Source organism: Oenanthe melanoleuca, chromosome 7, assembly GCF_029582105.1.
Source record: "Oenanthe melanoleuca isolate GR-GAL-2019-014 chromosome 7, OMel1.0, whole genome shotgun sequence".
NCBI lineage: Eukaryota > Metazoa > Chordata > Aves > Passeriformes > Muscicapidae > Oenanthe > Oenanthe melanoleuca.
This window is the reverse complement of record NC_079341.1, coordinates 135,313-277,513: the sequence shown is the minus strand read 5'-3', so window position 1 is coordinate 277,513 and position 142,201 is coordinate 135,313. Positions and strand designations below refer to the sequence as shown.

Below are 142,201 nucleotides of genomic sequence, written 5' to 3'. Positions count from 1 at the left end.
ACCAGGCACGATCCACTCAGGGGCATTTCCAGCTCAGCTTTTGGGTCCTGCAAGATCCAAACATCCCCTGCCCTGGAAAAAGCCGTCCCGTAGAGTCCCCCGATGGATTTGTGGCCAGCGCCCCCTCTCCACTAACCACCTCTTACAGGGAGCGCCGATGCTGCCGTATCCGGCTGATCTGCCTCCTGAGAGGGCGGCCGGGCTAAGCGCGACGTTCTGCGGTTCCTCCTTTTCCCCCCTATTCCCCCTCTTTCCGTTCCTGCTCCTCCTCTTGCTTCTCCTGTGTCCCTGCTTTTCCTCCCGCTCCCCCTCCGCTCCCCGCTCGGCCCAGGCAGGTGTCGACACCCAAAAGCAGCCGCGCTCTGCTCTGGGAGGTTCCAAAGCGGCCCCGCCCCGCGCGGCAATCGGAATGCTACTGGGAGCATTGGGAACGGTACTGGGAGCGCCGCAAGCGATCCTGAGAGCCCTGGGAAGGAATTGGGAATGCTTTCCCTCCCAGTACCGCTCTTACTGGGAGCACTGGGAGGAAAGAGCGCCGGGATGCGGCTACAGCCGGCGGTGGGCGGGGCCAAGCACAAGGGCGTGGTTATGCAAATCTAGGAGCGATCGCGCGCTGTGATTGGTGGGCGCGAGCAGCGCGCGGTTTTCTCGGTCATGTGAGAGCCGAGGGAAGCCGGAGCGATGGCGGCGGCGTCTGGTAGCGGAGGGGACAGAGACCGGGAGTAGGGACAGGGGCCGAGAATACGGCAGAGGTACCGGGAACGGGACCTGGAATGCGAGCTGGGATGGGAATGGGAGCTGGGATGGGAATATGGGAACAGGACAGGTGCAACCAGCAAGCGGAGAGAGAATATGGAATGGGGATCAGTGTTCAGAAGCATTCTAGTAAAACACATCGGGCTGGGAGCTCTGCAGCTGGGCCTCCTCTGGGCTGCTGCGGCCCAGGGCCCAAAGGCTGGAGCTGCAGCCTTACTGCTGGGGCAAGAACAGGAGCCTGGTGCAGGCCCATGGCCCCTGCACGGCCCCAGCGTGAGGGAGGGCTCTGAGGCACAGGGCTGCTGGCAGGATGGGCTGCTGTGGCCAGCTGGGGGCCTGTGAGCAGTGCCCAAAGCCTTGTGCTCTCTGCAGCTGGCCAAGGGCAGCAGCAGGGCTGGAGGGTTCGTGTGGCACAGGCAGCCCGGGCTGTGGAGCCCTCAGGGCCCCGGGGCAGAGGAACGGCACCGGGAATGGAGACGGGAACTGGGAATGTGGGCAGGGACAGGGATAGGGAATGGGGACAGGGATCGGAACTGGGACCGGGAATGGGGATGGGGATTTGGAATGGGACTGGAAATACGGGACAGGGACTGGAAATACTGGATAGGGACCAGGCATACAGGAATGGGACCAGGACTGGCAACAGGGACCAGCAATGAGGACAGGAACAGGGAATAGGGGACTGGGAATGAGACTGGGGATGGGACTGGGAATATGAGACAGAACTGGGAATGGTGACAGGAACTGGGAATAGGGGACAGGGGCAGGGAAAGAGGATGGGGACAGGGACCAGGAATGGGGACGGCGATTTGGAATGAGACTGGAAATATGGGACAGGGACTGGAAATACTGGATAGGGACCAGGAATACAGGAGTGGGACTGGGACTGGGGACAGTGACTGGGAGTGGGACCCAGAATATAGAACACTAACAGGGAATGAGACCAGGGATGGGAACAGGACAGTGAATGTGAAAACAGCAACCAGAGAGAGAATATGGGATGAGGATTAGTAAAATGGGACCAGGATTGGAAATGGGAATATGGGAGCAGAACTGGGAGTGGGAACTAAGAAATGGGACAGGGATTATAGAAATGGAAGTATGGGAATGAGAGCAGGAATATGAGAATAGGAACAGGAAAATAGGAAATATGAGAAAGGCAACCAAACAGAATATGGGACAGGGACAGGGAATGAAAGCGGGAATGGGATCCAGACTGGGAGGGGAGCAGGACAGGACTGGGAGTGGGGTGACATGGAAATGGGCAGGGGGACATGGGGACAGTTCCAGGGCAGGGGGTCCTTGATCAACTGTCACAGAACCTCCACCAGGGTCTCCCAGTGCAGCTGGTGCTGCTTGGACTGGGGAGCCCAATGCCCTGTGCAACCCCCCAGTCCTTCCCAGGAACCCTCAACTCCCTCGAACTCAGCATCCCTCTTATCCCCGGGAAGATCCCCCCCATGTCCCCTTCCACATCTTAGTTCAACTTATTTATTTTTACCCCAGTTTTGTGTGTTTGGGAAGGACGAAGAGAAATGCAAAGAAAATCCAGGCCACGGGGAGCCAGGAGGATGTGGAGCCCCCAGCCAGGTGTCTTCCCAACATGGATCACCTGGGATAACTGGGGCTCTGCCCACTGGGGATCACTGGGGATCATTCAGCACGGATCCAGCCATGGGGGATAGAGATGGAGCAGTGCACTGTCTTGGTTTGAAGGACAGGTGTCTGCTAAGGAGGGCGGGAGCCTCTCTTGAAACAGAAAATGTAAACTCCCTCCCTCTAAATTAATATAACTTTGAAATTAAGGAGCTCTTAGGCAAAGATAGGAATTGGAATAACAGTTCTTTATTGGGAAAATTAAAATAAAAATATAGTAATATAAGAAGCAAAACACTGACAGAGTCGTAATACAACCTGACGCCTTGTTGGTTAGGCTGTTGCTAGCAGTGTGATTAAATGCTGACTACAGTTTTCTTGGAGTGACAGATGTGGTTTTGTTGAAACAATGATTTTGGAGAAGGGCGTAGTTTCTTTTTTAAGGTCTAGTGGTGATGAACATGGGCCTGGTCTTCCACTGGGAATTTAGTGGGAAAAGGTTGCTCTGATGTTTCAAATTTCGGATTTTTTTTAGGTAGGATATGCTTGATTCTTCCCCGTGGGAAGAATTACATCATCTCACAATGGGATCATGTAATTTGATCAGTCCTGCAGTGAGACTTAGTGGCTTATTAAAAGAAGATACCTTCCTGGACCTAGGGTGGGTCCTGTAAGAGATAAAGAAAACTGCTCCACCTGGCTTTAACAGCTGGCCTATTAACAGAGGATATCCATCCCCCCTCCCCACCCCCATCCCCCTCCCGCAGTTATGAGGGATGAGTCATGGAAGAGATAAGGAACACTGCTCTAACTGGTTTTAATAGATGGTGATAGAATATATACTTCTGGTTATGTCTTGCATTGCAACCTAAGACATTATATACTCCTTATTCTATTACCATCTGCATCATACCTAAATTAATACCTTCTTTAAACTGTACTCTATATATACATACATACATATATATATATATATATATATACACACAATGAGACTTCACACACAGTTCTTGCTTAAGATTAGGTTTTTCTGTTGTACTCAACAGGTTTCTTTATCTTTCTGCATTACCTACCAAGTGTAACCAGGTTCTTGAGCAAAAACAATTTTACAGATGGGTTTGCCTATGCTTGAGGTGGAACTAATCTAAACAGTCTTAAAATACCTTTTTTGTGTGCTACAGAGACTTTATCCCCTTCCACTGTGTGCAAGGGTTCAGACTGGGCAAGACTCACTTGATTGATGGACTTAGGTGTTAACTATTGAGGTTGCTTTTGTTAAGTTCATTTCTTAATTTTTCAATTTTTGAAGGTCTCCCTGCCAAGTGCCTTTGCGTAATTTTACGTAGTCTGTTGTACTATTCAACTTTCCTGGCAGCTGATTTATGAAAAGGGATATTATATATTTATTCAATATCATGGTTTTTGGCTCAGGGGTTTATAAGGCTGTTGTTGAAATGGGTCCTGTTGTCTGACTCGATTCTCTCAGGGGTGCTATGTCTTTATAGGACTTCCTTTTTTAGGCTTAAGATGGTGTTTTGAGTAGTAGTGTGATGTACAGGGTAGGTTTCTAACTATCTAGTGGTGGCTTCTACAATTGTGAGCACATAACACTTGCCTTGGGGGGTTTGAGGCAGTGTATGTAGTTAATTTGCTAGCCTTCTTTATACTTATATTTGGACTACTGCCCCCTATATTATAGAGGCTTTATCAGCTTGGCCTGCTTGATTTTAGCATATGTCTTACAGTTACGGATAGCTTGAGAAATACTATTTATGGTTAAATCTACTTTTCTGTTTTGTGCCTACTTATAGGTGGCATTTTTGCCTTGATGGTTTGAGGCATTATGGGCCTATTGAGTTAGGAACAACTCTCCCTTATGTTTGTAATTTAAATTTATTTGTGACATCTCTATTTTTGCAGCTTGATCTACTTGCTCATTCTTTTGGTGTTCTTTATTACCTGACTTTTGGGGACATGGCTATCTACATAATGGACTTTTACAGATAGTTCCTCTGAGTGGCAATGTTTTTCCACTCATCAGCAGCCTCAATTGGTTTTCCTTTAAGCTGCTAGCTGGCCTTTTTTTAACTTTCTAGCTAACTCCACAGAGTTGGTTACTATTTATGATTCGGTATAAAGGTAGAGCTTTGGCCACTTCTCTCTTTCAGTAACGTCCAGGGCCAGCTGAACAGCTTTGAGTTCAGCAAGTTGACTTGATCCACCTTCTCCTTCGGGAGCTTGTGCGAGTCGTTGTGTGGAGCTCCATGCGGCCGCTTTTCACTTCTGGTTCATCTTAACAATGCGGCAGAAACTGTCAGTGAAAAGACCGTAGCGTGTTTCTTGTGCTGGTAGTTGGTTATATGGTGGAGCTTTTTTAGTCTGGGTTACTTGTTTCTGCTCCTTTTTGTTAGTGAGACTAAAGTTTTTATCTTGTGGCTAGTTTGGAATTATTTTTAAAATTTCAGGGCAATTCAGGTTTCTAATACAGGCTTACTGTGTGATGAAGGCAATCCATTTGTTCTATGTAGTGTTGGTGGTGTGGGGGGTAGAGGGATCCTTTTCCTTAAACATCCACTCCAGAACCGGGGTAGTTGGGGTGCCAAGAGGAGTTGTGCTTTTGTGCTAATTACTTTTGAGGTGGCTTGAACTTTCTTTTAGGCAACTAAGATTTTTGTGGAAGTGGAGTTGGCTTCGGTCTTTCTGTGACTTTGACTCTAGAATTTTAGTTCTCGGCCTTGAGTCTCCCTAGGCACCTTCTTCTAAAGGCTCCAGGACAAGCCATTGTTCCTGGCTGCAGTGTAAAGCACATTCCTCACCTTTGGTCCTGTCCTGACTGGGCTAAGGGCTACTGTATGAGCAATTTTTTGCTTGATGTGGGCAAAGACTTGTTGCTGTTCAGGGTTGGAGTTGGAATCGTTCTTCTTGAAGGTAACCAGGTAGAGAGGGCTCACAGTCTGGCTGTACTCAGCAATGTGCATTCTCTAAAAACCTATAGCACCTAGGAAGGCTTGTGTTTCCTTCTTGCTGGTTGGTGGAGACATTGCAGTGATCTTATTGATAACTTCAGAGGGAATCTGACGCCGTCCATCTTGCCACTTCACTCCCAGGAACTGGATCTCTCGGGCTTGGTCCCTTGGCTTTGCTCTTCTTCATGGTGAAGCTGGCTTCCTGCAGAATCTGGATGATCCTCTCTCCTTTCTCAAATACTTTTATTGCTGTGTTCCTCCACACAATGATGTTACTGGTATACTGTAGATGTTTTCAATTATGTTATTGGTATACTGTAGATGTTTTGGAGCTTTTCCCCTTTCTAGTGCAGTTTGGATCAGTTTATGGCAGATGGTGGGGGTGTGTTTCCAGCCCTGGAGCAGTGGGTTCAAGGTGTGCTGGACACCCCTCCAGGTGAAAGCAAACTGAGGCCTGCATTCTGCTACCAGAGGAATGGAGAAAAATGCATTGGCAATGTCAGTGGTACCACTTTGCTGCCTTGGACTCCAGCTTGTACTGGAGTTCCAGCATGTCTGGCACAGCAGCACTCAGCAACTATTGAGAGAGAGACAGGAACTACTGACTGGTGATCAGAATACAAATTTACTGTGAGCTACATATGCTTATATACTATTTTTAGGAAGGCTAATATTTTTTTAGTGCATTGATTGGGTTAAACATCACACAGACAAACTTATACATTTTGCAACTTTTCTACTTGATTCAGTCTTCTTTCCTGTCACCAGTTTTGATCCAATCTTCATGCAATCTTCAAAGCTCTCACTGTTCTTGCCAAGGCATCTTGGTTATCAAACTGCTTATGCTAATTAAATCCATGGTATTCTCTGTCTTAGCTCCCACAGTGGAGTCACTTCATTCAAGGCACAATAGTCTACAGTCAATTTCTGTTTTCTGTCAGACTTGCCCACAGGCTAATTGCAGCTATTGAAGGATGAGTGGGTTTTACTGACCACCCTTTGGGTTTCTAGCCAAAATTTTATGGATGGAGATCATGGCATCTTGATTCATCTGATACTGCTGGCAGTGCACCATCGAGATGGCAATTGGCACTTATTGCTCTCCTACCTTCAAGAGTCCTACTGCAGATGGGTTTTCTGATCATCCAGGCAAGGTGTTCAATTGCTTAATGCCCTCTGCCTCTACAGCAGCTATTCCAAAAGCCCACCTGAGTCCCTTTGGGTCTTTGTAATAGCTGTTCCTGAAGAAGTCTATGCCTAGAATACACGGAGCCTCTGGGCTGTGGAGACCAAAGGCATTCCCAATTAGGGAAAGCAACTCCTGTTTTATTCCCTGGGTCAACCCTATGCCCCTCTCCCTGTCCGTCAGCCTTTCGGTCGCTCCCGCTCTGTTCCCCTGTTGGCCTTTTTGCCCTAACCCCACCCTTGGACACCCCCTGTTGCCTGGTAATTGGCCCCTGAAGTTTTCCCCGCCTGCTGATCCCATGTACTAAACCTGAACCCCCTCCACAAGCTCCATTGCCTTTGTTCCCTGAACTCTGGATGATGCAGATCTGTGGCTGAAATAAACATCTCTATAAAACCCTTGCAAAGGCCTTTCCTGCTCCTTTAATTGCTACCACCCTAAGTAACAACCAGATGCAACACTGGGCCAGTCACAATTGGATGTTTCTGCCACTCCTTCCCAGTCAGGCTCACCTCAGCCTCCAGCAAAGTCAATTCCTGTGATCCTCTTGTTACTCCAACAATGGAAACAGGTTCTTCCCCCACGTCCTGATGACATTAGGGTACACTGTGAACCAGTATCAACTAATGCCTCATGTTTCTGTGGCTCTGATGTGCCAGGCCATTGGGTCTACTCCATCCAAAAGACCTGGCTTTCCCGTGCCTCTCCCTGGCTCGAGGCAGAGCCCCTCTCACCCTGGTTATTATTTCTTTTTTGGGCATACATACTAGAGGTTCTTTTAAGCGGATCCGACAGGTTATCCTCCTTTCTGTAATACCTAGCAGCTTGGTCATGGGAGGCTACCTTCACTTTAGTGGAGCTCCCTCTGTTAGCATTTCCCTCCCTGAATTGACACACCCGTGCTGCCAGGACAGCACATTTTCATGTTTTCCCCATGGTTGTGCAAAAAGAACCACAGGTCAGCTTGTGGGGTGTACTCTGTCTCCCTAGTTGGGGGGCATTGGCCTCTGACTTTGGGGCCTGTGACTTGTACTCATGCTGCATTGATCCTCCTCATCTCTTTCCTTATCTCCCTCATCTCTTAAACTCCTCTTTGAGTTCCTTAACCACAGCAGAGACATGAGTCTGCATCAGGCCGTTGATCATACTCTTGTAATTTCTAAGCTTGTTGGTGACAGAACCTGCTGTCTCTTTGTTGTTACCAGCATTAATCATTGCAATGAAGGTGGTATATTGAGATGGTCCTAGATTTGTGAAATTCCACAACATCTGCCCTGTGCACCTGACCTTGTCAGGGTCATTGTCATACCGTCCACCCCTCCCAAAGAGTGCCTCCAATACTGCCACTTCTCTCAGCTGCTGGATCCCTTCCTCAAGAGTTTTCCAGCACATTCTATGGTGGTCCTCCTGCATTCTCTCTGTGGACAAACCTCTCTCTTACACTCATTAAAAGCTACTCCCAGAGGGAAAGGGGGCTTGGCTCCCTTACGAATACCTGATCCACACCTCAGTCCTGGGTCAAGGATCCCAAATTCCTTCCCTCAGTTCCATCCAGTTGCACACCTGTACCGATAAGGTCCCAGACGTGGTTGTAAGGACCCTCCTTTCTTACCTTTATTAAATGGGTGCTCTCATTTCATCTTAGACTTTTTAGTTTTTACAGGGGCGACTGCTGCTTGCTGTGACTGCCCTTGTGGCTCAGCTGGAACCTGGACGGTTGTAACGTTTGTGGGTTCCACTGCTGCACCATGAGACTGTCCCTCTTTGAGGCAGGGGAGGGTTTCTCATAGCTGAGGCAGTGCTTTCCTTCAGCATATGGGAATAGGAATAACAGTGTGTTTTCTAGGAAAATTAAAATAAAAATATAGTAGTGTAAAAAACAGAACCCTGATAGAGTCAGAATACAGCCTGACACCCTGTTGGTCAGGGTGTTGTTAGCAATGCGATTAAATGCTGACTATAGTTTTCTTGGAGTGACAGATGTGGTTTTGTTGAAACAATGATTTTGGAGAAGGGCGTAGTTTCTTTTTTAGGTCTAGTGGTGATGAAGATGGACTTGGTCTTCCTCTGGGAATTTAATGGAAAAAGGTTTCTCTGATGTTTCAGATTTTCAGACTTTTTTTGGCTCTTCCTCTTGCATGAGGGTGGACATCTCAAATGGGAGGATGTAATTTGATCAGTCCTGCAGTGAGACTTAGTGGCTTATTAACAGAAGATATCTTCCTGGACAAAGGGTGGGTCCTGGAAAGAGATAAAGAAAACTGCTCCACCTGGCTTCAACAGTTGGCCTATTAACAGAGGATATCCATCCCCCCTCCCCCCTCCATCCCCCTCCTGCAGTTACGAGGGATGAGTCATGGAAGAGATAAGGAACACTGCTCTAGCTGGTTTTAACAGATGGTGATAGAATATATACTTCTTGTTACATCTTGCATTGTTAGCTAAGATGGGCACAAAGCTCTTCCCGCACTCCGGGCACTCGAAGGCCTTCCCTTTGTGGTACCTCCGTTGGTGTCTGGCCAAATGAGAGCTCTGTGAGAAGCTCTTCCCACACTTGGGACACTCATAGGGCCGGAGACATCTCAAGGAGCGGGGCTGGCTGTGATTTGTTTGGTGCCCGTGACATCCCAAGGGCAGTGGCACGTGACATCCCAAGGGCAGTGTCACAGGGGGCAGCTCTCAATGTCCCCAGCAGGTCACGCTGTCCAGTGCAGCCGTGCCAGCGGTCACTGCGCACTCGGGGCAGGCTGGGCTGGACGGGGGTCGGGGCAGAAACGCCGCCCCCAGGACTGGGGTCTCCCCCTGCCTCTGGGCCCAGCCCCTGGTGGGAGCGCCTTGGGCAGGGCACGGGGCTGCTGCTGGGCCAGGGGGACAGGCCTTGCCCCCTGCCAGCTGCCTGGGCCCTTCTCATGCCTGTTCCACATCCCTGGAGCTCCTGTCCCTGCTGCTCCCCAACACCTTCACACCCCCCCATCAAAGGCCCACTCAGCCTCTTCACTGTGACCTCTAGAAAGGATTAAAGAATGAGAGAAAGGAAGTATTGTCAGATGACCCTGGCTGGATGCCAGGCACCCACCAAAGCTGCTCTCATTCCCCTCCAGAGATGGACAGGAGCTTCATGGGTTAAGATAAGGACTGGAACAGATCACTCAGCAAATGCCATCATGGGAAAAACAGATTTGAAGTTAGAGATATTAATTGAATTTATTGCTCTCCAAATCAGAGCAGCATAGTGAGAAGTAAAATAAAGCTTTAAAAACACCTGCCCATCTCTCCCTCCTTCCCAGCTCTACCTCCTGCCCCAGTGGGTACAGGGTGAGTTCGTGACGTGTTGTTTCTTCTGCTGTTCGAGGAAGGAGTGGTTCCCCTGGTGCACCATGAGGTCCGTCCTGGAGACCCTTCTCCATGAACTTCCCTAAGGTGAGTTTATCTCATGGACAGCAGTTCTTCACTAACTGTTCCAACGTGAGCCACACTTGCATGGGCTCACAAGTCCTACCAGGACCATGCTCCAGTGTGGGCTCCTCTCTCCACGGGTTTGCAGATCCCTGCCAGGTCCCTGCTCCAGCACAGGTTTCTCATGGGGTCACAGTCTCTGCTCAGGCATCCCTCTGCTCCGGCACAGGCTCCTCCAGGCGCTGCAGGTGCATCTCTGCACTCTGTGCCCTCCATGGGCTGCAGGGGCCCATCTGCCTCACCACAGACTGCACCACAGAATGTCCGGGCAATCAGCTCCAGCCCCTGGAGCCCTTCCTCCTGCTCTGCCCTGGCTGTGTGCACAATTGTTCTTCTCACCCTGCTCTTCCCTGGCCACAGTTACAACTCCACTATAACTCAATCCTGGTGTCACCCCTTTCCCTCCCCACAGGGCTCCTGCCCCAGCTTCTGCAGCCCCTTGCAGGGAATTTGGAGAGAGGGAAGAGAGGGTGTGCAGCCCCTACCATGGGATGACCCCAGCCCAGCCCCTTTGTTCAACACCAAGCTGGGCTTGTGGCCACAGGAGGAAGAGGCTGAGGGGAGCAGATCCTGCAAGTGGGACAGTGCTTGGGCTCAGGGCAAGGTCCTGCCCTGCACGCCTGGCTTAGGTGTGACCCTGCCCCAGGAAGGGAGCAGGACATTCCCATTCCCACAGATCCTGTCCCCAAAATCCCACTCTTGGGATCCCTCACCAATCTCTGCAGTCCCTGCTTCAACATCTCCAGGTGGCTGGGATGAGTCCAAAGGGACGGAATTTCCCACCCAGGGTCCCCACCAAGCCCCAGTTTGGATCTGCTGCCCCCAGTTTTCCCAGTTTCCCTCTCCTTTTCCCTGGGCCAGGTTCCCCCTGCCCCCAGCGGGTGGGAACAGCCGAGAGCCCTGTGCTGCCCATCCCGACCGGTCCCGGCTCTATCCCCACAGGATGCGAGGGCTTTGGGAACGGGGCAGGACCAGTGGGGATGATGGAGCGGTGATGGAGAAACAGCAGGAGGGATTAAGACGAGGAGGAGGAGGAACAGGAAGAGGAGGAGGAGTGGGAGGAAGAGCTGGGATAGAGGAGGAGGAGCAGGAACTGGAAGCGGAGGGACCATGCGCTCCAGTCCTCGCTGTGTTCGCAGCCCTCCCGCCCCTGGGGCATTGTCCTCCCCACCTCGCAGGCGACCGTGGAGGGGGAGCTCGCCCAAATATCCTGGGGGCTCCATTGGAGGGGGTTTTTGACGGTGTAGGGGAAGATTTTTGGAGCTTGAAGGACTCCAAAGCTAAGCCGCAAATGCCCTTTGGGGAGAATTGGGGGGTTGTCCCAGGAGGTTGTTTATTCTGGGGGGAGGGGAAGAACACTGGGACACCGAAGTGTGCAGCCCAGAGAGAGGAGACCCCAGGATTCAGCCTGCAGATGGGAACACCCTGATGTGGGGGAACCCCTGGAGTTCCCCATGGCCTGGAGCAGAGCCAAAGGAAATGGGAGCGCTGAGACCCCAAGAGCCCCAGCATGGCTAAGAGGCAGCCCAGAGCCAGGGAACCCCCAGGGGCTGCATGGAATCCCCACGGGCTGCATGGAACCCCCAGGGGCTGCATAGAACCCCCAGGGGCTGGGTCCCCCAGCAGCACAGACAAGGGGGAGCCCTAGAAGCCCAAGGCTGGAAGAGCAGAGATGAGGAACCCTAGGGATTCTTGGGACCCCTGCCAGCCTGGAGAGGGTGGGGACCCCCCGGAAGAGAACCCTCAATACAGTCAGGACCCCCAGAAGTCCAAAGTGGAGAGACCAGAGAGGGGGATCTCCTAGGAAGCTTTTTATTGGGATAATCATGATCCATTTAGATCCATTCAAGTATTGTCGGGGGCTAAATCTTGGTATTTCTGAAGGGTTTTCCAGCTAAATCTTTGTGGTCTGGAGTAATTTTGGGTTCAATCTTGGTGGTCTGAAGATTTTTATGAAAACAAAATGTCTGGTGACTTCCAGAGATGAGCTTGGGTAGGAGGAACCCCCAACCAAACGCTCTCAGAACTTGAAATCCACAAATATGCTGGATTTCCTATTCCCAAACCTTGGCCTGATAGAGTAGGAGAAGGACGAGGAGGAGGCTATGAGGAAGAGGAAGATGGCCCGGGAGCCCCAGGCAGGTGAGGAGGAAGTCCTTGCCCCCTTCCTCCTCTCTCCTCCATCTCCCGGCCCAGCACAGCCCCCGGCTGCAGGACAACCCCGCTGTGGATGCCGTCCTGCTGGGGAAGCGCTGTGGCAAATCTCCTCCTTCCTTCTGGCACGGAGGCAAATCCCATCCTATCCTTGTCCTTCCTCCCCCAGACAACGAGCTGAGGACAAAGACCAGGGAGGACAAATCCCCGCAGCAGAACTTCATGGAAGAGGCCATTTGCAGTGGCCCCACAACGCAGGAATCCAACAGGGAGGAAATGCCCCAGAGATTCCACACAAGGAGGGGCTACAAACACAGATCTTTGGTATCTGAGGAGGAAAGACCCAGCCTTGGCCGGGAAGGTGGCCAGAGATACAGAGCTCTTATCCTGTGGTCCCTGAGCAGCTTCATGCTGGGGAGAAGCCTCACCAATGGTTGGAATGTGGGAAGAGCTTCAGCCAGAGCATCAACCTCCTCACCCATCTTCAGGTGCACACGGGGGAACGGCCTTGTAAGTGCTTGGAATGTGGAAGGAGCTTCAGTGGCAATTCCCATCTGTGCTGGCACCAGAAGATTCACAAAGGGCTCTTCAGGGATATGGTGGTGTCCACGTGGGGACAAGGGGCTGAAGGTGTCCCCTGAGCCATTGGGGACATGACAGAGGCCATATGGAGACAAAGGATTCCTTGGGGACATGGCAGAGGCCACATGGGGACAAGGAGCTTCTTAGAGACATGGCAGAGGCCACGTGGGGACAAGAGATTCCTTGGGGACATAGCAGAGGCCATGTGGGGACAAGGGGCTCCTTGGAGACATGGCAGAGGCCACATGGGGACAAGAGATTCCTTGGGGACATATCAGAGGCCACATGGGGACAAGGGGCTCCTTGGGGACATGGCAGAAGCCATTGGAAGACACGAGACTTGATGGGGACATAGAAGAGGCCTTCTGGAGATATAGGGGGTCATAATCCCTGTCTGGGAGGTGGCAACCCCTGCTTAGGGGGTGAGAACTGCTGTTGAGGGCTGACAACCCCAGTCTGGAAGGTGACAAATCCCATTTGAGGGGTCACACCCCCATTTAGGAGGTGCCACCCTGCCTGTACCCACATAGCGCTTGCTGAACTCCATGCCCAACGAGCCACGGCTGCCACCTCCTGTGTCCCCACGTCCCTCAGGACCTCTGGGCTGGGCGACAGCATCTTCAGCACCCCCAAAACCACCACAGCCTCCTTCTCCAGACATCTGCGTCCTGCCTGTTCTTCAAAATCCTGGCGCTGATAACTGCTGACCGCATCCTGCATCTGAGCCATTCCTGGTCCCAGAGTAGCTCCGAAGCAGCTCAGGTCCCCAGGCCAGCCATGCCTCCAGGACCACCCCATCCATGGCCCAGATGGCCACAGGGTCTGGGACAGGGGACTCCTCAAGGTGCAATTCTGGGGATTCTCCACGTCATCGCAACAATGGCCGCATCTCAGCGGGGTGGAGGTGTCACCCCCCCTGTGCCCGCAGGAAGGATGTCCCCAAAGGGATGGTGAAAGACAAGAGGGGGTTGGTGAGTGCGTCAAGGGCAGGGTCGCCCAAAGCCGATGGATATCAGCCCCGCCTCGATGCCGTCCAGGAGGGGACCAAGGGCCACCACGCAGCTCTCGGGGGCCAGCACTGTCCCCAGTTCCAGGGTCACCGAGTTGTGGCGGAGGAGCTCGGCCAGGAGCTGCCAGTGGTCTGCAGTGAGAGCCGGGGGGCGTTCGCCCAGCACTCCGTGGTGCTGCAGACCCCCAACCCCCTCCCCAAGCCGTGGCGGTGCTGGGGAAGTTGCCCCAGGCCGGAGTCTCAAGGTTGTCCAGGATGGTGAGCAACAAGTCCATGTGGTGCAGGGCAACAACTGGGGGGCAACCACTGGGAGGGTGAGGAGGACTAAGGGGTGGGGAGAGGACTGGAGGAGGGGGAAGGCATCCAAAAAAGTACCAGAAGCAGGAAGGTGTCTGAATATGGGGGAAAGGGTGGAAAAGGGAGGAAATTATCCAAAAAAAGAGGAAGGGAACCAAAATAAGGGGAAAGGAAACAAGATAAGTGGGAAAGACCCAAAAGAGGGGAAAGACACAAAATAGGGGAGCGAGTATCCAGAATAGGGGGAAAAGACCCAAAATCAGAGGAGAAAAGGTTTCATGGGGTGTCACAGGGTGTCATGGCATGTCCTTACCTGTGCTGGGGCGAGTGCAGACACTCAGTGCCAGAAGCAGCCACAGAAACATCCTGAGGGACATGGGGACACCCTGCAGGACACGGGCCTGGGACCTCAGGGACTTAGGCCATGCCAGGGGTGGGGGACAGGAACATAGGAAGAGAGACGGGGGCACATGGAAGGGGACTGCGACACACAAAGGGGTGACAGGGAACCACGGCGGAGGATGGGGACAGAGGGGAGGGGACACAATTCCACCAGGACACACAGCATGGGACAATGTCGCCACACCTGTGGGGACACTGCCACTAGGACACCTCTGGTGACACCCCGCGTGGCACTGATCCTTGCCCTGTCCCCCAGGGTCCCTTGAACGTGGTGGCCCTGGGACACCCTGGTGGCTGTCACTTGCTTCCACATCACTTTTCACCAGCTGAACAAGCCCTAACAACAACTTGTCAACAACCCTCCCACCCTGGTGGGTGGTGACATTCGGCTGGGATATAGCGGTAGTGACAGCGGGGTTGTGCTGCATTGGGCAACCATCTTAGCCATGGCTGAGATGAAGATTCTGGTGACTCTGTGGTGGCACAGGTCATGGCATTGATATTGTTGCAGTTCGTGTCCCCACCCATGTCCACATCCCCTTATGTCCACAGCTAGGCCTGTGTCCCCATCCATGTCTATGTCCCGATGAATGGCTGTGTCCCCTCATGTCCCCATCCATGACCTCACCTGTGTCATTGTCCACCACATCTCCCCGTCCATGCATTACTTCAACATCTTTATTTTCACTCTAATTTCAGGATTTTCAAAGGGATGAACAGAAACCTTTTCGTTTCAAGGCCAAAACAAAAAGATTTACGTGTCCCTGCTGGCAGAGCATCCACATGCTTGGCTGGGTGGGAAGAACCCTTTTTGGAGGGGTTTCCCACCCCCTGTCTCCAAAATCATGGGATTTGCCCCAATCTGTTCCCACTTGGATGTGGAACATGTGCATGGGCCAGAGAGGATTAAAACGATGGATTTTTATTGGAGAAGACCTCCAAGGCCATCCAGTGTTGCTTGACGCCACCAGAAGATGCAAAAAATGAGATTTTTCTGGGGTCAGAAGTCGACAAATATGCTCTTCACAATGGATTTGTGATGTTGGTCTGTGGATGTATCCAGGTACCCAAGGGAAGCCAGGAGAATGTGGAGCTCCCCAGCCAGGTGTCTTTCCAACACAGATCACTGGGAATCATCCAGCACGGATCCTGTCATGGAGAACAGAGCTGGAGCAGCACAGGAAGCTCTTCCCACATTCAAGGCACTCACAGGGCTTCCCTTAGTGGTACCTCCGTTGGTGCGTGGTCAAGTGTGAGCTCTGTGAGAAGCTCTTCTTACACTCAGAACACTCATAAGGCCTCTCCCTGGTGTGGATGCGCCGGTGGGTGACGAGGTTGGACTTGTACCGGAAGCCCTTTCCACATTCGGGACAGCAGAAGGGCTTCTCCTCTATGTGAATGCGCTGGTGCTGGAGGAGACTGGAGCTGGTTGGAAACCTCTTGCTGCATTTATCACACTCGTAGGGCTGTTCACCCGTGTGGCTCCTTTGGTGGACAATCAGATCAGAGCTCGTCCTGAAGCACTTCCCACACTCAGAACACTCATAGGGCCTCTCCCCAGTGTGGATACGCAGGTGGGAGACAAGGCGGCAGTTGTATTTGAAGCCCTTCCCACAGTCGGGGCAGCGGAAGGGCCTCTCCTCGGTGTGAATGCGCTGATGCCTGAGGAGATTGGAGCTGGTCTGAAACCTCATCCTGCATTTGTCACACTCGTAGGGCCTCTCCCCAGTGTGGATCATCTGGTGGCGGATCAGTTTGTATCTCGTACTGAAGCCCTTCCCACACGTTCCACACTCGTAGGGCCGTTCCCCCACATGGACTCTCCAGTGGCAGATCAGGGAGGATCTCTTGCTGAAGCTCTTCCCACAATTTGAACACTTGTGGGGTTTCTCCCCATCATGATGCTGCTCATGGACCCCAAACTCTGAGCTCTGGCTGCAGCTCTGTGCACTTCTCTGGCCCAGACTGGATCTTTCCTCCTCAGATACCCAAGGTGTGTGTTTGCAGTCCATTCTCATGAGGGATCTCCACGGCTTTTCCTCCCCATTGGATTCCTGCACCATTGAGCCACTCCAAATGGCCTCATCCACGGGCTTCTGGCAAAGGGATTTGTCCTCCCTGATCTCTGTCCTCTGCTCGTTGTCTGGGGGAGGAAGGACAAGGAGAGGATGAGATTTGCCCCCGTGCCAGAGGGAAGGGGAAGGAGATCCCCCCAGTTTGCCCCCAGTAGGACAGCATCAGCAGTGGCGCTGTCCTGCAGCCAGGGGCCGTGCTGGGCTGGGAGATGGAGCAGGACAGAGGGGAAAAGGGGCGGTCACTTCCTCCTTACCTGCGTGAGGCTCCGGTGGCATGTTCCTCTTCCTCACGGCCTCCCCCTCCTCCATCAGGCCAATGTTTGGGAACCGGAAATCCAGTTTTGGGGGAAAACAAGGGCTGTGCGCGTTGGTTTCGATGTTCCTGCTGCCCAAGTGGAGCTGGAAAAGTCAGCGCCCCTTTCAGCTTCGGGGACCCGGAGCCCGCTCATCACCGACCTCCTCCACCCCTCCGGATGGCCAGGGGGTCCCTCGGCTCCGGGATCGCCCCTCTGCGTCTCCCTGCCCCGGGGCTCCCGCGTTCCCCCCCAGATCTCCCGTGGATCTCCAGACCCAATATCGCACCCTCCCCGCCGGTACCGGGCGATCGCAAGGCGGGAGCCGCCAAGATCCCTCCCGGGCCATTTCCGGCTCAAACATCCCCTGCCCCGCAAAAAACCCTTCCTGGAGATCCCCCCCCCCAACTGATTTGGGGCGAGCTCTCCCTGCCAGCTCACCTGCGGCTTCCGGGGGGAGGGGTGATGCCGGCGGAGCCGGGGAGCTACGACCTGAGCGGGCGGGCGGGGAGCCGCGCTTCTGCTGCTGCTCTTTCTCCCGCTCCTCCTCCGCTCCCAGCCCGGCCCGGGCAGCCGCCGACACCCAAAAGCAGCCGCGCTCTGCCCTGGGGAGGTTCCAAAGTGGCTGCGCCCCCCGCGGCGCTGGGACCGATACTGGGAGCGCTTTTCCTCCCAGCACCGCTCTTACTGGGAGCACTGGGAGGAAACAGCGCCCAGATCCGGCTACAGCCGGCGGTGGGCGGGACCAAGCTCAAGGGCGTGGTTATGCAAATCTAGGAGCGATCGCGCGCTGTGATTGGTGGGCGGCAGTAGCGCGCGGTTTCCCCGATCACGTGAGGCCCGCAGAAGGCCGGAGCGATGGCGGCGGCGTCTGGTCGCACGGGAGAGGGATGGGAGTAGGGACAGGAGCCGGGAATACGGGGCCGTGGATAGGGACAGGGACCGAGAATGGGGACGGGGACTGGGATAGGGACAGGGGAGGAGCCAAGGTCAGGGCTGTCGCACCGTGACCTTGCTGAACTAGGAGCTCGGGGAGGGGGAGGTCTTATTTTCGGTGCTCCCCGCCCCCTCCTCCTACTCCCCCCCCCCCCCCCCCTCATCCCGAGATGCCTCTCGTTCTGTTCTAGGGGGGAGCAGTCAGCACGCCCAGTACCCCTCCAATAGCTCCCAGTACCTCCAGGAACCTCAGTGCCTCCCAGTACCACCAGACCAGGCAAGGGGTTTTATCCTCATCCTGGTTTGGTGTCCAGCTCCAGTCCCAGTGCCAATGTCCACTCCCAGTGCCCAGCCCCAGTCCCAGTGTCCATTGTGCAGTCCCAATCCCCACCCGGTATCCAGCTGCTGTGCCATGATGCCAAACACTGTCCCAGGTGGCTTCCAACCCCAGTGCCAGTGTCCAGCCCCGGTTCCCAGTCCCAGTTCCTAGGGTCACGATGCCAATCTTGAGCTTGGTGTAGGGCCATGAGCATGGCTAGGGCAGGTTGTGAAGGGTTTCATGGGATATGGGGCACAGGACATGGAACAGGACACAGGAATAGGGGACACGACCTTGGAGCTTGGCACAGGGCACAGGACATGAGACGCAAGGTACCTGCCCCAGCCTGTGCCCCAAGGGTCCCTGTGCCCATACGTGCCCCACATGTCACCTGCCACCCCCCATGAGCACTGCCACATCCTCACTGGGGTCCCTTCTGCCTGCTGGGTACAGGTTGATGGCTTCAGACATGGCCCTCCTAGTGTGGGTCCTGCTCCGCTATGAGCCCTGGAGACACTGCGGGGTCAGGAGGTGCTACCCTGGCACACTGGGGGACACTCCTGATGTCCCCACTCACCTCCTTGTCCCTACCCAGTGGCACCAGGTGTCCATCCACCAGCGAGAGCTGGGATATGTCCCGTGTGGTGGCATTGGGTAGCACCAGTGCCACTGGCAGCGGGGATGTCCCCAGGGGGGTAACTGAGGGGACAGAACAGAATGTGGGTGCCCGTAGTGTCTGTGTCACCCACAGGGGGTGTGTGGCCTGGCTATGCCATCAGGGGTGCCAGGATGAGGTGGCCATGGAGGTGCCACCAGGGGTGTTGTGACACCAAGGGACACATGGCCACAGAGGTGCCACCGCAAGTGCTGGGATGCCCGTGAAGATGCCACCACAAGCATGACAGTGCCAGGGGACGGATGTCCATAGGGTGGCAATGCCGGCGGGTGTGGCAGTGTGACAGTGACAGGCCAGGACAGGGTGGTTCCATTCATGCCCCATGCGTGGCCCTGCTGATGCTGAGCCAGTTTGGTCGGTCTCTGTGCCAGTGCTGCGGGGCCTGGCCCAGTGCCACCGTCAGTGCCAGCCCTGGCACAGGGACATGCAGGGATGTGGGAGTGACAGTGAGGATCAGGCACCCCAGGGGACTGTGCCCGGCCAGCACCTCCCATCCCTGGCCTTTGTCCTCAAGAAGGTGGCATGGGGACACCAAAAGGGGTTGGAAGAGTTGGGGACACAGTGGTGGTTTGGGGACATGGAGGTCCTCAGGCTTATGGAGGTGATTTGGGACACCAGGGTTATTTGGGGATACTGAGGTGCTCCAGTGCTATCCCCAGCACTGTTTCCCTATCCCCACAGTACCTGGTTGTCCTCAACGAGACCCTGGGCCACCCCCTACACTGGCACTGGGGGTGGCACTGGGGCTGCAGCTCTGCCAGCACTTCTTCCGCTGGCGGGACATTGGCCCTGGCAGTGACACCTTTGACATTGACCCCAGTGTCCTCACTGGTGGGGACACTTGGGATTTGTGAGTTGGGGTTGGGATTTGGGATGCAAGGTTTGGGGTCTGGGATGGTCTCAGGGGATTTGGGATGGTCCCAAGAGGTTGGGGAGCTGAGTTTTGGTTTGGAGTTTGGGTTTGAGGTGCGAGGTTTGGGATGGTCCCAGAGCATTTGGGGTTGAGATTCAGGGTTTGGGATTTGGGATGGTCCTGGAGCTTTCAGAATGGTCTTGGAGCATATGAGATTCAGGATTTGGGAAGTCCCAGGGGCTTTGAGCTCTCAGCATTTCCTGACCCCAATCCAAACCCCACAGAGTGCCTGGGGGTGCACCCTGGGGACCACCAGCCACTGGCGCTGGACAGCACCAACAGCAACTTCACCCTCCATTTCCAGAGGTAAATCCCCAAAACCCCCAAAAATCCCACCCAGGGACATTTCCCATCCCTAAAATCCCAGTGTGGGATTTTGTGGTGGAATTTTCCCTTTCCTAGGATTCCCTTTACCCTTTCCCAGGATTTTTTGGGGGGATTTTGTGGCCAAGTTTTCCCTTTCCTCTTGGTTTTTTTGGGATTTTGGGGCAGTATTTTTCCTTTTCTAGGGTTTTTTGGGGGGATTTTGGGAACTCCTGGGGCTCTTTGGGATTTCAAGTGAAATTTTCCATTCCTGTTGGATTTTTTGAGATTTTGGTGTGGAAATTTTCCTTATTCTTTTTTTTTTTTTTATTTGGGGCGGAAATTTTCCTTTTCACCTTGTTTTTTTTTAGGATTTTGGGGTGGAATTCTAATTTTTGGGGGATTTTGGGGTCGGATTTTTCCTTTTCCAAGTGTTATTTTGGGACTTTGGGAACTCACGAGGTTTTTTGAGGATTTTTGGGGCAGATTTGTTCCCTTTCCTGTTGTTTTTTGGGGGATTTTTTGGGGCGGAGTTTTCCCTTTTTCATTGGTTTCTTTGGGATTTTGAGGCGGATTTTTTCCTTTTGTTTGATGATTTTGAGGCCTCTTGCGGTGTTTTTTGTCCCATCATTCTGATCAGTGTCATCGTGGAGTTCCAGCTCAAGGCCATCAACATCCAAATGCTGCTGAACCACAAAATCCCTGACTGCTTCATGTCCCTCCTGGTGACCAGTTCATGTCCCCCTTGTGTTCCTCTTGAGTATCCCTCAGTCCCTTATCTGTCCCTCTGTCCCCTGACTGTTTCCTGATACCCCTGCAGACCCCGGGGGGCAGCCAGTGAGTGCTCCGACAGTGACTGTGATGATGGCAGTGGCAGTGAAGATGGTGGCAGTGAGAGTGCTAATGACAGTGACAGTGACAATGACAGTGATGGTGGCAATGATGGTGACAGTGACATACCAATGACAGTGCCATCCAGTGTTCCCAGGTCACATTTGACAACTGCTCCCATAGCAGGCGAGTGCAGATCCACCTGGTCACCCATCTGGGTGTGCCACCACCCCTCACTGCCCAGCAGAGGAGACAGTGGGTTACGGTGGATGACCGGAGACAGGGTGAGAGGGGACAAAGTGACAGGGGAACACAGTGACAGGGTAAGAGGTGCCCTGCCACCCCCGTGTTCCAGGCACAGGCTGGACTGGAGGCATTTCTGTTGAGCCCCAACCACACTTCCCACCAAACCCACTCGCCTCTCATCTTGGGGACACCCCTGACCCCCCTCTTTGTCACCCTGGGGTGCCCCTCAGTTGGGGGGAACTTGGTGGCACCGCAGGATCCCTTCTCTGTGCAATCCCCAAGGTGGCACCTGTGCTTTTTGTCACCTCCACCTGCCAATTTGTCACCAGCTCCCTAAAGCAGGGGGTGGCCTACATCCTACAGGAGGGGGGTGGTGACAACATTTTTGGGGTCCCCTCTGGCCACTTCCCCCCCCACCAAATCCCCCTGAGGATGCTGTGCCATCACACACCCCCTGCACTGCCCTGGCCACAGCATCCCCTGAGGGGACTTTGGGGACTGTCCCTGTGTCCCCCTCCCCCTGTCCCCACAGTAGCTCCCCTGGTGTGCCCGCACTCAGCCCTGGGTTCCTGTTGCAGCTTTCCCATGTGACCAGGCAGGAGTTTCAGTCACACCCTCACCTCCTCCTCCTCATCCTCCTGCTGAGGAAGCAATGTCGCTTCTCCTGCTGGGGACGTGCTGGTGATACCGGGGACACACTGCGGGTCACTCCTCGAAGGGACTGTGGGGTTGTGGTGGCTCCTGGAGTCCCCCCAGTGTGACAGCTGGGGGGCTCAAGATGCTGCAGTGACAATTTGAGGGTGTGGATGCTCGTTTTGGTCTCCAGGATGGGTTCCGAGTCCCTCCCATCACCACAGTGTCACCCCTCCAGCTCGTGCCTCAGTTTCCCACTCACTCTGCAGGAATCACCCAGAGCTGATATTCTGGAACTGGGTTTATTTTTGGGAGTTTTGGGGTTAGGGCTACTGGGATGGGCTGGTGGGCCAGTGGGGTGGGCCAGGGTGTGTCCAGGCTGGTGGTCATCTGGGCTGGGAGCTGCCTAGGCTGGGGGGCTGCAGGGCCAAGGGCTGTCCAGACCAGTGTCCAGCTGGGATCTGTGATTCTGTTGTCTATCCAGACCCATGTCCATCCAGAGTGGGATCCCCGGCTCTGGTGTCCATCTGGACCAGTGTCCAACCTCTCCTGCCCCCATCCATCCCAGGCTCCCCAGCCAGGGCTGCTCTTCACTGCAGAGTGGACAAGACCCACAGTCAGTCCCAAGATGACCCGAAACCCCTCCCACCAACCTCACCAGGCCACCTGCCTAGAGCCCCAGGGCCACCAGTGTCCCCTGGCAGCTGGGCCAGCTCTGGATCATCTGGAAAAGGAGGTCCACAGCCCTGGGCCAGGGACTCAAGGGCATCCAGGATGCCAAGAACCGAGTCCATGTAGCATGGGAGGACAGTTGGGGACACAGCTGGGGAAACATCTGTGGGGAAGGGGGCTGGGGTGGAGGGGACCCAGGGCGGCTAAGAGGTGCAGAGGGTGTTGGAGGGGAGGGATGCACCCAAAATGTTCCGAAGTCAAGGGGAGGATGCCCATAATTGGGGGAAAGGATGGAAAGGATCCAAACAAGCACAGAAAAGGCCCAAAACGGGGCAATGAACCCAAAAGAGGGGGAAAGGACCTAAAATCAGAGGACAAAAGATATTGTTGGATGTTACAGGGTGTCACAGGGTTTCCCTACCTGTGCCATGGTGTGTCCCTGCCTGTGCCAGGGCAAGTGCAGATGGTCAGAGCCAGGAGCAGACACGAGAACAACCTGAGGGGCACCTTGAGGGACACGGAGACACTCTGCAGGACATGGGGACACTCCAGGATGACTCCCCTCGGAGAGCCCAGGACCTCAGGGACTTTGGCTGCGGGAACAAACTGGACTTCCGAACAGCAAATCAATATGATTGTGCAGAAGCCAATTTATTGTTTACAATTCACCCCAATTATACATTTCTAGAACCATCACCCACATAGGAATACACTTCAAAATTGGTAATTTTAGGATATTGATCCACCCCTTCAACCTCCCAAAAGTTTGTAATTGGTGGTCTTCAAGATCCTCACCGCCCCCTGCTATCTTGAATATTCTAATCTTGGTATTCGAAGTTTTCAACATCTTTTCTCCCGATTTAGCATAGTATATGTTCCAACGGACTTGGGGGGTTTCAAACAAGTTATCGAAAAACTCCTAAAATTTTCTCATGCTGTGCACCTGTTGTAAACATTGGTCTAAACTGAGAAATACACAAAAACAGCTAGTGTGTGAAAGAAGCATGTGAATGAACAGCAAAATATGCAGAAATAACTGAACAGCAAAACATAGCAACTAAATATAGTTTTTAGCTGGTGCACACACAAAAGGCCCAGATTTGTACGGACATATCCACTGGGGTCCAAACCCCATTCAGACTTACAACATTTGGCCTTGCTGGGGGCTAGGGACAGGGACACGGAGGGCCGGGGACACATGGAAGGGGACAGAGAGACATGGCAGGGGATGGGTACATATGGAAGGGAGGGTACACAATGTCACCAACACACACAGCAGGGGACAATGTCACCACACCTATGGGGATGCTGCCACCAGGACACATCTCCCCGTCCATGCATTACTTCATCATCTTTATTTTCACTCTAATTTCAGGATTTTCAAAGGGATGAACAGAAACCTTTTCATTTCCAGGCCAAAACAAAAAGATTTACGTGTCCCTGCTGGCAGAGCATCCACATGCTTGGCTGGGTGGGAAGAACCCTTTTTGGAGGGGTTTCCACCCCACTGTCTCCAAAATCATGGGATTTGCCCCAGTCTGTTTCCACTTGGATGTGGAACATGCGCATGGGCCAGAGAGGATTAAAACCATCGATTTTTATTGGAGAAGACCTCCAAGGCCACCCAGTGTTGCTTGATGCCACCAGAAGATGCAAAAAATGAGATTTTTCTGGGGTCAGAAGTCGACAAATATGCTCTTCACAAAGGATTTGTGATGTTGGTCTGTGCATGTATCCAGGTACCGAAGGGAAGCCAGGAGAATGTGGAGCCCCCCAGCCAGGTGTCTTCCCAACACAGATCACCGGGGCTCTGCCCACTGGGAGACACTGGGAATCATCCAGCCCGGATACTGTCATGGAGAACAAAGCTGGAGCAGCACGTGAAGCTCTTCCCACATTCAAGGCACTCTCAGGGCTTCCCTTAGTGGTACCTCCGTTGGTGCGTGGTCAAGTGTGAGCTCTGTGAGAAGCTCTTCTTACACTCAGAACACTCATAAGGCCTCTCCCTGGTGTGGATGCGCCGGTGGGTGACGAGGTTGGACTTGTACCTGAAGCCCTTTCCACATTCGGGACAGCAGAAAGGCTTCTCCTCTATGTGAATGCGCTGGTGCTGGAGGAGACTGGAGCTGGTTGGAAACCTCTTGCTGCATTTATCACACTCGTAGGGCTGTTCACCCGTGTGGCTCCTTTGGTGGACAATCAGATCAGAGCTCGTCCTGAAGCACTTCCCACACTCAGAACACTCATAGGGCCTCTCCCCAGTGTGGATACGCAGGTGGGAGACAAGGCGGCAGTTGTATTTGAAGCCCTTCCCACAGTCGGGGCAGCGGAAGGGCCTCTCCTCGGTGTGAATGCGCTGATGCCTGAGGAGATTGGAGCTGGTCTGAAACCTCATCCTGCATTTGTCACACTCGTAGGGCCTCTCCCCAGTGTGGATCATCTGGTGGCGGATCAGTTTGTATCTCGTACTGAAGCCCTTCCCACACGTTCCACACTCGTAGGGCCGTTCCCCCACATGGACTCTCCAGTGGCAGATCAGGGAGGATCTCTTGCTGAAGCTCTTCCCACAATTTGAACACTTGTGGGGCTTCTCCCCATCATGAAGCTGCTCATGGACCCCAAACTCTGAGCTCTGGCTGCAGCTCTGTGCACTTCTCTGGCCCAGACTGGATCTTTCCTCCTCAGATACTCAAGGTGTGTGTTTGCAGCCCATCCTCGTGAGGGATCTCCGGGGCTTTTCCTCCCCATTGGATTCCTGCGCCATGGAGCCACTCCAAATGGCCTCATCCACGGGCTTCTGGATGCCTTTTGGAGGGGTTTCCATCCCACTGTCTCCAAAATCATGGGATTTGCCCCAGTCTGTTCCCATTTGGTTGTGGAAGATACACATGGGCCAGAGAGTATTGAAACAATGGATTTATGTTGGAGAAGATCTCCAAGGCCAAGTGTTAATTGATGCCACCAGAAGATGCAAAAAGTGAGGTTTTTCTGGGGCCTCTTCCTAGTGTATATGTGCTGGTGGGTAATGGCGGTGGAGTTTTGGTTGAAGCCCTTATCACTGTTGGGTCAGTGGAAGTGTGGATTTTCCAGTGGCAGATCAGGAAGGATCTCTTGCTGAAGTTCTTCCCACGTTCTGAGCACTTGTGGGGCTTCTCATCATAAAGCTGCTCATGGACTCCCAGCTCTGAGCTCCAGCTGCATCCCTGGCCGCCTCCCCAGCCCAGGCTGGGTCTTTCCTGCTCAGATACCCAAGATCTGTGTTTGTAGCCCCTCCTCGTGAGGGATCTCTGGGGCTTTTCCTCTTTTGGATTCTGCGCCAAGGAGCCACCCAAATGGCCTCTTTTACAAGGTTCTGCCACAGGGATTTGTCCTCCCTGGTCTCTGTTCTCAGCTCTTTGCCTGGGGGAGGAAGGACAAGGAGAGAATGGGATTTGCCTCCATGCCAGACAGAGGGGGAAGTAGATCCCCCCAGTATGTCCCTGGCAGGACAGTGATGGCAGTGGGGTTGTCCTGCAGACAGGGGCTGTGCTGGACTGGGAGATGGAGCAGCACAGAGGAAGAAAGAGGCAGTGACTTCCTGCCCTGCCTGGGGCCCCTGGGTCATCTTCCTCTTCCTTGCAGCCTCCTCCTCCATCAGGCCAAGGTTTGGGAATGGCAAATCCTGGTTTTGGTGGAAAACAAGGGCTGAGCAAATTTGCTTTGATGTTCCTGCTGCCCAAGTGCAGCTGGAGAAGTCAGCGCCCCTTTCAGCCTTGGGAAGCCCAGAGCCCGCTCATCACCAACCTCCCGCACGCCTCCAGGCTGCGGGGGGGCCGCAGCTCTGGGATTGCCCCTCTGCGTTCTCCCTGCTCCGGGGCTCCCGCATTCCCCTATGGCTATCCCGGGGATCCCCAAACCTGATACTGCCCCTCTGCCCATCAGTACTGGGTGAGCACCATGTGGGACCCACCAAGATCCCTCCAAGGGCATTCTGGCTAGCTTTGGGGTCCTGCAGGATCAAATCATCTCCTACCCCATATAAAAAACCTTCTGGAGACGCCCCCGCTGGTTTTGGGGCGAGTTCCCCCTTCCCACTCACCTGCGGGTTCGGGGGGGGGAGCGGTGGGAGGGAGTTGGGCAGTGCTACCAGTGCCCAGGGAGCTGTGGCCTGAGCAGGCAGGTGGGGGAAACCGTGGTTCTGCTGCTGCTCTTTCTCCTGCACTTCCTCCTGTTCCTTCCTTTCCTCTTCCTGTTCCTCCTGCTCCTCTCTCCTTCCTCTTCCTCTCACTCCTTCTCTGGTCCCAGCCTGGCTCGGGCAGGTGCTGACTCCCAAAAGCAGCCGCGCACTGCCCTGGGGGGTTCCAAAGTGGCCGCGCCCTGCACAGTACTGGGACCAATACTGGGAGCACTGGAAGCGACTCTAAGAGCACTGGGAGCAATCCTGAGAGAACCTGGAAGGAATTGGGAGCTCTTTTCCTTCTAGTACCACTCTTAGTGGGAGCACTGGGAGAGAACTGGGAGGAAACAGCTCTCAGACACAGCTACAGTGGCACTGGGCAGTGCTAAAACAAAGGGCGTGGTTATGCAAATACAGGAGCGATTGCGCACTGTGATTGATGGTTGAGAGTGAAGGGTGGGGGGAAGAGCGATGGCAGCGGCATCTGGTGAGAGGGAACAGCAAGGACTGAGAATGGGGACAGGGACCAGGAGTGGGATCGGAACCAAGAACAGTACTGGGAATATAGGACTGGGACAGTGTTCTGGGTTGGTGTTATGTCTGCTCCTCTCCCGCCCCCACACCTTGCTGTCTGCATGGAGCTGCCGCCGGTGCCCTTTCTCCCCCCCCGGGGGGGTGGTGCCCTGGGGGCTGGGCTGCTGGGCTTGCCCTGCTGCCCCGGCTGCTGCTTGCTGCGTGCTTGCTGCTACCCCGGCCGCTGCTTCTGCCCCGCTGCTTTTGCCCTATTACTTCTGCCCCGCTGCTGCTGCTGCCCGGCTCTGCCCTGGCTGCTGCTGCCTTCCCCTCCCCCTTTCTCTCCTTCAGCTCCAAGATCTGTACCGGCTCCGGACGGGACCTGGACATCAGAGACTGCCTCCGGAGCCTGCCCAAGAAGCTTCTCTCCCTTCCCAGCAGCGACCGTCTCTCACTTCGGTGAAAACAGTTCTTTTGTCATCTGGGATTGTACTTTCCTGTTGCTGGGAAGTGTTTTTTCTTGTGTTTGTTAATAAACAAGTTTTTTCCACTTTTCCCCCCGAGTAAAATTCTCTCCGAGCCCAGTGGGGGGGAGGAATTGTGAGGGGGGTTTATTTTGGAGGGCTCCTTTGGAGGCTTTCCCCCAGTTTTGTCCTAAACTTGGACAAATAATTTGGTGGCTCGTACGGGAAAACGAAGAAAGTGGAAAAAACTGTGTAACTATATATATAATGCTGTTTGGAATGGATTTCAGTATGTGGTTCTGGATACTGGGGTTTTTTGAGGTCTTAATGCCTCTTTGGTCTCTGGGGTTATTTTCCTGCCCGGAAATAGCTCCAGTACTGTCCCTTATTTGTAGTTTTTATACTAGAGGGATAATGACCAAAATATTGATCAGACTGGGCTTGGTTGCAATGGCTTGTAAGAGGTTTATGAAAATGCTGGAATCGGTTCCAGGGATATCTTCTGGATCCTGGTTATGGATATGCATCCAGTTTATTAGAGGAGAAGCAGGGGAGGAGGCTTTTCAGCCTTTGCTTCCCTTTGTCTCCTCTGAATTTTTTACATCATTATTAGGATATGTGCAGTTCTCCTTTAGTATTAAAGAGATCATCTTTCTGATGTTTAATGTTGTAAGCTTCCTCTACACAGTTTACAGTTTATATAAAATCAGGGCTGAGATTTCTAGAGGTGCTGGTGCGACTCCTGATTTAGCAGCAGGACAAAGTGTGAGGAGTCCTGAGTGGTGTGGAAAATGGCAGGACCTGGGCCAGATGTTAAAGGAATTTTCTGATCCTATGGTTTGGGATTTTTCACATGAGCAAATTCAGAACCCGGCTGAGGTGGTAAAATATTTGAAAGAGAAATGCCACAATAGCTCCAGGGAAAAAAAAATTACTGCAGTGAGCTGGGCTCTGGCGTATGCTTATCGTACCCTGTTAGATAGTGGAGAACAACAAACAAAGGAAAGGAAACAGGGAGATAACATAGCTACTATGCCAGCTACTCAGGCTGTAGTTAGCACCCCAGGCTCGAGGACAGGGATGAAATTAGAAAGCAAGCTTCAACCAATGGCTGTGGCTACCAGTACAAGGAGTGGGAAGTGCACCAAGAAGACCGATCGGCCAGTGGAGGATGATGATAAGGATGCAGGAGAAGGACCTTCAACACCTCCTGATGTAAAATCAAGAGTTAAAACCACTGGTGTGAGATCAGAAACTAATAATGAGTCCCTGTCCTTAAAAGATCTTCGTGGTTTAAGAAAGGATTATACAAGACAGCCCGATGAATCCATAATTAGTTGGCTAGTTCGGCTTTGGGATGCGGCAGGCAAGGCTACCATCCTAGATGGCACTGAGGTGAGACATTTGGGATCCCTGTCTCATGATCCGGTCATCGATCAAGGTATGATGAGGGAGGCTAACCCTCAAAGCCTCTGGGCACGTGTTTTAGACAGCGTAGCACAAAGATATCTGTGTGCCGATGATCTGTATATGCAGCAGACCAAGTGGAAAACCATAGAGCAAGGGATCCAACGTCTGAGGGAGATGGCAGTGGCGGAGATTATTTTTTCAGATGATGTAACAACTAGGAACCCAGACCTGGTACCATGCACCCCTGTAATGTGGAGGAAGCTGGTGCGACTCGGGCCATCTGAATATGCGTCTGCTTTGGCCATAATGAAGCGGGAAGAGATATATGAAACGGTGCTGGACATGGCAAAGAAGCTCCGGGCATACGCGGATGCTGTGCATGGCCCAACCCATGCCAGAATCGCCGCTGTGGAAACACGCTTGCAGAACTTAGAGGACAAGATAGAGGAAAATCATAAGAGGCTCAGGGAGGAAATTAAGGAGGACCTCCTCCAAATTTCAGCTGTGCAAATTAGACGTCCTGGCAACCAATGTAGACGTTCTCCCGATGGGGAGAGGAGGTACACTCCCCGGGCCGAGCTATGGTTTTTCCTGCAGGATTCTGGAGAGAACATGAGGAGATGGGATGGAAAGCCTACGGCTGCTCTGGCACGACGGGTGAGGGATTTGAAGGAAGGCAAGATTGAAAGCGGAAGTTCCATCCGAAGGAGAGCCGCTCCTGTTGCCCGTACCCAAAGTGCCAAATATGATAGTGATAATGACATGTCTGACCCTCTTGAAGGAACTTCTAAGATGCATGCCCCAGGGAAGAAAGATAAACAGGCTTAGAGGGGCCCTGCCTCTAGCCAGGGTGAGGCGAGGGAAAATCGTGTCTTTTGGACTGTGTGGATTCGGTGGCCTGGCACATCGAAACCACAGAAGTACCGAGCTTTAGTTGACACAGGTGCCCAATGTACGATAATTCCATCAAGATATGTAGGGGAAGAATCCGTTTCCATCGCTGGTGTAACAGGTGGCTCGCAGGACTTCACCCTGGTGGAAGCTGAAGTGAGTTTAACTGGAAGGGAATGGAAGAAACATCTTGTTGTGACTGGTCCAGAGGCCCCATGCATTTTGGGCATAGATTACCTTCGGAGCGGGTATTTTAAGGATCCAAAAGGCCTTAAGTGGGCATTCGGGATAGCGCCTGTAATGGCAGAACACATCCGGCAATTGAACACCCTGCCTGGACTAGCTGAGAATCCCATTACAGTAGGACTTCTGAAAGGAGAAGAGCAACGAGTGCCAATTGCCACTTCAGTAGTACATCGCCGACAATATAGGACGACTTGAAATGCTGTGATCCCCATTCACAAGATGATCCGTGAGCTGGAGAGCCAAGGGGTGGTGAGCAAAACCCACTCACCCTTCAACAGCCCCATCTGGCCTGTGCGAAAATCTAATAGAGAATGGAGACTAACTGTGGACTATCGTGCCTTGAATGAAGTCACCCCACCGCTGAGCGCTGCCGTGCCGGACATGCTGGAGCTGCAGTACGAGCTGGAGTCCAAGGCAGCAAGGTGGTATGCCACCATTGACATCGCCAATGCGTTTTTCTCCATTCCTATGGCCGCAGAGTGCAGACCTCAGTTTGCTTTCACCTGGAGGGGCGTGCAGTACACCTGGAACCGACTGCCCCAGGGGTGGAAACACAGTCCCACCATCTGTCATGGACTGATCCAGGCTGCACTGGAAAAGGGTGAGGCTCCGGAACATCTACAATATATTGATGACATCATTGTATGGGGGAACACAGCAGCAGAAGTGTTTGAGAAAGGAGAGAAAATTATCCAAATCCTCCTGGAAGCCGGCTTCGCCATCAAGAAGAGTAAGGTTAAGGGACCTGCACGTGAGATCCAGTTCCTGGGAGTGAAGTGGCAAGATGGATGGCGTCAGATTCCTACTGATGTCATTAACAAAATTACAGCTGTGTCCCCACCTACCAACAAGAAAGAGACCCAAGCTTTCCTAGGTGCCATAGGCTTTTGGAGAATGCACATCCCTGAGTACAGCCAAATTGTAAGTCCTCTTTACCAGGTCACTCGCAAGAAGAACGATTTCCATTGGGGCCCTGAACAACAGCAAGCTTTTGCCCAGATCAAGCAGGAGATCACTCATGCAGTGGCCCTTGGCCCAGTCAGGACGGGACCAGAGGTAAAGAATGTGCTCTACTCTGCAGCTGGGAACCATGGTCTGTCCTGGAGCCTGTGGCAGAAGGTGCCTGGTGAGACCCGAGGCTGACCCCTGGGATTTTGGAGCAGAAGTTACAGAGGGTCTGAAGCCAATTACACCCCAACGGAGAAGGAAATTTTGGCCGCCTACGAGGGAGTCCAAGCCGCCTCAGAAGTCATTGGTACGGAAGCACAGCTTCTCCTGGCACCCCGACTACCGGTGCTGGGGTGGATGTTCAGCGGAAAGGTTTCCTCAACCCACCATGCCACCAGTGCCACGTGGAGCAAGTGGATAGCCCTCATCACTCAGCGTGCCAGAATCGGGAAACTAAATCGTCCTGGGATTCTGGAAATAATTACAAACTGGCCCGAAGGTGAAAGTTTTGCTGTCGCAGATGAAGAACAAGAACCAGTGACACGGGCTGAAGAAGCTCCACCATACAACGAGCTACCAGCAGAGGAAACACTTTATGCTCTATTCACTGATGGCTCCTGTCGCGTTGTGGGGATGAACCGGAGATGGAAAGCGGCTGTATGGAGCCCCACACGACGGGTTGCAGAGGCCACTGAAGGAGAGGGTGGATCCAGTCAATTCGCCGAACTCAAAGCTGTCCAACTGGCCCTTAACATCACAGAGAGAGAGAAATGGCCGAAACTCTATTTATACACCGATTCCTGGGTGGTAGCCAATGCTCTGTGGGGATGGTTGAAGAAATGGAAAGAGGCGAACTGGCAGCGCAGAGGAAAACCAATTTGGGCTGCTGAAGAGTGGAAAGACATTGCTACTCGATTAGAGAAACTACCTGTGAAAGTTCGCCATGTAGACGCCCATGTCCCCAGAAAGAGAGCCAATGAGGAGCAGCAACATAATCAGCAAGTAGATCAAGCTGCAAGGATAGGGGTGTCGAAGATAGACTTAGATTGGGAACACAAGGGAGAATTGTTCCTAGCTCGATGGGCCCATGATGCCTCAGGTCATCAGGGCAGAGATGCCACCTATAAGTGGGCACGAGACCGAGGGGTGGATCTAACCATGGACAGCATCTCTCAGGTTATCCACGTCTGTGAGACGTGCGCTGCCATCAAGCAGGCGAAGCGGGTGAAGCCCCTCTGGTATGGGGGGCGGTGGTCCAAGTATAAGTACGGAGAGGCCTGGCAGATTGACTACATCACACTGCCTCAGACCCGCCAAGGCAAGCCCTATGTCCTGACCATGGTGTAAGCCACAACTGGATGGTTAGAGACGTACCCAGTGTCTCATGCTACAGCCGGCAACACCATCCTGGGCCTGGAAAAGCAGGTCCTGTGGAGGCATGGCACCCCTGAGAGGATCGAGTCAGACAATGGGACTCATTTTAGAGAACAATCTCATTAACACCTGGGCTAGAGAACACGGTATTGAATGGGTGTACCACATCCCTTACCATGCACCAGCTGCAGGTAGAGTGGAAAGGTACAATGGATTACTGAAAACCACCTTGAAGGCATTGGGTGGGGGGTCTTTTAAGAACTGGGAACAACATCTAGCAAAGGCCACTTGGTTAGTTAACACCAGAGGTTCCATCAACCAAGCAGGTCCTGCCCAGTCTGACTCCCTTAATACAGTGGATGGAGATAAAGTCCCAGTGGCCCATGTTAGAGGTCTGTTAGGAAAGGCAGTATGGGTTAATCCTGCCTCGAGTACAGGCAAACCCATTCGTGGGATTGTCTTTGCTCAAGGACCAGGATGCACGTGGTGGATAATGCAGGAAGATGGAACAACACGGTGTGTACCACAGGGAGAACTGATTGTAGGATGACACAGAAAGACATATATAAGTGTTGAAGGTCTGAGTAAGTGAAATGAGAGGAAATGTGTAAGTGATGAAGGTTTGCGCAAGTCGGATAAAAGCTTTATGTTGTAGTGAGTGGGTGTATATCCCAATCGTGTGTAACGTTCACGATGTGGGATAAGAGGTGGAATGTTCTGGGTTGGTGTTATGTCTGCTCCTCTCCCGCCCCCACACCTTGCTGTCTGCATGGAGCTGCCGCCGGTGCCCTTTCTCCCCCCCCGGGGGGGTGGTGCCCTGGGGGCTGGGCTGCTGGGCTTGCCCTACTGCCCCGGCTGCTGCTGCTGCTTGCTGTGCGCTTGCTAGCTACCCCGGCCGCTACCCCGCTGCTTCTGCCCTACTGCTTCTGCCCCGCTGCTGCTGCCCCGGCTCTGCCCCGGCTGCTGCCTTCCCCTCCCCCTTCTCTCCTTCAGCTCCAAGATCTGTACCGGCTCCGGACGGGACCTGGACATCAGAGACTGCCTCCGGAGCCTGCCCAAGAAGCTTCTCGCCCTTCCCAGCAGCGACCATCTCTCACTTCGGTGAAAACAGTTCTTTTGTCATCTGGGATTGTACTTTCCTGTTGCTGGGAAGTGTTTTTTCTTGTGTTTGTTAATAAACAAGTTTTTTCCACTTTTCCCCCCGAGTAAAATTCCCTCCGAGCCCAGTGGGGGGGAGGAATTGTGAGGGGGGTTTATTTTGGGGAGCTCCTTTGGAGGCTTTCCCCCAGTTTTGTCCTAAACTTGGACAGACAGGGAACTGGGACCGGGGCTGAGTCTGAGATTAAGACCTCCAGTGCTCTAGGCACCAACTTCGTTGGTTTATCTTCTTAAATAAGCGAAGCATCTAATAGTTGCTAAAAGGTTATTTATTGCAGAAGCACATCAGTCTCGAAAGGCACAGTCACAGACATCAAAGTCCATGCTAAATTTTGCTATAAAGTCCCATATAGAAGCTGCTCTCAGTGGTCCCGGTGGGGCCGATGTTGCTGCAGCAGCTCCTGTCTTCTTCTCATGTGTTGAAGATGGCGGTGAGCAAAACAGAAAAGCAATGGCAGAAAGGCACGAACTCTCCCCAATACATTCTCTTATATAGGATCTTCTCAACAAGCTAAGACGCAAACTCAGGCCACCACTCTTTAACCTATAAGAATTCTAGTTTTTTGACACGTTAGGTTATGACCTAGCATACGACCTGTCTTGTTCTGTCTGAAAAAAGTAAGCAATATTCTTACTTTAGCTCTATAATGTCTAAGCACTGTCTAAAACTATGTTCTGGAAGCCTCCACTGAAAAACATTACTCTGTTTTTCAACCTTCACTAGAATTGGCGCTTCTACTTTGGTATCTAAACCTTTTACTTACTAAAAGCATTAGAGCTCATTCCAAAACTTACTTACTGACTTACTTATCCTAAAACTCAAACTTATACTAAAACTTACACTTAAACTTCTACTTTATATGTGAGTGGTTTAATATACTTCAATCCATCCAAAGGCTTTAATTCAGTCCCTGAATCCTGAATTCTCCTTGAAGAATTCAGAGAGTCCCCCAACTCATTGACTCCAACAGGAACCAAGAACAGTACTGGGAATACAGGACTAGGACAGGGAATGGAGAAAGGGGCTGTGAATGGGAGTGGCACCAGGAACAGGACTGGGAGTATTGGACTGGGATGGGGAGTGGGGAATGGGACCAGGAATACAGGATAGGAACTGGGAATTGTGGACACTGCTGAAGGCCTAGGCACATTTTAACTAGGCCTTTTTCTCAAGTTCTAAGTATTTTTCTCAGGCCATGAAACTTTCTCAGCTCCAGCCAGGATTTTTCCCAGGCTAGAGACTTTTCCTTTAATGTAAACATAAAAGAAAGAATCTGTCACATCCTGAGGTGTCTCCTTAGACCTGAGATCACCTTAGGAGGGCATGCAGGTGGTCTGGAACCCAACTCTTTCCAATGCCTGCCGATGAGAGACTGCAGGAGGCTGTTCTTAGAGGTTTTCATGGTTGTTTATTCTTCCTTATCTCAGGAATGCTTTGTCCAGCAAACAACAGTCTGCTCGCTAGATGTCCAGGGCAGAATCTGCCTGGCAGAGGCAGGATTTATCTTTTATAGTCTAAATTATGTACTAGGTATTTACAAATGACCCCCAATACAATACAGTCTTGTTACATAGTCCAGCTCTGTTCTCATCCCATCTAAAAGTGCCAGTGTGTCACCCAGCATGGATGACACGGAGAAGAAGGAGGAAGAGGTATCCACACCCCCAATTCTCCATGTTGGCCACGTGCCCCTTATCACAAACATTCTAGAAATCTGCTAATTCTACATTCTAACAGTCTAATTTACACTCTATTTATTTTTGCAGCTTGCATTTCTTCTCTCAATGTTGGTAAATTGTTCCAAGGAGCTAAATCCAGCCCCTGAGACACCTGGGTCTCATTCGAGGGTCTTTGGGGACCCCACCAGGGGGGTCTTAAACCTTCCAGGGAAGCCAGAGGAATACTCTGGACTCCCACAAGAATCATAACAGAGATAAACACCTGCAAGGTCCATGGGAGGGCCAGGGACAAGAGGTGTCTCTCTCTCTGACCAATGATCTGTCTGCATTTTGTTTTGCACGAACTGCCTTATTTAAGGCAATGGCTTCTTTTAATAAATTGCTCTTTCTTGCTTTCCTGCACCAAGCAAGAGAGTGTCTTGTTGCTGTGTTTTCTCGCCGCTCTGTAATCTTTCTCCACGGCAACAGGGAATGAAATGGAGAATGGAAATATGGGAACAGGACAGGGAATATAGAAACTGCAACTGGAGAGAGAATATGGGATAGGGGTTAGAAGATGGGACCAGCATTAGAAATGGGAATACCAGAACAAGACTGGGAATGGAAATATGGAAATGGCACAGGGAATATAGAAATGGAAATGTGGAACCAGCAGCAGAACCGGGAATGTTTGAACAGGAACAGGACAGGGAATATGGGACTGGGATTATGGGAATGGCAATCAGACAGAGAATATGGGACAGGGAATGACACTTGTCACTGTCCTAGGTTTCTCCTTAGACCCGAGATCACCTCAGGAGGACATGCAGTGATGTAAATCCTGGTTTTTCCCAAAGCTGCCGATGAGAGATTGCAGGAGACAATTTTCAAAGGCTTCAAGGATTATTTATGATTTCTTGTCTCAGGAACTCTTTGCCTGGCTAACAGCGGTCTTCCCAGCCAGACATCCAGGATGGTGTTGGGGGTTGAGTGTTTTTCTATTACTCTGTCAATTTAAAGAATTTTTCCCATTATCATGCCAATGGAGCTGGCCAAGTTACACCCAGGACCTTTTGAGGACTCTAGACAAAAGGGGTAGGTGGGATCGGCTTTGAGAGGGGCACTCGTGCTTCCGGAGGGACCAATGTTTCCAGGAGCTTGGCGAAGGATTCCCTGTCTGGAGCCACACGGCTGAATGCAGGAGAGCCAGACCCTCTGCGATCACCTGCCCTGCATCTGCCCTGTTTCCATTGTTGGGGTGACGAGGGGATCACAGGAATACACTTTGCTGGAAGCTGAGATTAGCCTGACAGGGAAGGGGTGGCAGAAACATCCTATTATAACTGGCCCAGGGGCACCGCGCATTCTAGGCATAGACTTCCTCAGGAACGGCTACTGCAAAGACCCAAAGGGGTTCAGGTGGGCTTTTGGAATAGCTGCTGTAGCAACAGAGAGCATTAAGCAGTTGAACACCTTGTCTGGACTATCAGAAAACCTGTCTGCAGTGGGACTCCTGAAAGTGACAGAGCATCAGGTACCAATTGCACCCATGACAGTGCACCACCGGCAGTACTGGACAAATTGAGATGCTGTGATCCCCATCCACAAGATGATCCGTGAGCTGGAGAGCAAAGGGGTGGTCAGCAAAACCCATTCACTCTTCAACAGTCCCATCTGGCCTGTGCGCAAATCTGATGGAGAATGGAGACTGACTGTGGACTATCGTGCCTTGAATGAAGTGACTCCACCACTGAGCGCTGCCGTGCCGGACATACTGGAACTGCAGTATGAGCTGGAGTCCAAGGCAGCAAGGTGGTATGCCACCATTGACATTGCCAGTGCGTTTTTCTCCATTCCTTTGGCAGCAGAGCGCAGGCCTCAGTTTGCTTTCACCTGGAGAGGCGTACAGTACACCTGGAACTGACTGCCCCAGGGGTGGAAGCACAGCCCCACCATCTGCCATGGGCTGATCCAGGCTGCACTGGAAAAGGGTGAGGCTCCAGAACATTTGCAGTACATCGATGACATCATTGTGTGGGGGAACACGGCAATGGAGGTATTTTTGAAGGGAGAGAAGATCATCCAGATTTTGCTGGGAGCCGGTTTTGCCATTAAAAAGAGCAAAGTCAAAGGACCTGCCTGAGAGATCCAGTTCCTGGAAGTGAAGTGGCAAGATGGACGGCACCAGGTCCCCACTGAGTCATCAATAAGATCACTGCAATATCTCCACCAACAAGCAAGAAGGAAACACAGGCTTTCCTAGGTGCCATAGGTTTTTGGAGAATGCACATCCCTGAGTACAGTCAGATTGTGGACCCTCTCTGCCGGGTCACCTGCAAGAACAATTTCCACTGGGGCCCTGAATAACAGCAAGCCTTTGCCCAGATCAAACAGGAGATTGCTCATGCAGTAGCCCTTGGCCCAGTCAGGACAGGACGAGAGGAAAAGAATGTGCTCTACTCTGCAGCCAGAAACCACGGTCTGTCCTGGAGCCTGTGGCAGAAGGTGCCTGGTGAGACCCGAGGCCGACCCCTGGGATTCTGGAGAAGAAGTTACAAAGGGTCTGAAGCCAATTACACTCCCACAGAGAAGGAAATCCTGGCTGCCTATGAAGGAGTTCAAGCTGCCTCAGAGGTGATTGGCACGGAAGCACAGCTTCTCCTGGCACCCCGACTGCCAGTGCTGGGGTGGATGTTCAAAGGAAAGGTTCCCTCTACCCACCACGCCACCGATGCCACATGGAGCAAGTGGATTGCCCTCATCACGCAGCGCTCCCATATTGGCAACCTGAATCGCCCTGGGATTTTGGAGATAATTACAAACTGGCCAGAAGGTGAAGATTTTGTTCTTGCTGATGAAGAGGAGCAGAAGCAAGTGACCAGGGCTGAAGAAACGCCACCATACAACCAACTGCCAGCAGATGAAAAATGCTACGCCCTTTTCACCGACGGTTCTTGTCGCATTGTGGGGATGAACCGGAAGTGGAAAGCAGCCGTATGGAGCCCCACACGACAGGTTGCACAAGCTACCGAAGGAGAAGATGGATCAAGTCAACTTGCTGAGCTCAAAGCTGTTCAGCTGGCCTTGGACATTGCTGAGAGAGTAAAATGGCCAAATCTCTACCTTTACACTGATTCCTGGATGGTAGCCAATGCTCTGTGGGGGTGGCTGGAGAGGTGGAAAAAGGCTGACTGGCAACGTAGAGGAAAATCAATCTGGGTTGTTATGACTGGAAAGACATTGCCAGTCAGGTAGAGAAGCTACCCGTGAAAGTCCGTCATGTGCATGCCCATGTTCCCAAGAGTCGGGCTAATGAAGAACACCGGCATAACGAGCAGGTAGATCAGGCTGCACAGATAGAGGTCTCAAAGATAGACTTATATTGGGAACACAAGGGTGAATTGTTCCTGGCTCAATGGGCCCATGATACCTCAGGTCATCAGGGCAGAGATGCCACCTACAAGTGGGCATGAGACCGAGGGGTGGATCTAACCATGGACAGCATCTCTTAGGTTATCCACGACTGTGATATGTGCGCTGCCATCAAGCAAGCCAAGCGGGTGAGGCCCCTCTGGTATGGGGGACGGTGGTCCAAGTACAAGTACAGAGAGGTCTGGCAGATTGACTACATCACACTGTCTCAGACCCACCAAGGCAAGCAATATGTACGGACCATGGTGGAAGCCACCACCGGGTGGTTGGAGACCTACTCTGTGCCCCACGCCACTGCTCTGAACACCATCCTGGGCTTGGAAAAGCAAGTCTTCTGGAGGCATGGTACCCCTGAAAGAATTGAGTCAGACAGTGGGACTCATTTCAAAAATAGCCTTATAAGCACCTGGGCTAGAGAACATGGCATTGAGTGGGTGTACCATATTCCCTACCATGCACCAGCGGCTGGGAAAGTCGAATGGTGAGATGGCCTGCTTAAAACCACATTAAAGGCACTTGGTGGGGGGACTTTCAAGAACTTTCAAGTAGGGAGATCAACCTACCAAAGGCCACGTGTTTAGTGAATACCTGAGGTTCCACTCATCGAGCAGGCCCTTCCCAATCTGAGCCCTTGGGAACACCAGATGGAGATAAGGTTCCAGTGGTACACCTGAGAGGCATGTTAGGAAAAACTGTTTGGGTGAACTCTGCCTCCAGCAAAGACAATCCTTTTTGTGGGGTGGTTTTCGCTCAAGGACCAGGTTGCACTTGGTGGGTGATGCAAAAGGATGTAGAGACCCCATGCATACCTGAAGGAGACCTTATTCTAGGGTGAACTATCTATGACACTGTGCCTGTAACTGCATGTATGTATATGATTTAGAAGTTTTAATTTGCTGTAGCATGTTGGCATGGGAAAAAATTCAGGGTGGATAATGTTGGGGGTTGAGTGTTTTTCTATTACTCTGTCAATTTAAAGAATTTTTCCCATTATCATGCCAATGGTGCTGGACAAGTTACACCCAAGACCTTTTGAGGACTCTAGACAAAAGGGGTAGGTGGGATCGGCTTCGAGAGGGGCACTCATGCTTCCGGAGGGACTCATGTTTCCGGGAGCTTGGCGGAGAATTCCCCGCCTGGAGCCACGCGGCTGAATGCAGGAGAGCCAGACCCTCTGCGATCACCTGCCCTGCATCTGCTCCGCTGCAGCCTCCTGCCTCTGCGGACACAGATAATCACCTGTACACAAACGGTGAGCGAGGAGCTGCCCGCTCCAGCCTGTTCCCACCTGAGACCAGCATGGCCATGGCCGCCCCCTCCCAGCTCCGCTCCCGCCGAGAGAGAGTGTGCCCACAGCTAGAGAAAGGACTGGAACCAAGTTATCTGTTCTGCTTTTTTGGTAATTTTAACAACTGCTGTTGTTTCTGCTTGTATGGTTAGGTATATTAGTAAAAGAGCTGTTATTCCTACCCCCTTATCTCTGTCTCAGAGTCCTTGATTCAAACAATTATAATACTTGGGGGGAGTGGAATTAACGTCTCTATTTCAAAGGAAAACTTCTGCATTCATCAGCAGACACCTGTCCTTCAAACCAGGACAGATGGAATCTGCCTGGTGAAGGCAGGGCTTATCTTATATAGTCTAAATTACATGCTATATGTTTATAACAATTTTCCAATACAATACAGTCTTGTTTAACAGTCCAGCTCTGACCCCATCCAATCTAAAAGTGCAGCATGTCACCCAGCATGGATGACACAGAGAAGAAGGAGGAAGAGGTATTCACACCCCCAAATTCTCCATCTTGGCCACGTGTCCCTTATCACAAACATTCTCAAAAGTCTATGTATCTACGTTCTAACAACCTAATTTACACTTTACTAATCTTGGTGGCTTGTTTCCATTCCCTCTGTGTTGGCAATTTCCCCCAGGGGTGTGAATTCAGTGCCTGAGACACCAGGGTCTCACTCAGGGGTCTTTGAGACCCTTGCCAGGGGGGTTTTGAGACCCCCAGGGAGGCCAGGGGTACACTCTGGGCTCCCACAGAGACTGTGAATGGGATCCAGACTGGGATGGGAGCAGGACGGGACTGGGAGTGAGATAACATGAAAATGGGCAGGGGGCAAGGAGGGTAACAGCTAGGAGAGGTGGATCCAGGACAGGAGACACCCAAAACTGGCACAGGAGGATATGTGGACAGTTCAGGGCAGGGAGTCCTTGATCAGCTGCCCCAGAACCTCTGCCAGGGTCTCCCAAAGCAACTGGAGCTGCTCAGCCTAGAGTGCCCAAAGCCCTGAGTGACCCCCAAGTGCTTCGCAGGAACCCTCAACTTCTTTGAGCCCAGTGTCCCCCACATCCCCTGGAAAATCCCCCCATGTTGACATGCTTTTCTTAGCTCAACATCTTTATTTTTACCCTGGTTTTGGGTATTTTAAAAGGACAAAGAGAAATGCAAAGAAAATGAAGGCACAAGTAGCTAGGAGGATGTGGAGCCCCCAGCCAGGTGTCTTCCCAACACAGATCACTGGCACCATGGATCACTGGGGCTTTGCCCACTGGGGTTCACTGGGAATAATCCAGCGCAGATCCTGCCATGGGGCATGGAGCTGGAGCAGTGCATGAAGCTCTTCCAGTACTCGGGCACTCGCAGGGCTTCACTGAGTGGTACCTCCATTGGTGTTGGGTCAAGCCTGACCTCTGCATAAATTTCTTTCACACTTGAGACATTCACAGGAAGGACAAATGTCATAAAACTCTTTACAGTCAGTGACTCATACTCCAGATCCTCAGGCAACTGAGTGGCCATTGTTATACTGGGAAGTTGTGGAACCAAGGGATCTTCGTGCACTGCTGGGGCTCATGAAACCAAGGGGCCAGCGTGACACTCACTCACAGAAACAAGTGAGCATGCAGGGCTGTAACATCCAAGAACACTTAAATGCTAGGGACAACTAAGGACTACTTTGCTTGAGCATGGTGCACAGAAGAAATGCCAACCAGATACTCCCAAGATGAAAAGAATGTTCTTAGTTGGAAGAGACCTACAAGGATCATCAAGTCCAAGTCTTAAGCAAATTGCCCATACAGGGATTGAACCTACAACCTAATGTGTGATTGATTGACACCTCGGCCAATCAAAGCTGGGTTAACACTGCCCCCACTGACAGCTGGGCCAGGGCCTGGTAGCAGGGCTCTATCCCACTGCAAACCAAGGCCTGACCCACCCCTGAACCCACATGGGTGTTCCAAGCATCCCAAGGCGCCACCTGACAAAGGTCTCATCCTCTGACAGGGGACATGGTGATACTAGGGAACCTCATGTGACTGCTACAATCTTCTATGTAACAGTTGGCTTTCACTATTATGTATTGGCTTTTGCAAATTATTATAAATTGTAACCATTTTTGTAGATATAATGCAAATTATAATTGCTTTTGTGGACAGTGTAACTAAAATTGCGCATGAAGCAAGCCTGTCACAAATTTTAAGCATGCTTGCATGTCTTAGGTTGCAATACAGGATGTGACCAAAAGTATGTATTCTATCAGCATCTGTTGAAACCAGGTGGGGCAGTGATCCTTACCTCTGCTAATGGGCCATCCATTAAAACCAGGTCAGGCAGTGTTCTTTATCTTTTCCACAGCCCATCCTTCCTCCAGGAAGATATCGGCTGCTAAGGGGCCATTGAGTCCTGCTGTATGACTGATAAAATTACATCATCCCATTGGGAGATGTTCCAGCTAGGGGGAGGAGCCAAGCCTTTCCTATCTAGATAAAAACTGAGATTTGGAACACCAAAGCAGCGTTTTTTTCACTAGATTCCAGAGGACAACCGGACCTTTCCCAATTAGCACTAGACCTTCAGAGGAAAACTGCACCCTTCTACAAGACAACTGCTTCAACTGAACCACATCTGCCGTTCCAGGAGGATGCAGCCACCATTTAATCGGACTGTTACCAGCACCCTGATTGATGGGGTGTCAGGTTGTATTCTTGTTATAAATGGAGCCAGCGACTTTTAAAAGGTTGACTCTATTAAACCAACAACTCAAGCAGAGGCTTGAGATAGGCCTGAACCCCACGTGACAAGCCAGAGAAAACAACAACCAAAACAGTGCGCAACACTGGGTACTCCTTTGGACACAGGGTACTGCCGGACGACACGGTTCTGAGCACCTGGCAGTCTTTATATCTTTCTCTCTCTGCGGATTGGTGCGTTTTTCAATCCTCCTTTTGATTGGCTCTTCTCTTGCTGTTTGATTGGTCCATATGCAGGTGCAACCTGAGCCAGTCATTTCCGAATAACCAGACCTGATGGGTTGGCTCGTTGTCCAATCGCAGTTTGAGTCAGTGCATTCACTCTATGATGTAACCCTTCTAGAAAGCTCTAACCGAACAGCCAATCGAGCACCTGTTAGCCCTCCCCCTAGTGAACACGCACCCACATTGCAGCATTTCTATCCCAACAGTCCATGATTTTTATAACCCGCCCCCAACAACCCATTAACAGCTTACCCACAACAACTAATTAACAGTTTACAACTCCGTTAATTAACAATTTTCAATCCCACCCCGGAACATTAACTCATTTATAACATTCTGACTCTGTCAGTGTTTTGGGTTTGTTCTTTGTAATACTGTATTTCTACTTTAATTTTCCTAGTAAAGGACTGTTGTTCCTATTTCCCATATCTTTTCCTGAGAGCCCCTTAATTTCAAAATTACAATAATTTGGGGGGAGGGGGGTTTACATTCTCCATTTCAAAGAGGCACTTCTGCCTTTCTTAGTAGACATCTGTCTTTCAAACCAGGACATTGCCGAACATATATCACAAGGTATGACTGCTCTTGCAAAATGTATAACCAAGATAGCACAGGCAGAGAACAAGATACCATAAAAAAAGAATACCTAGTCCAAAGTGGCATCAGAAGACCACCCTGGACTGACTCCCTGATGGATCCTTGGACACTGTAGCTGTGGATTTGTGCAATGCTGTGGCAACCTGAGGTGGAGTTGTGGTGAACAGGCTCCAAGAAATATGCAAAGTCATTTGGGGAATAAATGCAACTGTAATAGTATAAAGAACTACTTGGTACAGAATTGGGTGTGCCTCTGGCTGTTATCATGCACCCAACACTGTTACTTTTGCTTTATTGATCTGTCCCTTACTATCCTTTATTAAACTCTTAAAATTTGAGGAGTTTGGTTTCATTTCTCACAGAACCATGGGTGAATTGGAACAATCTGGATTCAAGGACTCTGTATTGACACTATGGAACCGCATGGAACCCAGAGGCCATTGTGGCACTGTGAGACCTCACAGAACCAAGGACTCCATTGTGACACTGTGGAACTTCATGGAACCTAGAGGCCATTGTGACACAGCAAGGCCTTATTGGAACAAAGGAGCCATTGTAACGGTGACTGGTGCCAGGTCCGAGACAAAGACCTGGCATTCTATGATTCATGTGACAAAAGCATTTTATTCTTGTGAACTCTCCTTAAATAGGAGCTCCCGGGCAAACACATGTGATTGCTTGGGAGTTTGGATTGTTCAATTCTCTGACCAATGACTTCTGTAGCTTAGGATGGAACTCCTTGGGAAAAATCCCTGTTTGGGTTTGAATCTATCCTATCATTGTTCACCTAGGGGCCTAATTATCAAACCTCTGCACATAGCAATGTCTTCTCTGTCTCTTGCAGCCTAACAGCAAGCGTCATATTTACCACAGAAGGCTACATGAAGAATATGTATTGTAGCAGCAAAGTTCTCGGACTTGAACTTCCTTCTCACCATAAGTCAGGCCCTGTGCCTGAGTCTAGGCTTCGGACTGCTAAATGTCCCTGTGGGTCAGTATTTCTCCCAGACTAAAAATGCCACGAGTTAGAACCATGGCTGTTCATTGAGTGTCAAAAGCCTCCTCTTAATGGACATTGCAAAAGTGTTGAAGTGAGCTTTATTTCACAGAGAAATAAGCCCATGTTTGTATCCAGGCCCATGTGCCTGAGACAGGCCTAGTGCCTTCTAGATTTCAGATCAGAATTTACCCAGACAAGATGCCACCACTTAGAACACTTGCTTCATCAGGAGTCAAAAACCCTTTCTCCAAAAAATATTAGGAAACCGGGAGGAAGTGTTCCTTTTCAAAGCAAAAAGGACTAATGTTTGTGTCCAGGGCCCTGTGCCTGAGATTGGGCTTCTGCCTGCTAAATAACCCTATGGATCAGGATTTCTCCCAGACTAAAGTTGCCACCACTTAGAACCCCGGCTGTACACTGAATGCCAAAATCCTCCTCCAAATGCACATAGGCTTTTGCCTCCTAAATTTCTGAATGGATCAGTATTTATCCGAGACTATGAATGACACCATTTAAATCCCTGGGTGTTCTTGGACTGCCAAATACCTCCTCTAAATATAAACTGCAAAAGTAGTGAAGTGAGCTTTATTTCACAGAGAATAGGCCCCTGTTTCTGTCTAGGTCCCTGTGACTGAGACTGGGCTTCTGCCTACTAAATTACCCTATGGATCAGAGTTTCTCCCAGACTAAAGTTGGCACCACGTAGAAACCTGGCTATTCAATGAGTGCCAAACACCTCCTCTAAATAGACATTTTAAAAGTGGTAAAGTGCACTTAATTTTACAGAGAAATAGGTGCTTGTTTGTGTCCAGGGCCGTTGGCCTGAGGCTGGGCTTCTGCCTGCTAAATTTCCCTTGGGATCTGGATTTCTCCCAGACTAAAGTTGCCACCACTTAGAACCCTGGCTGTTCATTGAGTGCCAAAAGCCTTCTCTAAATAGACTTGGCAAAAGTGATGAAGTGAGCATTATTTCACAGAGAAATACAGAGAAAAACAGGGCCCTGTGCCTGAGAATGGGATTCTACCTGTTAAATTTCTGATCGGAATAGGATTTATCCCAGACTAAAGTTGCCACCACTTAGAAGCCTGGCAGTTCATCGACTGCCAAAAGCCTCCTGTAAATAGACATTTCATAAGCAGTGAAGTGAGCTATATTTCCCAGAGAAACAGCCCATAATTTCTGTCCAGGGCCTCGTTCCTTAGACTTGGCTCCTGCCTGCTAAATTATTATATGGATCAGGATTTCTCCCAGACTAAGAATGACACCACTTAGAACCCTGGCTGTTCATAGAGTGCCATAAGCCTCCTTTAAATACACATTACAAAAGTGTTGAAGTGAGCTTTATGTCACAGAGAAATAGGCCCCTGTTTGTGTCCAGGGCCCTATGCCTGAGACTGGGTTTCTGGCTTCTAGATTTCCGAACCGATCAGGGTTTCTCCCAGACTAAAGATGCCACCACTTTGAACCCTGGCTGTTCATTGAGTGCCACAAGCCTCCTCTGAATAGAAATTGCAAAAGTGGTGGAATGTGCTTTATGTCACAGAGAATAGGCCCCTGTTTGCGTTCAGGGCCCTGGGCCAGAGACTTGGCTTCAGCCTACTAAATTTCTGAACCGATCATGATTTCTGCCAGACTAAAGATGCCACCACTTTGAACCCTGGCTACATTTGGAGTCACAAACACTTCCTCCAAAAAGAAATAGGAGACTGGAAGGGTGTGTTTTTATTCAAAGGGAAAAAGCCCCAGTTTTTGTCCAGGACCTTTTACCTGATACTGGTCTTCTGCCTGTTAATTTTCAGAATGGATCAGGATTTCCCCCAGACTAAAGCTGCCACCTCTTTTAAACATGGCTCTTCATCTAGTGCCAAAAGCCTCCTCTAAATAGACATTGTAAAAGTAGTGAAGTGAGCTTTTTTCACAGAGAAACAGGCCGTTATTTGTGTTCAGGGTCTTGTGTCTGCAACAGGGGTTCTGCCTGCTAAATTTCTCTATGGATCAGGATTTCTCCCAGTCTTGAGATGCCACTACTTAGAACCTCAGCTGTTCATTGAGTGCCAAAAGCCTCCTCTAAATAGACATTACAAAAGCAGGGAAGTGAGCTTTATTTCACACAGAAATAGGCTCCTGTTTGTGTCCAGGGCCCTGGGCTGGAGACAGGGCTTCTGCCTGCTAAATTTCTGAACCGATCAGGATTTCTCCCAGACTTAAAATGCCACCACTTAAAACCCTGGATATATTTGGAGTCACAAACACTTCCTCCAAAAATAATAGGGAACTGGAAGGGTGTGTTTCTATTAAAATGGAAAAAGCCCCTGTTTGTGCCTAGTGCCCTGTACCTGAGAATAGGCTTCCGCCTGCTAAATTTTTTATTGAACAGATTTTCTCCCAGACTAAAGATGCCACCACTTAGAACCCTGGCTGTTCAATGAGTGCCAAAAGCCTTCTCTAAATACACATTACAAAAGTTGTGAAGTGAGCTTTATTTCACACAGAAATAGGCCCCTGTTTATTACCAGCGCTCTATGCCTGACACTGGGCTTGAACCTTCTAGATTTCTGAAAAGATCAGGGTTTATCCCAGACAAGAGATGCCACCGCTAAGATCCCTGGCTGTTCTTTGAGTGCCAAACACATCCTGTATATACAAATTGCAAAACTGGTGAAGTTAGCTTTATTTCACAGAGAAATAATCCCCTGTTCGTGTCCATGGCCCTGGGCCTGAGACTGGGCTTCTGCCTGCTAAATCTCCCAAACGGATCAGGATTTCTCCTAGACTTTTATTATTTATTTGTTGCCTTTGGGAGCTAGAACAGAGGTCACACACAGTTAGGGGAAATAAATAGGTATTTATGGAAAGGCCTTCAAAGGTCACACCCTGGCAGCAACAGTGCCACAGCGTGGCCCCTGCCCTGCCCGAGTGGCTCCAAGGTGCATGCAAAAGAGAGCTTGGTCACATGATTTTACATTTTTATAAACTTCAGTCCATTTACATACAGGAGTCAGCCATCCAATTAATAGTCTGATATTGTAAGGTGTTGTCCTGCTCTTCTCCTGGATGGCCCACCCTCCTCTTTTCACATTGTTTATACTTAGGGCCTAAAGTTTGAAGAAACTGTTCTTGAATCAATAGCTGGAATCGGACTATTTTATCTTCACCACCCTATGCCAAACGGAAAGCATATCCAAGCAGAACAGAAAACTCCAAACTTAAGGCATTTCCCCCTTTTAGAGGCTTTACAAGGCCTCTGCCTTTTTAAGTCTCTATTTTAAATTTTACTAACAGTAAACACCCAATAACCGACAAGTATCTAATAACAAAAGTTCTAACATTAGATATCTATTAGTAAATACATACTAATAAACATAAACTTAATAACAATAAACATCTAATAAGAATAATATTTTATACAGTCAAATGTTATATAAAGAAGAATAGTAACTAAATGCAAAAGAGAAATCACTTAAATATGTTATCATTAACGTCATTAATTGTTGTTACAATTGTTCGGGAGCTGAAGCTTTCTTAATTCTGGAATAGTGAATCCAGGGTCCTCTGTCAGCAACTTTAACTGCAGTAAAGGTTGTCAGCAGGACTCTGAATGGCCCTTTCCACTTAGCTTGCAGAGGATCACTGTCCCACCATTTTACATAGACCCAGTCTCCAGGTTGGAATGGATGTGCGGATGTGTCCAGTCCTATGGGTCTGGATAACATGATGTAACGCTGAAGCTTCTGTAAAGTGGGACCTAAAGCCATTAAATAGCGCTGCAAATCACATTTACCCTTCAAATGAATTTCACCTGGAATGTGTGGACTTTGATATGGTCTGCCATACAGTATTTCATAGGGACTGATGTTACCCCTCCGCCTCGGTTGAATGCGAATTCTCAATAAAGCTATAGGTAGGGCCTGAACCCACGTCATGGATGTCTCCTGACAAATTTTACTAATTTGTCTTTTGAGAGTCCCATTCATACGTTCAACTTTACCACTCGCTTGGGGTCTATAAGGTGTGTGTAGATCCCAAGTAATTCCCAAAATCTGGCTAACATCTTTAATCACTGTTGTGACAAAGTGTGGTCCCCTATTTGATGATATTCCCAAGGGAACCCCAAATCTCAGAATTATGTGGTTAAGCAAAACTTTCCCCACCTCCCTAGCTGTGTTAGTGCGACAGGGGTAAGTTTCTGGCCATCCACTGAAGGTGCCAACTAACACCAGTATGTACCGGTATCCCTGTTTGCGTGGTAACTCCGCAAAATCTATTTGCCAGTAATCCCCAGGAAGATCTCCTGCCTTTGTTACTCCTAATACAACTCTCTTTCTTGTGTCGGGGTTGTTTTTACAGCAAATCTCACATTTACTTACTACTGATTGTATAATATCAATCATTCCCTTTCCTATTACTACCTTTCTTAGGTGTTTCAAAAGGTTTTCAACTCTGTAATGTGTGGTTTCGTGTTCTCTCTGAACTAATTCCCGAAGGATCAGGGGTGGGACTACCACCTGGTTCATCAGGGTAACAGCCCACCCACTTTCTGTGATTTCAGCTTTAAGGAATTTTATTAGTTTGTGGTCTGCCTGATCATATTTTGGGGTGTACCCTAACAAATCAATCTCTATTTTGGAATTACTGCAAGAATACCCTTTTCTGCAATCCTTCTTGCCATTTTATCAGCAAAACAATTTCCCAATTCTGGAAGCAGTTTTCCCCTTTTGGTGACCTCTACAGTGCATGACAGCTACTTCTGCGGGTCTTTTAATGCTCTCTAAGAGGGCGAGTATTTGCTCCTTGATTACCTTGAGCCTTCAAAAGTCCTCTCTCTTTCCAAATGGCTCCATGGGCATGGACATCACTAAATGCATATTTGGAATCAGTCCATATATTTACCTTTTTTCCCTCACTTAGGTCTAGAGCTCTTGTTAGTGCAATCAGCTCAGCTTTTCTGCGATGACACATCTGCTGGCAGGGCCTTTGCCTCGATCACCTTATCCTGTGTGGTCACTGCATAGCCTGTCATCCTTTTACCATTTTTCATGAAGCTGCTTCCGTTGGTAAAGAGTTCCCAATCTGGATTCTCCATGGGCACGTCTTTCAGATCTGGTCGGCTGGAATAGACCTCCTCAATTATCTGCAAGCAGTCATGCTCTGGCTCATTGTCAATTAAGATGGAGGACAGAAACATAGCAGGGTTAACAATAGAAGTTTTTTTTAGGGTAACATCATCTTGCTCTAACAACAGTAATTGGTATCTCAGCATCCGGTTGCCAGACAGCCAATGTCCCCCCTTTTGCTCAAGGACAGCTGCCACGGCATGGGGTACATACACCACAATGTGTAGCCCAAGGGTGAGTTTTCGGGCCTCCTGGATTAAAATGACAGTGGCTGCCACGGCCTTTAGGCACCCCGGCCAACCTTGGGCAACACTATCCGGCTGTTTGGAAAAGTAGGCCACAGCTCTCCGCTGGTTCCCGAGACGCTGTGCTAGCACCCCCAAAGCCATGTTCTGTCTCTCATATGTAAAAAGTTCAAAAGGTTTAGTTAAATCTGGCAGTCCCAATGCTGGAGCTGACATCAGTGAGCGTTTCAGCTGTTTAAAAGCTGCTCTAGCGTGTTCAGTCCATGGAATAATTCCTCTCTCGGCTGCTTTTAAGGCCCCATATAGAGGTTTTACTAGAAGTCCATAATTTGCTATCCATAAACAACACCAACCTACCATTCCCAGGAAAGCTTGCATCTCTCTCACTGTATGGGGCTCTGGGAGTTGACAGATAGCTTCTTTCCATTCCTTGCTGAGTTGTCTGTGTCCCCAGAAGATCTCAAGTCCCAAATAGATGACTGTTTCTTTAGCAATCTGTGCTTTGTCTTTAGAGACTCTGTACCCTCTAAGTCCCAAAAAGTTTAATAAACTTACAGTGAATTGTATGCAGTCATCTCTGGTCCTGGCTGCAATCAAGATGTTGTCCAAATATTGAAGAATAACTCCCTCTGGCTCTTGTTTTTTCCAGTCTTCCAATTCCTTTGCTAGCTGGTTCCCAAATATGGTTGGGCTGTTCTTGAAACCTTGGGGTAAAACTCTCCAGGTAAGCTGACACTTTCTCCCTGTCTCAGGATTTTTCCACTCAAAAGCAAAAAGATCTTGACTATTTTTGTGTACAGGAATGCAGAAAAAGGCATCTTTCAGATCTATAACAGTAAACCACCCTAACTCATCTGTTAGTGTGGTCAATAGGGTGTAGGGATTGGCTGCTACTGGATGTATATCCTCCGTAATTTTATTAATCGCTCTTAAGTCTTGTACTAACCTATAACTCTTACCATCTGCTTTCTTAACAGCTAAAATAGGGGTGTTAAATTTGGACTCACACTGCACTAACAAACCATGCTGTAAAAATCTTTCAATTATAGGTACCAATCCCTTACGATTTTCTAATTTTAAGGGATATTGTCTCTGCCTTACTGGTGTAGCTCCTGGTTTGAGTGCAATACTCACCGGTTCTGCTTGTTTGGATCTTCCTGGGACATCACTGGCCCACACTATCGGATTTACCACATTTTCTACTTCAGCGGGGATTTCACTGCATTTTTCCTGTATAAAAACTGCAGCAACTTGGACAAATTTAGATTCGGGAATTATAACTTGTACACCCCCTCCTTTTTTAAATTTAATCTCTGCTTCCAATTCTTCAAGCAAGTCCCTCCCCATTAGTGGTTTTGGGGAGTTAGGCATGTAAAGGAATTGATGGGTTACCCAATGCTTCCCCAATTTGAATTTTAAAGGTTGGAAAAAAGGCCTTGTTTCAGTTACCCCCGTCGCCCCAACAACACGTACAGTGTCATGACTCAGTTTCTCTTTTAAGGTATTCAACACAGAATATGCTGCTCCAGTATCTACCAAAAACTCAATGTCATCTTTCCCCAGCTTAGTCGTAACCAAGGGCTCTGCTGGGGGAAGAGCCCTCGGTCGGCATCACTCAGAGCCTGAGCCACTTGAAGTTTGTACTACTGAGAGTTGGGAAACTGAGGATTTTTCTTTTAACACTGGACAGTCCTTTTTCCAATGTCCCCACTTTTTACAGTATGCACACTGGTCCTTCTCTGTAGGAGAAGCCTTGTTGGATAACTTTTGCTGAGTTGCCTTTTTACTAGGTTGAGATTTAACCCTTTCAGTTGGACCCCTATCTCGAAATACCTTCCAGGCAACCTCTAGCAATTTCTCCCTATCTCGGACTCCTTCTATCTTTTGTAGCTTCCTTCTTATATCATTTGAAGCCTGACCCATAAACAACAAAACCAGATGTGCTTTACCATCATCTGACTCAGGGTCTAGATCAGTATACTTGATAGCGGCTTCTCTTAACTCGTTTAAAAAATCAATGGGTGATTCATCAAAATGTTGTCTTACTTATAAAGCTTTGACCAATTTATAGCTTTAGGTACACCATGCTTTAACCCATATACCACAAGGCTTTGATATTGTTTTAGCCTAGCCATATGTCCTGGTATATTTGGATCTCACCCAGGATTTTCACGGGGGGAATATCTGAGTGACAGTACCTTGGAGTAGTCCGCTGGCTATGTTCCCCTCCACTGAGGTTTTGATGCCTTTATTGACCATTTGTCTCTCAGTGGGCTCAAGTAATGTATCTAACATAGAGTTCAAATCTGCCCAGTCAGGGTTCTGTGAGTTAATAGCCCGTTCTACTAAGTTTACCACTTTATCCGGGTTCTCCTTATATTTCCCCACAGTAGTTTTCCACTGTTCTAACTCTATAAGGGAGTATGGGACTTTCACATATATTGGCCCCTGATTGCCAACTGCTTGTCTTAAGGGGGCTTGCAAAATTGGTTCTCTTTCTTTCTCCCTTCGTAATCTAGTATGCTGAGCAATTGGGCTACGTTCTCTGAGGGCTTTTCTTGCTATCCTTCCCCTCCTTTGCTTGTTTAAGGCAGCAATAATTTCATCTATTTCATCATCCTCTTCTTCTTCCTCAGACCATTTGAATAAGAGTTGTCTGAGTCTGTTGTGGCCAACACTCTACCTCGACTATTCCCCATCCTAGAAAGCACCATGCAAGGCCTATTGCGGCATCGCTCCTGGGCTGTGTGTCTGCGATCTTTGAGGGTGTCACCTCCCGTGGCAGCTCCCTGGCCTTCAGGGTTGTCATGGTATCTCACAGGCCTGAGAACGGAGGAGGCGCCACTTCCCCTGTGGGCAGTACAAGGCCCTGTCCCCCGGCCCCTCCTCTCGGGGCGGTACCGAGGGCTGCACGCACTGGCTCTCTCCTCTCTCTTTCCCAACCCCTCGGGGCAGTGCCGGAGACAGCGGTGGGGCAGTGTGCATGGCTGCCAGGGCCCGCCTTCCTCCTCCTTCACTGACGGGGCCCTGCCTGAGCCGTGCCCCCTTTTCCCCCTTTGTGGGGCTGCGGGAGGAGGGGCTGTGCCTTGACCCGAGCCCGCCCCAGCGCAGCCGGGACCGATCCTGTTCTCGTGGCAGCACAGCCAGCTCCATCTCTGCTTCCTCTGGATTTTTACATAAACTACTGAAAGCTGGCTCCTGCTTTTTACTTTTTAAGACTAATATATGTTCTTTCTCCTTGTCTCGGTCCTGCTCACACCCTAATACCAGAAAGAGCTGGGCATGCTATAACTCTTCAAAAAATCTGTCTCCACATATTCGGGGTATTAAATTTGGTATTAATTTTTGATGAAACTTCCAAACTTAGGCCAGGTTTCTCCATTATCTAGTTCATATGCTGGCCACATTTTTTCTGAGAGTCTATTAAGTTTAGGTTTTGAAAGCATAGACTGTTCCCCAATTGGATTCACCCAGCTTTTCAATATTAACCTCAAAGGGCTATCTCTTGGAATACTATTATTATCACATTTGGAAAAGAATGTACAACCCATCTGATACTCTGAAATGAGCGGCAAAGCACAAACAGCCAGGATTTGAACTCACAACCCTCAGAGTCACAGCACAAACAATAATCAGTTGCACCACCCTTTAGCTTCAAACCAACAGCACTGCAATTTAAACCTGCTCTTTAAGAAGGTGTTCCTTCTTACCCACAGATAAGCAGCACAACAATTCTGCTTAGAGTCCTAAGGTCCTCCAAAAGAAATTTACACTTTACAAAATTACAATTTACAAACCCTCTTAGCACCTAACCCAGATGTTAACAAACAGAATACTCTTTTATTCCGTCACTCACGTCCCTCTGTTCCCAGGGTTCTTGGCTCTGATACCTCTGGACCTCTGCTGGGCTTTTCCAGGGCTGCCGGCAGGGCTTCAGTCCAGGGATTTTCCAGATGCCTCACCTCTCCTGGCTGGCTCGCCAATCCTGATGCCTCGAGGAGCTGGAACAGAAGCTACACAGAGTTAAGGGGAATAAAATGGGTATTTATTGAGAGGCCTTCAAAGGCCACACCCTGGCAGTACCAGTGCCACAGTGTGGCCCCTGGCCTGCCCAGATGGCTCCAAGATGGAAGCAAAAGAGGGCTTGGTCACATAATATCACATCTTTATAGACTTTAGTCTATTTGCATACAGGAGTCAAGCATCCAATTAATAGTCTCAAATTGTAAGGTTTCAACCTCCTTGCTTGCTTGCTGGCCCGCCCTCCTCTTTAGGGCCTGAAGTTTGAAGAAACTGTCTTTGAGTCCATAGCTGAAATCGGACTATTTTGTCTCCATCACCCTAAGCACAACGGAAAAGCACACCCAAGCAGAACAGAAAACTCAGAACTTAAGGCATCACAACCAGCCCAGGCCTTGTTCATGTTATATACATGATTCGTGCTAATAAAATTGTAACAATATTGGCAAAATTGTGGCATTATAATTAATCAATAATTGTATTTAATTGCGATAAGGCAAAAAGAGATAAAGGAAATGGTTAAACAAAGCAGAAAAACTCACTGTCCAGATGTTAGGTGGGAGGCAGGATAGGGAGGGTATAGGTCTAAGAACAAATATCTAGAAATAGGTTTTCGACCTTGACTTAAGCCAAATTGGCATGATTTCAACCACTGGACACTGGACTAAGGCCTGTTCTTGGAACATATATTTAATTATATAACTTAAATCTCAGTGTTCCTCCGCCACCTGCGAGGTCAAACAGCGAACACTGAGGAAGACCCAGAGCCTTCATCGGAAACAAGAGCCCCGAAAGGAGGAGAGACCCCGACCACTGGTGACGCATGTGCAACACAACACAGTGACGTAGATTTTAGGAATAGAAATGAGGAGGAGCTTTCTAAAAGATTCTGTATTAATATGCATTTGTAAACAGTATATAAGTGAGATTTTAGCTTGACTGATTTGGTACAGTGTGAGAGGAATGGCCCTGCCCGTACCCCCGGTCGGGGAATCCCCCGGTTGGTTTTGCTTATGCTTTATTCAACCAAACCATTGGACCTCTATTATACTTAAATTGCTGCTAAATTTGTATTTACTCAAATTTATATAACTCATATATTTTGATTGTATTCATTTATATACAATTGCTATTATTAATAAATTACAGCTAAATTTAACTTTGTTGTTTGATTAATTGCACAAAATCAAACACATCCAATACCCATTTATAACACTTAGTTCCAAGAGTCCTTGCAGTGGAAAAATGGCCCCTTGATTCCATTGGCCCCAGGCTCTCACAAGGCTCTCCTTGGCCCTGCAGTGTCACAGTGGCCTCTTGGTTCCACATGGACCCAGACTATCACCATGGACTTCTTGCTTCCATGCAGCCCCACAGTGTCACAGTGGCCCCTTGGCTCTGTGGTGCCATGTCATACACAGTGTCACCATGGTCCTCTCAGTTCCATGAGGCCCTGAACTGTCACAATGGCCCCTTGCTTCCCCAGGGCCCTGCATTGTCACAATCATCACAGGATAACCCAGGCTGGAAAAGATGTTTGAGAACATCAAGTCCAACCTGTGACCCAACAACACCTTGTCACCCAGAGCATGGCACTCAGTGCTACATCCAATCTTTCCATATCCACTCACCCACCTCCCTGGGCAGCCAATTCCAATGCCAAATCACCCTTTTTGTGAAGAATATTTCCTAATGTCCAGCCTAAATATTTCCTTGTGCAGCTTAAGGCTGTGTCCTCTTGTCTGTCACCGTTCCTTGGGAAAAGATCCTGACCCCCACCTGGCTGCACCCTCCATTCAGGGAGTTGTAGAGAGTGATGAGGTCTCCCCTGAGATTCCTCTAGGATAAAGAGCTCCAGCTTCCTCAGCCACTTCTCAGAGGACTTGTGTTCCAGACCCCTCACCAGCCTTGTTGCCCTTCTCTGGACACACTCTAGCCCCTCCATGCCCCTCCTAAACTGGGGGCCCAGAACTGGACACAGCACTCAAGGTGCTGCCCAACCAGTGCTGAGCACAGGGGAAGAATCATTGCCCTGGTCCTGCTGGCCACATCATTCCTGATCCAGACAAGGAGCCATCTTGTGTGGACGCCATTGAAGCCTCAGTATGAAAATGGCAAGGGCTTGAAACTTTTCTCAGGCAGGGAAGCTCCCAGGCTGAGACAGTTTCTCTCTCATGCAGAGGAGGTTTTCCCAGGCTGAGACAGTTTCTCAGTTCCAGCCTGAGCCTTTCCCAGGATGATAACACTGGGGAAAAATAAAAAGGAATTAATAACAAGATTAACACCTGGGCTTCTATGATAAACAGTTCTCACGGTTTGTGAGAAAGTTTTGTTTTCTTCAATTATCCAATAGACTGCTGTTCTGTTTGCAGTTTGCGGAACACACTATAAGAGTGTCCGTGTCGTTCAATAAACCACTTCTTTAGCCACCTAGCTAGAGGAGTCCGTGTCGTTATTTCTGCGAAATACATCGCGAGTAGCGACAGTGTGCTCCAAGTACGGCTTAACACAGCGAGCAGCAACCCAACGAGGGCCATCCTCTGCCAAAACACAAGCATACCCTCTCCCCCATGTTATTAATTGCACTGGGCCAGCCCATATTCCAGTAATGAAATCCTTAACCCATACCTTAACATCCTTATGAAAATTCGGCTGTTTAGAATTTAAAGAAGAAAAATCATGAAATATAGGATACATCTGTGAATCAGGCAAAGGACACAAGAAGTTTAAGACATAAACAGCTTTGTCCAATCTCACGTGAGGTGCTTCCCCTTTACATTCCCCCATTTTTGCTTTTGAATTTGGCACTTCACCATGAGCATTTTCAATAATTGCTTGGCCTGCCAGGGTATGGGGGATACCCATAGAGTGTTCAATCCCACAGACATGAAAAAATATTTGCAATTTCTGTGAAATAATATGCTGGACCATTATTCATTTTTATATGCAAGGGAACACCTAAAATAGAAAAAGCATGACAAAAATGATGAATAGCATCTTGAGCTGTTTCACCTGCAAATGCTGATGCAACTATAGCATGAGAAAAAATATCAACCATAATATGAACATACTTTAAATGAGCAAATTCAGGCATTCTTGTAACATCAGTTTGCCATTCTTGCAAAGGGAGTAGACCCCTGGGATTAGTACCGTAATATTTTGAAATATGAGTCATCTGACAACCAGGACAAGAAAAAATGATAGATTTTTCCCCTGAAAGCTAATATCCCTGGTTCAAGTCAAAATAGGGTGAGAAAGCTAATGATATGTTATTTAGCCTGTAAAATAAAACAAAGCAGATTACAATTCATAAGGCTTTTGAAAACACCGTTCAAAGTATCATTGCTGTCCAGCTATCACAACAGTTAGAGGATCATGGCCTAAAATCTCATGACAACGTCTGCGACCTTTGATGATAATGTCTGCAAAAAGTTCATAAAGCCCTGGAGCTGTTTTCCAGGATGTGAAAGATAAAAATATCCGCTCCAAAATAAGCAATGTATCTCCCCACTCATCATTCCATTGACCCAATATCCCACATGGCACTTCATGATCTTTTAAGGTAAATAATAACACTCCAACACAAGGATCTATCCTGTTAACAGATTTACACGTCAAAGCCAGTCCAGTTTCTTCTAAAGCCTTTTCTGCTGCAGCAGTCAAATATATCTTATCAGTAAAGAAAGTAGTCCCTGATAGCAATTCAAATAAAGGTAATAGTTAATGATTAATTATCCTTAAATATGGCCTAGTCCAACCTATTGCACCAACCAATTTTTATACATCAATAACAGTTTTAACTTTAGTGTCCAATTTGACAAGTTGAGACATAATCTGAGTATTGGCCATTATCAACCCCAAATATTTCCAAGGCATTTGTTTCTGTACATTCTCTGGGACAATAATTAAACCAATAGTTTCCAAAATTGTGACAGCACATTGCTCAAGAGCTGACAATTGTTGTTCATCTTCAGATGCCAAGAAGATATCATCCATGCAATGATTTCCTAGGTTCAGCATGATTTAAAGAGGGCACAGTAAAAGCAAGTTTTCTTTCTCTTGTTCAGTCAATGGAATAATAAAAAGACAATATTTTATTTCAATGATAACTATTTTCCATCTCTGTAGAATCATAGTGGATGTTAGGAGACCTGCTTGCAAAGCTCCCATTTTGGCCATCACAGCATTTATCTGCCATAAACTCTGCAAAAATCTCCATTTCCCTGACTTCTTTTTATCACAAAACCTAGGGTATTCCATGGGCTGAGGAATTCTTCAATATACTCAGCTTGCAGCTGTTCTGCTACTAAATTTTTGCAGGGCAGTAAGCTTTTCAATAGGGAGGGCCCAGGCAGGCTTATCTGTAAACCATGCCAAGGTCACAACCATCATTCAGGATCCTACAGCACAGTGGCCCTTGCTAAAAGCCCACAGTGATTTCTACACCCCATTGAGATAAACAATCTTGTCCCCATAAATTATACAGAGCATTGGTAACACAAGGCCTGATGTCAGCTTGTTGGCCCTCAGCATGTTTCACATTCATTACAACAGCAGACAGACCATCTACAGTCACATCACCCAATCCTACAACTCCAAAATCTGCTCCAGTGAGGGGCCATGACCAAGACCAAAAAAGCAGTGAAATGACAGTCACATCTGCTCCTGTGTCAATCAAAGCTCTGATAATTATAGTCTCTGGATGATGTCCCTTGGCTGTGACAATGCACTGTTGTTCCAGATGATGTTCTGTCATTTCTTAAGTCCAAAATACCAGAGATGGTCCTGCATATCCCAAATCCTCCTGTGCCACGACTCCAGTCCACTACAATTGGAACACAACTCACAAAAGGTGTCAGTTGAACAATACAGGTTCCTTTTCTATTCATTTCATATTAATCTTCAGAAAAACAGCACAATAAAAGAATATATTTTGTCTGGCTGACATTTAGAACGGAACATTTAGTCAGCTATAACAATAGGGTCACTAACCGATACCATGGCATAAATTTGTTCAAAATAATCAGAATTAATAACACCTAAATGGACATTAATACCCTGAATAGTACTACCAGATTTTCCTACTAAAAGAGCACCTAAATTCTCCCCTATGGGACCATAATCTTACATATTAGATTTGTCAAAATAGTCACTATGTCTGCAATGAATATATCAACTCCTACAGAGCCTCACAATTCAGTGAACTGCCTGGATTTATCTTAGGCTTTACTTTTTGTTCATAATTATCTGGGCCCTGTGCCAAGACCAAAGGATTTCGCTTGGTCTGTAAATCCGAATTAGTAAAAGATTTCTCTAAAGCCTTTCACTCAGCTAACTGTCTCCAGGTGTTCTGAAATACACTATATTGTACAAGTTAAAACAAAACTATAGCAAAATACATGATGAAATTATCTTATTAAAGCTGCCAGGTAAAAAGCAAGCAAACAAAATAACACAATATCATCTGGCTATGCTGTGGAATTCCATGTACCAATTACAGATAAGCTTCAAATAACTGTGGGAGATAAAATTCAAAGTTACAGAACCTAGATAACTGCTCTGCAGTCTGGACACGAAAATTAATTGATCTTCTACTAGCATCCAAGTAAAACATCTCAATAAATATTTTTACGTATATAAGTCTCTAAATCATAACCTAACAAAAAACTCAGTATCAAGTTAGTGCAATTCTATATGGTGAATTTTATCAACATTTCTGTTAAAAGCTAAATCTTGCCATGTCACATACACACAGGTAGCTCTAAATCACTCTAGTCAGTCCTACTAAAATCACAAATCACTAAAAGGACAAGGTTGACTTTAACAAACGTATTTCAATGCGTCTCTCAGACAGTCTGGGAACAGTGCAGCTCAGCTCCAGCACTCAGAGCTGCTCGACTGCTCTGCAGCGAGCGCCGGGGGAGAAGGAGGGGGAGGGAGGGGGTGAGGAGGAGGGATTGCACCGCGCCGAGGAAGCCGAGCGGGGCAGGGCTCGGGGAGGCAAAAGAGCTCTGAGGAGCCGGGGGAGCCTCCCAGCCCAGGGAACCAACACAGTTCTGTGGGGCTTTTTTTGGTTGGTTGGTTTTTTCCTTTTTTTTTTTTTTTTTCTTTTTTTTTCATTCGTCCAGCAAATACCAGAAGCCCGAACTTTTTTAGCTGTACAGACATCTTGTTTTCTGTCAGATTGCGAACAGTCTTTCTCATTACAGTCTTATCTCTCATTATTCAAAAGCAGAGGAAAAATAAACTATTTGGGCCTGAAGCTGCAACGATGTCCTTGGTTCTCAGGCTAGAAAAGGATTGTTTTGTCTAATGAAACTGTGGAAGAGAACTTGATATGATGTTCAGACGAAGGCAGTGCAGAACTTGAAAAATAGGAAAGCTAAAACTTAAGGCATCAAAGGCAGGGATGAGTGTTGGAGACAGAGGCAAAGAACACATGAAACAAAGGCAAAGAATGCATGAAACACCTGTACTGTGTCTCTGTCCCTGTTTGTGAAGTGACCACCCACTTCCTGGAAGGGGATGATTTTCTTTCCACATTGCTTTTCCCATTAATGTGTTTGAAAACACTCTTTTTATTGTGTCCCCCCTCTTTTTATTTCTGGCTGCCTAAGTCTCAAGTTGAGCTTTCAGCGTAACAGATTTCTCCCTACAATGGCAAGAAGCAACTGTGTATTCTTCTCCTGACCTGGATTCCACAGGGCACACAGCTTCCTTTTCCCTTCTCTTTCCCAGAGAAGTTGCCTGTTCAGGCAAGCCAGCCTTGTGCCTCACCTCCTTGGCTTCCAGCATCTGGGAATCGCTGGCTCCTGTGCCCTTAGGAGGTGACGTTTCTGTGGAGAGTTAGGGACAGGCGTGCGGAAGACACCGGGCTGTACGGTTAGATAGAACCGCCCCCTCACAGTCAGACCCTCTGCTCCGGACCTGAGCTCACAGCCGGACGTGAGCTAGAGGAAATGACACTGACTGCCCAAGCTATAAAGACCCTTGTAACCCCTCAATAAACGCCATTTGCTGTCCACCACATTGGTGTCCTGGAGCTGATGGACCGAGTGGCTCTGGGTTAGGGCCGCCGTGCCGGACTTGAACCAGGTCGTCATGCAACATGTTTCAAAAGGGACCAGCACTGATGGACCCCAGCACCTTTAAAAACATTTTCCCTGGGACCTTGCAGCCTGAAGTCTGCTCTCCTCATGGCCCGAGCGGAGGTTTTGCTGGCCCTTTTCCTCTTGTCAGAGGTGTGAACCTCGATGGATCTGTTGTGGCTGTGGCCGGGATGGGCGCCAATCCCCACTTGGCTCAGGGCGCGGGGGGCTCAGGGGGCAGCCTGGCTCTGCGGGCTGAGCTGGTGAGTCCTGGGCTGTGGGGGCTCCCCCCTTTCTGTGAGGAGGCTCCCTGGGGAGGAAAAAGGCTCTGCCATGAGCCACGAGGCCTGGCCTACGTTTGCCTGCTGCTCAATGGAGGGAAAGAAAGAGGAAGATTTCATCAGGGCTCAACGGGAAATGACCTTTTGGTGCTTCTGGTTCTTCTCCCAGCTTTGCTAGCAGAGCAAGGTCTGTGCCCCTGCCACCCGCTGGCCCTCGGAATGCACCCATTGTTTCCCTTCAGGAGACGCCAGGCGCCGCTTGAGCTCGAAAGGTCAGCGGCTGTTTCACTGTTGCGTTTCTCGGCTTGTTAAAGCCCGTCCCAGCCCTCCGGTGCTGGAAGACACAAAATTCCCATGCCGAAGGAAAGGTATGGAGAGCTTGAAGAAGGCTGAAGGGAGCACTCGGATGACCCCTTTTGCCAAGAGATTTCTTCAGCTGAGGCTGCTGATAAGGACCAGAGTTTACAGCCTGCAATAGGTTTGTGCTTCTTTTATTTTTGGGGTCCTGCGTGGGACGTGGTCACTGGGTGCTGCACAGGCTCCGGCGAGGCATCAAAAACGCCCATCCCACACCCAAGGGTGCCGGAAGATCTGCTCCAGCTCTGTCCTGTCCGCGGGGTGCTTGGACAAACACCAGCGGGCAGTTCGCACTCTGGGGAGAGAAGCCAGGAAGCGCCGGTCACGGGCAGCAGGCTCCTGCCCGGCTGCCGCCCCGGCGCCCGCAGCACCAGAGCCCCTGTGCCCCGTGCGGGACAGCGGCGCGGCGGGACACGGCCATCCCCCTCAGCCACGCGTGCCGCGCCCGGCCCGTCGGCACGGGCCGCCTCCTGCGGCCGGCCCTTGAGGGCACAGCGCCGTCCCGCCGAGCTGCGTGAGGGCCAGCCCGGCTGCCGTGCGCCGCCACCTGCCACCGCTGCCTTCCTGGGGCCCGACACCGACCGGGAGAGACCTGGCGCCTGAAGAAGAGCTGCCCCGACACGATGGCGCGGTCGTCCCAGAAGGGGAGGCTCCCGCAGACCATTTCGTACAGCAGCACGCCCAGGGACCAGACGGTGGCCGAATGGCCGTGGTAGCAGCCGAGGCCGATCCGCTCGGGTGGGCTGTACACGCGTGTTCCTGGGGGAGACGGGCGGCGCTGTCCGGGCGCAGCCGCTGCCTTGCAGAGCCCGGCGCCGGCTCCTGGCTGAGGCAGGGGCTGCGCCGGCGGCTCCCGCTGTCCCCGGAGCCACCCCACGTCCCCCGGGCAACTGGCCAAAGGCAAGACACCGTTCTGCAAGGCAAAGAAAGCCAGCGGAGCAGCCCACGGCCTTGCGGGCCAGGCAGACCGAGGGGCCGGATCCCGGTTTTTGCAGCCCCCTGTCTGTCGGCGGGGCCGGCTGCCGGCTGCCCTTCGGCACGGGGCAGATGCCGCGCCCCACGAGCCGGCAGCCGGCTGGAGGCCGCAGCCCCGAGGCCAGGAGGGAATGGGGCCGTGCAGTGCCTGGCGCTGGGAGCAGGGCCCGGGCTGGGGGCTCACCGGCAAATCGTGGGAAGGCGCGCTCCTGGAGGAAGGTGCCGCAGCCGAAGTCGAGGAGCTTCAGCTCGCCGCTCTCCGGCTCCACGAGGGGGTTCTCCGGCTTGATGTCGCGGTGCAGGACGCCGCAGGCGCTGCAGTGCCACACGGCCTCCAGCACCTGGCGGAAAAGCCAGCGCGCCACCTCCTCGCACAGGAACCGTGCTCCAGCAGGAGCTGCAGGAGATCCCGAGATGCCTCCGGGCGCTCCATGACCAGCAGGAAGCTGTCCGGCAGCTCAAACCAGTCGAGGAGCTGGATTGATGGAGCGGCAGCCAGAGCCCACCTTCTCCATGAGCACGATCTCCATGGGAACACGGGTGCCGTCGGGCTGTGAGGAGGAGACAATGCCTGCAGCGGGCCTGATGCTGCCCTGTGGCTGCTGCCCTGCCCCTGCCTGGGATGCCCCAGCGCCCCTCCGGGCAGCCTCCCTGCTGCTTGGGCTTCCTGCCCGGCCCCAGGGGATGCTCGGCAGGTGCCCCCTGCCCGGCCCCACCACCGGTCCGTGGCATCGCCAGGCCCGCCATGCCCCGGCTCGCTGCTGAGCCCACGCCCGCTCAGGAGCAGCTGCAAAGCACACAGCGCTTTTTGAAGCCTCTGAAGCCTTTGGCATCAGAGGCACTGGAGGCGCCCAGGGACTAGGCTGCTCTCAGGGGCTCTGGCCTGGCCTGGGGATGCCCCTCAAGAGCCCCGGAGCAGCCTCACACAGCTCCTGGCCAGATCCCACCTGCTGTTAGAGAGGCCTTCGTGCTGCTCGAGGGCTGTCTTGGGGCAGCTTCCTGAAGATGGAGGAACCCTCTTGGTGTCTAGAGGGTCGGCTCCACCAGCAGGCTGGGGCTGTTGCCAGCTGGCACAACTGGCACAGCGTCCTGGCTGCTGTGGGCCAGCAACAGCCGGCTCCAGCACACTTGCTGCTCCCCCAGCTGCTCCTGACAAGGCTCCTCTGCACCAGGCTGGGCTCCCATTTGGACTTCTGGGCTTTCCCTGGCCACATCGATGGTCAGGCTTACGCCCGTGAGTCCAAGGGAGCTGGGAGACCTTTCCACGGGCTCTGCACCTTCCGCAGCCTGACAGGTCTCACTGAGCCTCTGCCAGGGATGGAGGCTGTCAGAGATAGCAGAGGCTCCTGGCAGGATGGAGGCTCTCTGACAGCCTGAGGCCCCTGCATGGATGGCGGCTCTCCGCTGCTGTGCCATCCTTGCAGGGTTGAGGCTCTCCCTGGGGTGGAGCGAGGCCTCTCCAAGGGATGGGGGCTTCCCGTGGAGCCGGACGAGCCACAGCGGGGCAGGTGGCCCCGCTTCACCAGCTCCTACAGTTCCCTCCACAACTCCTGCCACATCCCAGAGCAGCCGCATCAGATCCTGCAGCTCCTGGGCCACGGCCACCAAGGGGCCGCAGCTGCAGGGGCTGCCCAGGGGGCTGGCGGGAGCACGTGGCCGCTTGCCAGGGCCCGCCCGAGGCCTGCAGGGCTCGGGAGCCACAGGGGCCCCAGGCTCCCTCCGGAGCCTCTGGGCCGCACCGCGGGGCGCCTGCTGCGCTTTGCTCTCCCTGTCTGCCGCCCCCGTGGCTTCCAGCGGCCAAGGGCCAGCAGGCAGCCACAGTGGCCAGCAGCAGGACAAGCGCAAGCGTCAGCCCGTCACCGTCACTCGTGGCTCCGGCGCGTCCCATCGCGGCTTCTCTGGCAGCTGCGGGTGCCGCCCCTCTTATAGAGCGACAGCGCACAGCCCCGGTCCCGTTTATTGTGGGGCGGGACTGGGGAGGGACTTGGGGGGACCCCGCGGGGGGATCGTGGTTGCGCGGGGAGGGCGGGGTCCAGGTGGGGAACACTGGGTGCTGCGGGTCTGCCCGGCAACCGGGGAGTCATCACTGCTGCTCTCCCTGATTGGCTGAATCTTCTCCATCGCATTGTCTGATTGGCTGAGGAGAGGCCCGGGAGTTGAGAGAAGGGACAGGAGAGATCCCGTCCCGAGCACCGAACGGGAACAACAGACCCAGCCTGGGCACAGGAAGGGAATTTATTACCAACCAAAACACAGCAGGACAAGGAGAAGGGAGAGAAATCTCTCCAACACCTTCCCCCACCCAACGGGGATCACCACTGCCACGGATCACCAGGGCTCTGCCCAACGAGCCACTGGGGATCATCCAACACCGATCCTCCCATGGGGGATGGAGCTGGAGCAGAGCACGAAGCTCTTCCCACACTCGGGGAAGAGCTCACAGGGCTTCCCCTAGTGATGGCTCCGTTGGTGTCGGGTCAAGTGAGAGCTGTGTGAGAAGCTCTTCCCACACTCAGGACACTCGTAGGGCCTCTCCCCAGTGTGGATACGCCGGTGTCTGATGAGAGTGGAGTTGTGCTTGAATCCCTTCCCGCAGTCGGGGCAGCGGAAGGGCCTCTCCTCTCTGTGAATCCGCTCATGTAGGAGGCATTCGGAGCTGGTGTGAAACCTCTTATCACACACAGGACACTCATAGGGCTTCTCCCCATTGTGGATGCGCTGGTGTCTAATCAGGCTAGACATCCACCTAAAGGTCTCCCTACATTCCAAGCAGGTGTAGGGCCGTTCCCCAGTGTGGACGACCTGGTGCTGCAGCAGATAAGAAATAGTTGTAAAGCTCTTCCCACATTTCCCACACTCATAGGGCCTCTGCCCAGTGTGGATCCTCTGGTGCTGGATCAGATTGCTCCTCCAGCTGAAACCCTTCCCACATTCCAAGCACTTGTGGGGCTTCTCGCCTCCATGAGGCTTCTCCACCAGCTCTGAGCTCTGCCTGCATCTCCGGCCGCCTTCCTGGCTCAGGGAGGGTCTTTCTTCCTCGCAGTTCCCTGGGCTGGGTTTCCCTCTCCTCATGAGGGATTTCTGGGGCTTTTCCTCCTGCTCTGTCTTTGTACGCCTTGGGAATGAAAAATCCTGGTTTGGGGAAAAAAAAAAAAAAACAAGAAGAGAGCTCCATGGACTGGGAATCCCTCCTTTCCCAAGTTCAACTCAGGAAATCTTTGGGCAACTTGCATCTGTATAAAGCTCCCAAACACTAAGATTCAGACCCAAAATCTGCCTGTCTGGGTTTGAAATGCTGGGGTCTGCTAAGAAAGGTAGGAGTGTCTCTTTAAAAGGGATTACGTAAGCCCCCTCCCTCAAAATTATTATAATTTTGAATGTAAGGGGCTCAAAGGCAAAGAGACAGGAATAGGAAGAACAGTACTTTACTAGGATAATTAAAATAGAAATACAGTATTACAAAGTGCAAAGAAGAAACCCAAAACACTCACCAAGTCAGAACACAACCTGACACTCCGTCAGTCAGGGTGTTGGTAGCAGTCCCGTTAAATGGTGGCTGCAGTCCTCCTGGAGTGGCAGATGTGCTTCAGCTGAAGCAGTGATCCTGTAGAAGGATGCAGTTTTCCTCTGAAGCTCCAGTGATGATGTGGAATGGTCTGGTTTTCCTCTGGAATCCAGAGGAAAAAGGCTGCTTTGGTGTTCATCATCTCAGTTTTTATCCAGGTAGGAAAGGCTCGGCTCCTCCCCTGGCTGGAGCATTTCCCAATGGGATGATGTAATTTTATCAGTCATGCAGTGGAACTCAATGGTCCATTAGCAGATGATATATCCCTGGAGGAAGGATGGGTTGTGGAAAAGATAAATATTACTGCTGCACCTGTTTTCAACAGATGGCTCATTAGCAGATAATATCTCCCACAGAGATAAGGAACACTGCCCCACCTGGATTCAACAGATGCTGATAAAATGCGGACTTTTGGTCACATCCTGTATTGAGACCTAAGAAAAGGTTTTCTTCTGAATTTTATTATTCTTTTAGGTTGTTAATAAAAGTTTCCTTTACACTCTCTAAGTTTTAAGCCTGCCTTGCTTTTGCTCCTAATCCCATCTCACAGCAGGAAATGAGTGTATGGAAATTGACAAATCAAAACCACTACACCACCTTACATCTGCTACTGACTCCATTTTAGAAACCTTTTTATATTTCTCCTGCCTCGACTCAATGGTGTGCCTTCTCCTTTTATTCCACATCCTCTGTTTTTTTTTCCCTACAGGTGTCACCGTAACCTGCTCCTTCCTGAGCATGCAGATTGGCCAGGAAAATCCAGAAAGCAAAAGTGGAAGCCAAGGCCGTTGCAGAATAGGGTTCCCATCAGCCAGACACACAGCAGCCATTGCCAGGAGCTGTCACTTCCCAGCCCACGGTTTTAAGGATGCTGTGGTGGTTCCACAGCAGAAGACCCTCGGTGCTGTGCTGGAACAGGATCCTCCAGAGGAAAAGGTGGTGTTCCTATGTGCAGGGAACTCTGTGGTACCAGCAGTGGAGGAGCAGGATGAGGAAGATCTGCAGCCTTGGGATATTTCTGCAAGAGCCTTCACCCCTGGCAGAGCCTCGGTGAGAGGTGCCAGAGTGCAGAGGGAGGCAGCCCTTTGCACAGGCGTCCCTGCTCCCTCAGAGCCACGGCTGTGAGACAAACAGCCTCATCCCTGAGGATGCAGATGGGCAGGAAATGCCTGGAAGTATAAAGGGGAGCCCAGCCATGTACAAGAAGCTGTTCCCAGAGGCAAGTGTCCCAGCAGGAAGTGTCCTGGAGCCACTTGTATGCAGCCACTCAATATCCCATGCTCTGGATCAAGGAGGTGACAAAGAGCCTGGAGGGAGCATGTCCAGGACAGCTGAACAGACTGGACAGAGGGATATTCTGGGTGCTGGGAGCACTTGGATGTGGACCAGCCAGCCCCTGCTGTCTTTTGGTGGTGCCTGAGCAGGGCTGTGACAATGCCAGGGACATCCTGCAGCGACATCTCCCCTGTCCGTCTGGGCGTGCGCTCGGTCCCAAAGCTCACCCTGATCCTGAGCTCCATGGTGAGACACACTCACCCTCCCGGATTAAACCTCATCCCAGTGCCAGACTGCTGCAGCCCCAGAGCCAACCTCAAGGCCAGGCCTAAGGCAAATGGCACATTTAGCCTTAACCCCAATTCCAGCTCTAATCTAAAACCCAGCCCCAATTCCAGCCCCTTGCCAAATGCTCAGCCCTAAACCAAATGCCACGTTTAGCCCTAAACCCAAAGCCAACCCAATTGCAACTCTAAGCCCAGCCTCCATGGCAGTCTCAAGCCCTAAGTGCAGCTTTGGGCACCAGCCCACAGTCCAATGCCAGCTTTAGCTTGAACTCCCAAACTCAGCCCCAGTTCCTGCCCTAAGGCCAACACTATTCTTGCACCTAAGCCCTATGGCAGCCCCTGTTGCACTCCCTAGCCCAAGCCTGGCTCTAAGCTCAAGGCCACTGTGATAAATATATTACAGTGTTGGCTTTAGCAATTGTTAGAATCAATACGATGTCTTTTATAAGGTTTACTTCTGTAAAAGAAATTTTAACAAAGTAAAAAATTATCAGGACTGGGACAACTGCACTCGGTTGAAAAAGGTGAGATGGGGGAGGAACTGTGTTAAAAACTTTGAATATGTCTCTAAAACATAGCCTCATTTTTGTCCTCATTGTCCCATCTGCATCTGCCTCTCCCTTTGCCCTGGCTGAGGTACCTGGAAGGTTCAGATTTCCTGATCCACCTACTGCATGTCCCCTTTAATGTGCACCCCTCCCACGATATTAGTCTTCCTGCTTTCACTCCCTCCTCATTTTCTCAAGAATTGCGTTTGCAATGTTTTAATTACTATTGACTCAATCTCTTTTCCTGAATCCTCTTTGGTTTTGGGATTATTCTTGAAAGGAATGTTGGCTTTGTTTTTACAAATGAGCTGTGGATCTGCTGGTAGATAAGACCAGCATTGAGGGATAAAAGAAACAATGGGATGGATTCCACTGATTGATGAATGGAAAAAGACAATTGCCTTTACAAACATAGTGTAGGTTTGCTGATAAGTGAAACAGGATATTGAAAGAAGAAAAAAGCAATGGGGAAAAGCTGTGACTTCTTTAAGAATTAAGAATTAAAAGGGGGGGTTATAATTAGAAGGGAATCATGTGTGTGAGGCGTTGCGGGATGTCTGTACCTCTCAAGTATCTCAGTGAATGGAAAAGGAGATAGAGAAATACGGCCGGGAAAATAGGGTAAAAAGGAGGCTGCGTCCTCCAAAACTCTGAGAGATCACAGAGGAATGGCCCATGGCCTCTCCCTTTATTCAAATAAAGCAAAGCAGAACTCTTCTGTCTCCTTTTTGGACATAAACTTCTGGTGTTTTTGGATTAATTTTCCTGACATTCTCAGTGACCTCACTGCCTGTCCTTGTAACCTAATTCTGTAATTCCAATGATAAATGGATGTTTTTGCCCCAGCAGTGTTAATTTGCATTTCTAAAGCTCCTCCCCTGGCTAACTGGAACCCATGTTTCTCTTGCACAGCAGCCATTGCATGACTCACATATGGCCCCCACAATCTGCTTTTTAATTGACATCTTTAGTGTTAGAGAGTCAAGACATTATTTGATTCTTGCTCCTCCCCTGGCTAACTGGAACCCATGTTTCTCTTGCACAGCAGCCATTGCATGACTCACATATGGCCCCCACAATCTGCTTTTTAATTTACATCTTTAGTGTTAGAGAGTCAAGACATTATTTGATTCTTGCGAAGATGTGCAACAGAAATAATTTCTTCCACACATAGCCCGGTTGTGCAGAGAAAATCATTCCATGACACGGGAATTGCACTGGATTTTTCCGAAATTTCATACAGTCAGAATCCAATGAAATACATTGGATTGATGTTCATTCCTTCCAAGTTGTGTAGATTTTAGTATCTAGTTTACTATAGGACCCGAATTTCTTTGCCTCTGATTCTGTCCTTCTGATGTTAATTTGGTCCCACTCCTGGATTTCCTTCTCAGCCTTTTCCAGACCAGGTGTCTCCAGCACTGTCCGGGGCTGTGTCTGGGGTGGGTGTTCCTTGATGTTTGCTAATGGCCGTTGATGTTTTGTTAATGGTCGTTACATTTGTGGGTGTCTTTTGGGCTACTCCCAGTTTGTTGGGATGTTAAACTCATCTCTGTTGAATGCTATAACATTCCTTAAAAAAACCCTTCGAAATTCCTTTCCTCAATGCAAAGGCAAACCAAGCTCGAGTCCAGAATTAAGATTTGTTTTTTTTGTTTTTTTGTTTTTTTTTAGATTTTGTGTATTTTCCAGCAATCGAATCCCAGGCAGGCCAGTGTGTGAGTGTAATGGAGAGCCAGAGTGGAATTGTGCCGGTGTGTTCCCCAGCAGCTGTGGCAGTGCAGGCACAGAAAGCAGCGAAGCTGCAGCAGTGGCAGCAGGGATTGGCCCCAGTGGCTGGAGATGCCAAAGGAGGGTGCCCAGGCAGAGGATTTGAGCAGAGGATGTGTGGGCAGCCCCAGGGGCTTCCCCCGCTGTGGAGCCCTGGCTGCTGCTGCGTTGCCTTCAGTGCAGGCTCAGTGGGGCCTCCCATGCTGGTGCTGCAGCCGGGAAGTGCAAATCTGCGGGGCTTGAGAGCCCCTGAGCCCAGGGTGAGGGGTCCCCCCGTGCTGAGCTGTGCTGGGGCTGTTTCTGTGCTCAGGGACACTTGGGATGGGCCACGGCACTTGGCCACCAGTGGTGCTTCTCTGCACTCCTTAGGCAGAGTGTAAGTCTTGCTCTAATTCCCTTTCCTTAATCACAGCGTGTCTTGGAACTCTTTTCCCTTCTCCTGCCCTTGCAGACCCATCCATGAACACATTTTGTCCCTCAGGCCAGGGAATGTCTTCTCAATCTCTCCCAGCCTGGCTCTGGAGCTCTGTCACTTGAGTGCAGCCATGGGTTTGTTCCCAGCCCCTGTGCAGGCTGTTCAAACAGGAGGCTGGGTTAAACCCTTCCCCTGTCCTCAATTCTAAATCCTCCTGTGCCACTGAACAAGTTTCATTCTGTAATCACTGAGCACTGCTCATCCATGTAGAGGCTTTTTTGGTTATCAAAGCTTTAACTTGGTGCCAGAACTTGAACACCAGGAGATCCTCCTGCCATCAGTTTTTGTGCCTCAGGTCCCATTAAAGCTGTGGCTGCATAATTCTGCAGACAGTGAGGCCACTCTGGCCACTGGGTTAAATATTTTATCACAAGAATCCCTTTGGAATGGCCCTGGTTAACATCCACTTTTTAAAAGCGAGATGGACTCTCCTTGTAAGTATTTAAAGGTTTAATAAAAGGCAGTAAGAGACAAACAATAAAGCAAAAAGTTATACCCACAGGGTACTTGGCCTCCAAACAAGAGCCTACCTAACTCAGAAAGCACTTCCTTAATGCATCAACCTCTTGCATATTCATTGGTCTTTCATGCATTGCTCAAACACATTCCCTCCAACCTGTAAATCAACATTTTTTTCCTTCCCTGGAGGTCTGGTGTCCCATAATCCAAGAATGTAAAAAATTTCCTGATTATCTTTTCTACCATTCTCGGACTTAATTAATTACATGAACAAAAGCTTTTTACCTCACCATGTTATAGCCCAAGAAAAATATATTTATAGCTGTACTATTTATAAGTTTGGTTAATAGCAAAGCTAAAAGAAATTTTAATACAGCAAGTTTTCCAACATTATGCGTGTAGCATTAATTTTAATATTTACCAAAAGCAATAATATAATATGTACATGTTGGGGGTTGAGTGTTTTTCTATTACTGTGTCAATTTAAAGAATTTTTCCCATTATCATGCCAATGGAACTGGCAGGGTTACACCCAGGCCCTTCTAAGGACTCTAGACAAAAGGGGTAGGTGGGATCGGCTTGGAGAGGGGCACTCGTGCTTCCGGGACCTCGGAGGAGGATCCCCCGGTCTGGAGCCATGCGGCGGAACGCAGGAGAGCCAGACCCTCTGCGATCACCTGCCCTGCATCTGCCCCCTGCATCCTCCTGCCTCTGCGGACACAGCTGAGCACCAGAACCCAAACGGTGAGCGAGGAGTTGCCCGCTCCAGCCGCTCCCACCCGAGACTGGTGTGGCCGCTGCCACCTCCTCCCACCTCTGCTCCTGCTGAGAGAGAGTGTGCCCACAGCTAAAGAAAGGACTGGAACCGAGTAATCTGTTCTGTTTTGTTGGTAATTTTAACAACTGCTGTTGTTTCTGCTTGTACGGTTAGAGATATTAGTAAAAGGGCTGTTATTCCTACCCCCTTATCTCTGCCTCAGAGTCCTTGATTCAAACAATTATAATACTTGGGGGGAGTGGAATTAAGGTCTCTGTTTCAAAGGAAAATTTCTGCCTTTATCGGCAGACACCTGCCCTTCAGCCAGGACAGTACTATAACACACACACAATTCCAATTTCTTTTCTGAGTCTGGAAGAGCCATGACTGGGGCACCAAACATTTTGGTTTTAATTTTCTGAAGTTATGCTGTTTCTTGAATCCATACCACAACATTGAGGCTGTCTGGGTTTAAAAACTCATACAGTGTTCTGGCTCGAACAGAGAATCCTCAATCCAGGTCCTGCAATTCCTTATTAGTTCTCAGAATTGTCTCAGCTCCATTTTATTGCTGGGTAACGTTATTTGTGAGATTCCCAGGTCCTTCTCTGGGTCAATACAGCACAAACCTTCAGTCAATACATGTGGCAAATATTTAACCTTTTCCCTTGTATTTGTGCTTTTTTTCCCCCAGGTACTGAAAGATGCTTTTTAGCCTGAGCATTCAGCCATTTCACAGAGGCTTCTTCTACTTGGCTGAAGTACTTGAGAGGTACAGACTTCTCAATGCACCCACTGCATCCCCCCCTTAATATGCACCCCACTTTTGTATAGCTAACGATATTCATGGCTCTGTTACGTCTTTGTTCTCCTTCTGAGAGTTTATGAATTTATCAGGACGTTGGCTGAGCAGCAGTCTGTGTGGTCAATTAACAACATTTTCTGAACCCGATGGCTTCTGCGGTCACTTCCTTATGTACCCGTCCCTGGCCCTATGTCCAAGGGGATTCCCAGCATCTGTTTGTAAAGACACTTTCCTCTTCTTCCTTCCATGGGGGTCCAGGCAGAGCCGCAGCTCCCAGCGTTCCCCACCTGGACCCCACCTGCGCCCCCCCGGGCCCAGCGCCCCCCGAGGGGAATTTGGGGAGGTGGGAGGGGGCAGTGCCAAGGCCGGGCCCCCCCCGCGCTGTCGTGTTGGGAGCGGCTGCAGTGGGGACCGAGTGCGGCGGGAGCGGCCGAGAGCCCAGCGCTGCCCCAGCCCGAGCTGCCCCAGCTCCATCCCTGCCCCTGCGCTGGGATGCTGTGGGTTTGGGGGGGGAAGAGGGAGCCGGCAGTGGGTGCTGGGTTTGGGGGTAGCAGGAGAAGGGAAGGAGAAGCAGGGTTGAAGAACAAAATGGTCAAACGATGCATGTGGGAGGAGAAGGTGGGATGTGCAGGAGGAAGAGCAATAGTAGGAGGAAGACAAATGTGGGAAGGGCAGGGACACAGGAGAAGGAGGAGCAGAAATGGGAATCAGCACAAGGTTCCACCCCTCCTTGTGTCTACAGCCTCTCCCCCAGTCCCATGTGCATTGCTTCCCACACATGCAGCAGGTTACAGGGGAGGGGGATCTCTGATTTTTACATAGGTCAGTCTTGGTGTTTCTGAGTTTTATTGGCCTAAGCATTGTTGCTTTGGTTTTTTGCAGGGGCTGAATCTTTATATTTTGGAGGGGATTATGGCTTAATCTCTCTGTTTGCGGGGCTTTTTCATCTGTGTCTTGATATTTGGAGGATTTTTGGGCTGAATCTTGGTGTTTTGGGGGTTCCTACAGACACAAGAAGCCCAATGTCTTCCTCAGTTGAACTTGGGCAAATAAGAACCCCCAGACCAAGGCCCTCTCCTCTTGTTTTTTCCCTCAAACCAGGATTTTTCATTCCCAAGGTGTGGGTGGATGGAGAAGGAGGAAAAGCCCCGGAGATCCCTCCCAAGGAGGGGCTGCAAACCCAGCCCAGGGAGCTGCAATGAGGAGGGAAGACCCTCCCTGAGCTGGGAAGGCGGCCGGAGATGCAGGCAGAGCTCAGAGCTGGTGGAGAAGCCTCATGGAGGGGAGAAGCCCCACAAGTGCTTGGAATGTGGGAAGGGTTTCAGCTGGAGCTGCCATCTGGTCCAGAGGATCCACACTGGGGAGAAGCCCTATGAGTGTGGGAAATGTGGGCAGAGCTTCAGGAACATCTCCCACCTGATGCAGCACCAGGTGATCCACACTTGGGAACAGCCCTACACCTGCTTGGAATGTGGGAAAAGCTTTGGGGTCAGCTCCAATCTGAGAAAACACCAGCTAATCCACACTGGGGAGAGGCCCTGTGAGTGTCCTGAGTATGGGAAGAGGTTTCAGACCAGCTCCCATCTCCTCCTACATGAGCGGATTCACACAGAGGAGAGGCCCTTCCACTGCCCCAACTGTGGGAAGGGATTCAAGCACAACTCCACCCTCAGTGCCCACCGGCACATCCACACTGGGGAGAGGCCCTACGAGTGTCCTGAGTGTGGGAAGAGCTTCTCACACAGCTCAACCTTGACCCGACACCAACGAAGCCACCACTAAGGGAAGCCCTGTGAGTGCCCCGAGTGTGGGAAGAGCTTTGTGCTCTGCTCCAGCTCCATCCCCCATGGGAGGATCAGTGTTGGATGATCCCCAGTGACCTCGTTGGGCAGAGCCCTGATGATCCTTGGTCCTGGTGATCTGTGTTGGGAAGACACCTGGTGGGAGGAGCTCTGCATCATCCTGTCTCCCTGTGGGCACCTGGATGAACACAGGGACAGGAACATCCATCAGAACGCAAACCGACATTGGGAATTCCTTGGGGAGTATGGATTTGTTGACTTTCAACCCTGGCAAATCTTTTGTGTTCAGTCCTGTCTCCTGTAGGCATCCAGGAATACTGAATAGTCTTGGAGGTCTTTTTCTATGTGGTGATTTGTAAAGATTTCCTGAAATTTTTTACCTGTCAAGATCTGGGCAGTCTCCCTTTTATCTGACAAGAACCAGTCAGTGTTGGATTTTTAATATTGACGCATTGACACATTGTTACAGCAATAAGGAAGTTTATGCATCTATAATACACACATAAAAAGCCCCGGGCAAGTTCTCTTTCCCTTGCAGCCTCTCACAAAGTCACATCAGCCCAGGCCCCCTCCTCGCGGCCCGGGCCGGGCAGGGGCAGGCGGGCTCTGACTCAGAGCTCAGGAAGCTGCCGGGCCCCCGATATCCAGGGAAAGGAAAGGAAAGGCCCGTTGCTGACATCCCTGCCCCTCGGCAGAGCCCTGCCCTGCCCCGGCCCGGAGCGGCTCCGAACGGCCGGGCCCGCCCCGCTGCCCCCGCGGCCTGGGGGAGAAACAGCTGAGCCCCGTTCTGGCGAGGCCGCACAGCCTTGTCTGTGGGCAGGGTGGAGGAAGAACCCCCGGCCCGCGGCTGGGATTGAGTGCAGCGGGTGCTGGAGAACAGCCATGAACCAGAAACTCATCACCGCTTCTCTGACTAAACCCTGCAGTCCTCACCCAGCCCCCAGCGTGGCCTTGAAAGGCTCTTTATTGTAAATAACTCTGACTGCTCCACCTGGAAAAAATCACAAAAAACTCTGCTGCCCGGGCAAGGTATTAATTCTTACAGTGCCCAGAATAAAACTTTACAGATACTTTATTCTCTCTCCTAAATAAAACAAAAACAAAATAGTAATACACACAGAAACAATATAAAAACACTGAAATCAAACAAAAAGAAAAGTCAAATCCCAAATAAAGAAAGGAGAAAAGTCCTGCAGTAAAATTTCTCTCTTTTTTTAAACTATGGGGAAAAATTCTTGTTTCCTCTATAAGGCATAAAAATTTTATGAAATGAATATGACTGTTCTAACGGCCAATATAAACAAAGGCATTAATATTAAAGTAAACAAATGTTAAAATTGCTGTAGTCCCCTATGTTTAAATAATGAAAAAGCCACAGTTGTTTCCCCCAAAAAAAGAAAAAGAAAAAAGCCTTCTGTTCTCAAAATTAAAGTAAGATTTTGTTTAAATTTATATAATCCTTAAAGTGTGCCTCATAAATTAATATAATCCTCAGTAAAAGTTATGAGGAAAACTGTTAGTCTGAAAAACGGTTTTTAGATAGTAATCAGATTTCCATTTTCCTGGCGGCTAACCACTGTAATATCAAAACTGAAAGAAAACTTTCTTGTGAAGGTATCTTAGACTGAAAAACGTCTCTTCTTTCAAGTAAGTTAGTAAAAAACTGTTTCAAAGATGGTAAACTAACTGAGTTTTTTGTACATTTTTCGTATTAAAAAAGTAGTCTAAAGTTTTATTCTACATTTTTTTCTTACAGTTTTTAGGAATAAGATTTCTCTTTAGAGCATTCAAAGTTAAACCTGTTTTTTATCTTCCTCCTAATTCTGTCCCACAACAAAAAAATTTCAAATTAGTAAACCAAAACTGCTACATCCAACCTCAGTGATTCCAGGATTTTGATTTCCTGTTGCCCAAGGGTGTCTTGCACAGCCAAATGCTGATGAACTGGGGCAAAGACCAAGATTTTGGAGACAGTGAGGTGGAAACCCCTCCAAAAAAGATACTTCCCTCCCTCCTAAGCATGAGGATCCCCAGCTTGCACAGACACCTGTTGTAGTCTGCTTCTTGTTAATGGTGTGTTCTGTTATTGCCCAAGTTAATGGTTTAGTCCAAAATTATACCCTCTACCCACCGTGTCAATCTGTCCTGAATTACCTGTCAATCCTGCTTTGTGCCAACCCCCTGCTTGGAATTCTTCTTTAAAAATCCCCTAAAATCCAGGTCTCATTAGTCCATATGACCCAGTTTTCCCCCTACCTCCCTCATTGGACAGTGCCTTTGTTAAACCCTACTCTTAATCCCTCCTCAGAATTTCTCCAATTTTCTAAGAATTTTTACCTTCCCTTTGAACCTCCCCCATATTTAAGTTATTGCACCTTTGCCATTTTTGTTTTTGCTCCACAGATTCTTCAACGTAATAAATCCTTTTTATCCTATGCAAAAGACCTTTCCCCTCTCCTTGCCTGCTTCAAATGCAATCTGAGAGCCAAAAGGCCATGGAGCCACTGCTCGAGCCACATCTAAAACCTCCTGTTCCAGGAGCGTGACCAGTCCTGGGCACGGGCCCGCAGTGGCAAAGTGAGTGCAGCTCTGGCTGTTGTGACAGTCCCCTGCCTCTGGTCTCACTTGCTTGGGTTTCTGACTGGGTCTGAGGCAGGGGCTGCCATTCCTCACTTGTGGGGAGACCAGAGCCCCCAGAACCTCACCCAGTGTGTGCACGGTCGCGCTCTGAGTCTCAGCCACTCTGCCACTGCTGCTGCTGCTGCTTCATTTGCTTTTAGCACACCCAGAGCTCACTGCTAGGGCACGATGGCCTCTTGTTCTGCCCTCTTCCCGTCCCTGTGTGGGGATGGAGCATTGCTGTGCTTTCAGGAAGCTCTTTGTGAACACTTCCAGCATTGCAAGCTCCTTTGCCCTCCGTGGATGCTTTCCAGGGAATCCCTCAAGGCTGGGCTCAGAGCATACTCAAGCTGGCTCTTCTAAAACCCAGGCTCCTTGTCCCCTTCAGCGTGCTCAGCACAACCTTTAACCCCCACGGTGTTGTGCAAGAGGACCTGCAGGACAGGGAGCTTTGCATCGTGAGCTGCCCTTTTTCCTCTCTGTCCGTGCACAGAGCACAGCACAGAAGAGAATGGCAGCAGGGCCCTGTGTGTCCCAGGGCTCAGGTTTGGCGCTGCTCAGGCTCCACAGAGACGTGGGTAAAGTGAACAAACCAAACTTTATGAAGGGAAGGCGAAGCGAAGGGGTGTGCTGGGAGGCAAAACAGGGGATGGGCAGGGCCTGAGGAATGGAGGGAGGGAGCTGCCAGCAGGGAGGGAGATGGCAGGAGCTCGTGGAGCTTGCCACAGGCTCAGCTGTGACCAGCAAGAGCTGTGCCTGGAGCTCCAGCGGGTCCCCTCTGCTCTGCAGCTGGTCCCATCTTCAATGGGAAGGTCGCTGAAGGACACTGGTTCTTCTGATCCAGCAGATGAAGTTCGGCAGATCTTCTGTCAGATGCCACCTGGATAACCTGGCTCATGAAGGAGGGGCTCTCGTCTTCCCTCAGGGCCTGAAGGGCTAGAAGAGAGAGGAACAGAGCCACAGTCAGAGGCCGGATTGCGGGAATCCAAGGAAACTTTCCTGCCAGGGCCATCCCACCCGGCTCCTGCCACGGCCACGAGGGAGCAGGAGACCAGGGCACGGGCTGGAAGGTGCTGGCCTGTGTTGGGTTGATGTGGCCAGAAATGTGTATTCTATCACCCTCTGTTAAAGCCGGGTGGAGTAGTGATTCCTTATCTCTGTGGCACATACTATCTGTTAATGGGCCATCTTTAAGAGCAGGTGAGGCAATCATCTTTTCTACAACCCATCCTCCCTCCAGGAACATATCATCTGCTGATAAGCCACTAAGTTCCACTGTATGACTAATAAAGTGACAATATCCCCTTGGGAAATGCTCCAGTCAGGGGGAGGAGCCAAGATTTTCCTACGTAGATAAAAAACCTGAAATTTGGACAAGATACCGTCTTTCCATTGAATTCCAGAGGAAAACCGGACCTTTTCCACATCATCCCTAAACCTTCAAAAGAAAACTGCACCTTTCTACAGAACCACTGCTTCAACTGAAGCACATCTACCACGGCAGGAAAACTGTAGCCACCATTTAATTAGACTGCTACCAGCACCCTGACTGACAGGGTGTCAGGTTGTATTCTGACTCTGTCAGGGTTGGAATTGTTCTTTGTAATACTGCGTTTCTATTTTAATTTTCCTGGTAACTGTTATTCCTAATTCCCATATCTTTGCATGAAAGCCCCTTAATTTCAAAATTAAAATAATAATTTAGAAGAAGGGGGTTTACATTCTCCATTTCAAAAAAAAGCTTCTGCCTTTATCGGCAGACACCTGTCCTTCAAACCAAGACATGGCCACGGATCCCCCTGTGTCCCTGAGAGCTCTCCGTGCTCTGCCCACGCGGCCCCTCGTCCGCACAGGGAGCAGAGCCCTCCGCACCCCGGGCAGCGATTGCAGCTCCGTGCCCGGCACCTGCAGCTGCCCCTGGCGGCCCCCGCTGCCCCGAGGGCGGCTGCTCTCACTCACCCTCACTGAGGGCCTGCAGCTCCTCCTTCTCTCCCATCAGGAGTGTTCCAGCAAGCCCTGGCAGCACAGAGCCCGTGCAGCCCCAGCGAAGGGAGCAGCCCCCGTGTGGGGCGCAGGCTGTGGCTGCTCTGGCTGCGGCGCTGGGCAGGGCCACAGCTGCCGGCCCCGCACGCTGAGCTCCGGGGCCAGGGGGCTTCTCCAGTCTGCAGCTGGGGCTTCCAGGCCAGCCTTACCAGGCACTTTGTGACCTTTGTGCGCCGCTCCTGGGTCAGCAGCTCCTCGAGATCCCTCCTCCTCAGGAGGCGTGCCGCACAAAGCAGGGTTTCGCCAGAGGCCTGGAGAGCAGCAGAGAGCCGGACGCGTGCACCAGAGCCCGGGGGCACGGGACCCGCGTCCCTGTGCCAAGGGCAGGGCGAGGCTGGAGCCCGCGAGGCGCCAGGGCAGGAGCAGCAGAGCCCCTGCCAGGGATGCAGCAGCACGGCACAAAACCTCACCTTCGCCAGGCACCCGTGCTCGTCGTGCCAGCGCAAGAAGAGTGGGAGCAGGCTCTGGCTCACAGTTCTCGTGAGAGCCTTTTCCCCTCTTCCACTACCAGCTCCATCACCTTGCAGAAGAGCTGGATGGAGAGCAGCTGCACATGGCTGTTGTCCTGGAGGAAAGGAGAAGAGCTCAGCACTGACTAGTCCAAGCTCAGGAGGGCAAAGGCCCAAAACTGCCCAGGGCACAAAGTTTCCGGGCAGTGTCCAGTGCCCGTGGGCACAGAGCCTTACGTTCTCAAGGTGTGGCAGGAGTGGCTCAGCCAGCTTCGGGGTGCTGGCGCTGGGTATCTTGAGGTCTTTCCCCTGGAGCATATGGGCGAGCACAGAGAGGGTCATCCCAACCATCTCTCGATCTGGATCAGCCAGCTGCTCCACCAGGTGTTGATACAGGCCGCATATTCCTCCGCTCTGTGTGCAACACAAGGCTGTGCTGTGAAGCCCTGGAGGGCTGCAGCACCAACAGGGACCTGACCCTGCACCCCCACCCAGCTGCCTCAGGGCCCAGAGGCCAGAGGCCTGTGCCAAGGCACTCGGGCAGCTGAAGCAGGAGGCAGGAGAGCTGGGAGCAGCTGCCTCAGCTGCCGAATCCCAGGCAAGTGCAAGGGGCTGTGTTGCCCAGCCCCAAGCTGCCAGTGCAGCTTCAGCCACTGCCGCCTTCTCACCAGCGAGGGCTCCTTGCTGAGCACCACGAGGCCTCTGAGCTCCAGGCACAGCCTGTCCCTGCTCTCGCTCGGCAGCTGCCTGGACATGACCGACAGGGCACTGTGCCCGTGTTTGCTCAAGTGCAGACACTGCAGGACCTGAAAGGCACAGGGCAGTGACAGGGACCCGGCCGGCAGGAGCGCGGAACCGCCCAGGGCCGGGCCCAGGCAGCGGCACCGGGTGCGCACCGTGTCAGGCGGCTGCGGCTCCCAGAGGCCAGAGAGCTGGAAGGCAGCTCAGCCAGGCAGCGCTGGCCCTCAGGCTCAGCTCCACAAAGAACGCCAGCGCCGGCAGATCCCAGCGAGGCTGCCCCCAGATGGGCAGGTTGAGCAGGTGCGTGGCGATGCAGGAACACAAGGGGCTCAAGCCACGGCGCATCTCCCTGGCAGGGGAGAAAGGCACTGAGGTTCTGAGCCGGGCGGGCAAAGCTCTGCCAGGACTGACTCACAGAGGAGAATGACCTTTGCCCAGCACCCTGCGAGGGAACGTGGGCCCTTGGGGAGGCGGCTGCTCCTGGGATTCCTCCTCTCCCAGCCTTTTCCAGTCTGCTCGGCCGTCCCTCGGTGCCAAGGCTCTCGGCCACAACCACGGGGACTGTGTGGGGCACTCTGGGCTCAGGGCACCAATGCTGGCAGCGGGGAGAAGGGGGTCTCACCTGGCCAGCAGCCCCACTGCACAGTGCTTGGTGTCAGCACAGAGCAGGGTGTCCCAGACCTGCCTGCGCTCCAGAGCCACCAGCATTTCATCGCGGCCCAGGCGGCAGAGCAGAGCCTTCATGGTCTGCACTGCAAACCTGTGTGCAGAGCAAAGGCCAGGTCACGCTGGGAGCTCTGGCCCTGGCCACAAGGGCATGGGAAGGACAGGGCGACTGGCACCTGTTGGGGTTGCTGGGAAGGTGGTGCTCCTCCCAGCACGCTGTCCAGAAGTTCTCAGCATCCTGTGGCATCTGCTCTGTGGTGCCAAAAATTTGGAAGAGCAGAGCCACGAACACACGGGCAGAATAAGAGACCATTGTGTGGTGCCACTCGGGCACCTGGACAGTCACCCACAGCACCAGAGTTTCCTGCAAAAGACAGAGCACCCCGAGGCAGCGCTCAGTGCCGAGGTGTCCGTGTGGCAGGGCCCCAGGGGAGATGCAGGGGGAGCATGTCCGCAGGGGCTGGGATGGGATGGGATGGGATGGGATGGGATGGGATGGGATGGGATGGGATGGGATGGGATGGGATGGGATGGGATGGGATGGGATGGGGCCAAGCTGGCTGTGAGCACCAGCCCTGCGGCCTTGGCTGCCAGCTATGCTCTGTGATGGATTTCTACCCTGCCAAGATCCAGATGAGGTGATTCCAGGGCCAGCAGGAGCTCTCAGGGCATGTGGTGGCCACCGACCTGGTCCGCAGTGGGGCTGGACCCACCAGCTCCTGGTGCTGCTGGAAACACCAACCCCTCAGCGTGGGGTCACCTCCAGCTGCCAGGTGGAGCACGTCAGCCTGGAGCAGCTCCTCAGCTGGCACTGGGACATGGCCTGGATCCCACAGTACAGGAGGGAGGGGGGGAGGCACTGGGGGGCTGGGAGAGGGATTGGGGGGTGCTGGGAGTAACTGGGAGGGAGTTTGACACAGCCTGGTTCAAACTGGGAGAGGGGTTCAGGGGTCTGGAAGGGCTGAGAAAGGGTTGTATGCATGTTGGGGAGAGTGGGATGGGGTTCGAGGGGTCCTGGTGGGCACTGGGAGGGAGTTTGGGGGTGCTGGGTGTAACTGGGAGGGATTTGAGTGAGCCTGGAGCGGATGGAAAAACACCAGAGATTGGAGATCAGGGGTTGGAATGAGGTTGGTTGTGCTGGGAAGAGACTGGGGGGATCTTGGTGACTCCTGGTGGTGCTGGGAAGGGACTGGGAGAGGGTTTGGGGGTCCTGGGGTAGTAGGGAGCAACGGGGAAGGGGTTATGGAATCCTGAGAGAGACAGGAGTGTCTTTGGTGGGTCCTGGGGAGGCTGGGAAGAGATTGGGAGGAGCTTTGGAGGCTCCTGGCTGGGCTGGAGATGAATGGGAGGGTGCTTGGAGGGGCTTGGAATGTCTGTGAGAGGTTTTGGGGGGTCCTGCCCTGTGGACTCCCAGAGGTGCTGCTGGACGCTGCCCGCAGCCAGGTGCTGATGGGTGTTGGGCTTTGTTTTCCTGGTGCTCGGGCTCAGCTTCCACCTGTGCAAGAAGGTGAGGGGGGTCCCAGAGCATGTGTGCTCCCCCTGGGGCCCCCAGCTCGGTGTCACTCACCTTCCTATGCCCAGAGAGCTCCTGAATCAACAATGGCTGCAGCCTCTTCCCGTGGCCTCAAATCCAGCCGGGATCCCCGACTCTGTCCCCGCGCTGATTTTGGAGGAGGTCGAGTGCCCCCTCCAGCCCAACTGTCACTCTGCCCCCGCCCAGCTGCTCCCAGTGTTCCCAATAAAGCTTCCCAGTGCGCCCCGGTCCCGTTTATTGTGGGGCGGGACTGGGGAGGGACTTGGGGGGACCCCGCGGGGGGATCGTGGTTGCGCGGGGAGGGCGGGGTCCAGGTGGGGAACACTGGGTGCTGCGGGTCTGCCCGGCAACCGGGGAGTCATCACTGCTGCTCTCCCTGATTGGCTGAATCTTCTCCATCGCATTGTCTGATTGGCTGAGGAGAGGCCCGGGAGTTGAGAGAAGGGACAGGAGAGATCCCGTCCCGAACACCGAACGGGAACAACAGACCCAGCCTGGGCACAGGGAGGGAATTTATTATCAACCAAAACACAGCAGGACAAGGAGAAAGGAGAGAAATCTCTCCAACCCTTTCCCCCCACCCAACACAGATTACCACGGCCACGGATCACCAGGGCTCTGCCCAACAGGGGTCACTGGGGATCATCCAACACCGATCCTCCCATGGGGGATGGAGCTGGAGCAGAGCACGAAGCTCTTCCCACACTCGGGGAAGAGCTCACAGGGCTTCCCCTAGTGATGGCTCCGTTGGTGTCGGGTCAAGTGAGAGCTGTGTGAGAAGCTCTTCCCACACTCAGGACACTCACAGGGCCTCTCCCCGGTGTGGATGCGCTGGTGGCTCCTCAGTTGAGAGCTCAGCCCAAAGCTCTGCCCACATTCCAAGCAGGTGTTGGGCTGTTCTCCAGTGTGGATCACCTGGTGCTACATCAGGCAGTGGCTGTCTCTAAATCCCTTCCCACATTTCCCACACTCATAGGGCTTCTCCCCAGTGTGGATCCTCTGGTGCTGGATCAGATGGCAGCTCCAGCTGAAACCCTTCCCACATTCCAAGCACTTGTGGGGCTTCTCCCCTCCATGAGGCTTCTCCACCAGCTCTGAGCTCTGCCTGCATCTCCAGCTGCCTTCCCGGCTCAGGTAGAGTCCTTCCTCTTCATTGCAGCTCCCTGGGCTGGGTTTGCAGCCCCTCCTTGGGAGGGATCTCCGGGGCTTTTCCTCTTCCTCCATCTGCGCACGCCTTGGGAATGAAAACTCCTGGTTTGGAAGAAAAAAAACAAGAGGAGAGGGCCTTGGGCTGGGGGTTCCTCCTCGCCCAAGTGCAACTCAGGAAGACATTGGGCATCTTGCATGTATAAGAACATCCCAAACACCAAGATTCAGCCCAAAAATTCTCCAAAAATCACAACACAGATGAAAAACCCACCAAAAAACAAGATATGGCCAAAAACCCCTCCAAAATATAAAAATTCAGCACCTAGAAGAAAAAACAAAAAACACCAACATTTAGCCCAATAAAGCTCAGAAACACCAAGATTGACCCCTGTGAAAATCCTGGATCCCCCTCTCTGGTCACCTGCTGCATGTGATGGGGACAACGCTCCTGGGCTTGGGCAGAGGCTGCAGGTACAGGGAGGGATGGAACTTTGTGCCCCTTCCTGTTTCTGTTCCTCCTCCTCCTGTGTCCCTACCCTTCCTCACATTCATCTTCCTCCTCCTATTCCTCCTTCTCCTGCACAATCCCACCCTTTCATCCCACATGAACGGTTTGACCATTTGCATTGGGATTTTTTCTGTATATATCTGTGCGGTTCTTAGTGATGGCAAAATATCGGTATGGGTTTTTCAATGTTCACATTTAGGATGGATTTTGCAAAACTGGAAGAGCCTTAAAGGTGACACTTGAACAGATAAAAAGTTAATAGAGTATTGTTAATAAGAAAAAAAAAAGCAGATTGTGGGGCAGCCACATATGAATCATCCAATGGCTGCTCTACAAGAGAAGCAGGGTTCCAGACAGCCAGGAGAGGAGCTTTAGAAATGCAAATTAACACTGCTGGGGCAAAGTGTGGGCAAGCCACCAGGGTCACCTTGCCTGGGGGAGGAATTGGGCTGATTCCCTCTGGCCCTCACCCCAAGCTCTGCCTGCCTGCACAGATGGAATTTGCACAGCTAAAGGCAGAGCCCAGAGTGAGGATACCTGACTGCAACAGAAACTTGTTAAGCTGCAAAGGGAAACAGCAAACAGAGAATGTTGTGAAAACTTTATTAAAAAAACTGCGGAGGAATCATCCCTCTCCCCACTCCAACATGTGCTCTCACTGTCTAGGTTATATAGGGTGTATTAGAGCACTGGGGTGTTTTTGCTAGTCCAGAGAAATCAGTTGGGACTCCAAGTAATTGATGATTTAATTAGATAAAACTGGTCAATTGATGCAGCCCTGGATGGAAGGAGCTCCCAAAAATGTGGAAAAGATGAACAAACACCACAACAAATCCTACAACACCATGAAGCAGTCCCTGGGAACCCTAAGAAATACATATCAGTAGACAGAAAATTCACCCATAATTTGAGTGGCATAATTAGGTTAAAAAACTGAATATTATTAAAATTATTACTACTATGATTTATATTCATGATACTATTACTACAGTTATTATTAATGCTATTATTATTAACAATAATAATAATAATAATAATATGTACTATAGAACGTGTTATCAGTCCTTGAAATAATAATCAATTTGAGAGCACCAGCTCCTGACTTTCCTGCCGACCAATCCAGGAAAGGAAGAACAAGACATTTCACCATGGGATGGAATCAGATTATCTTTCAACAGAAGGAGGAGAAGTTTGTGGAAAATTAAATGACTCAAACTGCTGTTTGCAAATAGGTGATAACTCTAAAGCGGTGAAACAGATAACAAAGGAAATAAGAAATTTGCTCATATTCTGGTCCAAATGTACAGAGGATGGGAATGGGAAACATTTTCGTGGTTCCCTGGTGGGCCATGACCACAAACAAATGCTGTTCCTCCTCTGATGTGCTGCAGCAACTCTCATCTTTTTCCCATGCACGACACCTTGCTGAGTGCAGCTCATTCAGCAGCTGAGCAAGGGGATGCAGGTGGCAGCCAGGCCTGATCCAGAAACGGCTACAAAGGACAGGGAGTGAGGGCACTGAGAATAATCCTAAAACCGAAGAGGAACCAGGAAAAGAGATTGAGACAATGGTAAATAAATATTGTAAAGACAATTCTTGAGGAAATGAGACGAAGATGGAGTGAAAGAATTAAGATTAATATCGTAGTGGGGGGCGCATATTAAGGAGGAGATGCAGTAGGTGAAACGAGAAGTCTGAACCTTCCAAGTACCTCAGCCATTGGGCAAAGAAAGAGGAAAATGGAGCCGGGAAAATGAGGATAAAAAGGAGGATGCATTTTAGAGACCGCATGGCAAATGCCACATGTCCTCTCCTTTTGTTTATCAATAAAGTCACTTTTACAGGATTCCTCTGCTTCCTTTGGGCACGCAAACGTCTGGCGACGTGAATTTTCCCGCACAGCCCCGGGCACAGGGCAGCCACCTCTGTGCCACCCACAGGAACCGGGACGAGCCAGCGCTGCTCCGGCAGCGGCTCCTGCCGAGGGCCCAGCGGGAAGGAGACCGCGGGCAGCCGCTCCCGCAGCGCCCTCAGCCCAGGGGGACACGGGCCGGGCACGGCACAACGAGCCCGCCTGAGCCCTCTGCCGCCTCCTCCGCCTGCAGCGAGCCCCGAGCCCCGCAGAACCGAGCGCGGCTCCCACCTGCGCTGGGGCCGCCTTCGAGCTCCGCCGCCGCCTCACCGCGCTCCGGCCGCTGCCGCCGCTGCCGGGCCGCACAGACGCTGCCCAATCAGCGCGCGGGAACGAGGAGTGACGGCAGAATCAGCCAATGGCAGCGAGGGGCGGGCTGCGCACCCGGAAGCAGCCTCGGCCCGCGCTCTCAGGGCCCCCGGGCTGTGTGAGGGGAAAGCCGGAGATGAGGAACAGCCTGGAACGGGCCCGGGCCCGCGGCGGGATTGGCCTGGAAACACAAACAAAGTTCTCCGCAGCTCCCGGCACGCCTTTCCCAGCCCTGCGTGTTCGCTGGCTCCAGCTCAGCGGAAAGCCCTTGAGCCTCACTTCTCCTACCCCTAATACGGAGCATCAGTGCATGGCTTTGATTTCCCCCAAAACGGGAAAACTCCCCCAAAACCCTGTGTGCTGGGAGAGAGATTTCTAGGTTGCCTTTTGTTCCTTCATTAAAGGCAAATGATGGTGGGCAGAGCTCTCCAGAGAGTGAGATGGAAAAAGGAACAGGGTTGGTTGCCCCTAAGAACATCAGAGGAGAGGAACTGTCCTATTGTCCACCCTCGAGCCTCTCCGGAGGGAAATAACCAAGAAGTTGTTCCCAAAGACAGGGTTCTGTGCAGCCTTGTGTTACCTGCAGGAATGTGGGAGCTATCTTCGAGTATGTGTGTGGGCTGGGGAAGTAAGAAGAACTTCTAGTGACATATTTTAACTAACTGTAGGCATGACCTGTGCCACAATGTCCCACCCACACTCCCCTCTCCTGTCCCCATCCCCACCGTGTCATGATCCCACAGACAGACCCACAGGGGGTCGGGGCCAGGAGGGCTCTAGAAAAGTGCTGAGCACGTGTGTGCCAGTGTGCACAGCTCTGTGTGCACACACAGGCACCGGAGTGCACACGTGTGTCAGTGTGCAGAACTGCACACACGTGTCTTGTCTAGTGTGCCCAGGTGTAAGTGTGCCCGTCCTGCTCTGCACAGTGCACATGTGTGCGGGTGTGCACAGCACTGTTCACATCTGTGCCCTGCTGTGTACTCGTGTGCTGAGTCTGTGCACAGCTCTGTGCCTGTGGGTGTGCACAGCTCCACAAGGGTGAGCGTGGCTCTGTGTGGGACATCCGTGTGCTAATGACACTGCACGTATCAGTGTGCACGAGGTCCCTGAGTACAGCAGCTCTTGTGCTTGTAGGCGTGTGTGCATTGGGGGAGACTGTGCCTGGGTGGGTGATTGTGTAGAACGGATGTGCTGGTGTGTGTGTGTCTGTGTTTCTCTGTGTGTGTCTCTGTGTGTGTGTGTGTGTGTGTGTGTGTGTGTGTGTGTTTGTCTGTATGTGTCTGTGTGTGTCTGTGTGTCTGTGTGTCTGTGTGTCTGTGTGTGTGTGTGTCTGTGTGTCTGTGTGTGTGTGCCTGTGTCTGTGTGTGTGTGTGTCTGATTCTGTGTGTGTCTGTGTGTCTGTCTGTGTGTGTGTCTGTGTGTGTGTGTCTGATTCTGTGTGTGTCTGTGTGTGTGTGTGTCTGTGTGTGTCTGTGTCTGTCTGTGTCTGTGTGTCTGTGTCTCTGTGTCTGTCTGTGTGTCTGTGTGTCTGTGTGTGTGTGCCTGTGTCTGTGTGTGTGTGTGTCTGATTCTGTGTGTGTCTGTGTGTCTGTGTGTCTGTGTGTGTGTGTGTCTGTGTGTGTCTGTGTGTGTGTGTGTCTGTGTGTCTGTGTGTCTGTGTGTCTGTGTGTGTGTGCGTGTGTATGTGTGTGTGTGTCTGTGTGTCTGTGTGTGTGTGTCTGTGTGTGTGCGTGTGTATGTGTGTGTGTGTGTGTGTGCGTGTATGTGTGTGTGTGTCTGTGTGTCTGTGTGTGTGTGTGTGTGTGTGTGTGTGTGTGTGTGTATGTGTCTGTGTGTGTCTGTGTGTCTGTGTGTGTGTGTCTGTGTCTGTGTGTGTGTCTCTATGTCTGTGTGTCTGTATCTCTATGTCTCTGTCTGTGTCACTTCTGGGCTCTGCTGGCTGCAGTGGCCCCTTGCTCTCTGTGTGCAGTCTGTCCTTTTAGGGAGAGGAATTCACCCCTACGTAGAAGTTTCCCAAAAATGTATATAAGGTTGAGTACAGTGATTTCCATCAAATTTAGTAGTGTTTAAAGCTCCCTCGAATCCCTGTAAGATGTCCATGCTTTGCACAGATATCCTTGAAGTGCAGATTTTCTCTAAATAGAGTTCATCATCATGTCCAAAGCTTTGAGTTATACCAACCATTTAAATCTAACATGTCAAACAGGAGTTTTTCAAATCCACCAAGGAACAAGTGGCATTATTATGTGCATCCACTGCTGTTCTCGCCCACCTCCCCTAGAAACTGCTGCCATCCAGACGAGAGGCTGTGCCAGGTGCAAACCTCTCTGTAACTGCAATGCTCCCTAAGCCAGTTCCCTTGTGTCAGCAGTGCTGGGCAGCTGCCTTAGGGTGAAGCATGTGGGGCAGTACTGGGGTGGAAATAGCCATGGAGAATAGAACTGCCTGCTAATCTGTGTTTGTTCAACAATGCTTCATGAGTCTGTGCTCTCTGGCCTCTGGCTGAGTCTCAGACACATTGAACATTTCAGTTCCTTGCTCCAACACTCAACAGGACACTGCAATGTAGAAAAATGCTACCTGATGTACATTGTCTTCAGTGTCACTCTTTTATAGAAAGAGCAGCTTTTAGCCCCTCAGTGGGGAGGTCCCTTTCAGGTCCTGCTCCCCACTGAATTGGCTCTGGGAACCGCAGGGTGGGAGTGGACTCATGGCAAGAGAATTAAAAGCCCAAAGAATAAACTATAATATCCAGACTGGGTGATATAGAATTGATTCTCAAAGAGAGACCAAGAGATAACCAAAGAAGTACGAGGACATCTGAAAAGAGGGTCAAGCTTCCACCAGCTGGCTCAGATTTTATTTTAAATAAAACCTTGGGAGGGGGTTTGAACCATATCAACCATCAGTTATTTATGTAATTGACCTGTTTTAATGGATGGAAATTACAAACATCTCTTGAGGGGAAGTGCACAGGGTGCTGGAGTGGTTTCCTTAGGAACCAACAAGTGGAGTCAGACAAGAAATAGAGGGCAAGGCTGGGTTGGCCCCTGTGCTCACCACTGAGAAGATTGTACAGCCCTGCTGTGGGCAGCAGCCCCGTAGGCATGGTAAGGTGGGGGCAAAAAGGCCATACCACATTTCCATCATTCCTCATTGGTGTTTAACAGGTAAAATACACCTGCTATGGGCAGTAACCCCATCAGCATGGTAGATGGCCATAGCAGCGCTCTGTGATCCCCTTTTGTCCATTGTGAAGAAGTAGGCTAAAAGAAAATGTTAGATTTTTCTATTCCCACTGTCCCCAACCACCTGAACAGATGCTAGTATGATAAAACTCAATTTTGAAAACTACGAGTGAATTATCAGAATAAAACAAAAAAGTGATCGTTTGAGCCAAATGAATTAGGAACAGGAAAGGAGAGGATGGCTATAGATCAGTAATGCAATGGTTGGCCCCCACAACTAAAGAATGAACAGTGTGTGTATGTTCAAGATAAGTTTTGTGGATGTATAATGATGTTATTGCAATATATCCTCCCACAGTCCTCTTTCCCCCCTCCCTTGTATTGTTGTCAGACGTGGCTTAGGCAGTCGGGGCATTTGGGCAGGGCCGGCTTGTTCCTACACCTGCCCTGCAGCCAAGCTGTGAGAAAGTCTCCAGCCATGGACAGAGAAGGAGCTCAGCGACAGGACTTTGGGAGGGCCCAGGGGCACAAAAGGCAGAACATCCATTCTGTAGGTGAGCACGTGGGGGTTCAGTCCTGTGCTCCCTGCGCTGATTTTCCTCCTTATTCAGACTTTTGTTGTATTTTCATCCTAGAGCTTAATAAACCTCTAAAATTTTTAAATGGGAGCATCGTTTCTCACATGTTGCACTTCCGAGTAGGAGGTGCAGCTGGAAGGAGGGAGGGATGGGGGAAAGCTGGTCTTAAGGGTCTTCGTTTACTTCCTATTATCCTATTTTGAGGTTTTAGAAATTTCTGCCAAAAATCTCTCCCCTCCTCCACTCATCCAGAGGGGTTTGTGGCCGTTTTCCCGTTTTGGGGGAAATCAAAGCCATGCACTGATGCTCCATATTAGGGAGTAGGAGAAGTGAGGCTCAAGGGCTTCCCGCTGAGCCGGAGCCAGCGAACACGCAGGGCTGGGAAAGGCGTGCCGGGAGCTGCGGAGAACTTTGTTTGTGTTTCCAGGCCAATCCCGCCTCGGGCCCGGGCCCGTTCCAGGCTGTTCCTCATCTCCGGCTTTCCCCTCACACAGCCCGGGGGCCCTGAGAGCGCGGGCCGAGGCTGCTGCCGGGTGCGCAGCCCGCCCCTCGCTGCCATTGGCTGATTCTGCCGTCACTCCTCGTTCCCGCGAGCTGATTGGGCAGAGCGGGGACAAGCCCGGCCCCGGTGCTGCCGCCCGGAGCGGGATGCAGCCGAACCCTCCTGGGGACACCTCGGACATGGGATGCAGAGCGGGAAATGAACACGGGGCGTGGAGTCAGGCGTGGCTGGCAAGTTCCCATTCCAGTTCTTTTGTCTCCATGCTGCTCCTGGTTTCCGCATCCTACTCCTGTTGTCCCTATTTCCATTCCTGCTGTTCCCATCTCTGTCCCTGCTGTCCCCATGCCATCCTGGTGCCCCCATCCCTGCTCACAGTTTCCCCATTCCCGTGCCCAGTGTCCCCACCCCCATTCCTGGCTCCCAGAGAAGAACTGCCAGCCACTGGAAGAGTGAACCCGGATTTAATGCCCCAAGCAGGATTTATTTCCCAAAGCAGGATAATTGCACATCAGAACTAAAGCATTGGGAATATTTGTGGTTCTTGGCGTTAAAGCACTGGAAAATGGGAAACTGATCTGTTAGCAGGAGCTGTGGGTGGGTGGGAGCAGCGGGGGTGAGTTCTGCTGGCAGCTCTCGGCTTTCCTAGGAAGAGGGAAGGGCCAGATCCAACTCCATGGATTGCTCAGGTGGTGATTGCTGCTGGGATGAGAGAGAGTCACGGTGTCATCCTGTCCCTGTCCCCATCCCACATGACGGACCTGGGTGGAGCCCATGGAGAGCAGGAACTGCTCCAGATCCCACCTGATCCTGCCCACTCCTGCTCCATCCATCCCACCCATTCCTGCTGTGGTATCCCAGCCTGATCCTGCCCCAGTCCTGCTGCAATCCTGCTCCATGCAGCCCAACAAATCCTGCTCTGGAATCCCACCCTGATCCTGCCTCATCCATCCAACACCAATCCTGCCCCGTCCACTCATCCATCATGCATCCATCCATCATCCATCCATCCATAATCCATCAATCATGCATCCATCATCCAACCATCATCTATCATCCATCCATCCATCCACCCCCACATCATCCATCCATCATCCATCCATCCCCCATCCATCCCAACTGATCCTGCTCCAGAATCCAGCCCCAATCCCATGCCACAATTCCATCTGGTCCTGCTCTGCACTCCTGCTCTTATCTGAAATCCCTCCCTGATCCTAACCTGTCCATTCTGCCCCAATCCCCCTCTGGAATCCCACCCTGATCCCGCTCCGTACCTGCATTCAAGCCTTTGTTCCCACATCATTTCCTGCAGAAAGAGAAGATCCATGAGTTTCCAGCACAGATCACACACCAGGATTAACCCCAGGATCCATCCTGGGATCCACACGGAGGAGATCCAGAGCTGGATCTGCCACTGGTACTCACCAGCTGCCATGCTATATTTATTCCTGTCCCCCCTCCCTGTGGAAAAACAGTGGAATCAGCGTTGGTGGCACAGGGTTCCCAGACGGTGCTGGGTGGATCCGTGCCCCTTCCCAACCCCCATCCCGTGTGTTACCGGATTGGCGCCTCCAGACGACGAATCCAATGAGGGCAGTGAGGATGATGATGGCAGCGATGGACACAGCGACCACCACAGTGAAATTCCCGCCAGATGTCGGCTCTGGGAAACATGGGATGGTGAGGAGGGGGAGGGGAATCCCCATTTGGGAATCCCAAATCCCCAATTCCCACATTCCACGTTCCCAGCCTCACCCCAAGCGAAGATCCCGGGCTCCGACATTCCGGGATGCTCCACCCGGCACCGGTACTGCTCCCGCTCCTCCGGCCGCGCCTCGATCCTGGCCCAGGTGTGGAAGGTGCCGTCGCTGTTGGGAACGACCCCGCCCCACTCCGTCTCCTGATCCCGGATTTCACCCCCTTTTATCCAGTTGACTGCGATGGCGTTGGGGTAGAATCCGTACGCGTGGCAGGACAAGATCAGCATCCCGTGCTCCTCTTTTCCGGACACGTGGACATCAGGGGGCTCTGGAATGGGGTAACAGTGAGAGACATCCAAGGAATTCCATGAAAATGGGATGCGGGTGACGATCTGCCCATGGAATATGCACAGGAATGGGATGGGGGTGACATCTGCCCATGGAATTCCATGAAAATGGGATGGGGGTGACATCTGCCCATGGAATTCCACGGGAATGGGATAGGGGTGACATCTGTCCACGGAATATGCACAGGAATGGGATGGGGGTGAAACCTGCCCATGGAATTCCCACTGGAATGGGAGGGGGGTGAGACCTGCCCATGGAATTCCCATAGGAATGGGATGGGGGTCAGATCTGCTCAGGGAATTCCCACAGGAATGGGGGTGAAATCTGCCCCTGGAATTCCCACTGGAATGGGGTAACAGTGAGATCTGCCTGTGGAATTCCCACTGGAATGGGATGGGGATGAGATCTTCCCTGGAATTCCCACTGGAATTACCCAGTTCCCAAGTCCTCCCTTCCCAAATTCCACATTCCCACAGGAATTCTGCTCCCACCTTTGCGGTCCAGCTCCTTCTGCCCATATCTGACGTATTTCTGGAGCCATTCCGGGCAGACATGCTCCAGATAATTTGATAAACCCTCAGCCACGTTCTCCTCTTCCCAGCGCCTCCTGGTGACCTCAGCACCGCTGTCGGCCGCCATGAATCTCCTGGACTCAGGGTCAAAGGAGAGGAAATCCCGCCCATCGTAGCTGTGCCGCTCGGATCCACGGACGCTCCCGTCAGACAGGAGGTCACAGCCGTAAACTCGCAACACTGTGTGGAGACCTGGGGGGATTGTACCCACAGAGACCCATGGAATTGTGTCCCAGCCCCACAGAGCCCCATTCCAGCCCTGTGGAGCCCCAGAGTCTGGTGGAGACCCACAGATCCCATCCCAACCCATGGATCACAAGATACCCCATACCAGCCCCACAGATCCCCATCCCAGCCCCACAGATCCCCATCCCAGTCCCATGCATCCACATGCCAAACCCATGGATCCCAACTCAACCCCACAGATACCATCCCAGCCCCATAGACCGAACTCCCAACCCATGGATCCCCATTCCAACCCCAGAGATCCCATCCCAGCCCCACAGATCTCATCCCAGCCCCTGTGGAGCCCCAGAGTCTGATGGAGACCCACAGATCCCATCCCAGCCCCAGGGATCCATATCCCAACCCATGGATCATAAGATATCCCATCCCAACCCCACAGATCCCAATCCCAACCCCAGAGATCCCATCCCAGCCGCACAGATGCCATCCCAGCCCCATAGATCCCATCCCAGCCCCATGGATCCCAACCCATGCATCACAAGATATCCCATACCAGCCTAATGGATCCCCATCTCAGCCCCATGGTGCCCTGTAAATTCACATCCAAGCCCCATAAACCCCATCCAAGCCCCATGGATCCTTTCCAGCCCCACAAATCCCAGCCCAGCCCCACAGTTCCCCCCACTCACCCCTGCTCTGGTTGTACCGGTCCAGCAGTATCTCCAGGTTCCTGGCATACACGTGCTGTGTCCCCACGCAGATCTGGGTCTGCCCATCCCAATATCCCGGATCGGCTCCATCCTTTATCCACTGTGTCAGCGGCTCCATCCGGCCCCGCTCGCTGTCGCAGCGTGTGAAGGGGATCCCATCCAGGTACCCAAGGACCATGAACTGGGGGATCCCTGGACTGGGCTCAGACACTGACACATCCAGGTAACGCAGGGAATGGAGAACTGGGGGGACACAGAGATTTGGGGGGTTGAGAGGATCATGGATCAATGAAAGGGGAACTGGGAGAGCAGGAAAGGGGATGCATGGGGTCCCCGTGCCCAGGAATGGGGGCTCAGGGGACTCCCAGTGTCAAGGAAAGGGGAACACAAGGACTGGGAAAAGTGGGATGGGGGTCCCAGGGGATCCCTGTGCCCCGGAAAGGTGGTCCAGGGGTTCCCAGTGCCAAGGAAAGAGAGGTCACAAGGTGGGGAGACCTGGGATGGTTGGAATGGGGGGCTCAGGGGTCCTTGATGCAGAGGTAAAGGGGGGCTGGGGGCTGAGAAAAGCCGGAATGAGAATCCAGGGGGTCTCAGGGTCAAGGAAACAGGGGGGGGGGGCTGGGGAAGGCGGGATGGATGGGAAAGGGGGTGCAGGGGGGGATTGGTACTGGATAAGGGAGTGCAGGGGGGTCCCAGTGCCCGGAACTGGAAATTCAGGGGGGTCCCAGAGCCCAGAATCCCCCCTGGGACCCTCCACGAGCCCCCAGGGACCCTCCCAGATCCCCTGGGACCCCCCGCAGAACGAGCAGGGGGTGGAGAACTGGAGGGACGCAGAGACGGAGAGAGCCAGGAAGGGCCCAAGGTTCAAGGGAGGGACTGGGAAAGGCAGGATGGGGGATCCAGGGGGGTCCCTGTGCCCAGGAAAGGGGGTCCAGGGGGTCCCTGGGTCACAAGAAAGGGGGGTCTGGGAGCTGGGAAAGGCAGGAATGCGGGTCCAGGGGGTCCCTGACTCACGAGAAAGGGGGGCTGGGACAGGCGGGATGGGGGATCCAAGGGGTCCCTGTGCCCAGGAATGCGGGTCCAGGGGTTCCCTGGGTCATGGGAAACGGGGATCTGGGAGCTGAGAAAGGCAGGAATGCGGGAAAGGGGGGCTGGGGCTGGGACAGGCGGGATGGGGGATCCAAGGGGTCCCTGTGCCCAGGAATGCGGGTCCAGGGGTTCCCTGGGTCACGGGAAAGGGGGGCTGGAGCTGGGAGAGGGGAGCAGACCCGGAGGCGCAGCCTGGGAGACGGGAAAGAGACCGAGGGAGTGCGGTGGGGGAGGGGAAGGAGGGAAAGGGAGAATTCCAGGGAGCTCATCTAGATCCCATTGGATCCCCTCTGCGACCCCCCCGGGACCCCGTTTCGGGAAGCGGCGGGAGTGGAAAACGGGAGAAACACGGAAAGTTGAGAGGTCCCCGGGGGTCCAAATGGCGGGACTGGGGTCTGGGAAAATCGGGATGCCCGAAATGGGGGTGCAGAGGGATCCCGGGTGCGGAAATGGAGATTCAGGGGTGTCCCAGTGCCCAGGAATAGGGGTTCAGGGGGGTTTCCGTGCTGCGATTCGGGGTTCAAAGGGAACCTGATTGCCAGGAATGGGGGTTCAACGGGGTCCCGGTGCCAGGAAATTGGCGTTCAGAGGGCTCCCCGTGCCCAGGAATGGGGGTTCACGGGGGTCTCCGTGTACAGAAATGGGGTTCAAGGGGGTCTTTCTGCTGAAAAAGGCGATGAAGAGGTAACAGGACCCAAAATGAGGGTTCAGGGGTTTCTCCGTGCCCCGGAATGAAGGTTTAGAGGATTCCCAATGCTCGGAAATACAAGTTCCGGGGATTTCGGGGGTCACACTCACCTTTCGTCGCGTCCCCCGGGCCCGCCAGGAGCCCCAAGAGCAGCCCCAGCCCCAGCGCTGGAGCCATCGCGCTGCTCCGCTGCGGCCCCGCCCCCACATCAGGCCCCGCCCCCAGAGCCGCCTTCGGCCCCGCCATTGGCTCAGCTATTACCCTTTCACCAATGGCAGCCCGGCACATCAGTGACGTCACCGGTCACCGGGTAGATCCCGGTCTCTCAGGTTAGGGTGCGGAAGCGAAAGTGGCGGAGGGAGCGCGGTGGGGGAGGGGACGGGGAATTCCAGAGAATTCCTCTGGATCCCTCCGGATGGCCGCTGCGAGCCCCCTGGAGCCCTCTGAGAACCACTTGGGACCACCTGGGACCCCCCTTAAGAAAGCGCAGGGAGTGGAGAACTGGGGGGACACGGAAATTTGGGAGATCTGGGGGTGCAAAGGTGAAGGAAAGCGGCGGGTCTGGGGTCTGGGAAGGGCGGGATGCCCGAGAAGGGGGTGCAGGGGGTCCCAGTACACGTGAAGGGGATCCAGGAGGGGGTACCAGTGACGAATAAGGGGGTGCAGGGGATCCCCTTGCCCACTAATCGGGGTTCAGGGGGTCCCGAGGTCAAGGAAAATGAGGGGCTGCTGTCCCCGAGAGGGAGAGGGCCAGGAAATGGGGCTCAATGGGCCTCTAGTATTGGATAAGGGGGATCCCGGTGCGCAGGAAATGGGGTCCAGATGGGCTCCCCTCCCGGGTTCTGGGGTTCAAGGGGTCCTGGTGCCTGAAAATGGAGGTTTGTGGGGGTCTCGGTGCCCAGAAATGGGGGTTCAGGGGGGTTTCCGTGTCCGGGAATGGGGGTTCAAAGGGTCTCCAGGTTCCAGATAAGGGGGTGTCGGGTTTTTCAAGGGCTGGGGGGTACAGGGGGCGTCCCGGTTCCCCGAAATGAACTTTCAAGGCGGTCTCTGTGCTCAGGAAGGGGAGTTCGCCCCGAAATGGAAATGTAGGAGCGTCCCCGTGCCAAGAACGGGGGTTCAGGGGGTCCCGGTGCCGGAGGCGGTCACCGGTCCCGGCGCGGATCCCGCAGCCGCAGCTTGGGAGACGCGAACGTGACCGGGGGAGCACGAGGAGGGGGAAGGGACAGAGGAAACCCTGGGAATTCCCCTGAATCCCCCCCGGGACCACCCAGGATGCCCCCGCAGGACGAGAAGGGGGTGGAGAATTGGGGGGACGCAGAGACTTGGGGGGTCTGGCGGCGTCCAAGGGTCAGGAAGCAAAACTAGGAGAGCCGGGAAGGGTCCAAAGCTCAATGAAGGGACTGGGAGATACGGGATGGGAGATCCAGAGGGTCCCTATGCCCAGGAAAAGGGGTCCAGGGGTCCCCGATGTTGGGAAAAGTGGGATCTTGGAGCTGGGAAAGGCAGGAATGGGGGTCCAGGCGGTCCCTGGATCACAGGAAAGGGGGCCTGGGGCTGGGAGGGGCGGGCGGATCCCAGGGACGCAGTTTGGGAGACGCGACAGCGAGACGGGAGTAAAGGGGAATTGCAAGGAATTGATCTGGATCTCCGCTGAGACCTCCTGGGACCCCGGAGAACCCCCAAGAACCCCCTCACAGGAAGTGCCGGGAATGGAGAACTCGATGGATGCAGAAATTTGGGAGGTCTGGGGGTCCAAAAGCCGAGGAAACGGGCGGATCTGGGGTGTGGGAAGGGCAGTATGGACAGGAATGGGGGTGCACGGGGGTCCCAGAGCCCTGTCGGGAGTGCGGGGGGATCCCAGTCCCTGATAAGGGGGTGCAAGGGTGTCCCGGTGCTGGTGAAGGGAGTACGGGGGAGTCCCGGTGCCCAAAAATGGCGATTCAGGGGTTCCCGTGCCGGGGAATGTGTGTCAAGGGGGAGTTTCCTTCCCGGAATTCGGCAGTCAAGGGGGTCCCGCTGCCAGAAATGGGGGTTCAGGGGGGTCTCCGTGGCAGATAAGGGGATACAGGGCGCTCCCGGTGCTGGGAAAGGAGACTGAGGAGGGTCACAGGACCCAAAATGGGGATTCCAGGGGTTCCCCTGCCCGGCAACGGAGGTTTAGGGGATTACTGGTGCCCGGAAATGAAAGATCAGGGGGTTCCCGGTTTCGGGGGTTCCACTCACCTTTCGTCGCGCCCCCCAGGCCCCCCAGGAGCCCCAGGAGCAGCCCCAGCCCCAGCGCTGGAGCCATCGCAGCCGTCCCCGCTCGCAGCTGTGGCGCAGCTCGAGAGACCCGAAAGCGAAAGTGCCCGAGGGAGCGCGGGGGGGAGGGGAAAAGGGGGAATTCCAGGAAATTCACCTGGATCCCCTCCTGGGACCCCTCTGGATCCCTCAGGGATCCACCCGGGACCCCCGGGGCGGGCTGTGCTGCGCTCCCGGGCCCTGCGCTCAGACTCTGCCCGGACCCCGCCGGGTTCGGCCCGAAGCGGGAGCAGCACCGCGATCCGCGGATCCAATTTTTCCTGCGGGTGCGGATCCCACCCCCGACGGAGCAGGACTGGGCACTGGGACCCCGATCCCTGATTCCCAATCTCCTTCTCTCTCTGTCTGCTGTTCTCTCCCTTTCCTTTGGGTGATCATAAATCCCGGAGCGGCCGGAGAGCCCCGTGCCCAGTTCGGGTTTCCCAGGAAAGGGAGGCCGGGGGTGAGGTGCCCCGGGCTGGCCCGGAATGGGGGTCCGGGGCTTCCCGGGGTCACGGAAACAGGGGATCCAGGGGCTGGCAGAGGAGGATTCCCGGGAAAGGGGGTGCAGGGGGGTCTCAGTGGCCAGGACCAGAGGTTCAACGGGGTCCCGGTGCCCGGAAATAAGCGTTCAAGGGGGTGACCCAGTGCCAAATAAGGGGGTACAGGGGGGTCCCGATGCCCGGAACTTGTCGCTCAAGGGGGTCCCCGTGCACAGAAATGGGGGTTCAGGGGGGTCTTTCTGTTGGGAAAGGCGATGAAGAGGTAACAGGACCCAATATGAGGGTTTCAGAGGTTTCTCTATGCCCGGGAATGAACGTTTGGAGGATTCCCAGTGCTCGGAATGGAAGATCAGGGGGGTCGCGGTTTCGGGGGTCGCGCCCTCCGGGTCCCCCAGGAGCCCCAAGAGCAGCCCCAGCCCCAGCGCTGGAGCCATCGCGCTGCTCCGCTGCGGCCCCGCCCCCCAGAGCCGCCTCCGGCCCCGCCATTGGCTCAGCTATTACCCTTTCACCAATGGCAGCCCGGCACATCAGTGACGTCACCGGTCACCGGGTAGATCCCGGTCTCTCAGGTTAGGGTGCGGAAGCGAAAGTGGCGGAGGGAGCGCGGTGGGGGAGGGGACGGGGAATTCCAGAGAATTCCTCTGGATCCCCGCTGCGAGCCCCCTGGAGCCCTCTGAGAACCACTTGGGACCACCTGGGACCCCCCTTAAGAAAGCGCAGGGAGTGGAGAACTGGGGGGACACGGAAATTTGGGAGATCTGGGGGTGCAAAGGTGAAGGAAAGCGGCGGGTCTGGGGTCTGGGAAGGGCGGGATGCCCGAGAAGGGGGTGCAGGGGGTCCCAGTACACGTGAAGGGGATCCAGGAGGGGGTACCAGTGACGAATAAGGGGGTGCAGGGGATCCCCTTGCCCACTAATCGGGGTTCAGGGGGTCCCGAGGTCAAGGAAAATGAGGGGCTGCTGTCCCCGAGAGGGAGAGGGCCAGGAAATGGGGCTCAATGGGCCTCTAGTATTGGATAAGGGGGATCCCGGTGCGCAGGAAATGGGGTCCAGATGGGCTCCCCTCCCGGGTTCTGGGGTTCAAGGGGTCCTGGTGCCTGAAAATGGAGGTTTGTGGGGGTCTCGGTGCCCAGAAATGGGGGTTCAGGGGGGTTTCCGTGTCCGGGAATGGGGGTTCAAAGGGTCTCCAGGTTCCAGATAAGGGGGTGTCGGGTTTTTCAGGGCTGGGGGGTACAGGGGGCGTCCCGGTTCCCCGAAATGAACTTTCAAGGCGGTCTCTGTGCTCAGGAAGGGGAGTTCGCCCCGAAATGGAAATGTAGGAGCGTCCCCGTGCCAAGAACGGGGGTTCAGGGGGTCCCGGTGCCGGAGGCGGTCACCGGTCCCGGCGCGGATCCCGCAGCCGCAGCTTGGGAGACGCGAACGTGACCGGGGGAGCACGAGGAGGGGGAAGGGACAGAGGAAACCCTGGGAATTCCCCTGAATCCCCCCCGGGACCACCCAGGATGCCCCCGCAGGACGAGAAGGGGGTGGAGAACTGGGGGGACGCAGAGACTGGGGGGGTCTGGCGGCGTCCAAGGGTCAGGAAGCAAAACTGGGAGAGCTGGGAAGGGTCCAAAGTTTAAGGAAGGGACTGGGAGAGACGAGATGGGAGATCTAGAGGGTCCCTATGCCCAGGAAACGGGTCCAGGGGTCCCCGATGTTGGGAAAAGTGGGATCTTGGAGCTGGGAAAGGCAGGAATGGGGGTCCCGGCGGTCCCTGGATCACAGGAAAGGGGGCCTGGGGCTGGGAGGGGCGGGCGGATCCCAGGGACGCAGTTTGGGAGACGCGAAAGCGAGACGGGAGTAAAGGAGAATTGCAAGGAATTGATCTGGATCTCCGCTGAGACCTCCTGGGACCCCCAGGAACCCCCTCACAGGAAGTGCCGGGAATGGAGAACTCGGGGGGCGCAGAAATTTGGGAGGTCTGGGGGTCCAAAAGCCGAGGAAAAGGGCGGATCTGGGGTGTGGGAAGGGCAGGATGGCCGGGAATGGGGGTGCAGGGGTGTCCCAGAGCCCTGTCGGGGGTGCGGGGGGATCCCAGTCCCTGATAAGGGGGTGCAAGGGGGACCCAGTGCTGGGGAAGGGAGTACGGGGGAGTCCCGGTGCCCAAAAATGGCGATTCAGGGGTTCCCGTGCCGGGGAATGTGTGTCAAGGGGGAGTTTCCTTCCCGGAATTCGGCAGTCAAGGGGGTCCCGCTGCCAGAAATGGGGGTTCAGGGGGGTCTCCGTGGCAGATAAGGGGGTACAGGGCGCTCCCGGTGCTGGGAAAGGAGACTGAGGAGGGTCACAGGACCCAAAATGGGGATTCCAGGGGTTCCCCTGCCCGGCAACGGAGGTTTAGGGGGTTACTGGTGCCCGGAAATGAAAGATCAGGGGGTTCCCGGTTTCGGGGGTTCCACTCACCTTTCGTCGCGCCCCCCAGGCTCCCCAGGAGCCCCAGGAGCAGCCCCCGCCCCAGCCCCAGCGCTGGAGCCATCGCAGCCGTCCCCGCTCGCAGCTGTGGCGCAGCTCGAGAGACCCGAAAGCGAAAGTGCCCGAGGGAGCGCGGGGGGGAGGGGAAAAGGGGGAATTCCAGGAAATTCACCTGGATCCCCTCCTGGGACCCCTCTGGATCCCTCAGGGATCCACCCGGGACCCCCGGGGCGGGCTGTGCTGCGCTCCCGGGCCCTGCGCTCAGACTCTGCCCGGACCCCGCCGGGTTCGGCCCGAAGCGGGAGCAGCACCGCGATCCGCGGATCCAATTTTTCCTGCGGGTGCGGATCCCACCCCCGACGGAGCAGGACTGGGCACTGGGACCCCGATCCCTGATTCCCAATCTCCTTCACTCTCTGTCTCCTATTCTCTCCCTTTCCTTTGGGCGATCATCAGTCCCGGAGCGGCCGGAGAGCCCCGTGCCCAGTTCGGGTTTCCCAGGAAAGGGAGGCCGGGCTGAGGTGCCCCGGGCTGGCCTGGAATGGGGGTCCGGGGGTCCCCGGGGTCACGGAAACAGGGGATCCAGGGGCTGGCAGAGGAGGATTCCCGGGAAAGGGGGTGCAGGGGGGTCCCAGTGCCCGGGAATGGGGCAGAGCGGGGCAGGATCTGGGAAACGACGGCGGCTGCCGGGAAGGGACTGGGACAGACTGGGACACCGATATAAACCAGGACTGTGACAAGAGCCCCCTGGGAGCAGAACTGGAGCACCAGGGATCATACTGGGATATACTGGGACCACACTGAGGGCTTCTGGGAGCAACTGGGAGCATGCAGGGATCAACTGACATATACTGAGAGTGGCTTGGATGGTCTTGGGATTGACTGGAATCATACTCGGAGTGATCTGATCTGTAGTAAGGGTGAATAACAGAAACTAGAATAATGCAGGGGCAACTGGGATCACGCTGGGAGCAGCTGGCCCATGCTGGGATCATACTGCGGCCGACAGGGTACCACTTGGAGTGACTGGTGTAGTATTGGGAGTTGTCTGGGAGTTATAGGGATGATACTGGAGGTGACAGGGATCAAACCGGACTCATAGTGGGAGTGTCTGGGAGTTCCTGGGATCATACTGGGGTGACTGGACTTATACCGGAGCAACTGGGACCACAGCGGGGGCAAATGGCATCATAGAAGGTGTGACTGGGTTCGCACTGGAAGTGACTGGGGTCGCACTGAACTCTTACTGAGAGGGACTGAGAGTGAAAGGAACCACACCAGGGATGACTGTGATCCCCTGGGACCATGTTGGGGGCAACTGGGATCCTACTGGGAGTTATTTTGAAACATACTGGGAATGCCCAGGATCACACAGGGGGTGACTGGGAACCAGCGGTGAGGCGGCGGCGGAGCTCGGAGGCGGCCCCAGCGCAGGCGGGAGCCGCGCTCGGTTCTGCGGGGCCTCGGGGCTTGCTGCGGGCGGAGGGGGCGGCAGGGGGCTCTGTGGGGAGGACAGAGGTGGCTGCCCCGTCCCCTCCGAGCTCCGCCGCCGCCGCCTCACCGCGCTCCGGCCGCTGCCGCCTCCCCCGGGCCCGCACAGACGCTCCAACAATGGCGCCTTTGCTGCGCACGGCACACCCCGCTGTCCGGCCAGGGGCGGGGATTGTCCCGCTCTGCCCAATCAGCGCGCGAGAACGAGGAGTGACGGCAGAATCAGCCAATCGCAGCAAGGAGCGGGCTCTGCGCACGGCACGGACTCCCCTCCCTTTCCCCGAGCTCCGCCATTTCTCGGAAACCTCGCCTGAGGAGCGGCTGCCGCACTGGGCCCGGCCTGGGCATCGGGCCAAGGAACCGCTGCTGCCCTGAACCGCCGGGAGCTCGGGGTGAGCGGGAGCTGAGGGCGGTGGGAGCTCGGATTGAGCCCGGGATGGAGCCGGGACGCAGCCAGGATCCACCTGCAGCCTTTGCAGGAGCCCTGGCCGGGCAGGGGATGCTGAGAGAGGCCAAAATCTCTCTGTCACTTCCCTCCTCACCCTGGACAGGAAACAGAACACACTAGGAAAGGCTCGAGGGGGCGGGGGGAGTTTAATCACTGATCAACACACCTGACTTGGGGTAATTAATTGAATTTATTATCAAACAAGTCAGAGCAAGAGAATGAAAGGTAAAATAATTCCTACGGAAACATCTTCCCCTCACCCTTCTCTCCATCCCGGATTTCCCTTTATTCTCCATTCCCTCCCTGTCCCCACCCCGGGGATGGGGGTCACAGTTAGATCATGTCGCTGCTTCCCGGTTCCTGTCTGTAGTACAGAGGTGGCTGCCCTGTCCCCGGAAGGTTCAGGACTCCCCGATCTGTCTATACTGCATCTCCCCCTCCAATATGCACACACACCCGCTTTTTTTTTTTTTTTTTTAAGTAGAACAAAACAATATTCATAATTCTCTTAAGTCTTTGTTCTTCTCTAGTTCAAGAATTTAACATGCCCTTGGCTGAACAGCAGTCCATGTCAATTAGTACCATTTTCTAGAAGTGACAATCTTTCGTTATTTCTTATCTACAAGTCCCTGGCGCTGTTTCTAGGGAGATTCCCGTGGTTTGTTTCAGTCACATTCACACTGTTCCTTTCACCCGTCACTGCCGGAGCCCCTCCCCTGCTTGCACTCGCAGGTAGCACCAAATGCGTGTCCCTCTGTAGACACTGCTGAAGGCTCGTGGAAAAATCCAACTGGGATTTTTCCCAGGCTGTTGGCTTTCTCAGCTACAGCTCGGACCTTTCCGAAGCTGGGGAGTTTTTGCAGAGGTAAACAACAAAAAAAAGAATAACATAGATGAACACCTGTTGTTGATCACAAAGCCGTGTGTGTGTCTCGTAATGTTTTACAAAAAACACGTTTTTAAAAAAGTGTTGAGTTCTTAAACCAATGAGCCTTTTCCACTTCATTTTGCTCGGTCTATCTTGTATCAATGCGATGGATTTTCAATAAATTGCTTCTTCTTGCTACTTTGAAGCAGTGGTGTGTGTTGCTGTGTTATTCGCGGTTCCTAATCAGACAGCAACATTCCTGCCCTGGCTGGGGCTGGGCTGGGACAGGGAGCCCGACAGAAACCAGAACCCGCGGGATGATTTGGGTCGCAGGGGCAGAAGGTCCAGGGCTGCTCCCCTTCCCCTCTTGGTTTAGGATTCCATATTTTGGTCACTGTGGGAGGGGATAAAGGCGTGGTTTTTCTCTAGCAGTGGGCGGGTTTTTCCCTTGCATGGAGCACTTGGGCCTTCCCCAGGCCCCTTCTGCCCTCTCACAGAACCAGTGGCATTTTCCAGCACTCACAGTTTGTACCAAGAGTCGGCTGAGAAGAGAAGGCTCCAAGTGCCTCCATCCAGGCTGACTCTGCAGGTGCTAAGGCTGCTACGGGCTCTGCCAGGCTCTGCTGGGGCTCAGCTCTGGGCTCTGCCAGGCTTTGCTGGGGCTCAGCTCTGGGCTCTGCCAGGCTCTGCTGGGGCTCAGCTCTGGGCTCTGCCAGGCTTTGCTGGGGCTCAGCTCTGGGCTCTGCCAGGCTCTGCTGGGGCTCAGCCCTGGGCTCTTCCAGGCTCTGCTGGGGCTCAGCTCTGGCCAGGCTGGGCTCACTCTCCCATTGCATTTCTCGGAGCAGCTGAGTCACAGGGGGAGAAGGAAGGGACACAAAGGGGTTGAGGTTTAAGAGAGTTTTTATTCAAAAAACTACCATAACAAACAGACTGTCCTAACAACCCTAACTAGCAATGCTAACTACCATAACTAACTAGTCCTAACTACTGTAACACAAAGCTGTTCTCAGGTGCTTCATCTCTGCTGCACCCGGGGCTGCTTTGCTGCTGTGATCAGAGGGGTCAGGGTGCAGAGAGGCTTGGCTGATGATAAAAATGGGTGCTGCCCAAAGGATAAAAAATAAAGAAATGAACCATTACATTCCAGAGTCCAGTTCCTGGATGAAGGGGAATGGTTTGAAACTCAAGAGAGGGAAGCAGGCTCAGATGAGGTCTAAGGAAGAATTTTTTTCCGGAAGAGTGAGGAAACACTGAGAGAGGGTGCCCGGGATGTGGGAGGTGCCTCCTCCCTGGAAGCATCCAAGCCCAGATCAGGCAGCACTCTGAGCACCTGATCCACTTGAAGATGTCCCTGCTCCTTTGGGTCACCAGGTCCAGGTGACCTCGAAAGGTCCCAGCCAAGCCAAAGCAGGAGAGGATTCTGCTTGCTTTGCGTGTGAAAAGCAGCGAGGCTGGAGATTATGGGATGTCGTTCGGATACTGCTGGGAGACAAGCACCTGCAGCAGCTCCTGGGCAGAGCAGCGCCGCTCCTCGTCCGGCTCCAGGCTGCACTCGAGGAAGTCCTGCAGCAGAGCCGACAGGCGCCGGGGCTCCTGCAGCTGCGGGGTCCCGTTCTGCCGGATCAGAGCACGAGCTGCGGGAACAGCAAACGCGGCGCTCTGCCAGCTCCCTGCACACCCACCAGTGCTCACAGCGAGCCCGGGGCCTCAGCCCCAGCTCCAGGGGCGGTTTCCTCCCTGGCACAGGTCCTGGCTCATTTTTCTATGCCAGCCAAAAACCCCAAACCCAGATGCAGCCACAGCCATTGCAACATCCAAATGATCTTGCCTTGAGAGCCAGTTTCATTGCCTGACTTTGTTAGTAGGAACCTCCATCAGGAATAGCACATTTTGCTTCTCCAAATACGGACACCAGCTTTACAGGCCGTTTTCAAGAGTCAGTGTGGTCCACGTGTGCAATTTCAAAGGATTCTTACATCAAACACGTCTGCAGTGCCACTGACACTGAAGTAAATGCATTCCTGATGCCCCATCCCAGAAACTGCCAGGCAAGGAACAGGAGGTTTGGGTTGCTGAAAGCTCATGCTTGATCACAGAAAGTAGCTTGGACTAGGAAGGAAATATGTTGGACTATGGGGATGTTAAGCAATCGTCTTCATGTTTTAGACAAGTTTCTCAGTGAGAAAAATCAGGGGGGAGTTCATAGTGCAAAACCTCTTTTAGAAACTCCTTCAGAAAATTTGTTGGGTTTGGGGGTGGTTTTTGGGGTTGATCTGGGGGGTTTTTGCAAGATAACATTAGAGCTGATACACTGGTTTCAGATTTTCAGGTCATCCTCACAGAGGGAAGAGCTACAACAGCTGAAAACCCAAAGCCAATTGTTGCTGGAGACTGCTGAATATTCATCTGTGTTCAGGCTCGAGTGCTTTGGGAATTCCCTTCCCAATGGCAGAAACCTCCAGCTGCTCTCCCAGTGCAGGGTCCCCCTGTGCTCACAGGCCTCTGCAAACACTGCAGAATTTGCCTCTTACCATAGCCCATGTTTGCTTGAAGTAAGGAGGTTCTCCTTCCACCATCTCGATGGTGACGATGCCCAAGGACCAGATGTCCACCCTGGGGCCATAAGGAGACCTGGTCACAACTTCTGGGGCCATCCAGTGAGCAGTGCCCACCATGGAGCTGCGCTGGTCCTGCCCAGGGCTGAGCTGAGCACAGAGGCCAAAATCAGCTGAGGACAGAAACAAACACTGTCAGAGACAGCTGGGATGAGGAAGCCAAGCACAAAGATTCCCCACTCTCAGTCTGAGAATGCAGTAGTGAAGTCAGCTGGAAAAGTCTTCAGGTCTGTGGCCAAGGAATGATGGAACTGAACCCTTAAAGAAACCCTCAGCATTCATGCAGTGGCTTTTAGTGATTCCCTTGAAGTTTAGATTCCAACTGCCATCCCTCTGGAAGGGCCATTCCCAGAGCAAAGCCACTGCTGACACCCTGCTCCTCTGCTGAGCTCTCTGCACGGGGCAGTCACTCTCAGCTGGCAGCAGGGGCTGGGCAGTGCCCCCAGCAGCACTTGTGGGGCTCTGGCCCTCACTGGGAAACAGCCTCACACCTGCACCCTGGGAGGACTGTGCCTGGCCAGGAACACCCACCCAGCTTGACAGAGCCATCCATTCCCAGGAGGATGTTGGAGCTCTTCAGATCTCTGTGGATCACCTGGTTGGAATGGAGGAAATCTGGGCCCTGCAGACACTGAGAGACAACAAGAAACACAAGGGTAAAAATCAATGGCCAGAATACATCACACAAGAAAGGACAGTTTGGAATTCTCCCAGTACCAACTTTGCTGTGACAGACCAGGAGACAGTGCAGAGAGCAAATCAAATCCAAAAAAGACAGAGAGTACCACAACAGCAGGAAAGAGAACAAGGACAGAGTAGAAGTGCAGTGATACTGGCAGGCCGTTCACTTCAGAGGTTCTTTCTCCTCCAATTCATAAAAGCAACACAGAAACAAAGCCCTGAGCATGGAGCCACTCCTGTTCTCACACCCTGTTTGGAAGGAGCATGGTGTCCAAGCTCTGGGAAGCACAAGCAGGATCCCTCACCTCCCGACTGACAGCTGCCATCTCTCCTTCAGCCATGTGTGTCTGCCTGACAATGTCCTGCAAAGTTCCTCCATCCATGTATTCCATCACCAGCCAGAGACCTTCATCCACAAGGAAGCTGGAAGAGGAAAACAGCGGCAGGGAGATGAATTTGCACTGCTCAATTCCCCCATGGAAAAGCGTTGAGTGGAGTTTTGTTTCCAGGTCACTTGTCAATGAGAACAGAATCAGATGGAGAGACATTCCTGCCAGCCTGCGCAGGCCTTGGAATCTGCACAGTCTGAAGGAGGAGACACCTGTGAGAAAGGAGATGCCTTAGATGGCAAGCAAGTGAAAAATGCAGTTTAGCAACAGCCCAGACCAATGTGGAGCCACAACACTTGCCCCCAGCTGGTTCAGCATCCGAACTCATCAGTTCCACCATTCCCTCCAGAGCAAGGCAACACAACCTGCAGAGTTATCCAGGCAAGGAGGCTGTACAGCACTTGGAACAAAAGTTATCAGCTGTTTGCAAAACCTTGCACAAAGTCCCTTCAGAAACAGGCAAGGCCATTGAAAAATGGGCAAATGAGGCATTTCTGGAAACCTGGACTTCCTGGCACATGCAGCAATGGAAAAGATTTGGGAAGAAGAAGCCAAGGGAAATAATTTCTGCCATGGTTTATCAGCACTTGTCATAAGACACAGCAAAGGGGGTCAACTTGAAGAAAAAACCAAACAAAAGCATGGGGGAGTGAACTGCCAGGCTGTTGTTTTGGGAAGATATGGCTGGGTCAGGCTTTTTCAAAACAGGCTACAGGCTATGGATGAAAGATTAACACAGGGCCCTTGCACGGGATGAGACCTGGAGCACTCACCTGATCAAAGAGTTGACAATGTTGGGGTTCTCCTTGCCTTTCAGGACCAGGATCTCATTCATAGCTCGTTCCCAGTTCTGCTCTCTGAGACTCATTTTCTTTATAGCCACCTGAGGGGACTTTGCAGACCTTTAACTGAAGGGGTCTGTGGCAGGAGACCACAGCAAACACAGATTGAATCTTTTTGGAGTGACGGAGCCAGGCTGTGCCTTGGGATGGGACAGCAGAGCTCAGCAAGTGCCATTCCCACAGCCCATTCCTCTGCTCACTGGGGGCTGCTTACAGGACACGTGGCCAGAGACATTTGGCCTTGTAGGCTCTGCAGAAATGGTCCCTCAGCTGTCAGCCTCAAAGCTCTGACAACATTTTCTGCACCTACAGTCTTCTCAAATGGCCTTAGTTTACCACCACTATGATGATGAACATCATCATGATCATTATTATTTAAACACATTTTGCAAGCAGGAGGTAATTCTGGTCCTGTGAAACAGAGCAAAACAGCCCAGAGCCCTTTAGCACTTCTATGGGATTTGGTCATGATTTCAAATGCTGCTGCTCTGTTTGGGATTGCACAACAAAGCAAACACAGACATCCACTGTCACAGGCTGTCACTGACACCAGACCCAAACACAACTGCAGGGTTCAGGAGAGAGCTTTGCTCTGGACATCCATCTTCTCGTTTCTCTCTCTCTGTCTCTGTGAACAGCTGCAGTAGGACTAAAACCCCAAACTGAGCCCAAGCAGGATCTCTCCCTAATTAGGCTTAGAAGTATATTTTGAAGATGAAAAACAGGATGGAAAAACTGCTAAATAGTGTTCCTGTCCAAGGCTGGGATGAAGATAAATTTGGCCTCAGTCCCCACCAGCTGAAGCATTCATGGTTTTAGATATGAAGACCAAGGCAGCGTGTCCTGCTCTGACAGACACCGCTGCCCTCCTTGCGTTCCTTTGGGCACTTCAGAGGGAGCAAGTGTGTCCCAGCTGTGTTCTGAAGGTGACACTGCTCTGCCTTCAGAGGAGCAGCCTGTGCAGGAAAGCTCTGCTGGGCCCCCAGAGCTGCAGCCACAGCTCCCAGCAGAGGGGAAAGCCCTCGAGAGCTGCCAGCCGTGCTGGACGTGTTGGCACTGACCTCTCCTCCCGTGGCCTGTCGAGTCCTTTATAAACAGCTCCGAAAGCCTGGAGACAAAACAGCAGAGAAGAAAGAAGGCTTTAGGGGCTGGGAGTGAAGCCAGCCCAGACAGGAGATCTCTGCAGCCTGCAGCATTCACAGAACACCTGAGTGCATCCACCCTTCCAATAACAGAGCAGCAGCCACCAGCCATCTGCCAGGCAAGGTGTGCAAGAGAAAACTGAGCCCAACACGAAGGGAAAGGGCTGGAGCAAATCCCAAATGTCCACACTGAATTGCTTTAGTTCAAAACCTGAGGTGGGGGGGTGGGTGTCTAAAGAACTGGAAAAGAATGTATTTCATCCTTTTGCGTTTCCTGCCTAAGACTTGCAGGATCCACAAGGACCCTGCCATCAGGCAGGTGATGCATTTTCCCCTCGAGTGCAGCAGCTCTGTGTCTGTTACTGAATGTATGGGGTTTACTACCTGTGCTGAAAAAAGCACTTATTAGTTCACCTTGAGAACTTCCAGGTCCTGCTTCTTGCTGCAGGCAGGACACTGCCAGCCTCAGGCGCCTTTGACGGTGCCTTCTTACCACAGTTACCAATTCTGATCAGGACTGAGAGACAGCAGGATCACAGCCCAGTGTCTGAAGGTGTTTGGGGCTCTCCTGACTTCTCACTTGATCCTGCACCATCAAAACTCCTGGGCCCTGCTTGTGCAGAAGGAACTGCCATGCACTTACCCTTGGCCAATCTGCTCCAGTTCCAGCTGTTTCTCAGCAGGCTCCCCCACACTCACGATGTTCCCTGAAAGAAACCACGTGGAAGATGTTCCCTCCCAGATGGAGACCCTGCCTTGCAGCAGAGCCAGAATGCAGCCCCACTCCCTGGGGCCGTGAGCCCCTTGGTCTCTGCTGGGGAAGGACAAGAAATGGCTCTGTGACACTCAGCTGCAGAGCAGCACTGGGTGCAGCTCATGCTGAGACACACACAGAGCATCTGCTCTGGCACACAGAACAGAACAGACGTACTCAGCTGCACCAGGCACCACTCCCCTCTCCCCTCTGGCTGCAGGGCTGTGCTGCTGCCACAATGCTCAGCCCAGGATCCTGCAGCGGAGGGAGGTTCAGTGTCCTCTTCCCAAGCAGAGGGAGGTTCCCTGTCCTCTTCCCAAAATGCTGCAGGTTCTCCATCCTCTTCCCAAAATGCTGCAGGTTCTCCATCATCTTTCCAAGCCACGGGACATTCACCATCCCCATCCCGTGCTGGGAGATGTTCACCCTCCTCTTCCCAAGCCACAGGATGTCCTCTGTCCTCGTCCCACACTGGGAGATGTCTGTCACCCTCATGCCACGCCGTGGGAGCTTGGCTGTGCTCGTCCCATGCCAGGGGACATCCACCCTCCTCCTCCCACGCCAGGAGTTCTCCACTGTTCTTGTCCCACACTTCAGGAGCCTTGCTGTTGTATTCCCAGAGCACGGGGTGTTTGCCCTCATCCCCCAGAGCAGTGGGAAGCTCACTGCTGCCTTCTTCCTCTTTGGAAGCAGAGGGAGCCAGAGGAGGTGCTGATGCAGCTTTTGTGCCCTGTGGACAGATTGTAACATGAGGGACAGGAAGTTCTCTCAGTTATCACCTTATTTATCCTCAGCCACACATCCAGCTGCACTAAGCAGAAGCAGAGCTCAGAGTTGTTCAAACTAACAATGGGCTAAAGTTGACATTGCCACTTATTGTTGGGAATTCAATATTTCACCATGCCTAAGGCCAATCTTCTGCCTGCAAAACCAGACCTGCAGCTCTTCTAAAACTCTTCAGCAGAAAAGGAGAAAACTGTCAGGGATCCCTTTGCTGCTGCTGCAAAGACCCTGACAGGAACTTTCCTTCAGCCTCCCAGCTGGCACTGGGCTGCCACACACAGAGCTCACAACTTGCTGCACAATTCTGAACACCAAAGGTTTCTTCCCACTCACCGAAGGAGGAGCTGCTTGGGATCCACACATGAGGTGCCCTGCAACGGGAGAGGGAACATGAACCAGATGCTGGTAGGAAAAGAATTGCCTGTGGTGGGAAATGCCACGGAGCAAGGCAAGCCCAAGGGAGCATTTTGCTTTCACAGCATCCCTGCAGGAGCCACAGTCCCTTCACAGAGCAAGCAAGAGAACAGCACAAAGTGCTGGGCTGTGTCAGTTCTTGGCTGGAGCAGCAAACAGGGGAGTTCCAGGCTCCAGTGCCACAGACACCCTGCTTGAGGGAACAGAACTCCCCAGGCCTCACTGCAAACGCCTCACTGGCTGCAGACACCCCCTTTTCCAGCTGCAGCTGCTGGCAGGAGCTCTCCCAAACCAATGGTGTCTTCATGGCAATTTGGTTACAAAGTCAGCTCAGGTCCAGAAGAAGAAGAACAGAAAGCACACAGCAAGCCCAAAGCCACAGATGCTGCACCGAGGGAAAAACTCGACTTACTTGCCAAGTGGATTAGAAAATACCCCGAATAAGCCACAGAATACAGAGTGCAAACTGCAGCAGCCACTTGCCTGGATCGTTGTGGCTGCACTGCACATGTCTGCAGACTGGGCCCCTGCAAGCACAGGAGGACACGTCAGGGCTGGGCTGGTGCTGGGAATGCCTCGGGCAGGAGGATCCTCCGGCAATCAGCAGGCACCCAGAGCCGCTCTGGGCACTGAGGCCTCTGTGTCCCACAGCAATGGGAACACTGCTGGGATGTGGCAATGTTCCTGTGACACCACAGCAGCAGCTCACACAAAAACCGCTTGGAAGGTTCTCCTGTGTCACAAAGGAGCACAAAGAATCCTCCCAGGGCACAGCCCACTGCCCAAAGGATCCAAGAGGAACTCTGAAAATGCAGCAAACAAGGACACCTCATAGTCCAGCCTGAACACTGAGGAGGAGCAAGGACGGGACAAAACCAAAGGAAACATGAGCTTTATTCACTGATGCTTCTGACTAAAACCAGCAAGGCTTGTTCCATCTGGGATCTTTGTTCTAGTTCTAAAAACAAGCAAGGTTCTCCACTCTAAATATACAGAGCACAGAAACTGGGGAGGAGGTGGGATTAGGAAGGAGGAGGAGCAGGAGGAGGAGGAGGAGGGAGGTAGGAAAAGGAGCAGTAAGAGGAGGAGCAGGAGCAGCACAGAAGGAGAAACAGGAGGTTCCAGTGGCCCCTGTGGCCGCAGCACCCCCGGCCACGGGACCATCGCCCCCAGCGCATCCTGCAGGGGAGCGGGGAGGGAAAGCTCGTCCCAAATCTATCGGGGGGGGGTCTCTGAGAGGGTTTTTTATTGGGGTGTGTTTGGAGCTCGCAGATTGAGGAATTGAGTCGGAAATATCATCTGGAGTCCCTGGAGGTTTTTTTTTCTGTGTGTATGTTTGGATCTTGCAGGACCCCAAAGCTGAGCCCCTTGGGGGGATCTTTGGGGGTCCATGTGGCCATGCCCAGTATCGGCAGGGGGAGGACATTGGTGCTGGGGACCCCTGGGAGAGCAGAGGAGAGGAACCCCTGGGACCTGCAGAGCAGGGAGAGCAGAGAGGGGTGATCCCAGAGCTGGGGGCCCCCGGCAGGCTGGAAAGGGGGGGAGTCTGGAGAGGAGGGATCTCCTGGGATCCCAGGGATCTCAGAGTGAGGCATCAGTGAAGAAGGGACCCCACGGGCCCCCCAAAGCCCCTGGATCATCCCAAAGCAGGACCCTGGAAAAGGGGGAACCCCTGGAGCCATTGGACCCCCATCATCCCAGGGAAGGGAAACCTCTGGAACCCCAAAGTAAAGAGATCAGAGATGGTGAACACCTTGGAGGGGTTTTTTGGGCTGAATCTGTTATTTTGGAGAATTTTGTGACTGGAAGACACTTCCTACATTCCAGGAGGAATTCTAAGGGAAGCCCTGTGAGTGCCCCGAGTGTGGGAAGAGCTTCGTGCTCTGCTCCAGCTCCATCCCCCATGGGAGGATCGGTGTTGGATGATCCCCAGGGACCCCCGGGGGGCCGAGCCCCGCTGACCCCATTCCGGGCGATCCCCGCTGGCTGCGGGAAGGACTCGCAGAGTTTTCTCTCCCCTCTCCTTGCCCCGCTGGGATTTGCTCGGTGCTGAATTCCCTGGCCGTGCCCGGGCCGGCTCTGTGGGGGCCGTGCCAGAGTTTGCTGAGGAATCTCTCATTGCTGAGGGATCTCTCCCGATCCTTATCCCCAGCCAGGAACCCTCGGTTCCATTTTCCGTCCCCTGTGCGGCTGCCGGGGGCAGGGACAGAGCGGCTTTGGGGGGTTCCTGGCATCGGGCGAGCCCTCGCCATGGGCACCGCTGAGATCTCGCGTACCTGGGGACACATTTCTGGGCACAGCTGAGCTCTCACCTGCCCAGCGCCCCAAACTCCTTGGAAAAAAAGAAATTCGGGAATGCCTACGTCCCCAAATTTTGAGTCCCTGGGTTTGGGTTTTTGTAGAGCAGCAAAATCCTCGGAAAAAAAACCAAAACAGATTTGGAAACTCACATTTCCCCAAATCTTTTGTACAGTGGATTTTGGACACTCCCAGACCCCGAATCAAGGGAAAACGGGATTGTGGGAACTCTCACTCACTAAAAATCCTGAATAAACGGGATTTGGGCACCCCCAGAGTCCCAAAATCCTAGGGGAAAGGAATTTAGGAATGTCCAGATGCCCATTTGGTATAATGGGCTTTGGACATTTCCAGCCCCCCAAAATTTCTTAAAGAGTGAGGTTTAGGAAATCCCAGACCACCAATTCCCACCAATTGTGGGAAATGAGGAATTTGGCCACAGCCACCCCTAAAATCTCAGAAAAGGAGAAAACTCCAGCCCCACCACTAAAAAATTGGTCAATGACCTTTCACCAAAAATCCCCCAAAACCTCCCAAAATAACCCTATAAACAGAGCCAGATCCAACTCGGAAGCTTTATTGGGAACACTGGGAGCAGCTGGGCGGGGGCAGAGTGACAGCAGGGCTTGGGGTACACACGACCCCCCCAAAATCAGCGCGGGGACAGAGTGGGGGATCCTGTCTGGGCCTGAGGCCAGGGGGAGGGGCTGCAGCCACTGCTGGGTCAGGAGCTCTGTGGGCAGAGAAAAGGGGGTGACACCGAGCTGGGGGCCCCGGGGGGAGCACACACGCTCCGGGACAGGGGGGACACGACCCCCGGCACCCCCCCGAACCTTCTTGCTCAGATAGAAGCCGAGCCCCAGCGCCACGAAGACGAAGACCAACATGAAGACCCCGATCCCGGTCAGCACTTTGCTGCATCCGGCGTCCGGCGGCAACATCATTGGGTTCCGCAGGGTCCGGATCCTCCAGATCCCTTCACAGACACCCCAAGCCCCTCTAAGCACCTCTCAATCACCCCCAACCCACCGAGGACCCCCTGAAACCTCCTCCCAGTCTTGTACCAGCCTCCCCGGGACCCACCAAAGCCTTTCCTGTCCCCTCAGGATCCCACAGCCCCCTCCCAGTTGCCCCTCACAACCCCAGGGCTCCCAAACCCTCTCCCAGTCCCTTCCCAGCCTCTCCGTGACTCAAGACTCCTTCCAGTCTCTTCCTAGCAGAAGCAACCTCATTCCAACCCTACTTTCCAATCCCTGATCTTTTTCCAGCCCCTCCAAGCTCACTCAAATCCCACTCTGTTACACCCAGCACCCCCAAACTCCCTCCCAGTGCCCATCAGGACCGGCTGAACCCCATCACACCCTCCTCAGCATCCTTCAAACCCCTTGTCAGTCATTCTAAACTCTGAAACCCCTCTCCCAGTTTAAACCAGGTTATCTCAAACTTGCTCCCAGTTACTCCCAGGACATCTCAGTCCCTCTCCCTGCCCCCCCAGTACCTCCACACTGCCCTTGCACTGCAGGGTCCAGGCTGTGCCCCAGTGCAGGCTCAGGGGGTGCTCCAGGATGATGTGCTCCACCTGGCAGCTGGAGGTGACCCCCACACCTGGGGAGGGTTTCCAGCAGCACCAGGAGCTTGAAAGAATCCAGTCCCCACTGGGGACCAGGTCGGTGGCCACCACATGCCCTGAGAGTTCCTGCTGGCCCTGGAACCACCTCAGCTGGATCTGGGCAGGGTAGAAATCCATCACAGAGCAGAGCAGGCAGCCAGGGCTGGGCTGGGAGCTCGAGGGCCACAGTGAGATGGACACACTGGGGGGCACTGGGAGAGAGTGAGAATACACTGGGATCAGCTGAGGGGAACTGGGAGTAATGGGAGAAGGGTGTGGCACTGAGAGGGACTGGGCATGAAACTGGAGAGAGTGGGAGAACACTGGGAGGGAGTGGATTGGATCAGGGTACTGGGAGAGGGGATGTCAGTCTGGGATTGGACTGAAAGGGACTTGGGAGGGACTGGAGGGGGCACTGGGGGAGAGGGTGGAGGTCTGGGAGTGGAGTTAGAAGGACTGGGAGTGGATTGGGAATGGAATGGCTGTGGACTGAGAGGAATTAGGAGAGACTGGTGAGACTGAAAGGACTGTGAGGACACTGGGAGGGCCTGGGGAGGCCCTGAGGAGGCCGAGATGCACAGGTGGGGGAGCACTGGGAGAGACTGGGATGGACTGGGGTGTCGCTGTGGGGGCGGATGTGACACATGAAAGGATGCACTGCATTTCAGAAGGGTAAAATCTGTTTATTAGAACAGCATGCTGTCTTTCATACACTCTACAAAGTTTACATTTTATTCATTGGTTACAGTAGATCAACACAAAGTTCATTGGTGTAAAACCATCTCCACCTCTGTTTCTCACAAAACTTTTCTCAAAATACTTTTTCCAGCTGCAGGTTTATTTCTTCTTGCTTATTTTATTCTTCTCTTCTCAGTCTCCATACCAATGGCCAAACTACTTTCAGAAGTAAACCTTATCAATTACCTTTCTCTGGCTCACAGACCAGCTGTAATCCCCTTCCATAATCCAACCCCCCCCCCCCCCCCGCCCCCTTTTTTTTATTTAAACCAAGAGTGCAGCTACTAAGGATTTTGCAGGGCACTTGCAGAAATCCAAGCAGACAGCTGGGAGACAAAGCAATACCTCAACTCTCAAGGAAACCATTTAATTATTCTCATCTTTAAAATTAAAATATTCCCATAAACTGACTCATTGCAATCTGGTAAATCCATACAATATATACTCTCAGAATCCCAGCATCCATAACTTTGCATTATCAATAAAAATTACATTAAGAAGACACATAGAAAATGAACTTTCAAATAGAGTTACAGACTTCACAATCCCTTGATGACACATTTGTGGCAGAATGACACCTTCACTTTTAGTTCAATAAATTTTCCTCCACATAGAGTTACATTTTGTGGCCAAAAGACCAAGTCATCTGTCCAGTCACCAATTAGAACTAAGCAGCATCCACTTTACAACTGACTGCTGTTATCATAATGCAAGCAAACCTAGTTGCTTAAAGTGTGGGCTTTCAGCTACTAATTCAACCCTTATACAAAAGCAATACCTTTCCCCTAGGTACATTGAGTTCCTGTCTTTTGGGGTAGTAAATGCTGTATGAAAGGAAATGGTGCGAGACACATCACTCAGTCCTGCCAACCTCTCTGTGGAGGAGAACAAAACCCAAAGTAAAGGTAACATCCACCAATTTAAATTTGTGTTTTCAGCCTGAGTCAGATGTCCCCCTTTACTTGCCCTGAGTGATCACCTTCACACGGTGTTCTTTCAGAGTCCACACTTCAATCCACCTGATGGTCGGTGTCTCCCACACGTTCTGCTTTGGCTGTGGAATCATCCATCCTGCTCCTTCTGGTGTGCTCCAAGTACGGCTTAACACAGCGAGCAGCAACCCAACGAGGGCCATCCTCTGCCAAAACACAAGCATACCCTCTCCCCCATGTTATTAATTGCACTGGGCCAGCCCATATTCCAGTAATGAAATCCTTAACCCATATCTTAACATCCTTATGAAAATTCGGCTGTTTAGAATTTAAAGAAGAAAAATCATGAAATATAGGATACATCTGTGAATCAGGCAAAGGACACAAGAAGTTTAAGACATAAACAGCTTTGTCCAATCTCACGTGAGGTGCTTCCCCTTTACATTCCCCCATTTTTGCTTTTGAATTTGGCACTTCACCATGAGCACTTTCAATAATTTCTTGGCCTGCCAGGGTATGGGGGATACCCATAGAGTGTTCAATCCCACAGACATGAAAAAATATTTGCAATTTCTGTGAAATAATATGCTGGACCATTATTCATTTTTATATGCAAGGGAACACCTAAAATAGAAAAAGCATGACAAAAATGATGAATAGCATCTTGAGCTGTTTCACCTGCAAATGCTGATGCAACTATAGCATGAGAAAAAGTATCAACCATAATATGAACATACTTTAAATGAGCAAATTCAGGCATTCTTGTAACATCAGTTTGCCATTCTTGCAAAGGGAGTAGACCCCTGGGATTAGTACCGTAATATTTTGAAATATGAGTCATCTGACAATCAGGACAAGAAAAAATGATAGATTTTTCCCCTGAAAGCTAATATCCCTGGTTCAAGTCAAAATAGGGTGAGAAAGTTAATGATATGTTATTTAGCCTGTAAAATAAAACAAAGCAGATTACAATTCATAAGGCTTTTGAAAACACCGTTCAAAGTATCATTGCTGTCCAGCTATCACAACAGTTAGAGGATCATGGCCTAAAATCTCATGACAACGTCTGCGACCTTTGATGATAATGTCTGCAAAAAGTTCATAAAGCCCTGGAGCTGTTTTCCAGGATGTGAAAGATAAAAATATCCGCTCCAAAATAAGCAATGTATCTCCCCACTCATCATTCCATTGACCCAATATCCCACATGGCACTTCATGATCTTTTAAGGTAAATAATAACACTCCAACACAAGGATCTATCCTGTTAACAGATTTACACGTCAAAGCCAGTCCAGTTTCTTCTAAAGCCTTTTCTGCTGCAGCAGTCAAATATATCTTATCAGTAAAGAAAGTAGTCCCTGATAGCAATTCAAATAAAGGTAATAGTTAATGATTAATTATCCCTAAATATGGCCTAGTCCAACCTATTGCACCAACCAATTTTTATACATCAATAACAGTTTTAACTTTAGTGTCCAATTTGACAAGTTGAGACATAATCTGAGTATTGGCCATTATCAACCCCAAATATTTCCAAGGCATTTGTTTCTGTACATTCTCTGGGACAATAATTAAACCAATAGTTTCCAAAATTGTGACAGCACATTGCTCAAGAGCTGACAATTGTTGTTCATCTTCAGATGCCAAGAAGATATCATCCATGCAATGATTTCCTAGGTTCAGCATGATTTAAAGAGGGCACAGTAAAAGCAAGTTTTCTTTCTCTTGTTCAGTCAATGGAATAATAAAAAGACAATATTTTATTTCAATGATAACTATTTTCCATCTCTGTAGAATCATAGTGGATGTTAGGAGACCTGCTTGCAAAGCTCCCATTTTGGCCATCACAGCATTTATCTGCCATAAACTCTGCAAAAATCTCCATTTCTCTGACTTCTTTTTATCACAAAACCTAGGGTATTCCATGGGCTGAGGAATTCTTCAATATACTCAGCTTGCAGCTGTTCTGCTACTAAATTTTTGCAGGGCAGTAAGCTTTTCAATAGGGAGGGCCCAGGCAGACTTATCTGTAAACCATGCCAAGGTCACAACCATCATTCAGGATCCTACAGCACAGTGGCCCTTGCTAAAAGCCCACAGTGATTTCTACACCCCATTGAGATAAACAATCTTGTCCCCATAAATTATACAGAGCATTGGTAACACAAGGCCTGATGTCAGCTTGTTGGCCCTCAGCATGTTTCACATTCATTACAACAGCAGACAGACCACCTACAGTCACATCACCCAATCCTACAACTCCAAAATCTGCTCCAGTGAGGGATCATGACCAAGGCCAAAAAAGCAGTGAAATGACAGTCACATCTGCTCCTGTGTCAATCAAAGCTCTGATAATTATAGTCTCTGGACGATGTCCCTTGGCTGTGACAATGCACTGTTGTTCCAGATGATGTTCTATCATTTCTTAAGTCCAAAATACCAGAGATGGTCCTGCATATCCCAAAACCTCCTGTGCCACGACTCCAGTCCACTACAATTGGAACACAACTCACAAAAGGTGTCAGTTGAACAATACAGGTTCCTTTTCTATTCATTTCATATTAATCTTCAGAAAAACAGCACAATAAAAGAATATATTTTGTCTGGCTGACATTTAGAACGGAACCTTTAGCCAGCTATAACAATAGGGTCACTAACCGATACCATGGCATAAATTTGTTCCAAATAATCAGAATTAATAACACCTAAATGGACATTAATACCCTGAATAGTACTACCAGATCTTCCTACTAAAAGAGCACCTAAATTCTCCCCTATGGGACCATAACCTTACATATTAGATTTGTCAAAATACTCACTATGTCTGCAATGAATATATCAACTCCTACAGAGCCTCACAATTCAGTGAACTGCCTGGGTTTATCTTAGGCTTTACTTTTTGTTCATAATTATCTGGGCCCTGTGCCAAGACCAAAGGATCTCACTTGGTCTGTAAATCCGAATTAGTAAGATTTCTCTAAAGCCTTTCACTCAGCTGTCGCCAGGTGTTCTGAAATACACTATATTGTACAAGTTAAAACAAAACTATAGCAAAATACATGATGAAATTATCTTATTAAAGCTGCCAGGTAAAAAGCAAGCAAACAAAATAACACAGTATCATCTGGCTATGCTGTGGAATTCCATGTACCAATTGCAGCTAAGCTTCAAATAACTGTGGGAGATAAAATTCAAGGTTACAGAACCTAGATAACTGCTCTGCAGTCTGGGCACGAAAATTAATTGATCTTCTACTAGCATCCAAGTAAAACATCTCAATAAATATTTTTACGTATATAAGTCTTTAAATCATAACCTAGCAAAAAACCCAGTATCAAGTTAGTGCAATTCTATATGGTGAATTTTATCAACATTTCTGTTAAAAGCTAAATCTTGCCATGTCACATACACACAGGTAGCTCTAAATCACTCTAGTCAGTCCTACTAAAATCACAAATCACTAAAAGGACAAGGTTGACTTTAACAAACGTATTTCAATGCGTCTCTCAGACAGTCTGGGAACAGTGCAGCTCAGCTCCAGCACTCAGAGCTGCTCGACTGCTCTGCAGCGAGCGCCGGGGGAGAAGGAGGGGGAGGGAGGGGGTGAGGAGGAGGGATTGCACCGCGCCGAGGAAGCCGAGCGGGGCAGGGCTCGGGGAGGCAAAAGAGCTCTGAGGAGCCGGGGGGGCCTCCCAGCCCAGGGAACCAACACAGTTCTGTGGGGCTTTTTTGGTTGGTTGGCTGGTTGGATTTTTCCTTTTTTTTTTTTTTTCTTTTTTTTTCATTCGTCCAGCAAATACCAGAAGCCCGAACTTTTTTAGCTGTACAGACATCTTGTTTTCTGTCAGATTGTGAACAGTCCTTCTCATTACAGTCTTATCTCTCATTATTCAAAAGCAGAGGAAAAATAAACTATTTGGGCTGAAGCTGCAACGGTGTCCTTGGTTCTCAGGCTAGAAAATGATTGTTTTGTCTAATGAAACTGTGGAAGAGAACTTGATATGATGTTCAGACGAAGGCAGTGCAGAACTTGAAAAATAGGAAAGCTAAAACTTAAGGCATCAAAGGCAGGGATGAGTGTTGGAGACAGAGGCAAAGAACACATGAAACAAAGGCAAAGAATGCATGAAACACCTGTACTGTGTCTCTGTCCCTGTTTGTGAAGTGACCACCCACTTCCTGGAAGGGGATGATTTTCTTTCCACATTGCTTTTCCCATTAATGTGTTTGAAAACACTCTTTTTATTGTGTCCCCCCTCTTTTTATTTCTGGCTGCCTAAGTCTCAAGTTGAGCTTTCAGCGTAACAGATTTCTCCCTACAATGGCAAGAAGCAACTGTGTATTCTTCTCCTGACCTGGATTCCACAGGGCACACAGCTTCCTTTTCCCTTCTCTTTCCCAGAGAAGTTGCCTGTTCAGGCAAGCCAGCCTTGTGCCTCACCTCCTTGGCTTCCAGCATCTGGGAATCGCTGGCTCCTGTGCCCTTAGGAGGTGACGTTTCTGTGGAGAGTTAGGGACAGGCGTGCGGAAGACACCGGGCTGTACGGTTAGATAGAACCGCCCCCTCACAGTCAGACCCTCTGCTCCGGACCTGAGCTCACAGCCGGACGTGAGCTAGAGGAAATGACACTGACTGCCCAAGCTATAAAGACCCTTGCGACCCCTCAATAAACGCCATTTGCTGTCCACCACATTGGTGTCCTGGAGCTGATGGACCGAGTGGCTCTGGGTTAGGGCCGCCGTGCCGGACTTGAACCAGGTCGTCATGCAACATGTTTCAAAAGGGACCAGCACTGATGGACCCCAGCACCTTCAAAAACATTTTCCCTGGGACCTTGCAGCCTGAAGTCTGCTCTCCTCATGGCCCGAGCGGAGGTTTTGCTGGCCCTTTTCCTCTTGTCAGAGGTGTGAACCTCGATGGATCTGTTGTGGCTGTGGCCGGGATGGGCGCCAATCCCCACTTGGCTCAGGGCGCGGGGGGCTCAGGGGGCAGCCTGGCTCTGGGGGCTGAGCTGGTGAGTCCTGGGCTGTGGGGGCTCCCCCCTTTCTGTGAGGAGGCTCCCTGGGGAGGAAAAAGGCTCTGCCATGAGCCACGAGGCCTGGCCTACGTTTGCCTGCTGCTCAATGGAGGGAAAGAAAGAGGAAGATTTCATCAGGGCTCAACGGGAAATGACCTTTTGGTGCTTCTGGTTCTTCTCCCAGCTTTGCTAGCAGAGCAAGGTCTGTGCCCCTGCCACCCGCTGGCCCTCGGAATGCACCCATTGTTTCCCTTCAGGAGACGCCAGGCGCCGCTTGAGCTCGAAAGGTCAGCGGCTGTTTCACTGTTGCGTTTCTCGGCTTGTTAAAGCCCGTCCCAGCCCTCCGGTGCTGGAAGACACAAAATTCCCATGCCGAAGGAAAGGTATGGAGAGCTTGAAGAAGGCTGAAGGGAGCACTCGGATGACCCCTTTTGCCAAGAGATTTCTTCAGCTGAGGCTGCTGATAAGGACCAGAGTTTACAGCCTGCAATAGGTTTGTGCTTCTTTTATTTTTGGGGTCCTGCGTGGGACGTGGTCACTGGGTGCTGCACAGGCTCCGGCGAGGCATCAAAAACGCCCATCCCACACCCAAGGGTGCCGGAAGATCTGCTCCAGCTCTGTCCTGTCCGCGGGGTGCTTGGACAAACACCAGCGGGCAGTTCGCACTCTGGGGAGAGAAGCCAGGAAGCGCCGGTCACGGGCAGCAGGCTCCTGCCCGGCTGCCGCCCCGGCGCCCGCAGCACCAGAGCCCCTGTGCCCCGTGCGGGACAGCGGCGCGGCGGGACACGGCCACCCCCCTCAGCCACGCGTGCCGCGCCCGGCCCGTCGGCACGGGCCGCCTCCTGCGGCCGGCCCTTGAGGGCACAGCGCCGTCCCGCCGAGCTGCGTGAGGGCCAGCCCGGCTGCCGTGCGCCGCCACCTGCCACCGCTGCCTTCCTGGGGCCCGACACCGACCGGGAGAGACCTGGCGCCTGAAGAAGAGCTGCCCCGACACGATGGCGCGGTCGTCCCAGAAGGGGAGGCTCCCGCAGACCATTTCGTACAGCAGCACGCCCAGGGACCAGACGGTGGCCGAATGGCCGTGGTAGCAGCCGAGGCCGATCCGCTCGGGTGGGCTGTACACGCGTGTTCCTGGGGGAGACGGGCGGCGCTGTCCGGGCGCAGCCGCTGCCTTGCAGAGCCCGGCGCCGGCTCCTGGCTGAGGCAGGGGCTGCGCCGGCGGCTCCCGCTGTCCCCGGAGCCACCCCACGTCCCCCGGGCAACTGGCCAAAGGCAAGACACCGTTCTGCAAGGCAAAGAAAGCCAGCGGAGCAGCCCACGGCCTTGCGGGCCAGGCAGACCGAGGGGCCGGATCCCGGCTTTTGCAGCCCCCTGTCTGTCGGCGGGGCCGGCTGCCGGCTGCCCTTCGGCACGGGGCAGATGCCGCGCCCCACGAGCCGGCAGCCGGCTGGAGGCCGCAGCCCCGAGGCCAGGAGGGAATGGGGCCGTGCAGTGCCTGGCGCTGGGAGCAGGGCCCGGGCTGGGGGCTCACCGGCAAATCGTGGGAAGGCGCACTCCTGGAGGAAGGTGCCGCAGCCGAAGTCGAGGAGCTTCAGCTCGCCGCTCTCCGGCTCCACGAGGGGGTTCTCCGGCTTGATGTCGCGGTGCAGGACGCCGCAGGCGCTGCAGTGCCACACGGCCTCCAGCACCTGGCGGAAAAGCCAGCGCGCCACCTCCTCGCACAGGAACCGTGCTCCAGCAGGAGCTGCAGGAGATCCCGAGATGCCTCCGGGCGCTCCATGACCAGCAGGAAGCTGTCCGGCAGCTCAAACCAGTCGAGGAGCTGGATTGATGGAGCGGCAGCCAGAGCCCACCTTCTCCATGAGCACGATCTCCATGGGAACACGGGTGCCGTCGGGCTGTGAGGAGGAGACAATGCCTGCAGCGGGCCTGATGCTGCCCTGTGGCTGCTGCCCTGCCCCTGCCTGGGATGCCCCAGCGCCCCTCCGGGCAGCCTCCCTGCTGCTTGGGCTTCCTGCCCGGCCCCAGGGGATGCTCGGCAGGTGCCCCCTGCCCGGCCCCACCACCGGTCCGTGGCATCGCCAGGCCCGCCATGCCCCGGCTCGCTGCTGAGCCCACGCCCGCTCAGGAGCAGCTGCAAAGCACACAGCGCTTTTTGAAGCCTCTGAAGCCTTTGGCATCAGAGGCACTGGAGGCGCCCAGGGACTAGGCTGCTCTCAGGGGCTCTGGCCTGGCCTGGGGATGCCCCTCAAGAGCCCCGGAGCAGCCTCACACAGCTCCTGGCCAGATCCCACCTGCTGTTAGAGAGGCCTTCGTGCTGCTCGAGGGCTGTCTTGGGGCAGCTTCCTGAAGATGGAGGAACCCTCTTGGTGTCTAGAGGGTCGGCTCCACCAGCAGGCTGGGGCTGTTGCCAGCTGGCACAACTGGCACAGCGTCCTGGCTGCTGTGGGCCAGCAACAGCCGGCTCCAGCACACTTGCTGCTCCCCCAGCTGCTCCTGACAAGGCTCCTCTGCACCAGGCTGGGCTCCCATTTGGACTTCTGGGCTTTCCCTGGCCACATCGATGGTCAGGCTTATGCCCGTGAGTCCAAGGGAGCTGGGAGACCTTTCCACGGGCTCTGCACCTTCCGCAGCCTGACAGGTCTCACTGAGCCTCTGCCAGGGATGGAGGCTGTCAGAGATAGCAGAGGCTCCTGGCAGGATGGAGGCTCTCTGACAGCCTGAGGCCCCTGCATGGATGGCGGCTCTCCGCTGCTGTGCCATCCTTGCAGGGTTGAGGCTCTCCCTGGGGTGGAGCGAGGCCTCTCCAAGGGATGGGGGCTTCCCGTGGAGCCGGACGAGCCACAGCGGGGCAGGTGGCCCCGCTTCACCAGCTCCTACAGTTCCCTCCACAACTCCTGCCACATCCCAGAGCAGCCGCATCAGATCCTGCAGCTCCTGGGCCACGGCCACCAAGGGGCCGCAGCTGCAGGGGCTGCCCAGGGGGCTGGCGGGAGCACGTGGCCGCTTGCCAGGGCCCACCCGAGGCCTGCAGGGCTCGGGAGCCACAGGGGCCCCAGGCTCCCTCCGGAGCCTCTGGGCCGCACCGCGGGGCGCCTGCTGCGCTTTGCTCTCCCTGTCTGCCGCCCCCGTGGCTTCCAGCGGCCAAGGGCCAGCAGGCAGCCACAGTGGCCAGCAGCAGGACAAGCGCAAGCGTCAGCCCGTCACCGTCACTCGTGGCTCCGGCGCGTCCCATCGCGGCTTCTCTGGCAGCTGCGGGTGCCGCCCCTCTTATAGAGCGACAGCGCACAGCCCCGGTCCCGTTTATTGTGGGGCGGGACTGGGGAGGGACTTGGGGGGACCCCGCGGGGGGATCGTGGTTGCGCGGGGAGGGCGGGGTCCAGGTGGGGAACACTGGGTGCTGCGGGTCTGCCCGGCAACCGGGGAGTCATCACTGCTGCTCTCCCTGATTGGCTGAATCTTCTCCATCGCATTGTCTGATTGGCTGAGGAGAGGCCCGGGAGTTGAGAGAAGGGACAGGAGAGATCCCGTCCCGAGCACCGAACGGGAACAACAGACCCAGCCTGGGCACAGGAAGGGAATTTATTACCAACCAAAACACAGCAGGACAAGGAGAAGGGAGAGAAATCTCTCCAACACCTTCCCCCACCCAACGGGGATCACCACTGCCACGGATCACCAGGGCTCTGCCCAACGAGCTCACTGGGGATCATCCAACACCGATCCTCCCATGGGGGATGGAGCTGGAGCAGAGCACGAAGCTCTTCCCACACTCGGGGAAGAGCTCACAGGGCTTCCCTTAGTGGAGCCTCCGTTGGTGTCGGGTCAAGTGACAGCTCCTAGAGAAGCTCTTCCCACACTCAGGACACTCGTAGGGCCTCTCCCCAGTGTGGATACGCCGGTGTCTGATGAGAGTGCAGTTGTGCTTGAATCCCTTCCCGCAGTCGGGGCAGCGGAAGGGCCTCTCCTCTCTGTGAATCCGCTCATGTAGGAGGCATTCGGAGCTGGTGTGAAACCTCTTATCACACACAGGACACTCATAGGGCTTCTCCCCATTGTGGATGCGCTGGTGTCTATTCAGGCTAGACATCCACCTAAAGGTCTCCCTACATTCCAAGCAGGTGTAGGGCCGTTCCCCAGTGTGGACGACCTGGTGCTGCAGCAGATAAGAAATAGTTGTAAAGCTCTTCCCACATTTCCCACACTCATAGGGCCTCTGCCCAGTGTGGATCCTCTGGTGCTGGATCAGATTGCTCCTCCAGCTGAAACCCTTCCCACATTCCAAGCACTTGTGGGGCTTCTCGCCTCCATGAGGCTTCTCCACCAGCTCTGAGCTCTGCCTGCATCTCCGGCCGCCTTCCTGGCTCAGGGAGGGTCTTTCTTCCTCGCAGTTCCCTGGGCTGGGTTTCCCTCTCCTCATGAGGGATTTCTGGGGCTTTTCCTCCTGCTCTGTCTTTGCACGCCTTGGGAATGAAAAATCCTGGTTTGGGAAAAAAAAAAAAAAAACAAGAAGAGAGCTCCATGGACTGGGAATCCCTCCTTGCCCAAGTTCAACTCAGGAAATCTTTGGGCAACTTGCATCTGTATAAAGCTCCCAAACACTAAGATTCAGACCCAAAATCTGCCTGTCTGGGTTTGAAATGCTGGGGTCTGCTAAGAAAGGTAGGAGTGTCTCTTTAAAAGGGATTACGTAAGCCCCCTCCCTCAAAATTATTATAATTTTGAATGTAAGGGGCTCAAAGGCAAAGAGACAGGAATAGGAAGAACAGTACTTTACTAGGATAATTAAAATAGAAATACAGTATTACAAAGTGCAAAGAAGAAACCCAAAACACTCACCAAGTCAGAACACAACCTGACACTCCATCAGTCAGGGTGTTGGTAGCAGTCCCGTTAAATGGTGGCTGCAGTCCTCCTGGAGTGGCAGATGTGCTTCAGCTGAAGCAGTGATCCTGTAGAAGGATGCAGTTTTCCTCTGAAGCTCCAGTGATGATGTGGAATGGTCTGGTTTTCCTCTGGAATCCAGGGGAAAAAGGCTGCTTTGGTGTTCATCATCTCAGTTTTTATCCAGGTAGGAAAGGCTCGGCTCCTCCCCTGGCTGGAGCATTTCCCAATGGGATGATGTAATTTTATCAGTCATGCAGTGGAACTCAATGGCCCATTAGCAGATGATATATCCCTGGAGGAAGGATGGGTTGTGGAAAAGATAAATATTACTGCTGCACCTGTTTTCAACAGATGGCTCATTAGCAGATAATATCTCCCACAGAGATAAGGAACACTACCCCACCTGGATTCAACAGATGCTGATAAAATGCGGACTTTTGGTCACATCCTGTATTGAGACCTAAGAAAAGGTTTTCTTCTGAATTTTATTATTCTTTTAGGTTGTTAATAAAAGTTTCCTTTACACTCTCTAAGTTTTAAGCCTGCCTTGCTTTTGCTCCTAATCCCATCTCACAGCAGGAAATGAGTGTATGGAAATTGACAGATCAAAACCACTACACCACCTTACATCTGCTACTGACTCCATTTTAGAAACCTTTTTATATTTCTCCTGCCTCGACTCAATGGTGTGCCTTCTCTTTTTATTCCACATCCTCTGGTTTTTTCCCTACAGGTGTCACCGTAACCTGCTCCTTCCTGAGCATGCAGATTGGCCAGGAAAATCCAGAAAGCAAAAGTGGAAGCCAAGGCCGTTGCAGAATAGGGTTCCCTCCAGCCAGACACACAGCAGCCATTGCCAGGAGCTGTCACTTCCCAGCCCACGGTTTTAAGGATGCTGTGGTGGTTCCACAGCAGAAGACCCTCGGTGCTGTGCTGGAACAGGATCCTCCAGAGGAAAAGGTGGTGTTCCTATGTGCAGGGAACTCTGTGGTACCAGCAGTGGAGGAGCAGGATGAGGAAGATCTGCAGCCTTGGGATATTTCTGCAAGAGCCTTCACCCCTGGCAGAGCCTCGGTGAGAGGTGCCAGAGTGCAGAGGGAGGCAGCCCTTTGCACAGGCGTCCCTGCTCCCTCAGAGCCACGGCTGTGAGACAAACAGCCTCATCCCTGAGGATGCAGATGGGCAGGAAATGCCTGGAAGTATAAAGGGGAGCCCAGCCATGTACAAGAAGCTGTTCCCAGAGGCAAGTGTCCCAGCAGGAAGTGTCCTGGAGCCACTTGTGTGCAGCCACTCAATATCCCATGCTCTGGATCAAGGAGGTGACAAAGAGCCTGGAGGGAGCATGTCCAGGACAGCTGAACAGACTGGACAGAGGGATATTCTGGGTGCTGGGAGCACTTGGATGTGGGACCAGCCAGCCCCTGCTGTCTTTTGGTGGTGCCTGAGCAGGGCTGTGACAATGCCAGGGACATCCTGCAGCGACATCTCCCCTGTCCGTCTGGGCGTGCGCTCGGTCCCAAAGCTCACCCTGATCCTGAGCTCCATGGTGAGACACACTCACCCTCCCGGATTAAACCTCATCCCAGTGCCAGACTGCTGCAGCCTCAGAGCCAATCTCAAGGCCAGGCCTAAGGCAAATAGCACATTTAGCCTTAACCCCAATTCCAGCTCTAATCTAAAGCCCAGCCCCAATTCCAGCCCCTTGCCAAATGGTCAGCCCTAAACCAAATGCCACGTTTAGCCCTAAACCCAAAGCCAACCCAATTGCAACTCTAAGCCCAGCCTCCATGGCAGTCTCAAGCCCTAAGTGCAGCTTTGGGCACCAGCCCACAGTCCAATGCCAGCTTTAGCTTGAACTCCCAAACTCAGCCCCAGTTCCTGCCCTAAGGCCAACAGTATTCTTGCACCTAAGCCCTATGGCAGCCCCTGTTGCACTCCCTAGCCCAAGCCTGGCTCTAAGCTCAAGGCCACTGTGATAAATATATTACAGTGTTGGCTTTAGCAATTGTTAGAATCAATACGATGTCTTTTATAAGGTTTACTTCTGTAAAAGAAATTTTAACAAAGTAAAAAATTATCAGGACTGGGACAACTGCACTCGGTTGAAAAAGGTGAGATGGGGGAGGAACTGTGTTAAAAACTTTGAATATGTCTCTAAAACATAGCCTCATTTTTGTCCTCATTGTCCCATCTGCATCTGCCTCTCCCTTTGCCCTGGCTGAGGTACCTGGAAGGTTCAGATTTCCTGATCCACCTACTGCATGTCCCCTTTAATGTGCACCCCTCCCACGATATTAGTCTTCCTGCTTTCACTCCCTCCTCATTTTCTCAAGAATTGCGTTTGCAATGTTTTAATTACTATTGACTCAATCTCTTTTCCTGAATCCTCTTTGGTTTTGGGATTATTCTTGAAAGGAATGTTGGCTTTGTTTTTACAAATGAGCTGTGGATCTGCTGGTAGATAAGACCAGCATTGAGGGATAAAAGAAACAATGGGATGGATTCCACTGATTGATGAATGGAAAAAGACAATTGCCTTTACAAACATAGTGTAGGTTTGCTGATAAGTGAAACAGGATATTGAAAGAAGAAAAAAGCAATGGGGAAAAGCTGTGACTTCTTTAAGAATTAAGAATTAAAAGGGGGGGTTATAATTAGAAGGGAATCATGTGTGTGAGGCGTTGCGGGATGTCTGTACCTCTCAAGTATCTCAGTGAATGGAAAAGGAGATAGAGAAATACGGCCGGGAAAATAGGGTAAAAAGGAGGCTGCGTCCTCCAAAAATCTGAGAGATCACAGAGGAATGGCCCATGGCCTCTCCCTTTATTCAAATAAAGCAAAGCAGAACTCTTCTGTCTCCTTTTTGGACATAAACTTCTGGTGTTTTTGGATTAATTTTCCTGACATTCTCAGTGACCTCACTGCCTGTCCTTGTAACCTAATTCTGTAATTCCAATGATAAATGGATGTTTTTGCCCCAGCAGTGTTAATTTGCATTTCTAAAGCTCCTCCCCTGGCTAACTGGAACCCATGTTTCTCTTGCACAGCAGCCATTGCATGACTCACATATGGCCCCCACAATCTGCTTTTTAATTGACATCTTTAGTGTTAGAGAGTCAAGACATTATTTGATTCTTGCTCCTCCCCTGGCTAACTGGAACCCATGTTTCTCTTGCACAGCAGCCATTGCATGACTCACATATGGCCCCCACAATCTGCTTTTTAATTGACATCTTTAGTGTTAGAGAGTCAAGACATTATTTGATTCTTGCTCCTCCCCTGGCTAACTGGAACCCATGTTTCTCTTGCACAGCAGCCATTGCATGACTCACATATGGCCCCCACAATCTGCTTTTTAATTTACATCTTTAGTGTTAGAGAGTCAAGACATTATTTGATTCTTGCGAAGATGTGCAACAGAAATAATTTCTTCCACACATAGCCCGGGTGTGCAGAGAAAATCATTCCATGACACGGGAATTGCACTGGATTTTTCCGAAATTTCATTCAGTCAGAATCCAATGAAATACATTGGATTGATGTTCATACCTTCCAAGTTGTGTAGATTTTAGTATCTAGTTTACTATAGGACCCGAATTTCTTTGCCTCTGATTCTGTCCTTCTGATGTTAATTTGGTCCCACTCCTGGATTTCCTTCTCAGCCTTTTCCAGACCAGGTGTCTCCAGCACTGTCCGGGGCTGTGTCTGGGGTGGGTGTTCCTTGATGTTTGCTAATGGCCGTTGATGTTTTGTTAATGGTCGTTACATTTGTGGGTGTCTTTTGGGCTACTCCCAGTTTGTTGGGATGTTAAACTCATCTCTGTTGAATGCTATAACATTCCTTAAAAAAACCCTTCGAAATTCCTTTCCTCAATGCAAAGGCAAACCAAGCTCGAGTCCAGAATTAAGATTTGGTTGGTTTTTTTTTTTTTTTTTTTTAGATTTTGTGTATTTTCCAGCAATCGAATCCCAGGCAGGCCAGTGTGTGAGTGTAATGGAGAGCCAGAGTGGAATTGTGCCGGTGTGTTCCCCAGCAGCTGTGGCAGTGCAGGCACAGAAAGCAGCGAAGCTGCAGCAGTGGCAGCAGGGATTGGCCCCAGTGGCTGGAGATGCCGAAGGAGGGTGCCCAGGCAGAGGATTTGAGCAGAGGATGTGTGGGCAGCCCCAGGGGCTTCCCCCGCTGTGGAGCCCTGGCTGCTGCTGCGTTGCCTTCAGTGCAGGCTCAGTGGGTCCTCCCATGCTGGTGCTGCAGCCGGGAAGTGCAAATCTGCGGGGCTTGAGAGCCCCTGAGCCCAGGGTGAGGGGTCCCCCCGTGCTGAGCTGTGCTGGGGCTGTTTCTGTGCTCAGGGACACTTGGGATGGGCCACGGCACTTGGCCACCAGTGGTGCTTCTCTGCACTCCTTAGGCAGAGTGTAAGTCTTGCTCTAATTCCCTTTCCTTAATCACAGCGTGTCTTGGAACTCTTTTCCCTTCTCCTGCCCTTGCAGACCCATCCATGAACACATTTTGTCCCTCAGGCCAGGGAATGTCTTCTCAATCTCTCCCAGCCTGGCTCTGGAGCTCTGTCACTTGAGTGCAGCCATGGGCTTGTTCCCAGCCCCTGTGCAGGCTGTTCAAACAGGAGGCTGGGTTAAACCCTTCCCCTGTCCTCAATTCTAAATCCTCCTCTGCCACTGAACAAGTTTCATTCTGTAATAACTGAGCACTGCTCATCCATGCAGAGGCTCTTTTGGTTATCAAAGCTTTAGCTTGGTGCCAGAACTTGAACACCAGGAGATCCTCCTGCCATCAGTTTTTGTGCCTCAGGTCCCATTAAAGCTGTGGCTGCACAATTCTGCAGACAATGAGGCCACTCTGGCCACTCTGGGTTAAACATTTTATCACAAGAATCCCTTTGGAATGGCCCTGTTTAACATCCACTTTTTAAAAGCGAGATGGACTCTCCTTGTAAGTATTTAAAGGTTTAATAAAAGGCACAAAAAGAGACAAAGAATAAAGTAAAAAGTTATACCCACCGGGTACTTGGCCTCTAGACAAGAGCCTACCTAACTCAGAAAGCACTTCCTTAAATGCATCGACCTCTTGCATATTCATTGGTCTTTCATGCATTGTTCAAACACATTCCCTCCAACCTGTAAACCAACATTTTTTTCCTTCCCTGGAGGTCTGGTGTCCCATAATCCAAGAATGTGAAACATTTCTTGATTATCTTTTCTACCATTCTTGGACTTAATTACATGAACAAAAGCTTTTTACCTCACCATGTTATAGTCCAAGAAAAATATATTTATAGCTGTACTATTTATAAGTTTGGTTAATAGCAAAACTAAAAGAAATTTTATTAATACAGCAAGTTTTCCAACATTATGCGTGTAGCATTACTTTTAATATTTACCAAAAGCAATAATATAATATGTACATGTTGGGGGTTGAGTGTTTTTCTATTACTGTGTCAATTTAAAGAATTTTTCCCATTATCATGCCAATGGAACTGGCAGGGTTACACCCAGGCCCTTCTAAGGACTCTAGACAAAAGGGGTAGGTGGGATCGGCTTGGAGAGGGGCACTCGTGCTTCCGGGAGCTCGGAGGAGGATCCCCCGGTCTGGAGCCACGCGGCGGAACGCAGGAGAGCCAGACCCTCTGCGATCACCTGCCCTGCATCTGCCCCCTGCAGCCTCCTGCCTCTGCGGACACAGCTGAGCACCAGAACCCAAACGGTGAGCGAGGAGCTGCCCGCTCCAGCCGCTCCCACCCGAGACTGGTGTGGCCGCTGCCACCTCCTCCCACCTCTGCTCCTGCTGAGAGAGAGTGTGCCCACAGCTAAAGAAAGGACTGGAACCGAGTAATCTGTTCTGTTTTGTTGGTAATTTTAACAACTGCTGTTGTTTCTGCTTGTACGGTTAGAGATATTAGTAAAAGGGCTGTTATTCCTACCCCCTTATCTCTGCCTCAGAGTCTTTGATTCAAACAATTGTAATACTTGGGGGGAGTGGAATTAAAGTCTCTATTTCAAAGGAAAATTTCTGCCTTTATCGGCAGACACCTGCCCTTCAGCCAGGACAGTACCATAACACACACACAATTCCAATTTCTTTTCTGAGTCTGCAAGAGCCATGACTGGGGCACCAAACATTTGGTTTTATTTAATTTTCTGAAGTTATGCTGTTTCTTGAATCCATACCACAACATTGAGGCTGTCTGGGTTTAAAAACTCATACAGTGTTCTGGCTCGAACAGAGAATCCTCAATCCAGGTCCTGCAATTCCTTATTAGTTCTCAGAATTGTCTCAGCTCCATTTTATTGCTGGGTAACTTTACTTGTGAGATTCCCAGATCCTTCTCTGGGTCAATACAGAACAAACCTTCAGTCAATACATGTGGCAAATATTTAACCTTTTCCCTTCTATATGTGTTTTTTTTTCCCCCAAGTAAGTACTGAAAGATGCTTTTTAGCCTGAGCATTCAGCCATTTCACAGAGGCTTCTTCTACTTGGCTGAAGTACTTGAGAGGTACAGACTTCTCAATGCATCCACTGCATCCTCCCCTTAATATGCACCCCACTTTTGTATAGCTAACGATATTCATGGCTCTGTTAGGTCTTTGTTCTCCTTCTGAGAGTTCATGAATTTATCAGGACGTTGGCTGAGCAGCAGTCTGTGTGATCAATTAACAACATTTTCTGAACCCGATGGCTGCTGCGGTCACTTCCTTATGTACCCGTCCCTGGCCCTATGTCCAAGGGGATTCCCAGCATCTGTTTGTAAAGACACTTTCCTCTTCTTCCTTCCATGGGGGTCCAGGCAGAGCCGCAGCTCCCAGCGTTCCCCACCTGGACCCCACCTGCGCCCCCCCGGGCCCAGCGTCCCCCGAGGGGAATTTGGGGAGGTGGGAGGGGGCAGCGCCAAGGCCGGGCCCCCCCACGCTGTCGTGTTGGGAGCGGCTGCAGTGGGGACCGTGTGCGGGCGGGAGCGGCCGAGAGCCCAGCGCTGCCCCAGCCCGAGCTGTCCCAGCTCCATCCCTGCCCCTGCGCTGGGATGCTGTGGGTTTGGGGGGAAGAGGGAGCCGGCAGTGGGTGCTGGGCCGGGGGGCAGCAGGAGAAGGGAAGGAGAAGCAGGGTTGAAGAACAAAATGGTCAAACGATGCATGTGGGAGGAGAAGGTGGGATTGTGCAGGAGGAAGAGCAATAGTAGGAGGAAGACAAATGTGGGAAGGGCAGGGACAAGGAGAAGGAGGAGCAGAAATGGGAATCAGCACAAGGTTCCACCCCTCCCTGTGTCTATAGCCTCTCCCTCAGTCCCATGTGCATTGCTTCCCACACATGCAGCAGGTTACAGGGGAGGGGGATCTCTGATTTTTACATAGGTCAATCTTGGTGTTTCTGAGTTTTATTGGCCTAAGCATTGTTGCTTTGGTTTTTTGCAGGGGCTAAATCTTTATATTTTGGAGGGGATTATGGCTAAATCTCTCTGTTTGCGGGGCTTTTTCATCTGTGTCTTGATATTTGGAGAATTTTTGGGCTGAATCTTGGTGTTTTGGGGGTTCCTACAGACACAAGAAGCCCAAGTTGAACTTGGGCAAATAAGAACCCCCAGACCAAGGCCCTCTCCTCTTGTTTTTTCCCTCAAACCAGGATTTTTCATTCCCAAGGTGTGGGTGGATGGAGAAGGAGGAAAAGCCCCGGAGATCCCTCCCAAGGAGGGGCTGCAAACCCAGCCCAGGGAGCTGCAATGAGGAGGGAAGACCCTCCCTGAGCCGGGAAGGCGGCCGGAGATGCAGGCAGAGCTCAGAGCTGGTGGAGAAGCCTCATGGAGGGGAGAAGCCCCACAAGTGCTTGGAATGTGGGAAGGGTTTCAGCTGGAGCTGCCATCTGGTCCAGCACCAGAGGATCCACACTGGGGAGAAGCCCTATGAGTGTGGGAAATGTGGGCAGAGCTTCAGGAACATCTCCCACCTGATGCAGCACCAGGTGATCCACACTTGGGAACAGCCCTACACCTGCTTGGAATGTGGGAAAAGCTTTGGGGTCAGCTCCAATCTGAGAAAACACCAGCTAATCCACACTGGGGAGAGGCCCTGTGAGTGTCCTGAGTATGGGAAGAGGTTTCAGACCAGCTCCCATCTCCTCCTACATGAGCGGATTCACACAGAGGAGAGGCCCTTCCACTGCCCCAACTGTGGGAAGGGATTCAAGCACAACTCCACCCTCAGTGCCCACCGGCACATCCACACTGGGGAGAGGCCCTACGAGTGTCCCGAGTGTGGGAAGAGCTTCTCACACAGCTCAACCTTGACCCGACACCAACGAAGCCACCACTAAGGGAAGCCCTGTGGGGGCCTGAGTGTGGGAAGAGCTTCGTGCTCTGCTCCAGCTCCATCCCCCATGGGAGGATCAGTGTTGGATGATCCCCAGTGACCTCGTTGGGCAGAGCCCTGATGATCCTTGGTCCTGGTGATCTGTGTTGGGAAGACACCTGGTGGGAGGAGCTCTGCATCATCCTGTCTCCCTGTGGGCACCTGGATGAACACAGGGACAGGAACATCCATCAGGACGCAAACCGACATTGGGAATTCCTTGGGGAGAATGGATTTGTTGACTTTTAACCCTGGCAAATCTTTTGTGTTCAGTCCTGTCTCCTGTAGGCATCCAGGAATACTGAATAGTCTTGGAGGTCTTTTTCTATGTGGTGATTTGTTAAGATTTCCTGAAATTTTTTACCTGTCAAGATCTGGGCAGTCTCCCTTTTATCTGACAAGAACCAGTCAGTGTTGGATTTTTAATATTGACGCATTGACACATTGTTACAGCAATAAGGAAGTTTATGCATCTATAATACACACATAAAAAGCCCCGGGCAAGTTCTCTTTCCCTTGCAGCCTCTCACAAAGTCACACCAGCCCAGGCCGCCTCCTCGCGGCCCGGGCCGGGCAGGGGCAGGCGGGCTCTGACTCAGAGCTCAGGAAGCTGCCGGGCCCCCGATATCCAGGGAAAGGAAAGGAAAGGCCCGTTGCTGACATCCCTGCCCCTCGGCAGAGCCCTGCCCTGCCCCGGCCCGGAGCGGCTCCGAACGGCCGGGCCCGCCCCGCTGCCCCCGCGGCCTGGGGGAGAAACAGCTGAGCCCCGTTCTGGCGAGCCGCACAGCCTTGTCTGTGGGCAGGGTGGAGGAAGAACCCCCGGCCCGCGGCTGGGATTGAGTGCAGCGGGTGCTGGAGAACAGCCATGAACCAGAAACTCATCACCGCTTCTCTGACTAAACCCTGCAGTCCTCACCCAGCCCCCAGCGTGGCCTTGAAAGGCTCTTTATTGTAAATAACTCTGACTGCTCCACCTGGAAAAAATCACAAAAAACTCTGCTGCCCGGGCAAGGTATTAATTCTTACAGTGCCCAGAATAAAACTTTACAGATACTTTATTCTCTCTCCTAAATAAAACAAAAACAAAATAGTAATACACACAGAAACAATATAAAAACACTGAAATCAAACAAAAAGAAAAGTCAAATCCCAAATAAAGAAAGGAGAAAAGTCATGCAGTAAAATTTCTCTCTTTTTTTAAACTATGGGGAAAAATTCTTGTTTCCTCTATAAGGCATAAAAATTTTATGAAATGAATATGACTGTTCTAACGGCCAATATAAACAAAGGCATTAATATTAAAGTAAACAAATGTTAAAATTGCTGTAGTCCCCTATGTTTAAATAATGAAAAAGCCACAGTTGTTTCCCCCAAAAAAAGAAAAAGAAAAAAGTCTTCTGTTCTCAAAATTAAAGTAAGTTTTTGTTTAAATTTATATAATCCTTAAAGTGTGCCTCATAAATTAATATAATCCTCAGTAAAAGTTATGAGGAAAACTGTTAGTCTTTTAGATAGTAATCAGATTTCCATTTTCCCGGCGGCTAACCACTGTAATATCAAAACTGAAAGAAAACTTTCTTGTGAAGGTATCTTCTTAGACTGAAAAACGTCTCTTCTTTCAAGTAAGTTAGTAAAAAACTGTTTCAAAGATGGTAAACTAACTGAGTTTTTTGTACATTTTTCGTATTGAAAAAGTAGTCTAAAGTTTTATTCTACAATTTTTTCTTATAGTTTTTAGGAATAAGGTTTCTCTTTAGAGCATTCAAAGTTAAACCTGTTTTTTATCTTCCTCCTAATTCTGTCTCACAACAAAAAAATTTCAAATTAGGAAACCAAAATCGCTACATCCAACCTAAGTGATTCCAGGATTTCGATTTCCTGTTGCCCAAGGGTGTCTTGCACAGCCAAATACTGATGAACTGGGGCAAAGACCAAGATTTTGGAGACAGTGAGGTGGAAACCCCTCCAAAAAAGATACTTCCCTCCCTCCTAAGCATGAGGATCCCCAGCTTGCACAGACACCTGTTGTAGTCTGCTTCTTGTTAATGGTGTGTTCTGTTATTGCCCAAGTTAATGGTTTAGTCCTAAATTATACCCTCTACCCACCGTGTCAATCTGTCCTGAATTACCTGTCAATCCTGCTTTGTGCCAACCCCCTGCTTGGAATTCCTCTTTAAAAATCCCCTAAAATCCAGGTCTCATTAGTCCATAGGACCCAGTTTTCCCCCTACCTCCCTCATTGGACAGTGCCTTTGTTAAACCTACTCTTAATCCCTCCTCAGAATTTCTCCAATTTTCTAAGAATTTTTACCTTCCCTTTGAACCTCCCCCATATTTAAGTTATTGCACCTTTGCCATTTTTGTTTTTGCTCCACAGATTCTTCAACGTAATAAATCCTTTTTATCCTATGCAAAAGACCTTTCCCCTCTCCTTGCCTGCTTCAAACGCAATCTGAGAGCCAAAAGGCCATGGAGCCACTGCTCGAGCCACATCTAAAGCCTCCTGTTCCAGGAGCGTGACCAGTCCTGGGCACGGGGCCGCAGTAGCAAAGTGAGTGCAGCTCTGGCTGTTGTGACAGTCCCCTGCCTCTGGTCTCACTTGCTTGGGTTTCTGACTGGGTCTGAGGCAGGGGCTGCCATTCCTCACTTGTGGGGAGACCAGAGCCCCCAGAACCTCACCCAGTGTGTGCACGGTCGCGCTCTGAGTCTCAGCCACTCTGCCACTGCTGCTGCTGCTGCTTCATTTGCTTTTAGCACACCCAGAGCTCACTGCTAGGGCACGATGGCCTCTTCCCGTCCCTCTGTGGGGATGGAGCATTGCTGTGCTTTCAGGAAGCTCTTTGTGAACACTTCCAGCATTGCAAGCTCCTTTGCCCTCCGTGGATGCTTGCCAGGGAATCCCTCAAGGCTGGGCTCAGAGCATACTCAAGCTGGCTCTTCTAAAAGCCAGGCTCCTTGTCCCGTTCAGCGTGCTCAGCACAACCTTTAACCCCCACGGTGTTGTGCAAGAGGACCTGCAGGACAGGGAGCTTTGCATCGTGAGCTGCCCTTTTTCCTCTCTGTCCGTGCACAGAGCACAGCACAGAAGAGAATGGCAGCAGGGCCCTGTGTGTCCCAGGGCTCAGGTTTGGCGCTGCTCAGGCTCCACAGAGACGTGGGTAAAGTGAACAAACCAAACTTTATGAAGGGAAGGCGAAGCAAAGGGGTGAGCTGGGAGGCAAAACAGGGGATGGGCAGGGCCTGAGGAATGGAGGGAGGGAGCTGCCAGCAGGGAGGGAGATGGCAGGAGCTCCTGGAGCTTGCCACAGGCTCAGCTGTGACCAGCAAGAGCTGTGCCTGGAGCTCCAGCGGGTCCCCTCTGCTCTGCAGCTGGTCCCATCTTCAATGGGAAGGTCGCTGAAGGACACTGGTTCTTCTGATCCAGCAGATGAAGTTCGGCAGATCTTCTGTCAGATGCCACCTGGATAACCTGGCTCATGAAGGAGGGGCTCTCGTCTTCCCTCAGGGCCTGAAGGGCTAGAAGAGAGAGGAACAGAGCCACAGTCAGAGGCCGGATTGCGGGAATCCAAGGAAACTTTCCTGCCAGGGCCATCCCACCCGGCTCCTGCCATGGCCACGAGGGAGAGGGAGACCAGGGCACGGGCTGGAAGTGCTGACCTGTGTTGGGTTGATGTGGCCAGAAATGTGTATTCTATCACCCTCTGTTAAAGCCGGGTGGAGTAGTGATTCCTTATCTCTGTGGCACATACTATCTGTTAATGGGCCATCTTTAAGAGCAGGTGAGGCAATCATCTTTTCTACAACCCATCCTCCCTCCAGGAACATATCATCTGCTGATAAGCCACTAAGTTCCACTGTATGACTAATAAAGTCACAATATCCCGTTGGGAAACCCTCCCATGAGGGGGAGGAGCCAAGATTTTCCTACGTAGATAAAAAACCTGAAATTTGGACAAGATACCGTCTTTCCATTGAATTCCAGAGGAAAACCGGATCTTTTCCACATCATCCCTAAACCTTCAAAAGAAAACTGCACCTTTCTACAGAACCACTGCTTCAACTGAAGCACATCTACCACGGCAGAAAAACTGTAGCCACCATTTAATTAGACTGCTACCAACACCCTGACTGACAGGGTGTCAGATTGTATTCTGACTCTGTCAGGGTTGGAATTGTTCTTTGTAATACTGCGTTTCTATTTTAATTTTCCTGGTAACTGTTATTCCTAATTCCCATATCTTTGCATGAAAGCCCCTTAATTTCAAAATTAAAATAATAATTTAGAAGAAGGGGGTTTACATCCTCCATTTCAAAAAAAAGCTTCTGCCTTTATCGGCAGACACCTGTCCTTCAAACCAAGACATGGCCACGGATCCCCCTGTGTCCCTGAGAGCTCTCCGTGCTCTGCCCACGTGGCCCCTCATCCGCACAGGGAGCAGAGCCCTCCGCAGCCCGGGCAGCGATTGCAGCTCCGTGCCCGGCACCTGCAGCTGCCCCTGGCGGCCCCCGCTGCCCCGAGGGCGGCTGCTCTCACTCACCCTCACTGAGGGCCTGCAGCTCCTCCTTCTCTCCCATCAGGAGTGTTCCAGCAAGCCCTGGCAGCACAGAGCCCGTGCAGCCCCAGCGAAGGGAGCAGCCCCCGTGTGGGGCGCAGGCTGTGGCTGCTCTGGCTGCGGCGCTGGGCAGGGCCACAGCTGCCGGCCCCGCACGCTGACCTCCGGGGCCAGGGGGGCTTCTCCAGGCTGCAGCTGGGGCTTCCAGGCCGGCTTTACCAGGCACTTTGTGACCTTCGTGCGCCGCTCCTGGGTCAGCAGCTCCTCGAGATCCCTCCTCCTCAGGAGGCGTGCCGCACAAAGCAGAGGCCTGGAGAGCAGCAGAGAGCCGGAGGTGTCACCAGAGCCCGGGGCACGGGACCCGCGTCCCTGTGCCAAGGGCAGGGCGAGGCTGGAGCCCGCGAGGCGCCAGGGCAGGAGCAGCAGAGCCCCTGCCAGGGATGCAGCAGCACGGCACAAAACCTCACCTTCGCCAGGCACCCGTGCTCGTCGTGCCAGCGCAAGAAGAGTGGGAGCAGGCTCTGGCTCACAGTTCTCGTGAGAGCCTTTTCCCCTCTTCCACTACCAGCTCCATCACCTTGCAGAAGAGCTGGATGGAGAGCAGCTGCACATGGCTGTTGTCCTGGAGGAAAGGAGAAGAGCTCAGCATCTGACTAGTCCAAGCTCAGGAGGGCAAAGGCCCAAAACTGCCCAGGGCACAAAGTTTCCGGGCAGTGTCCAGTGCCCGTGGGCACAGAGCCTTACGTTCTCAAGGTGTGGCAGGAGTGGCTCAGCCAGCTTCGGGGTGCTGGCGCTGGGTATCTTGAGGTCTTTCCCCTGGAGCATATGGGCGAGCACAGAGAGGGTCATCCCAACCATCTCTCGATCTGGATCAGCCAGCTGCTCCACCAGGTGTTGATACAGGCCGCATATTCCTCCGCTCTGTGTGCAACACAAGGCTGTGCTGTGAAGCCCTGGAGGGCTGCAGCACCAACAGGGACCTGGCCCTGCACCCCCACCCAGCTGCCTCAGGGCTCAGAGGCCAGAGGCCTGTGCCAAGGCACTCGGGCAGCTGAAGCAGGAGGCAGGAGAGCTGGGAGCAGCTGCCTCAGCTGCCGAATCCCAGGCAAGTGCAAGGGGCTGTGTTGCCCAGCCCCAAGCTGCCAGTGCAGCTTCAGCCACTGCCGCCTTCTCACCAGCAAGGGCTCCTTGCTGAGCACCACGAGGCCTCTAAGCTCCAGGCACAGCCTGTCCCTGCTCTCGCTCGGCAGCTGCCTGGACATGACCGACAGGGCACTGTGCCCGTGTTTGCTCAAGTGCAGACACTGCAGGACCTGAAAGGCACAGGGCAGTGACAGGGACCCGGCCGGCAGGAGCGCGGAACCGCCCAGGGCCGGGCCCAGGCAGCGGCACCGGGTGCGCACCGTGTCAGGCGGCTGCGGCTCCCAGAGGCCAGAGAGCTGGGAGGCAGCTCAGCCAGGCAGCGCTGGCCCTCAGGCTCAGCTCCACAAAGAACGCCAGCGCCGGCAGATCCCAGCGAGGCTGCCCCCAGATGGGCAGGCTGAGCAGGTGCGTGGCGATGCCGGAACACAAGGGGCTCAAGCCATGGTGCATCTCCCTGGCAGGGGAGAAAGGCACTGAGGTTCTGAGCCGGGCGGGCAAACCTCTGCCAGGACTGACTCACAGAGGAGAGTGACCTTTGCCCAGCACCCTGCGAGGGGACGTGGGCCCTTGGGGAGGCGGCTGCTCCTGGGATTCCTCCTCTCCCAGCCTTTTCCAGTCTGCTCGGCCGTCCCTCGGTGCCAAGGCTCTCTGGCCACAACCACGGGGACTGTGTGGGGCACTCTGGGCTCAGGGCACCAATGCTGGCAGCGGGGAGAAGGGGGTCTCACCTGGCCAGCAGCCCCACTGCACAGTGCTGGGTGTCAGCACAGAGCAGGGGGTCCCAGACCCCGCTTGCGCTCCAGAGCCACCAGCATTTCATCGCGGCCCAGGCGGCAGAGCAGAGCCTTCATGGTCTGCACTGCAAACCTGTGTGCAGAGCAAAGGCCAGGTCACGCTGGGAGCTCTGGCCCTGGCCACAAGGGCATGGGAAGGACAGGGCGACTGACACCTGTTGGGGTTGCTGGGAAGGTGGTGCTCCTCCCAGCACACTGTCCAGAAGTTCTCAGCATCCTGTGGCATCTGCTCTGTGGTGCCGAAAATTTGGAAGAGCAGAGCCACGAACACACGGGCAGAATAAGAGACCATTGTGTGGTGCCACTCGGGCACCTGGACAGTCACCCACAGCACCAGAGTTTCCTGCAAAAGACAGAGCACCCCGAGGCAGCGCTCAGTGCTGAGGTGTCCGTGTGGCAGGGCCCCAGGGGAGACACAGGGGCAGCATGTCCGCAGGGGCTGGGATGGGATGGGATGGGATGGGATGGGATGGGATGGGATGGGAT

General features: G+C 52.2%; 1 protein-coding gene and 2 pseudogenes across 4 annotated transcripts; 1 reads left to right on the top strand and 2 right to left on the bottom strand.

Moving 5' to 3' along the window:
• Nucleotides 1-15,591: 15,591 nt before the first annotated feature.
• Nucleotides 15,592-65,469, bottom strand: LOC130255595 (zinc finger protein 665-like; annotated as a pseudogene).
• Nucleotides 65,470-73,853: 8,384 nt separating this feature from the next.
• On the top strand, nt 73,854-135,190 carry LOC130255594 (zinc finger and SCAN domain-containing protein 2-like; annotated as a pseudogene).
• LOC130255441 (class I histocompatibility antigen, F10 alpha chain-like) lies at nt 90,884-101,465 on the bottom strand. 4 transcript variants are annotated; one of them, XM_056496126.1, is made up of 8 exons: nt 100,953-101,465; nt 93,931-94,194; nt 92,975-93,247; nt 92,191-92,463; nt 91,994-92,098; nt 91,861-91,896; nt 91,710-91,741; nt 90,884-91,137 (listed from the first exon to the last, which is right to left on the bottom strand). In XM_056496126.1, the coding sequence occupies exons 1-7, from the start codon at nt 101,023-101,025 to the stop codon at nt 91,716-91,718; spliced, it is 1,050 nt and encodes a 349-aa protein (XP_056352101.1). In that variant the 5' UTR covers nt 101,026-101,465; the 3' UTR covers nt 90,884-91,137; nt 91,710-91,715. The 4 variants fall into 4 exon arrangements, with proteins under 4 accessions (XP_056352101.1, XP_056352100.1, XP_056352099.1 ...); XM_056496125.1 differs by having other exon boundaries at nt 90,884-91,134; XM_056496124.1 differs by lacking the exon at nt 100,953-101,465 and adding an exon at nt 95,839-95,974.
• Nucleotides 135,191-142,201: the final 7,011 nt, after the last annotated feature.

Bases quoted from the DNA above. Each gene is read 5' to 3' on its own strand.
- LOC130255441 (XM_056496124.1), bottom strand. From the start codon at position 95,974: ATGGCGGGGCCGAAGGCGGCTCTGGGGGCGGGGCCTGATGTGGGGGCG. The intron at 94,195-95,838 runs GTGAGTGTGACC...GTGTCCCCCCAG, and splicing joins CCCGGGGGACGCGACGAAAG to TTCTCCATTCCCTGCGTTAC. The intron at 91,742-91,860 runs GTGAGTACCAGT...CTCTTTCTGCAG, and splicing joins TAAATATAGCATGGCAGCTG to GAAATGATGTGGGAACAAAG.